Raw genomic sequence first — 144,179 nt, 5'->3', positions numbered from 1 at the left:
CATGCACTCTGTTTGTTACGCAGTCAGCGCGTTTGCCTATATTTCTGAAAGGTGGATGGGACAAGTTGACCCAGCAATGAGGGTCTTTCCGGACTTTTTCTGCCAATGACCGTTCGTTTGGCACCTTCCCAGTTTTGCCATCAAAGAGTTTGGCTGAAGAATAATACCGCACGGATAATGTTAGCCCCGTCAGCTCTCCAACGAATCCAGAAACTGACAACTCTTCATGTGGAACAGAAGCAAAACAGAAAGTGTGGACAATTGCCAGGCACACCGAAGCATGCATGCTGCTTTTGTTGCAGTGCAAGCCGATTATGTCATGAACTGCTCAGAGAAACGGCAGCGAGGCAATTCCGGACATACTGGAGATTTAGTGCATTGCCAAGTCACAGGAAGTGCTCAACAAACATAAAACAAAACGGAACAGCAATAATCCATGAAAAATGAAGTTTACCAATTGCACTCGTGATGAAATTAGGTCAACAATGCGCTGATGACTCCATCTGATCGAGAGGACCAATCACCAGCTCCCTTCACCAGGACAGTAATGAAGGAAATGCGAGAAATACAAAAAACATTGCTCATCGCGATTGCCAACCTTTTTGCCACTGCAACAACAAAAACGGCGAGCAGATACAATGCAGAATCTGGTTTCATATCAGCAATGAAGTTGTAATATCCATTCACTTTCAGTGAAAACGGTGAACAATGGAAATTGTCTGAAATATAAATACCCAGCGCAGGCTGCTTGGTTCCCCGATTATCCTGCTGCACAGACTTTCATATTTAAAGGTACCTTTCAAAGAGAGTGTTTGTGGCTGTCCATATGACAATGGAAATTGTTGCCCTCGCTCTCACTGCCATTATTGATTATGTTGGGTTTGGCATCCTCACCTTGCACGCGGGAGTTCAATGTGAACTCTGCTGTGAAAAATCGGAGTGCTTTGGAGCAGAAAGATGTGAAGCTCGTTGGCTTCATGGAGATGTTGTTGGAATGTTTTGCGGTGCTGGGAAGCGGGATCCTCACAGTTCTGGGTAACATCCTCAGGGTTGCAGAGCCTGTTGTGAAGCCTACTATCCTGTGGCGGTTGGAATTGATTTAGTTTCATTGCCGCTGGGTCCGGTTGTTGGTGTTGCAGATTGGATCCTGATCAATGTGTTTATTGATGGAATCCATGGATGGGTGCCCTGCTTCTAGAAAATCTCTGGCTGCTTTCTGATTGCCATTTTCTAGTACTATTGTGCTGCTCTCGAGGATGCATGCTGTCTGTACGTATAGCTACTCGGGACAGCTGGCCGTGGCAATTAGTGACGGCCACATAAATTCTTTGCCAAGAATATGTATCCCACAACTACATTCCCAGATGTCTGGCACACTAAATTGTCAACTAGGATATGCCATAAAGCAATTGAAACACCCATGCTTCCCTTTTTTAAAATAAATTTCTGAAAACTGATAGCCAGACATCTCTGAACACACGGATTTAGGACAGCACATAAACCAACAGCCTCGCTGAGGGAAAGCTCACCAGAAAACAATATCCAATGCCCATCTTGTGCAGGACAAATGTGGTTGTCAAGATTCCACGCAGGGACTGCAAAAAATACTATATCGGAGAAACAGTCAGACAAATAGCGAGCTGCAATAATGAACTTCAGCCAGCCCGTATACGCCACGGGCAGATGTTCTTGTAGTTGTATGTAGGGCATTGAGTGTTTCTGATTCAGGGGCTTGGACCGTCTGCAGCACTGGTTAATTCCTTGTGTTGTAATTACTGTTGGAACATATGTAAAACTCGATTGCTCATTGAGATGTACACCCAAAATATTAGCCGAGAGAAGTATTTTGGTAGTTTTTCTGGTGCTGTTCCTGTCATGCCCTCTGGAACTGGACTTATTGTGTGCTTCCTGACGATTCGGTGCATGCTTCCGTGATCGTATTTTGGGCAGAAACCTGCGTTTTAGCTTCAATAACGTGCGTTTGCAAACCTGGTACACCTCCCTGTATTTTGTTACCTTTTATTGTGTGCAATTGCAACCCGACAAATTATTAATTTACATTGGAAGGTGACAAAGAGAGGCGTGTGAAATGCCAAGGTATTAGTGACATTTATCAATTGGTTGCATATTACTTTTATTCAGGAGATAAGGATGTAAAACGTGTTTGTGTAGAAATGAGGAACGGTGAGGAAAGAAGTCATCCACAGGTGTAGTTTCCAAGTGCACTCGCAGTAACCACTACGTACAAGAAAAAAAACTACATGTGAGTGATAAAAGATGGCCATAGTTACGGGTGATCTTAGTTACCCATCTCCCACTCACGGTTCAATGGTAAGAAAAAAGGTTGGATGACAATAATCAATAAATCATATCTGTCCCAGAGAACAACGCGAGCCATATTTTGGTCATCGATTAGTTTACAGCTGACTTAGTATCTGTCTTTTCTTGGAAACCATCTCCTTTGTTGTGACCATCAGGAAAAATATTACTTTGACATAAATAAAATGAAGATTATGTCACTACTCTTTGTTTGTTTCATGCCCAAGTACAATGAGACGACCTTGATCAACTCTGCTAGTCATGCTAGCAAAGAAATCTGGAAACATGCCAAGTGTGATTTTTCTCTCAATAAATAATTTTGATTCAGTTTGACTGAAACCACCTCTCCCTAAAGTTGTGCTTTTCTTCTTTTAAAATGGTGTCCGGTATCTTCCAAATGACGGCAAAGATACGAGAGCAGATGGAAGCAATTTAGCCTATCAAGTCTGCGACAAAATTCAATGAAATCATGGCTGGTTTGGTTAATTCTCAACCCCCGTTTTTATCCTCATCTCCGTGATGCTCCATGTCTGTCTATCACAGCCTTGAATACACCTCGCCTTCACAGCCCTCTGTTGTTAGGAAACCTACGGATTTGCTACCATCTGAAAGAGTGAATATCCTCCTTATCATTTTCTTAAATGTTCGATCCCTTCAGCTGTGAGAACGCACTCTCGTCCCAATTTCTCGGGGTGTACATCAGAGCAGAATAAGTCCCTGAAGGTAGGTCTGCACTCTCCAGTGCCGCTCCGTGTATTTGAAACATTTTCATATTTTGACCTCTGATTAAAAATAGTAGACCTCATTTGCACATCAGATTGGCCAGTGGTGAATTTTTTCAAGAAGACTTCAATGAGCGTAATTCTACTGGCAGTGAATAGGGCTAGACAAATTAGATTACTTACAGTGGGGAAACGCCCTTTGGACCAACAAGTCCACACCGCCGCGCCGAAGGACAACCCACCCATACCCCTACATTTACCCCTTACTTAACACTACGGGCAATTTAGCACGGCCAATTCGCCTGACCTGACCTGCACATCGTTGGACTGTGGGAGGAAACCGGAACACCCGGAGGAAACACACACAGACACGGTGAGTGCGTGCAAACTCCACACAGTCAGTCGCCTGAGGCGGCAATTGAACGCGGGTCTCTGGCGCTGTCAGCCAGCAGTATTAACCACTGTGCCACCATGCCGCACTAATGCGAGGACATTTTTCTTTCGCGATCCAGTGCTGTGTTCATTCACCGCTCTGCGCATGAAAATGGTTCTTACCCATCCACTTTATCTCTCATCAATATGTGTGCAATTCAAATTGATGAGGCCATGACTACACGCGCGCAATGCTGTCTTAGTATGTCTTATGTAATGGAAAGTTCCAACCTGAAACACCAGGATTCGGCTTTTCTTGGCACCCCAGCATCCTCCTCCTTTCGAAATAAAGAGAGTCTGACAGTGAATACTGGGGTTCCAGGAAAAGCCAAATCCTGGTGTTTCAGGTTGGAACTTTCCATTACATAAGACATACTAAGACAGCATTGCACGCGTGTCGTCATGGCCGCGTGATACAGGTGATTGATTAGAAATCCATTGGGGCTTCCCTCCGCAGGTTCGAATTCTGCTGGCTCCGTTTTCAGTGATGTCATGCAGGACGAGTTTTCACTCACAGTTCAGAAATCTCGTCTCAACACACAAGACCAGTCAGTTGATTAGACTTAGCAAACTCAAGTTATTAATCAAAAATGCAACACACTTAAAACATTATCTCCGTTTCTCTTTTCACACTTACTGCCAGACCCATTGAGGTTTTGCAGTATTCTTTGAATGTACTGTGCAGAAGTGCTGCTTTTGAATAGATTCCTTTTACCGCAGTCCTCCGTTCACTAACTCTGGTCAGTGGCAACACTTCACCCCGCTCGTCGAAGAGCCAATCCCCACCACTAATTTTCCCATCATTATAAATTGCCGCAGGAAATTGCTGACAAACCATCTTTGCTCCAAAGCGAAACTCACCAACCTCGGGAATCCCTCCAAAAAACGTGACTTCTCATCCCTGGACATGGTGAAATACAGACGATTGTGAACAGAATTTGGGAAAATATTGTCACTTGTCAGGTGAAAAAGTGTTAAGAAGGCAAAACACGTCACCCAGTCTCCAGCTTTGTCAATCTTCAGAAACTCTTTGGGAAAAGGACTCAGAGGAGAATGAAGAAGGGTGAATAGTCAGACTGATCGGAATCAGTCAGGACAACTTTCCATTCTTTAAGAGGACGGGACATTGATTCTGATGTTCTCAGGACAAGAACTGATTGGAGACATTGAAGTAATTCTCGGTCCTGTACATGAAGAATACAAACCTTGTATGGACACTGGGACAACGAAAATACCCGATACCACACAAGATACTGAGAGGTTCGAAGAGAGATGTTCCCGACTGGAGCAGAGCTGGTTCCCAGTGACATGGGTGTGTCTGTTGTGGATGGGATCAGACTGTTCCCATGTCGCCATTATGAATGTCCCAGTCCTTATTTCGGAAAAGTAAAATTGATAGAGGACAGTTGTCGTTCTAGGAATGGCAGCCTGAAGTGGTAGGTCAAACACAGACTGCTTTCGAGGATCGTCCAAGGTGTTAGGTTGGAAGTATCAGCTCATTCGACTGTTAACTGAAATGTTACTGGTTCAATAGCCCCGGGGCGACAGCGATTGATGTTCATAATACATCTGTTTTCTGTGCAGCACCGTTTCATGTTTCTAATGGGGTCAGGAAAATGTTTTCGAAACAGAACGATAAAAAAAAAGTTTCTGCATTGCTTTAATGGTTAATGTAAAGAACTGTGCATTCTGGGAATCTGAAGCAAAAACAGAAACTGCTGTCAAAACTAACCAGTTTGGCAGTGCCTGTGGGAGATTACCGAGTTCTGATGAAGTTTTGAAATATTTGTCTCTGATTCTCTCTGAATAGACGCTGTAAGATCTGCTGAGATTCTCCTGGTATTTCTGTTCGTGGTTTTAACTGAATGCCTATTCCATTTATAAGGATGATACAACCAAACCCATCTCAAACCAAAATTAAGAAATAACACCTCAGCATCTCACTCCACCGCAAGCCCAAGAAGAACGACACGATACTGCACTTCTCCAGCTTCCACCCTAAATATATTAAAGAAGCCATACCGTAAGGACAAGGGCTTCAACTGCACAGGAACCGTTCAGATGAGGAATAATGCGATAGACACCTAAAGATTTTGAAGGATATCTTCATGATGATGGGGTACATGTTGAACTGATTGATCGCCAATTCCGGTGTGCCACAGTGAAAATCTGCTGTGAACTCGTCAGAAGACAGACAGAGAATGCAACTAATAGAGTATCTTTCATCGTCAGTACTTTCCTGGAGTTCAGCACGTTCTTCACAGGATTCAGCATGTCACCGATGATGATGAGCATCTCACTAAGAACATCCCCATGGCTTCAATTCTCACCTTCAAACACCCAGCAAAATTATAACATACGACCGTTTACAGTAAACTACTCAACCTTCACATAGCATTAACCACGACACCACAGCACCATGCCTTCGCAACCTTTGCAAGACATGGACACTACCATGACCCGTTGGTACACCACCCACCACGTACACGACAGGTACTCATGTGACTCAGGCAATGTTGTTTGTCACATATGCAGCAGGCAATGATACAACAAGATACCACAAGATACTCAGTAATGGTATATTGGCGAGACCATGCAGATGGTGTGCCAATGGATGAATGGTAACGGCATAACAATTGCCAGACAGGATTATTCACACCCAGTCGGGGAAGAGTTCAGCAATCAAGGACATTTGGTTTTCAACCTTCGACTAAATGTCGGCCAAGGTGGCTTTCGAGATACACAACAACGCAAAATCGCCAAACAGAATCGGGTCGCCAACTGCCTTCGTTTTGGTGATGGCATCAACCATGATATTCGGTTAATGTCACACCACATGTAACCCACCACACTGTTCTGTATCTGTGAAATCTTCCTTAATTGTTCTGTTTTCACACCATCACCGTGACAAGTTGTTATTTTCCTTCTACCTTAATCACTTTGTTCAATATTGGCTAACTGATAATTTGGGTCAGTCTCGCGGCATGTCACTCTGCCAAAGAAAAATAAGAAAACTGGGAATTTATTAAACCAGGAGCAAGGGCAAGGGTTACTGGGCGGAGTGCGGGAACGAGACTGGGGCATCGTGGCGAAGGGGGGCAGGTGTTTCGCTGCTCTGGGGACATCTGTGGAGGAACATGAGAGTTAATGTTTCGGAGCTGGTGTCCCTTCCTCTGGTGTTTTTGTTGTGGAGCGGTTTTCCAGTTGCTTCTGTTTCTGTTCCATGTCATTCCAGTGCCTTGATTTGTCTCCAGTACAACTTTATTATAACGGTTTGTAATTATCTCTCTGTCTCACTTTGTTGGATCATCGGTCAACCATTCTATTGGCACTCAGTTATTGACACATTACTCACACTGTCGGACACTCTTGTTCACTTCTCGAGATTACGTCTTTGACACTCCGCTCCCACAATTTGCCTGATATTTTGATCTGTCTGCCCTTGATCTCTTTTCCCTAAATTCAGTGCTCTGTGTTATTCCCTCCCATTTCACCTAATGAAAGGGCTCTGGTCCGAAATCTTGTTATTTCAAATAAACATGTGCATCTATAACCTGGTGTGATTTCTGAATTGGTCCATCGCAGTCCAAAACCGCAACCTCCACAGCAGCTACACGGAAATACCACTACACGCACTTTCCCCTCCACACTATGTTCAAGCTCATTTACTCCTGTTGCCGCATGTAATTCTGAAATTGTTGTTGTTTGTGATGAAAACTTAAGGTTCAAGCGGTTCTCTTGGAATGTATGTACTTTGGAATGTGGTTCAATTTCAAAGAAAAACATACTTCAAGGGACGATATATGCTTCAAAGCTTTGCCTGAGTTGTTTAAATATCTTTTATCTTGAACCCAGTGAGCTGACGGAAGAATAAACATACTTTGCACTTCTACCACACGGTGCCAGGGAGCCAGTTCAATTCCAGCCTGTGGCGACTGTCTGTATGGTGCTTGTACTCCTCCCATGTGTGCGTGAGTTTTCATCTCACATTATGAAAGCTGTGTAGTTTCGGTGGATTGCCAAATGGAAAATTACCCAACTTGTCCATGTATATGGACTTCAGGTTATTTCGCTGTGAGAAACTTGAAGGGGATCGATTAGGAAGTGGTTTTTGTTGGGATAATCTTCACTGCTTTGGTGTGGGCTTGATAGACCGAACGGCCTACTTCCACACAATTGGGATTTTACGAAAATTATTGCGATCGTGCGATTTTCTAGACAGTCCGAAAGATAAATAATGTTTCTAGGTGTCGTTTTGAATGTCTGCAAACGATATTCCAATTCTCACACAGGAGCTACACCTCGAAGTCTGCACTTATGCAATTTAAAGTTGTGCATTCAGTGTTCACGCTTCGGAAATCACAGCTTTTTACCATTAAGATCAAATCTTGTGTTTTTTAATCTATATCATAAACAGTCGAATTAGTCTCATTTATCTACATTTAATGCATGTACTTCAAACTGATGGGAATGGTAACTTCTCAGATTCAGGTTCATTTTGATGGTGGATAGGTAGATGACGACCACTGTTCCCATCATCCCAAGTGGATTTGCAAGGCATCGATCACCAACGCTGAGCCGTGCTGCTCCCTGGGAGAGAGTGAAGCGCGCGGTGATGGCCTGTTCGGTGACATCATACATGTATTTGTCTCCACTTAGTTTCTATGGAGTAGGACTGACAATGAGGGAAAGTTCGAAGGCAAGAGCTGATTCTGGGAGGGGAAGACTCCTGAAGAGGTTTTGGCAGTATCTGAGAGACTTTCCAAATTTCAAACAGGCAAAGTCATTGAATAAAATCTCTGGGGATGCCTTCTAACAGGATAATGGTGTAACCGAAAATATATAACATAGCCTAAATGAAGATAAATACCGCAGTCTTAGCAGGACAAATGGTAAGAAGAACATATTTGATTGAGGACTTCCTGCTGCAGTCTTTAAGTAGCGCAGCTGAGTCAGCTGCTCATAAATGATGATAAAACATCTATCCTTTAACTGATCACCTTCAGCCACGTGCTGGAGTATGTCTAGTCTACATATGTCTACCTTTTGCTGCAAAATGGCTATGGAGACGTGTATGTCTTTGATATCAGGCTTATTCGGAAGAATGGCTCCACTAAGGTTTGAAGTTAGCTTTCGTGATTCGTTGGTTAGCACTGCTGCCTTACAGCATGAAGGACCTGGATTCGATTCCAGCCTCAGGCGACCATTTAGAGTTCGCATATTCTCCCTGTGCCTGCATGGGTTTCTTCGGGTTGCTCCAGTTTCCTACTACAGTCCAAAGATATGAAGGTTAGATAAATTGGATATGCTAAATTGTACCTCGTTCTCCAGAATGTGTTGGTCAGGAGCAGTGCAAAGTAATAGGGAAGGGAAATTGCTGTGGGTTGAATACTCCTTAGAGGTTGCGTGTGAACTTGTTGGGCCCAATGACCTGTTTCCACACTGTAGGGATGGTATGATTCTATTTCATTACGTCGGTACTTTAACAGCGTAAGGCATGGTACAACTCAGCAGCTTGCTGGTAAAATGGTGAATGCATCACCAAATTCAACATTTCTATTCATGGCAAGTTGCTGACTCAGCCTATCTCAAAAGACTGATAACATGAATCTGCAGCAAGAACACAGGGACACATATTTCCAAACTGCTCCTCTTAACTCTCTAGCTTAAGCGTTACATTTTTTGAAGGTTTTCTCACCTCCCAGTAAGTGTTGGCCTTCTAACAATTGAGTTTGACAAAGGTTATTTGAACAGTTCATTAAACTATTTGGATGTTTTGAAGTGGGGGAGGAGGGCAACCCTCTGATCTACTGGTTCAGTGAAGGACTGACTGAAGGAATACCTATCCAATTGTGATGATTAGTAGCTTGGAAGGGAACATGCAGATTATTATATTCTCATTCGTTTACTTCCTTTGTCTTTAGGACGAAAGTAGTACTAGAGCTGGAGTGTGCTGTCAAATGGAAATTGTTGATGAATCACAAAGCTGCGACAGTGGTGAATGGTTTGAAATTATACATATAGTGCCAATCGAACTGGCTCAATGGCCATGGAATGGAACGCTCTGAAGAAACTCAGCCGACCTGGTAGCAACTGTGAAAATTGTCAGAGAAGTAATGTTTCTTGTCCTACATGTCCTCTCTTCAGTCCTGTTCTGAAGAAGAGTCATTTTGGCCTCAAAAAGTTAACTGTATTTCTCTCCAAGTATGCTGTTAGAGTTGCTGAACTTCTCCAGCACTTTCTGCTTTCATTTCAGTTATTAAATGTCGGCAGCATTATCCTTTTGGACGAATGTTTCATAATGGCGCTGTCCAACATCTTGAGGTATGTTGTCGATATATTTGTTCAGTCAATCGGGGAGTATTCCATCACACACTTGACGTGAGCCTTCTCGGTATTAGAGAAGCGATTGGAGTCAGAAAGCCCATGACTGATGGCAGTTTTCTTGCCATCTGGCCTGCTCTTGTAGCCACATTATTTATGTAGGGAGGACAGTTCATTTTAGGGTTAATAGTAACTCCCACATTGTTGATCGTTGAAGACTAGGTAATGGCAACACCATTGAATTTCCAGAGGTGTTGATTAGATTATCTTAATCAGGATGTGTGAAATTCATATCACTTGTCTTCCCAGGCCTTCACATTGCCAGAATTCTGCTGCATTGTGAAATGAAATGCTTCAGGAGTTGAGGTAGTAAGAATGCGGCTGAACTCTGGACATTTATTAACGAACAGAACCTTGAATAATTCCTGAAGTGAGGTCCTGGAGTTTAGATAACTGACCCGCAACAACCAATCCAGTTTCTGTGCGTCTGGAGTCACATGTATCTTGGAGCAAATAAGAATAGCAGCTTTACTTCCCTAAGGGGTAGAGGCGATTCGGAAGGGATTTTCCATGGTCAGTTGTAATGGGTTAAAGGCATTAGACATAGAATTTCAACTTAGAATTCATAACATCTATCGTTGCAGGGTTTGAATTAGGTCTCTGATATCAATTCTGGAATATCTTCACGTGAGCTGATTATCATGTACTGATGAGCAATGCTTCTCCAAAACTGGGATTAAGCTTGCTATTAAGCTTCTTCATTTCTCAGAAATTTGAATTTAAAAAAATGTGAGCAATGCTACAGTCTCAGTCTCCACAAGCTGCTTACACACAGTTCCATGCAACACTTTTGGTGATACATCAACTCAGATTTTCAAACAAGGAGCTTGTCAGTTGCCTGAAGGGAGAGATAACGTCGCACAGAAAACTGCATCAAACAATTCAAACACGTGGAGAAGGTGATCCTCACTATCCTGGTCTTCATTGGCGTTCCTTATAAGGCATTATGACAATTTTACTTGTTTTAGTCTACTGTTGATCTGCTCTTTGATTTTAACTTTTGCACAATAAAGTCTCCAATTCACTGACAGGTTTCCTTATTTAGACATAGGAAGTGCGATATCAGTTCACTGAGCAGTAGTCTCCTTACAATTCTCCAGCGATAGAGACTCCCGATGTCACTGCAAATGCAGAACTTCCTAATCTCTGTGTTCTGTCATCCGTTCCGGTTTCCTACCGTTTGTAGGTATGATAAGAAATCAGACAAGTCAGTTGCAAAGAATGGTAAACGGAAGTGAAACATTAACTCTTGCTATCCCACAGATGATGTAAGACATGCTGAGCCATTTCTGTTTCTGATATACAAATGAAGCCTGTTTTTGCGACAACTTTGAATGTTAAGTGGTGACCTGAGAAAAGTAATGCAAGACACTAAAATGAAGCGATAAACTGTTTCAGATCGCTATGGATTCTGCAATGAGTCTGAAAATGAGGTTCAGATTATTCAGGACAGATGTTAGTGAGCACTTCTACACACAATATTTGGGAGAGGTTTGGAACTCACTTCCACAAACGATGGCAGATGCAGGGTTTTTATTTTGGTTGCCAGAATCAATCCTGTGATTGTTTACATCTATCTCTAAGGACAATAGCAGCAGAAACAAGAGAAAACTGTGACCACAAATCACCTATTAAGGATCTTGCCTTTCTGAGTTGGAAGTATCTGGCTATTCCTAAATCCCTGGAACTCCCTCGCTAACAGCATCTTGGCTGTACCTCTATGTTAAGTTCTCTCTAGTTTCTGTACAGTAGCTCATCATCTCAATCACTGGAGTAATTAGGGATGGGCAGTGAATCCAATGCCATTGAGTGGCGTCTATATGCCACGAATGAGTTTCGAACATCTGCAGGTTCTACGTGGATGCCCGCAAGCGATCGGCAGAAGGGAGAAGTGGAGCAGGGCGTTTGAGTAAAGTGAAAGGCAATGATGACTGGAGGGCGTGAGGCTGTAAGTGAGAGAGGAATTGGTGATGCAAGGCTCACTGTTGGTATGAATGGGTCAGCCTATATTGGCCACTGTTTACACTGACTTACACAACACTGCTGATCAATTCACCACAATGATACTGTTCTCTTGGCGTTGTATTTCCTCTGTGCATATTAACGTGGTTAATGGGCCCCGAGAGGATGAACGTATCTTCTTTATCCTGTCGACTTAAACATATGAATATATCAGTTTGAAATGAATGCAATACGAGATTGGCTCGTTCTGAGCATTTATAATGGAGAATGTCCAGGTGTGAACGTTTCTTTTGTGTATCAGCGGAGGTTAGTTTAAACTCTTATGGAGCAACTTTCATAAAGTAACAAATGTCCAAGTTACTGTGATTGAACAGCTAATTAAATACACATATGGATATGAACAGCATTGTCTGCGCTGACACCGTTGATGAATTAATTAAAGCGCCTGGTAATAACGAGACGAGTATGGTGTCAAATCCTGGTTTGCATGTCCTGTACATTGAAAGATCGTTGCTTAAACTTCTTTAAAATGTTGTATTGTTGATCCACCATACCGAACGAGCATGCTTCTTGTGTTTGAGCTCAGCGCATTTTTATTTCGTGTTACCACGTCCTGCCGCCTGCTGTGGCCCCATCAGTCAATACTAGATCCTGCTAATTCAACTGAAAGATTTTTTACTATGTTCCACAAAGACGTTTCAGTTAACAGTTGAATGCGCTGAAACTTCCAACCTAACAAATTCGACGATCCTCTAAAGCGGTCCGTGACTGAATTCCAAATTCAATGTGCCATTCCCTGAACGATTACTGTCCTCTATCTGTTTTACTTTTACAAATGAAAGACTGAACCATTCATTATGGAGACATTTTAACAGTCTGATACCCCCACGACAGACACACCCATGTCACTGGGAACCAGCTCACCTCCATCAGGGATAATCTCCCTTTTTGCCTCTCAGTGTCTTGTGTGTTCTAGAGATTTTCATTGTCGCAGAGTCCAGATGAAGTTTCTATTCCCCATGTACAGGGGTGAGAATTTTTTCAATGTCTCAGACCAGTTCTTGTCCCGACAACATCAGAGTCAATATTCTGGTCTCTGCTCGGTCCGACAGTTTACCCTTCCGCATTCTCCTCTGATTCCACTTCCTAAAGAGTTTCTCAAGATTTCCAAAGCTGGTGCCTGGATTGATTCGGCTCCTTAACATTTTTCCAACTGCCAATTGACAATGTTTTCACAGTAAAGCTTCAGAAACCTCTGGCCTGCACCATGTCCAGTGATGAGAAGTCACGTTTGGTCGTGAGATTCCCGAGGCTGGTGAGTTTCACTTTGGAACAAAGATGGTTAAGTGGCAATTTCCTGCGGTTGTTTGTAATGATGGGAGAGGGAGCGGTGGGGAATGAGCACTTTGACGAGCAGGAGGAAGTGTTGCCATTGACCCGAATCCGTGAACAGAGGCCACGGATTAAAGGAATCTAATGAAAAGCAGCACTTCTGCTCAGGACGTTCAATAACAACTGCAGAAACTCGATGTGTCGAGCAGTGTATCTGGAAAGAGAAACAGAGATAATGTTTTAAATATGGAACATTTCTGATGAAGAACTCGAGTTCCAAAGTCGAATTAAATTACCGGCCTGGTTTGCAAAATAGGTTTTTTGAACTTTGAGCGAAACCTCGCCAAGCAGCAAGTCATTCATAGCGGAGTCTGCTGGATTCGGACCTATGCGGGAAACCTGAATGGATTTTTAACCTATCACCTTAACCACTCGGCCATGAGTACTGGCTGAAAAGCAGAGTTGAGCATTAACCAAATCAGCCATGATCTCATTGAAAGCTGTCGCTGAATTGATGGGCTAAATGCTTCCATCTCCTCTCCTAACTCTGCTGTCAATTGTAAGGTGCGAGACACCAATGTAAAAGAAGAAAAGCGCATAGTTAGGAAAAGATATTTGCAGCCAAACTGAGTCAAAATTATTGATTGAAAGGAAAATCACACTTGGCAATTTGCTAGATCTCTTTGCAAACATGACCAGCAGAGGTACTCAAGGGAGGTATTGATCTGAGTGTTCTTGGACATGAAACAATCCAAGGCTGGTGACATATTCATTTTTTCTGGTGAACGAACTGATCTTACCAGATGCTCACAATGAAAGAGATTTTTCCCAATAAAAGACGGCAAAGAAGTCCCATCTAACGCTGGCACCATCGTGAGCGCTGCTGTTTCACAATGCCACAGAGTCAGGGTCAATTCCCGCCTCAAGCAACTGAATGTGTGGAGTTTGCACATTCTCCCGTGGCTGCGTGCGCTTGCTCTGGTTTTCTCCCACATTCCAAAAATGTACCGGTTAGGTGAAATGGCCGTGCTAAATTGACGGAGTGAATGGAGAGGAATGCATTTGGGCTGGGGCGGGTCGGTGTGTAGTTGCTGGGCCGAAGGACCTGTTTCCACATTGTAAGTATTCTAATCTACAGTAATCAATGACCAAAGTATGGCGCACGTTGTTCGATGGGGCATATATGACTTGTTGATTGTTTTTCTTCAAAGTTTCTTTACAATTCAAATGGGAGTGGAAGAAGGGAAATGAATGTCTCCCATAATTCTTGCCTTCTTTTATCATTCACAGGCGGTATTTTTCCTGTACTTTTTTTTGCACTGTGGTTACTGTTAGTGTTCTTGTAAGCTACATCGGCTGGTTTCCCCTTTCCTCAATGTGCCTCATCTCTACCCAAACACATTTCCATCCTTATCTCTTGAATCAATGTAATCTCTAACCATTGCATAATTGCCACGGAAACTGGGCTTTGAACACGCCTGTGTATGTCATTTTTCAATATTAATTTATCGTTTACTGTGTTGCAATTGCACATGAGAAGACGAAAACACAATAGAGGCAGGTGGTCCTGGGTTTCAAACGCACGTAATTGCAGCTAAAACGCAGATTACTGCACACAAAGCGATTACGGAAGCATGCACCGAACCGTCAGGAAGCACACAATAAGTACAATGCTGGATGTCATGTCAGGAACAGGACCAGAAACACAACAGAAATACGTCTCTTGGGTACTATTTTGGACGTTTTTCTCAATCAGCTATCATGTTTTACATATGTTCCATCGTGAGTTACCTCACACAAGGAAGTAACCAGTGCTGCAGACGGTCATATAATCCGAGTCCCAAGTCCCGGAGTCAGAGAGATTCAGTGCCCTGTGTGTACCTACAAGGAACAGCTGTGCATGGGGTTTATCGGGTAACTGAACTGCATGAATGCAGCTCGATGGTCGTCTATCTGCTTCTCCTCTATAGTTTTCTGTGCAGTCCCTGCGTGCAATCTTGTCAACTACGTTTGTCTGGCTCAAGATGGGCATTGGTCGCTTGTCTCTGAGAGAGGCTGTTGGTTTATGTGTTGTCATAATTCCGAGTGTAAGGAGGAATCTGGTTGTCAGTTCCCAGAAACTGACTTTAATAAATGAAAGCGTGCTTTGTAACTTGCCGCGTGGCATATCCTCGTTGCGAAGTTTTTGCACTGCGAATCACGTTGCGGGACAATCCAATTTTGGCAAAGAATTTGTGTGGCAGTCACGAGTTGCCACGACCAGCTATCCCTAGTAGCAATACGGACAAATAGCAAGAACTGCAAATTCGATTAGAGCAGCACAAGTTTAATGTGACAGGGCAAACAGAAGGTAGCCAGAAGATTTCTGGGTGTAGGGCAATCACCCAAGGTACCTTTTCGTATGAAAGTCTGTGCATCAGTAGAATCTGTAACCCAAGTAGTCTATGTTGGTTATTCATATTCCAGACAACTTGTGTTGTTCCCCGTTTACTCTGAAAGTGCATAGACATAGTTATTTCACCGTTATTTCGAAAGAAGATCCTGCATTGAATCTGTTCGCCGCTTTTTGATGCTGTGGCGAAAAGGTGGGCAATCGCGATGTGAAACATTGCTATACCTTCATTTCCTTCATTACTGTCCTAGTGAGGGAGAAAGGTGATTGGCTCTCTCGATCAGATGGGGGCACCGGCGCATTGATGGCCTAATTTAATCACGGATATAATTGGAAATGTTCACTTTTAATGGTTCGTTGTTGTTCTTTTTTTTATATGATACTTGAGCACTTTCTGGGACTTGGCAATAAACTAAATCTCCAGTCGGTTTGATATTGCCTCGCTGTTATTTGTGCGAGCGGTTCATGTCAGAGACGATTCACAGTGCCTCACAGACAGCACTTAAGCTTCGGTGTGTCTGATCATGGTACTGCCTTTTCAGTTTTAATTCTGTTCCACGCTAAGAGCTCTCAGTTTTTGGATTCGCTGGAGAGCAAAGTGGGTAATGCGATATGGGAGGTATTTTTCTTCAGCCAAAATCTTTGATGGCGAACTTGGGAAAGTGTCAAGAAGAATGGTCATTGGAAGCAAATATCTGGAAAACCTTCATCTCTGGATCGGTTGGGCCCATCCATCCTCCAAACTAAATAGCCAAACTCGCTGACTGAGTAACAAACATCATGCGTTTTTTTTTGCAAATGGTGTATTCAAACCGTTGCCGGTGGCTGGAGCATCTCAAAGTTGTCGAGCATGGAAACAACTCCCGCGATCCAACTTGCCTTTGCTGAATAGATAACCGAAATTAATCCATACATATCTGCCAATAATTGTGCCTTATCTCTCCGAGGTCTTCCTGTCTATACACCCATTCAGATGCCTTTGAAATGTTGTGTGTGCACCAGACTCTGCCACCAAACAACAGTTCTGTGTGAAAAGCATGTGTCCCTCACATCCCTTTTAAATGTTTCCTCTCTCGTATTAAACGTTTGCTATGTAGATTTGAACTCGCGTGTCTTGTGAAAAAGTGCTCCCTGACTATTTACTTTGTCTGTCTTCCTCATGATTTTATAAGCTTCTGTGAGGCCATATCTAAGCAATGAAGCTCCTGGGAATCAGACGAAGCTTATTCAGTTTCGTTCTCATGTCCACGCAGTGCAAACCTTGCAAATCCTTGTAAAGGTTTTCGAAACTTACACTTGCAAGAAGTGTGTCCAGCTGCAGCACTTGTTTGACCGCGTGGTCACTCTGGAACTGCGGGTGGACTCACTGTGGAGCATCAGCAATTCTGGAGAGTTCTGTTGCCTCCCAGGTGCTCAGGCGAGGGATGTCACCCATTGGCTAAAGAGCATTCGAAAAGTGGATCGTGAACAGCCAGTTGTCTTGGTGCATACAGGCACCAACGAAAAAAAAACGAGATGAGGAATTGCAGGGAGAATTCAGGGAGCTAGGAGAGACATTAAAGAGGAGGACCTCAAAGGTAGTAATCTCGGGATTACTGCCGGTGCCATGTGACTGCCAGCGTAGAAATAAATTTTAAAAAGGCACGATGAACACGTGACCTGAGGAATGGTGCTGCAGGGCGGATTTCAGATTTGTTGGATTTTGCGACCAGTTCTGGGGAATGTGGGACTATGAGAAAATTGACGATGTACATCTGAACCAGACGGGAACGAATGTCCTTTCGGGAGTTTTTGCTACTGCTGTTGGGGAGGTTTTATACTAATGTGGCAGGGGGTTGGGAACCACACGATTAAGCAAGTCGGCAGTGAGGTGGAAACTGGAAACGCTTAGACTCAGGAAGATAGCATTAATAATGGGAAGAGTACACAGAGAGCAGATGAATGCAAAAGAACTGGTGGCCTGAAATGCATCTACTTTAATGCATGGAGTATAGACAGATGAACTTAGGGCTTAGGTTGGTGCCTGGGAATATGACGTTATTGCGATCACAGAGATTTAGTTGAAGGTAGGGCATGGTTGGCAACCAAATGTTCGAGGATATAGATGCTTCAGACGGGACAGGGAGGGAAGTAAAAGGGGAAGGAGTTGCATTGCTAGTCAGGGATGATATCAATAGTCCAACGAGGGAATAGACCATATTGGAACTGATATTGAGGAATAAGCCAGGGCTGGTGATAGCAGTTGCTGTGGGTGATTTATTTGGGAAGTGTCCAATATTCTGTAAGTTTTAGAATACTCATTGACAAAGATGAGAGTGGGCCAAAGCTAATTGTATCAAAATTATGCAGGAGGTCGGAAATGTGGATTGGACACAGCTATTTGTAGGAATGTCCACAGTTCACATGTGGCAGGCTTTCAAAGATAGGTTAAACATATTGCAGGATAGGCATGTCCCGATGAAGGCAAAGGATTTGGAAGGCAATATTCGTGAACTGTTGATGACAGTACAATTGTACGACTCGCCAAGAGGAACAGGGAAGCATACATAACGACTCGACAGCCAAGAACATAATGATCCCTGGAGGAACATGGGAAGAGTAGGACAAGTCTTAAACGAGGAATCAAGGGGGTTAAAAGGGGGTCATGAAACAACTTCACGCTAGCACAATTAAGGAGAATCCTAAAGCCTATTATTCATATATAAGAAGCAAGCAGGTAACCAGAGAAAGGATTGGTCCACTAAAGGAAAATGAAGGAAGGCTGTATGTCGAATCTGAGAGAGTGGGTATGATTCTGAATGATTATTTTGCATCAGTGTTCACTGAGGAGAGGAACATGATGAATGTTGAATCTCGAGTAAAACATTTGATTTGGGGAGAAAGTGAGGTCTGCAGATGCCGCGACTCCCTTGTCAGATCCACACCCCCCACCGACCCAACCTCCACTCCCGGCACCTTCCCTTGCAACCGCAGGAGGTGCAACACTTGCGCCCACACCTCCCCCCTCACTTCTCTCCAAGGCCCCAAAGGAAACTTCCATATCCACCACAGATTCACCTGCACCTCCACCCACATCATCTACTGCATCCGCTGCAGCCGGTGTGGCCTCCTCTATATTGGGGAGACAGGCCGCCTACTTGCGGAGCGATTCAGAGAGCACCTCTGGGCCACCCGGACGAACCAACCCAACCACCCTGTAGCACAGCATTTCAACTCCCCCTCCCACTCCACCGAGGATATGCAGGTCATTGGACTCATCCACCGCCAAACCACAACAACGCGACGGTCGGAGGAGGAGCGTCTTATCTTCCGACTGGGAACCCTCCAACCACAGGGGATGAACTTGGGCTTCACCAGTTTCTTCATCCCCCCTCCCCCCACCTTGTCTCAGCCGAATCCCTCCAGCCTGGCACCGCCTTCCTGACCTGCAGTCTTCTTCTTGACCTCTCCGCCTCCATCCTACTCCGACCTATCACCCTCACCTTGACCTCTTTCCACCTATCACATTTCCAAGTCCCTCCTCCAAGTCCCTCCTCCCTACCTTTTATCTTCTCCTGCTGAACACTCTCTGCTCATTCCTGAAGAAGGGCCTGTGCCCGAAACGTCGAATCTCCTGTTCCCTGGATGCTGCCTGACCTGCTGCGCTGTTCCAGCAATAAAGTTTCAACTAAAACATTTGATTAGTCTGGATCATGTTGCCATAAGTAGGGAAGCTGTGTTGGGCAGGCTAGGGGTAATTAATGTGGACAAATCCCCAGGAACGGATGGGATCTATCCCTGGTTCCTGAGTGAGGTGAGAGAGGAAATAGCTGGGGCCCTGACAGATATCTTCGTGGCATCCTTCAACACAGGTGAGGTTCTGGCCGACTGGAACGTTACTCATATTGTCCACTGTACAAGAAGGATAATAGGGATATTCCGGATAACTACAGAACAATGGGCCTAACATCAGTGTTGGGAAAGTTGCTGGAGAAGGTACTGAGGGATAGGATCTATTCATATTTATAAAATAATGTGCATATCAGTGAGAGGCACAGAGTTTTTCGGGGAAGTGCCCAAGTTGATAGATGAAGGAAAGGCTGTTGATGTCATATACATGCACTACAGTATGGAGTTATATAAGGTTCCCCATGGTAACCAAATACAGAACGTAAAGTAACATGGTGTGCAGGGTGTTCTAGACAGGTGGATAAAGAATTAGTTGAGCAATAGGAGACAGAGAATGGCAGTTGAATGGAGTTTCTGGAAATAGAGAAAGATGAGCAGTAGTGCTCCACAGGGGTCAGTGTTGAGGCCACTGTTGTTTGTGATATACATAAATAATCTGGAAGAGAGCACTGTTGGAATGATCAGAAAGTTTGCAGATGACACGAAGTTTTCTGGACGAGCAGAAAGTATAAGTGACTGTTTAAGAATACAGGAGGATAGAGATATACTGGAAAGTTGGGCGGAAAAGTGGGAGCTGGAGTTCAAAACAGACAACTGTGAGGTGACGCATTTCGGTCAGTCTAATTCTAGCTGGGGTTATACAATGAACGGAAGAGCTTTGGGAAAAAAAGGTGATGGACAGAGAGATCTGTGAGTGCAGGTCCATTATACACTGAAGGTTGCTGCACAGGTGGATAGAGTAGACAAGCAGGGATATAGTATGCTTGGCTTCATTGGATGGGGTATTGAATAAAATGGCTGGCAAGTCATGTTAAAATGGAACAATACATTGGTCTGGCCACACTTTGGATACTGTGCAAATTTCTGGTCGCCACATTACCAAAAGGATGTGGACGCTTTGGAGAGGGCGCGTAAAAGGTTTAAGCGGATGTTGCCTCGTATGGAAGGTGCAATCTAGGAAGAGAGGTTGAGTAGGTTAGGTTTGTTTTCATTAGAAAAAAGGAGTTTGAGGGGGACCTTTTTGAGGTTTACAAAATCATGAAGATACAGACAGGGTAGATAGAGAAAAGTTTTATTTCCCAGTTGAAGGATTAAATACCGAGAGGTCACGCTTTCAAGGTGAGAGGTGAAAAGTTTAAGAGGGATACACGCAGCAACTACTTGACACAGCGGGTGGTGGTTGTCTGGAACGCGTTCCCAGCAGAGACGGGAGCGGTAATCACGGTAGATACATTTAAGATGCGTCTGGACAGATGCATGAGTAGGTGGGGAGCAGAGGGACACAGATGCTTAGGAATTGGGTAACAGATTTAAACAGTAGATTTGGATCTGCTCAGGCTTGAATGGATGAAGGGCCTGTTCCTTGTCTGTACATTTTCTTTAGTCTTTCTTCTTAAATTATGCCAATTTCATTACAAAATTTACGAGGTCTAAGTGCCTGAAGTGAATCGATGCTGAAACACTAGTCAAAACAAATCTGAGTGATGGCTTTTGTGTGGTAGCGTGGTCGAGCGGTCTAATATGCTGGATTTTAAGCTTCAGTTTCTGTCGAATCGTGGCTTCAACTACCAGCATCGTAAGTGAGCTACTGTGTGGAGATGTATGTGAGCGCAGTGCGCATGCGTGGATGCCTTTTAATTTGAGTATTTGCAGCTCCTCAGTATGCTTACCCTCTCGGTGATAAAATCAGCGACCGTCTCTGAAAACAACGCAAGTTCCTGCTGTCCGACGTATCCTCATATCCCGTCGATAACATTGGTTTTGGATATCTGCGTTGCCAGTTTCTGTATCTCAAATGGTCAGTGCAGTTGGCTGAAATGTTGGTGGTTCGAGCCCACCCAGGGAATAAGCCTCAAATATTTCAGCACAAGCATTTACCCCGACCATATATTGACATTTCAACTGGGAAAACTCATCCATGATTCACCCCAAGTCCGCAGGGAGTGAGACGTTTACACGCAGCAGAATACGACATCACTTTCTCCAAGCTCCCGATGCCAACAGAAAGCGGCCACTGCAGCTTCAATCAGCGACTTTCTGCCAAGCCATGGGGAACAACTCGTGGAAACTCCTTCCTTAGTAACAGCTCTATCCGTGTGAAAGAAGCAAAACTTTCACTTTAAATTGGAAAGGGCTTCAGGACATTGGAATGTCGCTCCAGTCCTTGGAACATGTTATAAATAAAACTCCTGACTTGAAAATAAGAAGTGGTAAAGGTTTTAGATAGAAAGAACAAAGGAAGTTTTGATTCAGACGACTCTGTCTCGTCAGCAGATGGGAAATGCCCAACACTGTAAAAATGATTGGGTTTCCTTAGGTAATTTCCTGACTGATTTACTGTCTGCCAGAGTGATTGGAAATCAAATCAGCGACATAAAGGTGAGGTTAAAAATATGAAGATATTAAGGCTGAACCTTAAATCCCGGGACAAGTGTTAAATAGATTGTAATGCTTTGAAGGAATAACTGAAGTGAAAGGTGTGAATGATATTTTTGTGATGAGGAGGAATGAACTGGATCCTAAAAAATTGCTGATGAATTATGCTCGCAAAGTAATAGCAAACTAATCCACAGTGCACCGTGCTTGGTTAGCTCAGTCGGTGCAGTGTGAGATGCATAATCTGAGGGTGGTGGGTGCAAGTCTCACAATGGGCACTTTCACTGCTTAATACAATTCCGGCTCTCCGTTTCACATGCAGTATTGCAACCCTTCGCAGGGGAATGTTCTTGCTGCTTTCATTGTCCGCCTGCTTTTGATCACACGTCGGTTTCTGAGTGAACACTGTTTCCATTTTACTGGAGGCGCCAGAGACAACTTTATCAGTGCAGCCGAAAATACAATGAATGATGTCCGTTTCAAAACGTGAGGTTCCAAACCAACCGTGCACCACCCAAAGTGTTCAAAGGCACCGAAAGCGAATGGCCACTTGCTGGGGGTCTGACAGAAACGGATCAATGACACATGGGTCCTGAACCAATTTTCAGTGATTCAGATTGTTCTGATGGAAACCGAAGGGAACTCTCCCTCAACGTTTTGCAATTGTTCTTCTTATGTTTAACGTAATGAACAGTATATTGTCAGTAATGAGGGTGGAGGTGCGGCAGGATCGTGAGGTTTCAGTGTGGGACATAGACACAGTAAGTCAAATATTCCCAGAGAACGGGAGAACTGTTTGGTCCAGGATCAGTGCCATCTTCTGTTTCTAAACCAACAAATGAAATTACTGGAAAATCTCAGCAGGTCTGGTAGTATCTTGGAAATATAAATCGATTTAAGACTTCGGGACTATTGACACTTCTTTTCCATGTCTATCTCCACCTGCTTTTGAACACTCTTCCTTTTTATTGAATGTCCCCTGACTTCCAACTTTATATTCAGCTTCTCTTTTATTACTTCCTCTCCAACCATTTTCCCAGTCTCCAATTTTGTATCAGAACTGTTCCATCTTTCACATTGCCCAGGACTTCGAACTGAACAAATAACTCCGTTTCTATTTCCTTAGATATCAGATGGCCAGAGACTGGAAGGCAGTGTTGTTCCGAAAACTCATCCATGATTCACCCTGAGTCCACAGGGAGCAAGACGTTTACACGCAGCAGAATACGACGCCATGTTCTCCAATCCCCCGATGCCAACTGAAAGCGGCCACTGCAGCTGCAATTAGCGGCTTCCTGCTAAACCCTGGGACACAGCTCGTGGGAATTCCTTTCTCATTAACTACTCTTCCCATGGGAAAGGAACAAAACTTCCATTTTAAATTGGAAACGGCTTTAGGAGATTGGAAGGTTGTTCCTGTTCTTGGAACGTGGTATAAACAAAAATTCCTGTCTTGAAAATAAGAAGTGGTAAACGTTTTAGGCCGGAAGAACAAAGAAAATGTTGATTGTGAGGACTCTGTCTTGTCAGCAGATGGGAAATTCTCAATACTGTAAACAGAAATGGTTGGGTTTCCTAAGGTAATTTTCCGACTGATTTACTGTCTGACAGAGTGACTGGAAATCACTTCATGTGAAAATATTCGGGTTGAATCTTAAATGCCGGGACCAGTGTTAAATAGATTGTAATGTTTTGAAGAAATAAAAAAAGTGAAAGATGTGAATTATGTTCTTTGTGATTGAGAGAAATGAGCTGGATCTTTGCAAATTTCTGTGCCAGGTGAATTATGCTCAGAATGAAATAGCAAACTAATTCATCGTGTCCCAAGCCTGGATATCTCAGTTCGGTGCAATGTGAGGTGTTTAATCAGGGAGCCGTGCGTCCAAGGCCCATAATAGTCGTTTTCACTGTTTAATCGAGTCCCAGCTCTTTGTTCCACATGCAGAATTGCAAGCCAACGCTGGTGGAGCATTCTTGTTGCTTTTATAGACGCATATGTCCTCCTGCTTTGATCACATGTCGGTTACTGAGTGAAAACTGTCTGCACTTTCCTGGAAGCGCCAGAGACAAGTTTATCAGTGCAGCTGAAAATACTATGAATGATGTCCATTACAAAACATGAGATTCCACTACATCCGTGCACCAACCAAAGTGTTCAAAGACACAGAACGCGAATGGTCATTTGTTAGTGGTCTGACAGAGACGGCTTAATGTATCATGGATCCTGAACAAAAATTAACTGATTCAGAATGTGCTGATGGAACGGAACGGAGCTCTCCCTGTACATTTTGCAATTGTTCTTGTTGTGTGCTCATGTAAGTTTATGTAATGAACAGTTTATTGCCAGTAACGAGGGTGGGGGTGGGGAAGGATTCTGAGGTTTCAGTGTGGGACAGACCTGATCTGATCGAACGGGTAAGTCAAATATTCCCAGAACATGAGAGAGCTGATTGGTCCAGGATCACTCCCATCTTCTGTTTCAGAATCAACAAATGAAATTGCTGGAAAATCTCAGCAGGTCCGGTCGCATCTTGAAAATGAAAACCGAATGAGATTTCGGGACTGGGGACACTTCTTTTTCCATCTTCATGTCCCTCTGCCTTTCTACAAACTTCCTTTTTATTTAATATATCCTGACTTCAAACTTTATATTCAGCTTCACTTTTATTGCTTCCTCTCCAAACATTTTCCCAGTCTCTAAAATTGTATCATGCTTGTTCTATCTCTCACTTTGCCCAGGACTTCCAACTGAACAAATAACTCTGTTTCTATTTCCTTAGATACCAGATGGCCAGAGATTGGAAGACATAGGAGCGGTTAGCGCTTTCAGAATATCTAATCTGCTTCATCATTCGATCTTGGCTAATATCGTTCTTAACCCCATTCTCCAGTCCTCTACCTGAACACTTAATCCCCAGTCTTAGGATCCAGTCTTTTTCCCAGAGTGGGTCCTCATCCGTCCCAAAACCCTCCACATGTGTTGGCAGCTGTTACACCGTGTCTACGTGTCATCAATCTCAGTTTCACATCATGATCGATGGGGTTTTATTGCATTCTCATCAGCAAACCTTGTTTTGAATTTACTCACCAAATACTACTGTAGCGGTGAATAAAATATAAGTCCGAATACCTGCTGCGTGAAATTCATTTTAAAATTTCTATTAGCAGTGGTCCTTCATATGTGGTGATGTCTATATCACTGCTGGCCATCCTGTTTAAGAGTGCCGTTACATATGTTCCTCTGTCTTGGCGCTGCAGGGAAAATTGTCTGCGCCTTTTTAGCCAATATTTCCTGGATATTTCAACATGGTATTCTTTATTTTTTCAATCATGTCCTCTTTAAGGACACAGTTACCGAGCACTGATCCTTTTTGTAACAACAGTACCGCATTTGCTTGACATGCGAAGGTGGCCTGGATCAGTAACAAGGAGAACATTCATTTCCTTCTGTCACAGCGAACACTGGATTCATGATGTTAGTCTCTGTCAAATGCATCCGAAAATGTGCTCTGAAAGCTTCATTTGAACGTTGTCTGGCGTTTCTCAAGGTGTGTCAACCAAAACCAGAAATCCTCAATCATAGTTTGGAGCAGTTCACATATTCGAGTTTCGAAGCAGCAGACACGGATACAGTTCATTCAGTCAACAACAGGAATGAACAGATTTACAGGCACAGATGAACTATCGACTCTTGTTCTCATACTGTTACTAATATTACAGTGTGGCCTGAAGTCTAAGCCATATTGTAACTGAAAATTTGGAAATCACAGACAGGCTGCCGAATGACGCAGTATGTATTTTGTTTTCTTGTTCTCACAGAGTTCCAGGAAAGTATGACAGCGAGGGAGAGGAATGCAAGTCAAGTGCAGCTCTGGTGAAACACCTTCTGTCTGATTCAGTCATCAACAAGAAATGTGAATGCGACTAAAGCGGGAAACCTTTTCACAACTCGAACAAAGAGCAATCACGAACAGTGACCACCTCTTTGACATTTCAGATCGTCTTTGACCTTCCCTGAATATGTATAGAAACTAATTTTTGTACACCTCAAAGTGAGAAGTGTTTGATTTACCGACAATAAGTGAGTCGCATGTCCTTGATTGCCACATAGGTTTCCAACTCAGCTTGCAGCCAGGTGGCAGTTGCTCATGGCTCAGCTGGATAATGCACTATTATGGAGAAAGAAAAGGAAAGTTGGAATTCTTATTGGCTCTGGGTTTCGAATAATCTTGCTACGTGTTCTGCCATTCTCGGATTCCAGTACTAAATCAGTTTTTCAGTTCATCCGAGATGCAGGAGAGTCAGCGTTTCTGGCAGGAGCAGAATTCATCATCTCCAGTGATCACTTTATCTGAAGAGAGAAAATGAACAAAGTTTCACACAGCGACTAATCGGAATTGCATTCCGTTTCAGCATGGTAGCAGGTATGGGCTAGCAAATTCAAAGCCAGATTTGCTGATGAGAACAACAAGCACGACCGCTCAGATAGAGCAATTCCTTCCCACCGCTTATTCTGCAGAACTGGTGCAGTTGCTGTGAGTATGCTGCAGGGTATCATCAGGTACATGCTCTTGGGTTTCCGGTTTTGGACTGTGTGCTCGCGTGGCTGAGCAACCTGAGACTCTGATTTCAGATTCCAATTCTTAAGAAGGCTTGTGTTTGCATCCCTGCGCGGCCACGTGTGCTAATGGATTAAGCTGGCAACGTTTTGCAGGGATGAGTTTTGTTAAAGTTGAACATAAAAAAAAGCAGTCATTTCTTCTAACCCGGCTGTGATGTGGCACAGCAGAAAACAACCAACATGTCGGTGCCCATGTTTTCCCCTTCTGCTGCAGTTGTCACGTTCCCCTGCAGCTCGAAAGGCCACCAGCATAATATGCGACTCAAAAACAGGCTGGGCCAATCTTTCATATTCCAGACAATTTGCATTTTTCACCGTTTCTCTGAAAGTGAATGGAGATATTTATTTCCCTGTTTATGTGAAATTAGGTTCTACATTGAATCTGCTCGCAGTTTTCTGTTGTTGTTGCGAAAAGGACGGAAATTGCGATATAAAACTTGGTTACTTTTCCCTAATTTCCTTAATTTCTGTCCTGATGAGAGAGGCTGGTGATTGGTCCTCTCGATCCGGTGGAGACATCAGCCCAATTGTTAACCTCATCTAATCGAGACTGTTACTGGTAATCTTCACTTTTCATGGTTCATTGTTAGTCAGTTCTGATTCATGTTACTTGAGCACTTTCCTGGAAGTATTGGTGCACTAAGGCGTCAGTACGTTGAAAGCACGATTTGAAATTGCCTCGCTGCAATTTGTGTGAGCAGCTCATGACCCAAACGACTTGCTCTGCCTCACAGACAGCATTCATGAGTCGGTGTGTCTGAAAATAGGTTATCTTTGTCAGTTCTGCTTCTGTTCATGAGATGTCAGGTTTTGGTTTCGCTGGAGAGCTGCGCGGGCAACATTATTTGTGAGGTATTTTCCGCAGCCAAAACCTCCCACTGAGAAGTTGGGAATGTGTCAAGAAGAATGGTCATTGGCAGCCTCAGATCAGAAAAAAATGATTCGTTGCTGGTTTTCACCGAAGCAACCTGTGGGAGTTATCTCAAATGGGAGAGTACTCTCTTTGCATGCGAGAGATTGCAGGGTTGCTATCTGCGTTCTCCATCCCCTTTTAGGGCGGCACCGTGGCTCAGTGGTTAGCACTGCTGCCTCACAACACCAGTGTTCCACGTTTGATTCCTGTGCGTAGTTTGCACATTCTCCCTGCGTCTGTTTGGGTTTCTTCCCACACTCCAAAGACGTGCAGGACAGGTGAATTTGACATGCTAATTTGCCCATAATAATCAGTGCTTTAGTTCGAGGGAAATTGATCTGGGTGGGTTACTCTTTGGAGGGTCGGTGTGGACTAGTTGCGCTGAAGAGCCTGTTTCCATACTGTAGGGAATCTAATCTAACCATCTTCCAGAAATCTAGCCCAACGCACTGACCAAGTGATGAGTGCCTATTCAAACTGGTGATCGCCACTGCAGCATCTCAGAGGGGCTGACCCCTTAAACAACCGCTCTATTTGCCAAATTTTCACGTTTTTTCTTTTACAACTTTCCTGTCTGTATACAGATCCATATGCCTTTGAAATGTTGAGAGTATACCAGACTCCACCACTAAATCTGACAATTCATTCCAAACATGTAAACCTTTCTGTGTGAAAAAAACAATGTCCTTCAGATCCCTTTTAAATTTTACCATTCTCCCCTTAAAACATTGTTCCCTTGTTTTGAACTTGCCTGCGTTGGGAATAAATAGTCATTGACCATTTAGTCTACCGTCTCCTTCATATTGATATAAACCTCTGTAGGCCCATCCCTCAGCCCTCAAGCTCCAGGGAAAATTTTCACATCCTATTCAGCTTTACGCTACAGTCCAAACACTGTATGCCTTGCAACATCCTCATAAATATTATCAAACTTACGCCAAGTTCGCCATTGAAAGTGCGTGTGGGTAAGTGCCTGAAGTGAGCTGAAACACTAATCATGAAAAACGTGTTTGCGGGTGTTTTTGTGGCAGCGTGGCAGAGGTGTCGAAGGAGCTGTCTTTAAACTATAACCTAGATCCAGTCATTGATTTGAATTCCCACCACAACCAGAACCACAGGTGAAGTCGGGAACTCTGTTTTTCATGAAAAACCTATAAACATTGAGATGTCAGGATTTGATCCCATATTCGGCTGTCTTTTCACAGGAACTTTCACTAACTAAGGCTGAGGGACTGCCCAAGCTCAACGATTCAAAACTATGCGTGCATTTACTTGACTATTCGAACACAGGAACTCGGACTCATTTTTGTGTGTTTCACAGTTACTCGGTGTAAATTTAAAACAGCCTCTGGTTATGCAGAAGAGTTCAAAGCTGGATATTCTCCACTGAAAATGCACAGGAAGAGGCAATCTCTTATTACTTTTGTTGTAAACTGATAACTTAGACTGTTTAAACTGACAGAATAACGCGGATCCATCCATCCTCTTGGGCACCTTTAACCGCGTTAATATCCGCAAAGGTAAACTCACACTAAGAGGAATGGGCTCATTGCGGTGAATTGTTAAGGAGTGGTGTGTGAGTCAGAGTGAATAGTGATCAGTAAGTACTGACACTGACATTGAACGTTGCAACACCAGCTCCTAACTCACTTGCTGTCTCATGCCTCCCAGTCATCATTGCCTATCACATTTTCCTCTCGTCCGTTCCACTTCTCAACTTATTCCCGACAGCTTGCAAGTGTTCCCTTAGAAACTGCAGCTTTAGGAAACGTATTACTGGGATAAAGTCATTGCTCAATGTGATGGGATGCACCGTCAATCCCTAATTACTCGAGAGATTGAGATTATGAGTTACTCCGCATAACCCTGGGTGACCTCAGTAGCGGGGTACAGGCATAATGCCATGAGGCAAGGGTTGAGACGTCGTGACATTGAAGGAACAGCGAAATATTTTCAACTGGGAAACGCGAGAACCTTGGAGGGGTAATTGTTGTGATAGCTTTCGCTTGTATTTGCTGCCATTGTCCTTCCAGACAGATGCTGATCAATCACTGAATTGTTCTGGCAGGATCCGTGTGTGTGTTCTGGGTGCAGCCAGGATTTAGTTTTCATTCGGATAATTCACAAGAAGATAATTAAATCTACATCTCCGAACTGGGAATGAAAGCCTGTTCCTGGCAATGCAAACTCAGACTCGTATGCAGGGATGTCCAATGATACTGCAGTAGCCTCTGGGACCTGTACAAACTCTAGTGCCTGCTCTCACGTCATAATTGTCTTTGTCAGCAGTGTTTCTCTCTCCAAGTTTCCAAGTCGGTTCATATTATCACCCTTGGTTTCAATGTGAAGAAGGCAATGCTGTGATAATCTGATGTTGTTCAGCAGATATACTGCAGCAAGTTAAGTAAAGACTGATGCAAACACGAGCTCGTTTTGAGCTGCGCTGAGGTTTTGGCAGCAAGAAAGGCATCGTTCAACTCGCCTCATTCCGGGTGACGGGCTCGAAATGACCAGTGGTTTCTCGCTGAATTAGTTCAGGCTCTGGAATGTAACAAACTTCAAATATGAAAGTAAAGTGAAAGGAAATGGTTCACAGAGTGGGGAATTCCAAGTGAAACAGTGACGGTGATTATGTTTGCTGATTTTTCACCTTGTGAATGCTGTTCCCCTGATGTGGACGTTTACATTACCTATAGACAAACTGTCACAGCCAAACCTGGTTTTTTGGTTCAGTGACGGAATTGGTAACACGCCTGATGTCGAGTTAGGGGATTGTCGGTTCGCATTTAAAATCGCGAGGATGCAGCGTGCTCGTCAATTCCTGTTGTCTGTCAGGAACGGAAGGGTTTGGGTTTTCGAATTTGCAGTTTCTTTCGTCCACTTCAAATTCTAGCTCAGAGCAACGTCTCTCATTGTCTGTAGAACTGGCTTTGGTTTAACCAAAAGCTGCCTTTTGGCGGTTGAACTTGCATGTTGGAGCGGACAGCTGAAGTGAAGCACAAGGAGCTGGTCAAATCCTGAGAACTCTGCCACTCTCGGGGAATGTGTCTGTGTGTCTCTTTCTGTCGGAGACACGACGTGGGTAATAACACAGTGTGACTATGTCAAACTTCAATCCCATTGTTGTGTCATCTAAGATCAAAGCGAGAACCTCACTGCAATTTGCACTGGAAACATCAGAACACATAAGATTATGGACCAAAGCTGGAAACAGGGAATGGATAGACGAATGTCTTTAAACCAGACTGCACCATGGGCCAAATGGGCTTTCTCATTCTGCAAAACTTGACGACGAGTAGAAAATAATCTGCAGTGAAACTGATCAGAAATGAAAAGGAAAAGCCATTTCATTGAGAATAAGTGCAAGAGCGTCTGTCTTCATTCAGTGTAATGTCGTAGGTAGGATTTGGAACTAGAACTGCCATGGCATTAGTTCTATTTTCGGACAGGGAATGAATGTTTTATTGTGCAAATATATCGTGGTAGCAGTATTTCTGACCACTGGTCCGATCCTGGTAATTCTTGGTTTTGTGCCAGGTTATCAAAAATCAAAAAGATGCAGGTTTTGGAAAGCTGAACTAAAAACGAGAATTGATAGAGAAACCCACTACACCTGGCAACATCTGTGGAGAGAAACAGATTTTTTTTAGATGGACAGGAAACAGGTTAGTTATAGATTCCTAGATTATACTGTTGGGAAAATGATAATCTTACCTGTCGAATCAGGATATTTATCAAAATCACTCTTGAGCTTACAAACGTCGAATTTACAATCTTAAAAGGACTTAATCAGCTGTCATGCTACTTTCATTTTCCTGAGCTGGTGGAAGGCTATATTTTAATGGCAACATTTCCTTTTGCTTTCTGTTATTTAGCAGTCACGCCGAATGGAGAATTGTTTCTTTTAGTGTCTGCCTCAAAATGTGTCCTTGTTCTTTCTATATTTGTCTCTGTATCCTCCTGGGCCTTTTTTTACATTCTCTGGCTGTCCATATCCCTCATTTCCCATTTCTGCTCTGAAAAGCCTGACATTCAGAGACAGTTTGAGATTCGAACTGCTGAGAGGCTTTCTGACGCCTGGCTGGAGTCGGTCGAAGTAGTCTCACATTCTCTGGATAATGCGTCTGTCACTTCGACCTGAGGCAAGGAGACATTTCTTCCTCAAAATCTAAAGACCCTTTCGAAGTTAAAGTTGAATTCCTTATCCAACAGAAAAAGAAAGTAATTACATGATAGCTGAAGAAGAACAAGGATGCATTTACTGTTGGTGTACAATCAATGAATGGTGACAGCAGAGAATGAGGGTGATCATGTCGTGGTGTCTGTGCCATTACAACAACATTCCCCAGGAATGCTGCAGTGTCTCCTGCCTCACCACTTAATTTCCACAAATCTGGGAATGAAGGAATGAGAATAAGAGGATGAGAAGCAGAAGTGCTCGTGGAACTGCGGGAAGAATCTCCAGGTTAAAATAGTAGTTAAAAAGAGCAACATACACTACTGGATTTAAACCTGGAAAATGAAGACGGAACTCGAAATCAGAATATAAATCAATTCAAACACGACACTGAGTTTCTCGATCAGCAACACAATACTTGTGAGAAATAACGAGCTTTCAATAAAATGAGCAGGCACCAGTGTGATTGGAGATGCTTTCACCAGCTAAGCCACGGGGCGCCACGTTAAAAGCCAGATTTGTCGTCCATATGTGCAATGTCTGAACCACTTGATCACAGGAATTCGAAAACGCGTTTTCTGTATTAGCGTTGCTCAGTATGAATGGCAATCAAACTCTGCTTGTGCAAAAACAGACATTTCAATGCTGAGCATACCCCACTGAAACGGCACAGAAAAAGACAGTATCCTCTTGCATTGGCATTCAACAGATATTTTCATCTGTTTAAACTGACAGAATAAAGAGGATGTGCTCATCTCCTCTCGCGTCCCATTAACCACGTTAATACACATGCAGGGATTTTCAAACCAAGATGAACAGGCTCATTGTTGTGAATTGACAGCAGTGGTGTGTGAGTCATTGCGAACAGTGAGAAATAAATAGCACTGACACTGAACCTTGCACCATCAGCATAACACTCACATCTTGTGTCATGTCTCCTCGGCATCAATGCATTTGACTTTAATTATTCGACCCTGCACCTCTCCTCAAATTATTCCCGACCGCTTGCAGTGTCGAATTAGTACATGCAATTATTAGAAATGCATTTCTGGGACACAGTTGTCTTTCAATGAGATGAGATTCACTGCCCATCCCTAATTATCCCAAAGATGTAGGGGACGAGTTACTTTTGTCAACTCCTCAAAGACGCCACTCCTGACGCCACCTTGCCAATGTAACTCACTGAGGGAAGAGCAAACTGACGCCACTCAGTCAGTGTTACTCACCCAGGGAAGGGCAGACTGACCCCACACTCTCAGTGAAACTCAGCAGACTGATCCCACACTGTCAATAAAAGTCATTCTCTGAAGAGCAGTCTGACCCCACTCTATAAATATAATTCCCTCAGGGAAGAGCAGACTGATTCCATTCTGTCTATGGCACTCACCCAATGAACGAACACTAAACCCACTCTACCAATGTAACTCACCAGGGAGGAGCAGACGGAAGCCAGACTGTCAACATAAATTATCGAGGGAGGAGAATACTGACCCCGCTCTTTCTATTTCACTCAGGCAGGGAAGAGCAGACTGTTACCACTCTGTGAAAGAAATTCGCCCAGGGAAGGTCAGACTGACCCTACTGTATCTGCGTGACTGAAACAGGTAAGAGCAACTAACCCAACTCTGTCAACGTATCTCCCTCAGGGAAGAAGACCCTGACCCCTCTCTGTCCATGTAGCTCACCCAGGAAACAGCAGATTAACCCCACTCTGTCTATTTAAGTTCACAAAAATCCTCTGAAGTACGTCCTATCCAGACACTCCTATTACAGAGTCATCACTGTCTCTGTAACCGTGTGCGTTCAATGGCGATTCCAAATAACCTGCAAATGTTTAGAATGTGGCAGCAAACCAGAGCAACCACAAAGAAATTGGGCGAATGTGCAAACTTCCATCAGGCTGTCACCTAAGCCTGGAATGGAAACCAAACCCGACAGCAGTCGTGATTATAAAATGGCAGAACAGAAACCTAGCAAAACGAATTGCTTCCCTGTGTGTTGCAACGATGCTGAGTATTAATTTCCATTATCATCACTGCCAACCTTCTTCAAAGCAAAGCACGCACTTGCTTTTTTCAGACTTCCTATATCCCGCTTTCATCCCGCTTTTTACCTCATCATATTTCTGACTTTACAAACTACGTCACAACAGGTTGACAACTGCAGAATGAGCTTTGTTCCGTTCTCCACTGATGTTGATGGTATTAAACCGGCATATTCGAGTAGGACTTGATGCACTTGCGGGTGGTGTATTCGCGGCATTTTGGCTTCTTTTTTTCATTTTCGGTCTACTATTTCGAGTTCATTCCGCAGACTTCTGAAGAAGACTTTTTGGAGTCTAAATGGTAACTGTTTTCTCTCGAAAGACAGACGTAGCTTTATTTCTGTTCTCTTATAAATTGATCTTCTTCCGATCTTTGCAAGTGAAAGAGGGTGCATTATTATTGCTCGGTTTTAGTTTCAAAATCAAGAGATACATGAAGGAGAGAATATCAAAGAACACAAAGTTCTGAGTTGTTAAGATAATTTTTGCAGCAATGGTGGACATGAAGGTCAAATTAAGATAACGGTTCAAGAACATTTAGTCTATGGAAGTGGTATGTGACTTTAGTTCCAAATATATGTTTCCGTTCTTCCAGTACATCTTTTTGACTCCCAGAAAACATTGATTGTTTTCTATATTCACTTTGTTTCGCGACATCTGTCTTCTGGTCGACCAGGGACAACTTGAATTTGCGTCTGCATTGAATAAGATTTCGCTTTTCTTTCGAGAAGGAAACCTGTGCATTATGTACCACTTATCATGCAGATGGCAAAGAAGTTCAAAATGAATTACGCTTTATGGATCGTGAGCAAGAATGAAGTGATCCATTTGCGAACAGATGTCACCACGCCCTATTCCTCCATCGGACCTGAACGGTCCATTGGCAGAGTCTGCAGACAGGAAATGTCTAAGTGACTAGTCCTTTGTTCAGTTTGATTTGATACCAATGGTAGTGCTGTTTTGGTGCAGAAATGTGTCAACATCTCTGACGTTAGAGTCAAAATTTAAGTCCATCTACTCATAAGTGTCTTCTCATATCGGAACATGCTGACATGAAAATATCTAACTCTGATAGCAAAGGTTTTCTCATTAAACTGGGAGTATGTTTAACTAAGCAATTCAGACAGCCAGGATGAATAATTGGCATTTGGTTCTTCAAGCTCAGCTCTCCGCACCAACTGCTCCAACGAAGGCCGTGGATAAGATCCACATCGATTATTTTGGTCAATTTTAGCCTCAACAACAACCTATTGTTCTGAACAATGCTACACCACAAGCAGAGGGCTAAATCGTTAATTTTCAATTTCAGTTCTTAATGCACAGTTTCTTACGAATGTGGACAGCAGAAGACCGTAAACATTCCATTTCTAATATTTCCAGAAAATTCTATTCCGCTGATATCGCCTTGCCTTTTCACATCGCAAGCCAGGAACCTGGATCAGTCGAGTTCCTTTCCACACATGGAGTTGCTTTTTTCTAATTCATTGACTGCTGATATAATAGATTATTGGCCTTGAGAGTCAGCTGCAAATTAGGTTGAACTTTCTCAGCTTGATTTTCAACTGATCCTAAAAAAAAATTCATCACTTGCAGGTAAATGTATTGCATTGCTTCTTGTTTTGCTGAATTCCATCCCCCGAACATCCAAATTTCACGATAGTTCGACAAATGTGTTGAAACTGATTCGTGTTGGAAGTTGGTGGCTTTTTGTGTCTCGACATCTAATTTATTCAATTAGATGACTGGGTCAGTCTTGAAATTACTTCGGATTCTTCAGAGTTGAAAATTTACTTTCGATTGAATGCAAAGCTCAAGCTCCACGAAATCCAAATCCTGCAAAGGAATTAATGACTTTTAAAAGATTCGACGCTGTGAACAGGAATCGAACCTGCGCAGGGAGACCCCACTGGATTTCAAATCCAACGCCTTAACCTCTCGGCCATCACAGCTGCGGCAAAATTGTCAATATTCACAGTAAAACAACTGAATTCATTTGTTGGAAGAACAAATTTTCAAGACCCAAAGATTTCGCCAAATCCTTTGCAGTGACCCAGAGAACGTTACCTTTGCAGATTGACAGGCTTTCATCGCAAACTAGATTCTGACACAGCTAAGATGTTGTGGGAATGATTCTTCGTCGAATTATAGAGTCACGGATGTACACCACACGAAGAGAGGATCATTGTCTCACTGCATCCGATCGATTTTGACTCAATTGTTCATCATCTGGTGCCAAATTAAATATGCTGTTGTGTTTTAATATTCATCGAAATATGGTATTAGAAAAATTGATGCTAAGTCCATAAACACTAGCTACATTCGTAAAAAAATATCAGAATTAGAAAGAATGCAGAACCAATTTACAGGAATGGATCCAGCAACTAATCGTTTGTTCTGACATCAGGTAATGAACTTGTGAGCACAAGAGAGGAAGATTAACCGAAGATTTGGAACTTGAAATCGTCTTGACGGAATTATTTGCAAAGTTTTTGCGGTTGTTCTCGAGTCATCAAGTCGTTGAACAATACAACACGGAAAGTGGCCCTTTTTTCCAACTTGACCATGGTGGACAGATATCCTAAATTAATAGGTCCCATTTGCCAACATTTGGCCCACATCCCTCTAAACCTTGTTACTCATATATCCATCCAGATGCCAGTCAATGTTACAGTTGTACCAGTCTCCACCAATTTCTCTGGCAGCGCATTCTGGACACGTCTGAAAAAGTTGCCCCTGACGTCCCTTTTAAATCCTTACCCACTAATTTTAAACCGATGTTTTCTAAATTTTGACTTCCCCACCAGCCGGAAAACACCGTGACGAGTCAACCTATCCATGTCCCTCATGATTTAATAAATAGCAACGATTTGACTTTATCATACTTGTCAGGAGGGAAATGTGTGGAGATTATTTGTCGAAGGTTTGAAGTAGGACGTCTGATGTACAGATTTTTAGAAATGCATCTTGGAGAAGTTTTTAATAAGTCATTGAAGTCTAGTAGCAGTTGTAGAAGTCTGTTGTGAAAGCTGTAGAAGGATTTCAGGGTACGAGAACGAAGCATTATTTCCAATGTATGGTGGCTCAGTTCGACCGCACTTGGACTACAGTATGAGGAATTATAATCCTCAATTTAGGAAAGATACTAATTCCATATGAGGAATACCACGAATGGTGATTAGCCTTGATATCATGGTGATTAGTCCTCTGAATTGAAATTGGGCAAATCCCGCCTTTTTTAACAGTTTCAAAACAAGAGAGGTAATCTCATTGAGAGTTGCAAAATATTTGAAGAGATAAACAGGGTGGTGCAATTAAATTTTGTTCCCTCATTGGTGAATCTAGAAGCAGGGAGGACAATTTTAAAATGAAGCATTGTGATTTATGACCAGGATGAGAACTATTGAATTTTTGTCTTCGCCTTGACAAGTCTCGCTGTTCAGTGAGCCTTGGATATTTGGTCTTTGAATGCATCACTATCAGCCTGACCCGCTGACACTTACTGCATCACTATAGACCTGACCCCTCACACTTACCGCCTTAATATCAGCGTGAACCCCTCAAACTTACTGCATCACTATCCATCTGGTGCCCTCACATTTACTGCGCCACTTTCACTTCGAGACCCTCATTTTGACTGCGTCACTATCAGCCTGACTGCCAAACACTTACTTTGTCACTATCAGTCAAGCCCTTACACTTCCTATGTTACTATCACCCTGACTCCTTACACTTACTGTGTCACTATCAGCCTGACTCCATCACACTTATTATGTAAGTATCAGACTGACGCCTCACACTTACCATGTCACTACAACACTGCCTCCTCAAACTTACTATGTCACTATCTCCTTGACCCTCTCACATTTACTGTGCCACAATCACACTGACCACCTCACACCTACTGCTTCACTATGAACTTCAACACTCACACTTACAGCGTCACGACCAGCCTGACTCACTCACAATTAACACTTGACAATCAGCATTACTCTCTCAAATTTATTTCATCATTATTAGGCTGGGGCACTCACACTGACAGAGTCACTAACAAACTGACCCCTTCATGCTTACTGGGTTGGTATCTCTCTGATCCCCTCAGAATTACTGCATCACAACCACTCTGATGCCCTAATACTTAATGCGTCACTATCCCTCTGGCACCTTCATACTTTCTGCATCACTCACTCCCTGACACATGCGCACCTCATGCATCCCTATCAGCCAAACCCCACTCACTAACGGCGTCACTCTCTCTCTAACAAGCTCACACCTTGACACTCTCTCACTTCGTGCATCAATATCAGCCTGACCCCCTCACGCTTACTGCATCACTATAAGCCTGATCGCTTCAAATGTACTGTGTCACTATCAGACTTACCCACTCATACTTACAGCATCACTATCACCTTGACCCCCAAACTTAGTGCGTCCAGATCACCCTGAACCTTTCACTCTTCTTGCGTCACCTTCACCCAGACCCTGCACACTATCACTCTGATCTCCTCATACTTGCTGCATCACTATAACTCTATCCCACTCACACCGTGTGTGTCACTATCACCCTGACAACGCATACTCACTGCACCACTATTATCCTGACTCCATCACAATTAATATATCATTATCAGCCTGACCCCTTACACTTACTGCGTCACTATCAACCTGTCCCCTCACATTTCCTGTGTCACTCTCAATCTGACACCCTCAAAGTGTCTGCGTCACTGTCACCCTGAACACGTCACACTTACCGCATGGGGGTCTACCTGAAACCTCACACTTATTGCGTCACTATCATCCTGAGCGGCTCACACTTACTGCGTCACTAGCACACCAACACTCTCACCTTTACTGGGTCATTATCGGCCTGACACCTCACATGTACTGCATCACTATTACCCTGACCCGCTCACACGTTTTGCGTCACTCCTGCCCTGACCCCCTCACAATTGCGATGTCGCTATCAGCCTGAGCCCCTCACTATCACGCTGACCAAGCTCACAATTATGACATCACTATCAACCTGACCCCCTCACACTTTCTCTGTCATTATCACCCTGACTCTCTCACACGTAATGCGTCACTGTTACACTGAGACACTCACATTTTCTGCGTCGTTATCAGCCGGACCCGCCGGCACACAGCGTCACTATCAACCTGGCCCCTCACACTTGCATGCCTCAATATCAGCGTGAACCCCTCACACTTACTGCATCACTGTCCGTCTGCCTCCTCATACTTACTGCACCTGTTTCACCTTGACATCCTCATTTTTACTGCGTCACCATCAGCCTGACAGCCACACACATATTGCGTCACTATCAGTGATGCCCTCCCACTTCCTATGTTAATATCACCCTCACTCCTAAAACCTACTGCGTCACTATCAGCCTGACTCCATCACACTTTTTGTATCAGTATCAGACTGACGCCTCACGCTTACCATGCAACTAAATCTCTGCTCCATCACACTGACTGCGTCACTATCAACCTGACCCCTCAGACGTACTGCGTCACTATCACCCTGACCCACTCACAATTTTTGTATCAGTTTCAGTCTGACGCCTCGCACTTACTGTGTAACTAAAACTCTCCCTCGTCACACTGACTGTGTCACTCTTAGCCTGACCCCTTCATTCTTACTGCGTCAATATCAGTATGACCCCTCAGACTTACTGCGTCACTCTCACTCTGATCCTCTCTCATTTATTGCGTCACTCTCACCCTGACCTCCTCACATTTACTGCATCGCTATCACCCTGACCCACTCACACAGACTTTGCTATTTTCACCTTGCCGGCCTTAATTTTACTGCGTCACCATCAGCACAACCGCCACACACTTATTGCGTCACTTTCAGTCACGCCCTCACACTTCCCATGTTACTATCACCCTGAATCCTTACACTTATTGTGTCACTATCAGTCTGACCTCTCACACTTACTGTGTCGTTATCAGCCTGACTCCATCACATTTATTGTGTCAGTATAAGACTGACGCCTCACACTTATCTTGTCACTAAAACAATGCCCCGTCACATTGACTGTGTCACTATCAGCCTCACACTTACTGCTTCACTATCGCAATGCTCCTCTCTCACTTACGACGTCATTTACACCCTGACACCCCACACTTCCTGCGGCACTATCACACTGAGGGCCTTACACTTAGTGTCACTGTCATCCTGACCCCTTACACTTACTGCGTCAGTATCACACTGGTATCTCACACCCACTGTGTCACTATCATCCTGAACCGCTTACACCTATTGCGTCACTATCACTTTGACCCCAACACACTAACTGCATCAATATCAGCCTGGCCATCTCAAACATAATGCGCCACTACCCGGCTGACTCCCTCACATATACTGCGTCACTTACCCACTCATGCGTACTGCGTCACTATCATCCTGACTCCCCTCTCTTGCTGCGTCAAGATCATTGTGCTCCCATACATTTACCGCGTAACTATCATCCTGACAACGTCACACTTACTGCGTCAAGATCAGCATGATCCCCTCAAACTTAATGCGTCACTATCAGCTTCAACACTCAAATTTACTGCGTCACTTCTAGCACTACCCCTGCACACTTACTACATCCCTATCCGCCTTAGCCCCTCGCATTTACTTCATCACTATCAGCCTGAGACACTCACACTTACAGCTTTACGACAACCTGGCCCTGTGAGTGCATCTACATCACTTTCACTCAGACCCCTTGCCCATACTGCGTCACTATAAGCCTGGCCCCTCAAATGTTCTGCGTCACTATCACACTGACATCTCACACTCACTGCGTCACTATCACCCTGACCCCTCACAATTACTGCATCACTACAACCTGACCCCCTGAAAGCATCTGCGTCACTGTCACCCTGACACCACACTTGCCAGGTCACCATCACAATGACACATTCACACAGTCTGCTTCACTGTCATCCTGACACCTCACACTCACTGGGTCACTACCATCCTCCCCCTCATACTGACCTGTCATTATCATCCAGAGCCGCTCACACTTATTGCGTTCCTATCACTCTGCTCCCAACACACTTACTGCGTCACTATCAGCCTGACACTCGCACACTTCCCGCATCACTATCAGCCTGACGCCCTCAACTTACTGCATCAATAGCAGCCTGAACACTCACACTTACTCCGTCACCATCACGCTGACCCCTTCACACTCACTGCGTCACTATCACCCTGTCCCCTCTCACGTCCTGCATTAGGATCACTCTTACTCACGGACACATACTGCATCACGATCAGCCTGACCCCTCACACATACTGTGACACTATCAGCCTGACCCCACCACACTTGCTACGTCTCTATCAGCCTGACCCCCTCACATCTACTGCTTCACTATCAGACTGACCCCTCACACTGACCACATCCCTAACAGCCTGACACCTCACACTTACTGCGTCACTATTCCCCTAACACCTCACTTTTATTGGCCACTATCAGCCTGACGCTCTCAACTTACTGTGTCACTACCAGCCTGAACGCACACCCCTACTCCCTCACTATCACCGTGACTGTCTCACATTCACTGCGTCAGTCTCTGCCTGACCCCATCACACTTACTGCGTTACTATCATCCTGTCCCCTCCCACTTTATGCATCGGAATCAGCCTGACACAGTAACACTTACTGCATCACAATCAGCCTGATCTCCTTCCAATTACTGCGTCACTATCACACACTCGTTCGCTTTTTCATTCAAATGGAAATCTTCTGAGTTCACACGACTTTGTCAATGTTACGTGAGTCACCCACCATATATAATGAGGCTCTACGTAGGAGTCTGGAGACTCTTGTTTTAACTCCTGGATCTGCGCTTCTGCAATCTGTAGACGACTGCTTAATAGTAGCACCGACAGAGGAACAATGTGAGATGGATTCCCTTGCATTGCACGAGGGAAGGGCACAAAGCCAGTCTCGCAAAGCTTCGATTTATGCAACAACAGGTGACGTTCTTCAGTCACTTAATATCTGAACAAGGGAGGGCCATTGGTGAAGACAGAGAGCAAGTAATTCAGCAAATTCCAAGGCCTCACATGAAGAAACAATTGCTGTCCTATTGGGGCATGTGCTCCTACTGAAGAACGTTTATCCCACATTACACAAATCTTGAGGCGCCCTGAAGTGGCACGGCCCATGGAAAAGGGGAGCAGAACCAAGGTCCGTTGCAATGGATCCCAGCGGGCGAGTTGAATTGAAAAAGATGTTTCAAAGTATACCTGGACTGGGGATTCCGAAGCACAACAAGCCTTCTGTCAAACAGTAGATGAAAAACATGGCTGCATGGCATCTGTGCTGTTACAGGATCATGGGGGAAAATTCAGGCTGGCAGCCTATTTTTCGGCTAAGCTAGACCTCGTAGCGGCAGGATTGCGTAAATGCCTGCGAGCTGTGGTTGCAGCTGAAAAGGCTGTTGCAGTGTCCGGGGATATAATCGGCTATGGCGACTAAACCAAACTTATCGCACATGCAGTGTCCTTACTGCTTTCCGAGCAAAAGACAGCACGTATGTCGGCAGCGCGTTGACTCAGATACAAAACTGTGTTATTGGAGAAGCCTAACATTGCAATAAAACGATGTAAGGTCCATAATCCTGCTAATCCTCTCACTAGAGAAGGAGACGGAGACCCACATGATTGTATCGCTGTAATGAATGAAATGTGCTGCCGAGATAAGACTTGCAGAATTCACCACTTCAGAATCCAAATATGGCGGGTTTTTTTGTGGATGTGTCAGCATTCAGGAGATAGGCCAGGAGATAGGCCAGACTTTTATTGGGCAGGCTGTAGTAACTACCCACGAGGTATTCAAAGCGGGATCACTCGCTTCTCAACTGTCAGCGCAAGCAGCGGAGATGATTGCCTTGACTGAGACATGCAAATTGGCTAAGGGAAACACAGCGAATATTTAACCGATAGCAGATACGCATTCGGAGTTGCACAAGATGTTGGAACCCTGTGGAAATACAGGGACTTCTTGACCTTCACCGGAAAGCCCATCACACACCGTGATCAGATTTCTGACCTGTTGGAAGCTGTCCTATTGCCTAAATTAATCTCTGTGTGTAAATATGATGCCCACACGAAAAATAACGATTCCGTTTCTCAAGGAAATGCAAGGGCAGACTCAGCGGCAAGGACGGCAGCCCAGCAGCCGGTAAATGATCAGTTTGACATGGGAATGACAAAAATCCTTACCCCAACAGCAGACGTACGGGAGTCACAGTCGAAGTCCAGGCTTGAAGAAGGTTTGAGTGGGAAAAAGCAGAGTGCAGTTTGAGGTAAGGGGTATGGTGTGGCCCCAATGTTAAACCTTTTCTACCACGATCATTATTTCCATTCTATGCCAAACTGACACACGGTAAGGAACATGTGTCAAAAGAGGGGAGATATGACAGCATTTCAGCACAGTGGTACACTGAGGGATTTACTCATGACTTCCAGAAATATTGTGAACGATGCATTATCTGTGCCACAATAATGTGGGGAGGGGAATACAGATGAGTCATGTAGCACTTCCGAAACCCCAAAAACAATTTGAACATTTACAACTGGATTTTACCGAACTAACACCCTGAGAAGGAAAAAGGTATTGCCTGGTAATAGTTGATATGTTTTCCAAATGGGTGCAAGCGTTCCCCACGGCAAAACAGAATGCCAGTGCCGTAACCAAAGCTTTCCTAACTGAAATAATTCCGAGATGGAGCATCCCTGAGAGGCTTAGTAGTCCCAAAATTTGTGAAGGTTTATAGCTCCGGTTGAGGTTTAGGGTGTAGGTTTGCTCGCTGAGCTGTACGTTTGTTATCCAGATGTTTCATTACCTGGCTAGGTAACATCATCAGTGGCGATCTCCAAGAGAAGCAAAGATGTTGTCTCCTGCTTTCTATTGATATGTTTGTCCTGGATGTGGTTCCTGGGGTTTGTGGTGATGTCATTTCCTATTCGTTTTCTGAGGGGTTGACAGATGCTAAATCGATCTATGTGTTTGTTTATGGCGTTGTGATTGGAGTGCGAGGCATCTCGGAATTCGCTGGTGTGTCTGCATATACAGCAAACCGACAAACACTGACCAAATACTTAATTACACCAGCAACCATCCCAACACGCAAAAAGGAAGCAGTATTAGAACACTATTACAACGAAACATCACACATTTCAGCACACACGAACTTCGAAAAACAGAGGAGAACCACCTATAAAACGTATTCAAGGAGAACGGATACTTCAAAACTACAGTCCACCGATTCCTCAGGAACAAACCACGACAAGGAGACCTAACACAGCCAGAAACCTTATCGACCTTTCCATACATCAATGAAGTCTCAGAAGTGGCAGCCAGACTACTAAGACCCCTCGGAATCCCACCAACAGTCTCAAACAAAACTAACAAATTTAAAAGACCCAGTGCAACCCATGGACAAAACCAACGTCATATACAAAATTCCATGCAAGGACTGGCACAAACAATACGTAGGACAAACAGGAAGAAAGTTAGCCACCAGGATACAGAACACCAGCTAGCCACAAAAAGACACGACCCTCTCTCCCTCGTCGCCCTTCACACGGATGAAATTTAAACACCATTTCGACTGGGACAACATATCTACCCTGGGACAGGCTAAGCAAAGACATGCCAGAGAATACCTTGAGATCTAGCACTCCAACCACAACGCCATAAAGAAAGACATATATCGAGATAGCATCTATCAACCCCTCAGAAAACGAACAGGAAATGGCATCACCACAAACCCCAAACATATAACTAGAAAGCAGGAGATAACAGCTTCTCTTCACTTGGAGTTCGTCACTGATGAAGTTACCTGGAACAAAGAACATAGAAAAATACAGCGCAGTACAGACCTTTTGGCTCTCGATGTTGCGCTGAGCCAAGCCCACCTAACATACACTAGCCCACTAACCTCCATATGCCAGGTAATGAAACGTCTGGATATCAAACCTACAGCTCAGTGAGCAAACCTACACTCTCGGCTTAGTAGTGACAGTGGGACACCATTTGTCCATAATGCCCTACAGCAGATTAGTGAGTATTTGGGAATAAACATGAGATAACACTGTGCCTACAACCAAACGAGCGGTACGGCAGCGGAAAGAGAAAATTCTACCTTAAAAAATAAATTGACAAAATGCTTTGAGGAACTAGGAATGGCATGGACAAAGGCACTTCCAATTGTGCTAATGTGCATGAGATCTAGGAGGAGAGAGAGAGCTAATTGTTGTGGTTCTGTTCGCTGAGCTGGAAGTTTTTGTTGCAAACGTTTCGTCCCCTGGCTAGGCGACATCATCAGTGCTTGGGAGCCTCCTGCGAAGCGCTTCTTTGATGTTTCCTCCGGTGTTTATAGTGGCCTGTCCCTGCCGCTTCCGGTTGTCAGTATCAGATGTCCGCTGTAGTGGTTGGTATATTGGGTCCAGGTCGATGTGTTTATTGATGGAGTTTGTGGATGAATGCCATGCCTCTAGGAATTCCCTGGCTGTTCTCTGTCTGGCTTGCCCTATGATAGTAGTGTTGTCCCTATCGAATTCATGTTGCTTGTTGTCTGCGTGTGTGGCTACTAAGGATAGCTGGTCGTGTCGTTTCGTGGTTAGTTGATGTTCATGTATGCGGATTGTTAGCTGTCTTCCTGTTTGTCCTATATAGTGTTTAGTGCAGTCCTTGCATGGTAATTTGTGCACTACATTCGTCTTGCTCATGTTGGGTATCGGGTCCTTCGTTCTGGTGAGTTGTTGTCTGAGCGTGGCTGTTGGTTTGTGTGCCGTTATGAGTCCTAGGCGTCGCAGTAGTCTGGCAGTCAGTTCCGAGATGCTCCTGATGTATGTTAGTGTGGCTAGTCCTTTTGGTTGTGGTATGTCCTCGTTCCGTGGTCTTTCTCTTAGGCATCTGCTGATGAAGTTGTGCGGGTATCCGTTTTTGGCGAATACCTTGTATAGGTGTTCCTCTTCTTCTTTTTGCAGTCCTGGTGTACTGCAGTGTGTTGTGGCCCTTTTGAATAGTGTCCTGATGCAGCTTCGTTTGTGTGTGTTGGGGTGGTTACTTTCATAGTTTAGGACTTGGTCTGTGTGTGTGGCTTTCCTGTATACTCTTGTAGTGAATTCTCCGTCAGGTGTTCTCTGTTCCATCACGTCTAGGACTTGTGCCTCACAACACACTTCACATTCAACAACCAGATTTACGAACAAATCAACGGAACACCCATGGGATCACCAATCTCGGGACTCATAGCAGAGGCAGTTATGCAAAGGTTAGAACAAACAGTCCTACCACAAATTCAACGCAAACTCTGGGTCAGATATGTCGATGACACGTTTGTAATCATTAAAAACACGGAAATAGAAAAAACACACCGGATCATCAACGCCACACTCACAGGAATCCGATTCACGAGAGAAGAAGAAAAGGATAGCCAACTCCCATTCCTAGACGTGATGGTACAGAGAACACCAGATGGAGAATTCACTACAAGAGTATACAGGAAATCCACACACACAGACCAAGTCCTAAACTATGCAAGTAACCACCCCAACACACACAAACGAAGCTGCATCAGGACACTATTCAAAAGGGCCACAACACACTGCAGTACACCAGGACTGCAAAAAGAAGAAGAGGAACACCTATACAAGGTATTCACCAAAAACGGATACCCGCGCAACTTCATCAGCAGATGCCGAAGAGAAAGACCACGGAACGAGAACATACCACAACCAAAAGGACTAGCCACACTACCATACATCAGGAGCATCTCGGAACTGACTGCCAGACTACTGCGACCCCTAGGACTCATAACGGCACACAAACCAACAGCCACGCTCAGACAACATCTCACCAGAATGAAGGACCCGATACCCAACATGAGCAAGACGAATGTTGTGTACAAAATACCATGCAAGGACTGCACTAAACACTATACAGGACAAACAGGAAGACAGCTAACAATCCGCATACATGAACATCAACTAACCACGAAACGACACGACCAGCTATCCTTAGTAGCCACACACGCAGACAACAAGCAACATGAATTCGATTGGGACAACACTACTATCATAGGGCAAGCCAGACAGAGAACAGCCAGGGAATTCCTAGAGGCATGGCATTGATCCACAAACTCCATCAACAAACACATCGACCTGGACCCAATATACCAACCACTACAGCGGACATCTGATACTGACAACCGGAAGCGGCAGGGACAGGCCACTATAAACACCGAAGGAAACATCAAAGAAGCGCTTCGCAGGAGGCTCCCAAGCACTGATGATGTCGCCTAGCCAGGGGACGAAACGTTTGCAACAAAAACATCCAGCTCGGCGAACAGAACCACAACAACGAGCACCCGAGCTACAAATCTTCGCTCAAACTTGGAAGAGAGAGCTAATCTTAGCCCGTTTGAGATTTTGTTTAGTAGGCCGCCAAACAAAAAAAAAAATTCCCCGAGACGTCAGGGAAGCCAGATAACAGGCCACTGTGAAGATGAGATGTTGTGTTACTGCATGAAACTCTCGACACTTCTGTCCCAAATACAGAATCAAGTGAAGACAGCACTACCCCAATCAGCAGAAGGGAAGATGTACGATGTATTACCTGGAGCCTGAATAGTGGCGAAAGACTTCAGGAGGGAAAACAGGAAGGCGAAGAGGTGGCTGGGACCGTTTCAAGTACGCCTTAGAGCACAGATAGCTGTTAAGATCGCTGGAACAGCCACGTGGATACACGCCAGCCATTACAAACTTGCAGCTGGGACTGAGGAGACATCGCACAACACCAAAACCAATTTAGAGCAAGTATTTATTTGAAGACTTAAGCAAATGTGGGGCTGCCCCAGTTCACACTGTTGGCAAGCGCCCTGGTAGGACTATTCAGAAGGGCAGGGGCGTCGGGGATGCAGCAGCTGACGGTAATCTTAACTGATAGGACGAAGTAGATCTTTACATGCGACCCACAGCCGTTCAGAAACAAGGACGACTATAAACTCGATAATTCAGATTTATGCAGGGATCCATGCGTGCCGGAGACTGGCACTTAATAGTAGCCACCACGGCAAAAGGGGCACCTGACATGGGAAATAGATATTCTATGATCAAAGTAAGTTTCAGAAGAGCAATGAGGGAGTCTTGTGGTGTGGAATAGATAGATCCGTCTCAAACATCTGTAGACAGGTGAATATAGTGGCCCAGTCGCCCCACCCTCGCCCTCTGAGATGCAGTGCAGAATGTATTACAGACGATATGAGCAGTGGGGCATGGCAACCAATCAAACCAGATCATGGACCTAACCCCAAGCCGGGCAAAGGTCATTAATGACACACCGGAACCCGAAGGGAGACGTCCGTGGCGAACGAGCGAATTTAAAGCAGGAGGGGAATATGCCTGCTGGAGATAAATGGCGGAAATAAGACGCCAGTAGGTTGGGAGCTGCGAAGGGCAATTGCTAGATGGGAAGGGAACAGAGCATGTGCTTTGGTCATAAGACAAAACGAGAGATTAGACGTTGGCTACACTTGTTGGATATGTTTGCACACAGCCCAAAGGTAGACTGTCCAGTAAATTACTGAGAGCCTGGCGAGAAATGCCAGTTGTCTGCTTCCGCGGGAGGCGACTAGCCTGACCCTGTTAGTGGGTGGCAATTTGGGCAAATCTCGTGTCACCACCCGAACTCCAAGCTAACTACAGCCCCAAGCCTGACACGCCACCGACCAAAGCATTCCAGATAGTGGATTGCAGGGGAGAAACGTGTATTTGCACCAATCGGGGGAGAATCCTTTTGGGTATCTCCCAGTGAAGGTTGATGCTGTACTTGAACAATGACTCTTGTACAGCAACATACGCAAATGATACGACCATAAACATTGCTTGTTCCTTTATCAATGGTCAGACCATGAGCGGCACAGTGGCACAGTCGCTAGCATTGCTGCCTAACAGAGAGCCCGGTTTGATTCCCGCCTCAGGCGACTGACAGTGTGCAGTTTGCACATTCTCCCTGTGTCTGCATGAGTTTCTTCCCACAGTCACCAAGATGTGCCGGTCGGGTGAATGGGCCATGCTAAATTGCCCGTAGTGTTAGGTGTTAGGTAAATGTATGGGTGGGTTGCGCTTCGGCTGGTGTGTGTGGACTTGTTGGGCCGAAAAGCCTGTTTCCACACTGTAAGTAATCTAATCTAACCTAATCAGGATGGCAGGTATAATATGGGCAGGTGGCGAGAAAGGGTACCACCACTCCCCCGGGGTGAAAGGGGTTCTGCTACACCGCGATACTGTCCACCTACACAACAGTGTTCGCCCTAAAAGGCAGCAATTGCCGAACTCGAAGGGGCATCCCTCTGCATTGGAATGGGTACACACTCGCAGAACATCCTCGCATATGGTGTATTCGCAAATGAGACGGAGGAAGGCCTAGCACTCATTAACACTGAGTTAATGGCGGTGAGGATGCAGAGACACAAAATCGATGAGTACGAGACATCCTGACGGCTGAGAGAGGGGGCGTCTGCAAAACGTTAGGTACTCATGCTGTATTAATGTTCCTAACAGTCCCAAAATATTGCTTGTTTAATAAATGGTATGAAGGCAGCTATATGACCGCCTCCACGAGCAGATGACTCCTGCTCCCGATGGCTCACGTCCCTTCTTATGCGGGCTGGGGGTAATGGACCCATATCGTTCTACTAGTTGTAGGACTGGTCTTACTCATACTGCTTTGAATAAGACCCTAGTTGTGTACCTGCCTACACCACTTGTTTATGAATGCAGTAGGATACGAAATGTTAAACTATCCGTGGCCCCAAAGAAGGAAGATCCGATTGCTTGTCCGCACCCTACAGCGACGTTGACGAATGTGACGTGTGAAGATGGGCTGTGTATCGCGCAAACCAGGGAAGTGGGAAAACCACCACAAAGCTTTGTTAGAGTTAGGTGGTGTCTGAGGAAATGCCTGGTGTTCAAAAATTATTTTTGATGAATAGTTATCTGGCTTTTTTTTTGGTTGTTGTCCTTGTTGTAAAATGACAAAAATTTGGAAAATGTATTGGAAAATTAACAAAATTAACATTTAATGTAAAATCTGTCAGAGAATGTTTTGCAAAATTTAATACTTCGCTGAAATATGCAAATACTTTGCTGAATTCTGTGTCGAGAAGTCAGCTTGTCTTTGTGGAACTTTGCAAACATTTCACCTGGCCTTGCGAGCAGCCGAGTTCATAAAAAAGCTTCGGAAAACATAAAGACAATTATGTCCAAGGCATGGGAATGAGAAAATATGAGCTCGAATGTTTCCCAACAGTTGTCCTTGAGCATGTGATAAGAATAGTATAACACGAATATGTGAATTTTGTTCACAGCCCTTACATAAGGCACTTTTGCCAAGGATATTGGTCGCGCTGCATGCAGAGGTTGAAAAATAAAGCCTTTATTTTGCTCTTGCAAGCAGTTGATTCGAGTCGATTAAATTTCCACGACAGGTGTCAGGGTGCCAGGCAGTGGGAGAATTGTTCGGTATCAGTAAATGGGAGAATTGTTGCACAGTGCTATTACATTGGAAAATTTGTACAAATTGCCTATTCATTAAAGAATTTGAGCAGAAGACCTCTAATTGGAAGAATAGGGACAGGGAATCATTGAGAAGGAAAGATTTTGCAAGCAGCAGTAAAGTCGAGATACGAGTCCGCCCATCAAGAAATGAAAAAAAAACTTTGGAGCAGGGAAGCCATACGTGTATCAGGAAGTGTATCAGGAAACAACGCAATGGGACAATTCACGCAGGGCATCAATAATGGGAGAGTTGGTGCCGATGTCACGAAAGTAGAGATTTGGTGGAAGACGTGGGAGAACTGGTTCTGAATAATATTAAATGTGGTGGAGGTGCAGTTATTGACGTAAAGAAGATTCGTGCAGTATTCGAAAATGGTAGAATGGTACACGGATGTGAAGCTGTATTTGGGACAATTGTTGCACGAACCACAAAATGGAAATATTGCACATTGGAACTTTAACAGCAAATTGGGGTATGACACCACTATCTCAGAGAGTCAGAGTGGCGTTCCCCACACTGGGAGAAGTTGGTTTGGGTATCAATGAACATGAGAATTGTTTCAGGGCAATATTGAATTCGAAAATTGGTGTGGGGTGTTTAAAGCATGCAGAATTGGAACAGAGCATATTTAAATGGGAGAACACGGGCAGGAATCAGTAAGTCGGAGAAATGTTGTAAAGTGCAGGAAAGTGGCCATTCGATGCAGGGCGATATTAATGAAAAAACTTTGAGTAGTAAACCATTATGTGGAAGATGTATGTCAGGAAACAGCAAAACAGGAGAGTTGGGGCAAGGCAATACTCAGTGGGACAGTTTCTTCAGTTCATGACGAAAGGGTGGATTAGTGCAGAATTGGCAATTTTAGAATTTGATGCAGTAAACGCCAACATTGGAGAATTACAGCAGTGGACCACGACATGGGAGAATCATTGCAGCTACATAGTTAATGGAAGAAATGGTGTGGAGTGGACCTAAATTAGATATTTGGTGCAAGTCACCATTAAAATGTAGAATTAGAGTAGGGCACTCCAAAATGCGAGATTTGAACTCGGGCATCAGGAAATGAGAGAATCATACTGGGATATGAGGAAATGGCAGAATTAGTATCGTTATATGAAAAAGCAGGAGAATTTAGTCTCGGAGTATGAGAAAATGGGAGAATAAGTATAGGGGTATGAGTAAATGGAGCTGCAACAAGATCTCACGGCTCTGAAACTCAATCCCCCTATTAATGAAAGCCAAAACACCATATGCTTTCTTAACAACCCTGTCCACCTGAGTGGAAATCTTAAGGGATCTATGTACCTGCACACCAAGATCCCGCTGTTCCTCCAAACTGCCAAGAATGCTGCCTTTAATCCTGTACTCAACTTTCAAGTTCGATCTTCCAAGATTCATCACCTCGCATTTATCCAGTTTGAATTCCATTCTGGCAATGTCATACTGCAGCCTGCAACAGTCCTGTGTACTGTCAATGATACCTCCAACCTTTGTGTCCTCTGCAAACTTGCTAAACAATCCTTCAATCTCCTCATCCAAGTCATTAATAAAAATTACAAAGAGTAGAGGCCCAAGAACAGAGCCCTTTGAACACCATTCACCACTGACTTCCAGGCAGAATATTTTCCTTCCACTACCACTCGCGGTCTTCTGTCGACCAGCCAATTCTATATCCAGACAGCTAAATTTCCCTGCATCTCATTCCTCCTGACCTTCTGAACGAGCCTAGCATGGGGAATCTTATCAAATGCCTTGCTGAAGTCCAGATATACAACATCCATCGCTCGACCGTCATCACCTTTTCTAGTAACATCCTCAAAGACCTCAATAAGATTTGTGAGGCATGACCTGCCCCTCACAAAGCCGTGCTGACTGCATTTAATCAAGCCATGCTCTTCCAGATGGTCATAAATCCTATCCCGTAGAATCCTTTCTAATATCTTGCAGATGACAGACGTGAGACTAACTGATTTGTAATTTCCGGGGATTTCCCTATTTCTTTTCTTGAAGAGAGGAATTACATTTGCCTCCCTCCAGTCCTCAAGTACGAATCCGGTGGAGAGCGAGGATGCAAAGATCTTCGCAAGTGGTGAAACAATCACATTTCTCGCTTCCCATAGCAGCCGAGGACAAATATGGTCTGGCCCTGGTGACTTGTCAACAGTAATGTTTGTCAAAATTTTCAACACAACAGTTTCCTCTATCTATCTGTTGCAGCATGATTACTTGCTCCTCAATGGTTTCATTCACTACAAAGTCCTTTTCGTTCGTAAAGACAGAAGCAAAAAACTCATTTAGGGCTTCCCCTACCTCCTTAGTTCCATATGCTATCCCTGATAGGCCCTACTCTTTCTTTGATCATTCTCTTATTCCTCACATATGTGCAAAATGCCTTTAGTTTCTCCTTAATCATTCCTGCCAAGCCTTTTTCCTGCCCCCTCCTGGCTCTCCTCAGACCATTTTTCAGCTCCTTCCTCGCCTGCCTGTAATCCTCCGGAGCTGAGCAAGACCCGTGCTTCCTTCACCTTACGTAAGTTGCCTTCTTTCTTTTGACGAGAAGCCCCTCCGCTCTCGTTATCCAAGGTTCCTTTACCTTACGCTTTCTTGCCTGTGTCAAAGGAACACATTTGTGCATCACTCGCAACAACTGTTCCTTAAACATGTCTATAGTGCCCTTTCCATGGAACAATTGCTCCCAGTCCATGCTTCGCAAAGCAGTATGATAGTATCATAGTTTCCTTTCCCCCAACTAAATATCCTTCCATTGTTCCTGCTTCTCTCCTTCTCCATGGCTATGAAGAATATGAGGCAGTTGTGGTCACTATCACCAAAATGCTCTGCCACCGCAAGATCTGACACCTGCCCCAGCTCAGTGCCAAGCACCAAATCCAAAATGGGCTCTCCCCTCATCGGCCTGTGAACGTACTGAGTTAGGAAACCCTCCTGAACACACTTTACATAAACAGCTCCTTCCAAACCATCTGCTGGAAGGAGGTTCCAATCAATATTGGGAAAGTTAGTCACCCATTACAACTACCCTATTCCATTCACACTTTTCCAAAAACTGCCGACCTATACTTTCTTCAATCTCCCTGCTTCTATTGGGGGCGCCTGTATTTAACCCCTAATGAGGTGATTGCTGCCTTACTGTTCCTAATTTCCACCCATACTGACTCAGTAGGCAGACCTTCCTCGATAATATTAACTTTTGTAGCTGTGATACCCTCTCTGATTTGCAGTGCTACACTCCCCCCTCTTTTTACCTCCTCCCTATTCTTTTTAAATGTTCTAAACCCTGGAACATCCAGCAACCATTCCTGCCCCTGAGAAACTCATGCCTCTGTAATGGCCACAACATCATAGCTCTAATTGGATCACTTTTATTTACATTTCCCAAGTATTACCGAGCACAGTGACTCCGTTTTGGGGGAGGGGGCGGGGAGGGTGCATGGTGTCTCAGTGGTTAGCACAGCTGTCTCACAGTACCATGTACCTGGTTTGGGGGGAGGGGGAGGGGGCATGGTGTCTCAGTGATTAGCACGGCTGTCTCACAGTACCAGGAACCCGGTTGGAGGGATGGGGGTGGGGAATTGGGACATGGTGTCTCAGTGGTTAACACAGCTGTCTCAAAGTGCCAGGGAATCAGTTTGGAGGAAGGGGAGGGGTGCATGGTGTCTCAGTGGTTAACACAGCTGTCTCACAGTACCAGGGACCCGGTTTGAGGGGAAGGGAGGGGGTATGGTGTCTCAGTGGTGAGCAAGGCTGTCTCACAGTACAGGGAACTGGTTTTGGGGGAGGGGGGACCTGGTGTCTCAGTGCTTAGCACGGCTGTCTCACAGTACTAGGGACCAGGTTTGGGGCGATGGGGAGGGGGCATTGTGTCTCAGTGGTTAACACGGCTGTCTCACAGTACTTGGGACCCGGTGTGGGGGAGAGGGGGAGGGGGTCATGATGTCTCAGCGGTTAACACGGCTGTCCCACAGTATCAGAGACCCGGTTGAGCGGGGAGGGGGCCATGGTGTCTCAGTGGTTAGCACGGCTGTCCCACAGTTCCAGGGACCCGGTTTGGGTGAGAGCGGGAGGGGGGCTGGTGTCTCAGTGGTTAGCACGGCTGTCTCACAGTACCAGGGACCCGGTTTGGGAGGGAGGGGGAGGGGGTGCATGGTGTCTCAGCGGTTAGTACGGCTGTCTCACAGTACCAGAGACCCAGTTTGGGGTAGAGGGGGAGGGGGGCATGGTGTCTCAGTGGTTAGTACGGCTGTCCCACAGTACCAGGGACCCGGGGTTTGGGGGGAGAGGGAGGGGTTGCATGGTGTCTCAGTGCTTAGTACGGCTGTCTCACAGTACCAGAGACCCAGTTTAGGGGAGAGGGGGAGAGGGGCATGGTGTCTCAGTGGTTAGTACGGCTGTCCCACAGTACCAGGGACCCGATTTCGGGAGGATGGGGAGGGGGGGTGCCTGCTGTCTCAGTGGTTAGCACGTCTGTCTCACTGTACCTGGGACCCGGTTTGTGGGGAGGCAGAGGGGGGGCTGGTGTCGGACTGCCTTTGACATCTTCCAAAACCTTTCTCCAAACACCTTAAAATTATGCTCACCTCGTGACAATCATTCGTGGGAAGAAGTCTCTGGCTATTTACTCTGTCTGTAACTCTCACCATCTTGTTCAGCTCTATCAAGTTGCCTCTCATCCTTCTTTACTCCAATGAGAAAAGCCATAGCTCCCTCAACCTTTCTTCATAAGACAAGCCCTCTCGTCCAGGCAGCATTCTGGTAAATCTCCTCTGCACCCGTTCTAAAGCTTCCATATCCTTTCTTTACTAAGGCGACCAAAACATGTCAAATGTGGTCTCACCAGAGCTTTATAGACCTGCAGCATAATCTTGCGGCTCTTCAACTCAGCCCCCCTGCTAATGAAAACCAACACACCATACACCTTCTTAACAACCTAATCAACTTAGGTGGCAACTGAGACACCTATAAGCATGGACCCCAAGATCCGTTTGTTCCTCCACACTGCTAGGAAACCTACATTTGACCCAATAATCGGCATTCAAATTCGACTTTCAAAATGAATCCCTTCACAAAATAGGAAATTGGAACAGAATTAGGCCATTTAGCCCCTTGCATCTGCTGTGCCGAATGATCACAGTTAAAATGTTTCTCAGCCACATTCTCCTGCCTTCACAAACTGACCATTGATTCCCTTATTCATGAAAAACATATTTATCTCTATCTTAAAGAAAACAAGGTGCCTGTGTGCGGGAGTGTGCATGTGTTTGTGTGTAAGTGTCCATATCTGTATGTATGTGTGTTGTGAGTTTAATGTGTCTATCTATGTTTGTGTGCATCTCTGTGAAATGATGGCTCTGTGATTTTGGGGGTAAATCCATTGAAATTGAGATAAACCCTGACTCCCTTCCTCCACCTCTACGTCTGTCCCTGTTAAGTTTAGAGTCATACGATGACACCCTCTGCTGGTCTCCCCATGCCACTGCACAAGTGTCAGTTTTTTTTTCTATCAGAGGACATCAAATACTGCAAATCTCTCACATTGCACGGCTGTTTGGTTTTGCAAATATCTTTGGATGCACAGAACAGTTTTGTCTGATACCTAGATATATTACCATCATCACTGGGTCAATTTCAGGACATTTCAATCCTTTCTCACTTACACCTTGTAGGGGTGAAATATAAAATATTTCAATTTAACGAACGTGCAATAAATTCATCGCATCACCTTACAAGTGTTTTGGTCAGAGTTACTTGGATGCGGTTGCAGTGGAAATACTCTTCAAGGTGTGCACTCTGTGTGACGAATAATCTCCAAAGACAAATCGCTTCCACATTGCAGATCAAGCACAGATATTACTCCTCAGGAGCATTCGCCACTCTGAGTGTCCTCAGTCTAATTATGATCCACCCTATGCCCAACTGTGTGTGTGTGTGCTTGTCCAGATGGTGCTGTCAGTTTGGTTGGTGCTATGATCTACCTCCCTCGCCCCACCTCCTAGACTGAATCCCTTATGGTCTTCTCCCTCTACTGCCATCAATGCAGTAGAGTGTGAAGGCCAGCAGAGGCGGACATTGCATCACTTTAAACACCACAGAGGCTGGCAGATCCGCTGTGCACACGGATACGCACAGAGACACGCAGATACACACAGATATGAATATAGATACACAGGCACATGTAGAGACTGGTGCAGTCACACATATACGAAAGCACACAGAGACAAATGCCAATGCACTGATGCACGTGCACACATAGATATACAGGCATCAGTACAGACGCACCACAAACACTGACACACTGACGTTTATACAGACATGCAGAATCTGCCAGTATTTATTTTTCGCGTGGTGACTTCCTCAATATTTCACTCGATCGTGTGGTGTGTGCTAATATTTTTGTTGATCCGTTGGGATTCCTCTGCACCCTCACTATAGCTTCTACATCTTTCCTATAACAAGGTGGCCAGCACTGAACACAATGTTCCAAGTGTACTGTTGCGTCACAGCAATGAACCCGTTTGTTAATTAAACCAAACACCCAGAGAAGCTCACCTTGCCTTATAATTTGTTAAAGCACGAGTGACAGAGAGCTCGAAAATTTCACTATTTAAAGAAAAATAATATCAGTTTATTCCTTAACTGTTAAAGTGAACATTGAACAACAACGATTCACGGCTCTAAGCTCCCTTTCTCTGAACTGTTTGTTATCTGCTTCCACCTCTCCAAAAATATACTGTTCCCATTAAAAAGAAACTAAATTAAAATTACATCAATTTAATTTCAAAACCAGGAAGCGGCTGTCATCTCCAGTGTCCTCCTTCTTTCATCTGTAGATGTCTCTGGGTCGCCTTCTGCCTTTTACCGCAAGGAGGTATCATGCAAAAACATAACTTTAATAGGAAGTGTTTTCCATGGCACTCTCTGTCGATGGCAGTTTACTCTCTGTCTAACTTTCATAATGCTTGTCTCTTTATCCGCTCAAAATCAAATCATGTCATTGGTTCAATGTTGGCAAAACAGTAAATTCAAAATCTGTTGCGTTTGTTACCCTGAAGCATGATTAGAACAGATTCGTTAAATATGGAAAGTTGTCAAAAGAACAACCAAAACTCAAGGTATCTGTTTCACAGCCAAATGTTACACATTTTCAATTTTCCAGTGCACTCTGAAACTGCTAGCTAGTCATATGACAGGTGCTTGCAAGCTCTCAATGCAGAAAAGCACGAGAGCTGCAGCATAACCTCACAGCACTGAAACCCAGTTCCCCGGCTTGTGAAAGCAACACACCTTGTGCCTTCTCAACAACCACATCTACCTGGGTGGCAACTTTGTGGATCTGTGGACATGGAACCCAAGATCCCACTGTTCCTTAACACTGTCAAGAATACGGCCTTTAACCCTGTTCTCTGCATGAAAATGTTACCTTCCAAAGTGAATGGCTTCACACTTTTTCAGATTTAACTCGATCTGCCACTCATCAGCTCAGTTCTGTCAATGTCTCTTTGCAACATACAACAATCTTCCACACTATCCACAACTCCACCAACTTCCTTGTCATTGGAAAGCCACTCTTTCAATTCTCCATTCAACTCTCTTATAAAAATCACAAAGAGCAGAGTACCCAGAACCGATCCCTGCAGAACACCCCTGGTCACCGAGCTCCAGGCTGAGTACTTTCTATTTACCACTACCCTGTGTCTTTTATGGGCCAGCCAATTCTGTATCCAGATAGCCAGATTTCCCTGTATCCTATGCATCCTTACTTTCTGAATGAACATACCACTGGTAACTTTATCAAATGACTTGCAAAAATCCAAATACACCACATCCACTGCTGTACCTTCATAAATCTGTTTTTTCCTCATGCTCAAAAAATTCAATAATACTTATAAGGCATGGCCTCCTGCATCGCCAGACCATGGCAACACGACGCCTGGAGGAAGAGCGGCTCATCTTCCATCTAGGAACCCTCCAATCACAAGGGATGAATGCAGATTTCTCCAGCTTCCTCATTTCTCCTCCCCACCACCTTTTCTCAGTCCCAACCCTCAGACTCAGCACCGTCTTCTTTACCTGCAATCTTCTTCCCGACCTCTCGGACCCCACCCCCTCTCCGGCCTATCACCCTCACCTTAACCTCCTTCCATCTATCGCATTCCCAACGCCCCTTCCCCAAGTCCCTCCTCCCTACCTTTTATCTAAGCCTGCTTGGCACACCCTCCTCATTCCTGAAAAAGGGCTCATGCCCGAAACATCGATTCTCATTCTCCTTTGATGCTGCCTGACCTGCTGCGCTTTTCCAGCAACACATTATCAGCTCTGGCTATCACCATGCTCGAATACCTTCTGTTTCGCAAAGGAACTCTCTCTCTTTGCTCTCTGGGCGAGTGCAGCATTCAGAGCAGTCCGGAGGGCTGCAATCTGCTGCAATTAAGTTATAGACGGTCTGACAAAATATGGTGTATCAGTTCTATTCAGCCGAGCCTCAAGCATATTCTGCTGTTCTCCCTTCTGCCGCTTCTGAGTCACTGAATAAGAAATAATCAAATCCCTTGTATAGGCTTTGGAAGTCTCCCATAGCACCGTCGGATTACTGGCCGTACACAAGTTCATGTTCCAAAAAAATATAAATTCCCCCGAAACATTTGCTATCCTTCAGGAGGCAATGATCCACGTGCCAGTGCCGTGAGCCTGTCCCATCGCCACCATCCTTGACCTCCATGTACACTGCCACATGATCATAAATGGTTCCCATTTCTAAAAGACAGCATCTAATTTAGAAAGACCAATGGGGCAAACAACATGTCAATCCTAGTATAGCATTTATGCGGGTTAGAAATAAAGGTGAAGTCCATATCTTCAGGATGAAGACATCTCACACATCCGCCAACCCAGCTACCTGTTCAGGTCCACCAGCTGCATGGGTGGCAGGGAAATACCTCCGATACCCTCGACATCCTATCACCTCCGGGTCCACACGTCACTTAAAGTCTCCCCTTAATTGTACGACCCAAGAAGATTCCAGCATCTGTTTTTCTCTATCGTGCTGGAGTTGCACAAGCACCGGACAGGGATGCTAGTCCGATCCGGGCCTGCACACTGCGACCCGGTGGGCCCGCTCGACCCGCACCCAGTCTGCCCTGACTTCCAGTTTCAAAAATTGTGTGAGCCATTGTACCAAGAAGCTGACGAGATGGCTTTCTTGTTCCCGTTCTGGCAGCCCGACCAAGCTGATGTTCTTCTGACGGCTCTAATTTCGAGGTCCTCGATCTGCTCTACTAAGGTCTGTACCTACCATTCTAGGTCTTGGACCAGACCTGCTGAGGATTCTGTCATGATTTCCAAAGCCGCAGTCCACTCTTCCACCTCCACGACATGTGGCCCGAGACGCTGGATCTCCTGGTCATGCTTCTGCAGCTTGGCTGAGATCAGTTCCAGCATGGTTCAGCTCTCCTCCATTGCTGAATAACCAGGGAAAAATTAGAATCCATTTCGAAACCAAGCGGGTAATCAGTATGTGAAACTGGGGAACATTTAATAGACTGTAACACGAGAGCTTACATCTGTTTTAGTTGGGATAAGGAAGATGCAGGTACATAATTCAAGAAGATGGACTGGGAAGCTCTCGAACAGATTGATATAAGATGCAAGTTGGAATTGATGGTTTTGGATAATGTAAAGTCCAGATGAGTTGTATCGCAGGATGCTGTTGGAGACAAGAGAGGAAATGTCCTGACCTAAATGTTTTAGTCGAATCTGACCACACAAGGGAGGTGCTAGAGGACTGGAGAACAGCTATGTGGTCCCAAGTTACTGGAAGGGTGGTAGAGATAGACCAGTGTCTCGTTGTGTACCACAGCAAGCAGTGCAGTGTATCAAATTATTTGTGGTATTCATAAATGATATAAATGTAAATGTGGAGGGGGTGGTGGGGGTTGAGGGCTGAGCATAATAAGTAATTTTGTGTTTGACACAAAGATTGGTCAGGTGGTTGGCAGTGAGGAGGAAGGCCTTATGTTACAGGAAGACACAGGTGGAGTGGTCAGATGGTCAGATCAATGGCAGATGGAATGGAAAATTGATAAATATGAGGTGATGCACTTTGTAAGAAGTAACCAGACAGGGTAGAATGCAATGAATAGCAGAACAATAGGGACATCAGAGGGTGTTTCTCCACACATCCCTGAATGTGACCAGACAGTGTAGAAATCATACGGGACTGTAGGCATAGTGTTTATTCATCAAGGCGACATAATATGAGGTAACCATGCCATTGGTTAGGCCATAGATAGAATACTGTGTGCAGTTCTGGCAGCCACGTTACAAGAAGTGTTTTGGTTTCTCAGTAACATCAGAAAGTATTGGCGTCTTTACAGAGTTGGGAGCTTCAGTGGAAGTATCCTGGCTGCATCTCTCTCTAAATTTTCACTTGATTTGTTTTCCCTCCTCGATTGGAGAACTGCATCTGAAAATCTGTGTCTGATCTTTCCTTTTGTCCAATTACATGTATCAGAACACTTAATTATTAATAGAGTCTAGGCCAACGCCTTCAAATATTTTTGAGGAGCTCTGCTGTCGTCCATAACACGTGACTCCTTCTCTCCCTGTATAATTGGTTGGAGGCATTAAATGGGCTATCTCTACACTTCCCCAATAATATCATTGAGCTGAATGACTTACTCATATTCCTGTGAAGCTACTGTGAGGAGCGGAATAATTCCCTCCTTTTAACTGTGGAAATATGCAGTGTCCAGTAGCACTGTTGCATGAATGTTACCGATACTTCCAACATCACAAGCCTGAATGTTGTGCAGGGCTTGCTGCACATGTACACAGACTAGTTCAGGAGCTGAAGGGGGACATTTTTTTTCCTGAATATTGTATGATCTTCAGTGAACACCCCCACTTCTAATCTTATGGTGTGGGCAAGACATTTATGAATAACCTGAAGATGTTTGTGCTGAGGAAGCTACCTTGAGGATCTTTTGCAGACATGTCCAGGACTGCATGGAGTTTTGTCCACAAACCACAATCATTGTGCTTTATGCTTTAAATCACTCTAACCGGGGAAGTTTACAACTCATTCCCATTAAGTGCAATCCTGCTCAGACTCCTTGAGACCGTCCTTAGTTAAATGATGCCTTGATGACAGGGCCGGTCACTCTTCCCTGAGCCCTTGTGTTCACGTATTTTGCTCATATCAATAGGCCACAGTGTGGGGCAGGGAGTGCTTTTTGACCAGTCAGAGTTGAGGGCTCTGACACGCATTGGACACGAAAGAGGACATTAGACCTTATGATCTTATTGTGGGAGAAGACCTGCTTGTGGGTGGGGGGGGGGGGGTGGACGGGGGTGGGTGGCGTGTGGATGAATGACATATCCCTGTTTGTGGCCTTCTCACGTTCTATTATTTGAAAGTAGAGGCTGTTATTTTCCTAGAAGCTCTGTTGTTGAATATTACCAGATTGTCTGGACCACCGCAGGGTGAGGAATGGGGGCTGTAGTCACAGTGAAACTGGGTCCACAACTTGACCAACAAACGAAGCACACGTTGCAGAAAGGGGAAGGTCAGTGAGGAGTGATGAGGACCCTCTTTCATACCAGTGCCTGGGATTTCCTATTACACTTTCCTAACTAGTCCAAACTGGGTTTGACAGTTTTGAGGGGCTGAATGGTCTCCTCCTTTTCTGTGAAAGGAGTAAGTAGCCTCTAATTGCTCCGTCTAGTCGGTTTGATGGGCTAAATGGAACACAGAAACATGGGACTGAGGAGCAGGAGTGGGTCATTGGACACTTTGATCCTTCTCTACTAGGGATTAAGATTGTGGCTGATCAAGTTGTGGTCTCAGCTCCACATTTCTGTCTGTGTGCTATTATCCAAGAATCACTTCTCTGTCCAATATTTAACTAACTCAGCGTTGAATAAATATAAACAAAAAGACATCTCAAACTTGTGGGGATGAGAATTCCCACTTGAAATACCTGTTTAGAATTTCTGCTCATCCCTCTTATAGAGTCATAAAGCATGCAAATGTGTAAGTGCTGCCCAGACATCCCATTATGATCGAGTCTTATTTGAGAGCATTTGTCTCATATTCCTCTCAACCTCCTTATTCAAATACCAAAGATGCCAGACTCCACCACTTCCTCTGGGAGATAATTCCATATGGACACCTCCCTCTAAAATATTTCCCCTCGTACCTTAAAACAGGCCTCCAGTCTGAAAAGCAATCCTTTACAAACCTCTGTTCCTTCCTTCAATCTTATTTTGTATTCAATTGGCTTGGATGCGCTGGTTCCCATGTGACTTAACCTTACTAACTTGCCTAATATGCAGAATCTTGTCAAACAACTTGTTCCAGTTTGTATGGAAACCATCTACAACACTGCCTTCATCAATCTGCTTTGTCACTTTTTTAACAAACTCAGTCAAATTCGTACAACGCGATTTCTCATGCAAAAAGCCATGGTGACTATCCCCAATCAATTCTTGCCTTTGAAAATGCATGCAATTGGCTATCCCTCAGAATCCCCTCCAACTGCTCACCCATCACTAATGTCAGGCTCACTGGTCCAGAGTTTATTGGGTTGTTGGGTAACTGTTTTATTTTCTACTGCCACTCTTCCATTGGTCACAACAAATTCACGCTGTAACCAGGTTGATGATATGGCCAATGTTGTAGGTCTCACATTCGGTCAGGGTCATCCTCGGAAGAGGTCAGGTTGATTTCCTTCATTTATTAAAATAACAAATTCATGACGAAAACAAAGTTCCTCCAACTATGATGGAAAGGGGAATGTCAAACAGAATAGAATTTTTAAAAAAATGTACATTGAAATTTCAGTTTCTGAAAATACTGAGGAGCACAAACATATACACACAGAGATACATACACAGACAAGCACACTCAAACACACACACACAGACATGCACACACAGACACACTCAAACACACAAAAACACGGTCACACACACAGACACATGCACATACAAGTATGCGCACAAGCACAGACAAATGCATGTACCGTAGACCGTAAATAATTAGGGCAGAAAAAAAGCCCATTTGGCCCATCCAGTCTACTGACCTATTCATCATGGCTGACATGCTTTTCAAGCCAATTCTCCTGCCTTCTCACAACAAGCCTTGATCCCATCATTAAGCATAACTTATCTAGTTATATCCTAAAGATGCTCATGTGTCTGTGTGTCCGTGTGGGTCTGTGTGCATGTGTTGTCTCTGTGTTTGTCCCAGTGTCCTGCCCTGTGCTCCATGTTGGAGAGTGGGGTTTTAGCAGTTTTGAGGCACATCTTTGTAACTTGCTCTGTGTCTAACATTGAACGCCTGTTTTAATCATTCTCTGCTGCTCAGGTGGTCAGTAACATGAGGAATCCCCACAACTGTTAGTGATTCAGACCAGTCTTCTCACTTGCATTTCACTGGCAATTGACTTAACTCTAGTTTTTGTACATTCGTGGAAGTGCTGTGGATGGTTTCCGGGAGGCTATGTTTTAAACTGCTCTGGCAATTCAGGAAGACCAGAGGCTTTGATGATCCAAATATGGATGAAACATGGTGACTGTAGTTGCAGCATCTGGATCTGCAACATGACCAACAAATGGAGCAGAGGTTTCAGAGAGGGGAATCTCTGTAAAATGGAATGATGGAATTGCAATCAGATCAGTCATGGTTTTGAAGAATGTTGGAGCAGGATTAAATGGCTCGTTCATGCAAATTATTCAGATTTTTCTGTTAGTAACACGCCGATTTCCCTTTTCTCCCAGTGTCCCAGACTGATGGGTAGTGAGTCACCGCCTCCTGTTCCTGGGGAACAGAAATCTGGGGCCTCACTAGCCTCCATGTTTAGCTGTATCCCTGTCACGAGCAGTTGAGTGACTGCCTCCTGTTCCTGTGTCCCAGTATTGAGCAGTTAAGTGACTACCTCCTGTTCCTGTGTCCCAATTTCAAACAGTTGAAAGACTGTCTCCTGTCCCTATGTCCCAGAATCGAGCAGTTGAGTGATTACCTCCTGTTTCTCCCTGTTCCTGAGCAGCAGGAACCTGGGGCCCTGGCAGCACAGCTAATCACAGAGCCACCCTAAAGTTGTAATTTGATTCACAACTACCACTTCCTCTGATAGTTCATTCCACACATAAACCATTATCTGAACAAAAATAAAAAAAAAATCCCAAACGCCTTTTTAAAGCCGTTCTGCTGTCACCTTAAAAGGTATGTACCCAGTCTTGAATCGCGTCCCTTCCTGGAAAGGACACCTGCTGTTCACATTACTGATACCACACCTCCATGATTTGAGAAACATCTAATAAGGTCACTCTTCAGCCTCCTGCGCACCAGTGAAAGAAGTCGCAGCCTATCCAGTCTCTGGTTATAATTCAAACTATCCATTCCCATTAACATCCTGGTAAATCTCTTCTGAATCCGCTCCAACTACATAATGTCCTCCCGATATCAGCATGACCAGAACTGGACACAGAATTCCAGATAAAGCCTCCCCAACATCCAAAATAACGTCCCAACTCTTGTACTCAAAAGTCTGAGCAATGAAGGCAAGTGTGCTAAGCGCCTTCTTAACCACCCTGTCTACATGTGACACAGACTTGAAAGACCCGAACCCCTCGGCCTCTTTGTTCCATATCACTACTCGAGGCTCTGTTTTTAATTAGTGTAAGTCTGCCCTCGTTTGTTTTATCAAGATGTAATATTTGCATTTATTCCAATCCAAAAAACCCTGAGCATTAAAGACAGTAGGAGTATACTTAAGAGGGAAATCAGGAGGGCAAAAAGGGGACATGAGATAGCTTTGGCAAATAGGGTTATGAATAATCCAAAGGGTGTTTATAAATACATTAAGAACAAAAGGGTAACTCGAGAGAGAATAGGGCTCCTCAAAGATCAGTAAGATAGCCTCTGCGTGGAGCCGCAGGAGATGGGAGAGATACTAACTGAATATTTTGCATCAGTGTGTACTGTGGCGAAGGGCATGGGCAATATAGAATGTGGGGAAATAGATGTCGACATGTTGAATATGTCCATCTTACAGAGGAGGACGTGCTGGGAGTCTTGTAACCCTTAAAGCTTAGTTAATCCCCAGCACCTGATCAGGTGAACCCTAGAACTCTGGGAAGCTGGGAATGTGGTTGCTGGGCCTCTTGCTGAGATATTTGTATCATTGATTATCACAGGTGAGATGCCGAAAGACTAGAGGTTAGTTAACGTTGTGCCGCTATTTAAGAAAGGTGGTAAGGACAAGCCAGGGAACTATCGACCGGTGAGCCTGACATTGATGCTAGGCAAGTTGTTGGAGGGAATCATGAGGAACAAGATGCGTGTGTATTCTGAAAAGTAAGGACTGATTAGTGGTAGTCAGCATGACTATGTGCGTGGGAAATCATGTCTCACAAAATTGATTGAGTTATTTGAAGACGTATCAAAGAGGATTGATGAGGGCAGAGAGGTGGACATGATCTATGGAATTCAGTAAGGCGCTCGACAAGGTTCCCCATGGAAGACAGGTTAGCAATGTTAGATCTCATGGAATACAGGGAGAACTAGCCGTTTGGATACAGAACTGGCTCAAATGTAGAAGGCAGGGTGGTGGTTATATATATATATATATATATATATAATGATTTAGTTATGAGCATTGCAGGTATAGTTAGTAAGTTTGCAGATGACACCAAAATTGGAGATATAGTGGACAGCGAAAAGGGTTACCTCAGATTACAACAGGATTTTGTTCAGATGGGCGAGAAGTGGCAGATGGAGTTTAATTCAGATAAATGTGACGTGCTGCATTTTGGAAAAGCAAATCTTAACAGGACTGATACACTTAGTGGCAAATTCCTAGATAGTGTTGATGAACAAAGATATCTTGCAGTGCAGGTTCATATTTCCTTGAACGTAGAGTTGTAGGTAGATAGAATATTGAAGAAAGTGTTTGGAATACATTCCTTTATTGATCAGAGCATTGAGTATAGAAGTTGGAAGGTCATGTACAGGACATTGGTCAGGCCTCTTTTGGAATATTGTGTGCAATTCTGTTCTCCATCAATCGGAAGGATGTTGTTAAACTTGAAAGGGTTCAACACAAATTTACAAGGATATTGCCAGGGTTTGAGCTGCAGGAAGAGAGCAAAAAGGCTTGGGCTTTCTTTCCCTGGAGCATCAGAGACTGAGGAGTGACCTCCGTAGAGGTTTATAAAGTCATTGGTAGCATGGATAGAGTAAACAGACAAGGTCGTTTCTCTGAGTAGGAGAGTCCAGAAATCGAGAGCAGAGGTTGAGGGTGAGAGGGGAAAGATATAAAAGGGAACTAAGGAGCAACTTTTTCACGCAGAGAGTGGTGCGTGTATGGAATAAGCTGCCAGAAGTGGTGGAGGCTGACAATTATTGCATTTTAAAGGCATTTGGACATTGACATGAATAGAAAAGATTTAGAGGGATATGGCCCAGGCGCTGGCAAGAGGGATAAGATTAGGTTTGGATATCTGGTCGGCATGGACAAATTTGACCGAAGATTCTGTTTAGTGCTGTTTATCTGTGCCTCACAGCTCAGTGGGTTTCGGTCTCTTCAAAGATAAATCTTAGTCTGTTTTATTTTAGTAAAGCTACAACATTCAGTAGGGTGGCGGTTTATTTCTTTAAGTACACATCTTATGATACTTTGATTAAGTGTTTTAATATAAAATATTGGTACTAATTTATTCTAGGGTAGTGTTTTGTAAAGCTGTAAGACTATGTGCCTTTTTCTGGGTCTGTGGACGGTTAAGGTGCAGAGATGGCCATTCGTACAGTGATGTGCTCTTCCTGTTGGATTTAGGAGATAAAGGAAAGTTTCAATGATCCTGATTGTCTGCAGGAAGTGAGGATGCAAATCCTGTAGGATTTCATGGATCAGATGGAGCGATGGCTAAAGGTAATGAAGAATTTACAGGAGCCGGGGGGTGTGATAGGTGGCAGTTTCAGAAAGTTAGGAAAACTGCCGATCCAGTCAGGTAGATGGGTTTCCTCTCGGAAAGGGAGGAGTGGAAGGCAGGTAGTGCAGGAGTCTCCTGTGGTTATTTCCATCTCAAACAAGTATAATGTTTTGGAAAGCATCGGGGGTCACAGACTCTCAGGGGAATATCGCACTGACAGCCAAGTTCCTAGTGTAATGTGAGGTATATCAGGTTCCACGCGATCGATGGTGATGGGGGCTCTCTAGTCTGCAGCACAGACTGCAGTTTCTGTAGCTAACAGTGAGACATCAGAATGGGGTAGTGCCTCCCTACTGTCTGGGTGAAGGATGGCTCCGAGGGTGCAGAATATTCTGAAAGGGGAGAATGATGAGTGGGAGGTCGCTGTACATTGGTACCAATGACATAAGAGAAAAGGATGATGTCCTGATGAGACAATATAGCAAATTAGCCTGGAGTATAATAAGCAGGTCCTTGTGGGTAGTAATATCTGGATTACTCCCGGTGCCACATGCTAGAGAGAGTAGGAATAGCAGGGTAGAGCAGATGAATGCGTGGCCAAGGATCTGATACAGGAGAGAAGGATTCACGTTTTTGGATCATTGGAATCTCTGCTGGGGTAGAATTGACGTGCATAAGAAGGATGGATTACATCTGAATTGGAAGGTGTCTAATATCCAAGCAGGGAGATTTGCTAGTGCTACTCGGGAGACATTAAACCAGTGAGGGCGTGGGGTAAACCTAAAGAGATAGTGAGAAAGGAGGCAAGTCTGAGACTGGTATAGTTTAGAAGTTAGACAGGCAAGGGCAAGGCACAGAATGAGGTCGGACTGACAAGGTACAATAGACAATAGGTGCAGGAATAGGCCATTCTGCCCTTTGAGTCAGCACCACCATTCATTATGATCATGGCTGATCGTCCACAATCACTATCCTGTTCCTGCCTTATCTCTGTAACACTTGATTCCATTATCTTAAACAGCTCTATCCATCTCTTCCTTGAAAGTATCCAGAGACTTGGCCTCCACTGCCTTCTGGGGCAGTGCACTCCCTGTGTCCACTACTCTCTGGGTGAAGACGTTTCTCCTCAACTCTGTTCTAAATGGCCTCTCCCTTATTTTTAAACTGTGTCCTCTGGTTCTGGACTCACCCATCCGTGGAACCATGCTTCCTGCCTCCAGAGTGTCCAACCCTTTAATAATCTTGTCGGTCTCTATCAGATCCTCTCTCATTCTTTTAAACTCTTGTGTATACAAGCTCAGTCGCTCCAATCTTTCAACATATGATCATTCCGCCATTCCGGGAATTGACCTCATGAACCTACCCTACACTCCCTCAATAGCCACAATGTTCTTCCTCAAATGTGGAGACAAAGACTGCACACAATACTCCAGGTATGGTCTTACCAGGGCCCTGTACAGCTGCAGAAGGACCTCTTTGCTCCTATACTCAATTCCTCTTGTTATGAAGGCCAGCATGCAGCGAGATTTCTTCACTACCTGCTGTACCTGCATGATTGCTTTCATTGACTGATGTACAAGAACACCTAGATCTCGTTGTACTTCCCCTTAACCAAACTTGACTCCTTTTAGATAGTAATCTGCCTTCCTGTTCTTGCTTCCAAAGTGGATAACCATACATTTATCCACATTAAGCTGCATCTGCTATGCATCCGTCCACTCACCTAGCCTATCCAAGTTAACCTGTATTCTCATAACATCCTCCTCACATTTCACCCTGCCACCCAGCTTTGTGTCATCAGCAAATTTGCTAATATTACTTTTAATAAGTTCATCTATATTATTAATGTTTACTGTAAACAGCTGCGGTCCCAGCACCGAACCTTGTCGTACCCCACTAGTCACTGCCTGCCATTCCGAAAGGAAGCGTTTATCACTACTCTTTGCTTCCTGTCAGCCAGCCAATTTTCAATCCAAGTCAGTATATTCCCCTTTGTAAATCCATGCTGACTCTGACGAATCCTATTACCGCTTCCAAATGAGCCATAATTTCATTTTTTATAATTGACTCCAGCATCTTTCTCACCACTGACCTCAGGCTAACTGGTCTATAATTCCTTGCTTTCTCTCTCCCAACTTTCTTGAAAAGTGGGACAACATTAGCCACCCTCCAGTCTGACTCTACATCTCCTGACTCTGTGTCTCCCCCTTCGCAAAGGGCTGAACGTCATCCCTCACCAACAGGGCCATCCCATCCCCTCTGCCCATCAGACTGTCCTTTTGATAGCACTCCACTGCAATTATTTCAATGCAAGTGGTTTTACAGGGAAAGCAGATGAGCTTAAGATATGGTTTTGAACATGGGACTGGAATATAGTGGGTATCACAGAAACGTGTTTTAGGTTGGAAAGGACAGGTAGCTTCATGTTCCAGGGAATAGATGTAAGAGGAAGGATAGAAAGGGGGATTAAGAGAGAAGGTGGAATGGTGTTTTTGATTCAGGATAACATTATTGTTGTGTTTAGGGAGGATATTCATGGGAGTTCGCCCGGTGAACTTACTTGGGTGGAACTGGGAAATAGGAACAGGATGATCACCTTATTGAGGTTGTCTGTGTGGGTTTCATCCGGGTGCTCTGGTTTCCTCCCACAGTCCAGAGATGTGCAGGTTGGGTGGGATAATCCAGGCTGAATTGCCCATATTGTTCAGGGATGTGAAGGTTGGGTGGATTGGCCATGCGAAATTGCCTACAGTGTTCAGGGATGAGCAGGCTAGGGGGATTGGTCATGGGAAATGCACCGTTACAGGGCTAAGACAGGAGACTCTGAGGGTTAGTGTGGATGTGATGGGCCGAATGGCCTGCTTCCACACTTGGTAATTCTCTGACGATAATTCTACTAGTTTTAAAATAGTTTCAGAAAATAATAGACCAGATCTAAAAGTTGTTGTTCAAAATTGGACAAAGGTTAATTTTCACGGTACAAGGCAAGAACTTTCAATATTTCTTTGCAACCCCCCAGGTAAAGGGACGGCTGGAAAGTGGGAACATAAGAACAGAAGGAATAGGAGCAGGAGTAGGCCATCTGGCCCCTCAAGCCTGCACTGCCATTCAATAAGGTCAGGGCTGAGCTTATCATGGCCTCAGCACCACTTTCCTGCTCTCTCACCATAACCCTTAATTCCTTTCCTGTTCACAAATCTACCTTTTGCCTTAAAGACATTCAAATTGATAACATCAACTGCTACACTCAGCAGGGAATTCCACAGATTCATAACCCTTTTGCTGAAGAAGTTGCTCCTGAACTCTGTCCTAAATCAGATACCCCCTTACTTTGACGCTATACTCTCGAGGTTGACCCCCCCCCCCCAGGTGGAAATAACCTCCCTGCTTCTATCTTATCTATTCCCTTCTTAATTTTAGTTTTTCCAATACAACCTCCCATTCTTCTAAATTCCAACAAGTATAATCCCAGTCTATTCAATCTCTCCACATACACCAACATTCTCCACTCCCGACTCAAACTAGTGACCCTCCTCTGCACCCCCTCCAGTGTCAGTACATTCTTGCTGAAGTAAGGCGATCAAACCTGTACACAGTACTCCAGGTGTGGCCTCACCAGCACCCTGTACAGCTGCAGCATAACCATCCCTCTAGCAAGGAAGTACAATAGACCCTTCACCATCTCGTTTAGTCCCCTGGGATGCATTCCATCATGGGTCTCGAGGATTTCATGTCAGCTTTTACTGAAAGAGGATATGGAAGCTAGAGACTTTGGAGAAATAAATAGTGATAACTTGACAACTGTCCATATTACAGAGGAGGTTGTACTGGATGTCTTATACATAATGCTGATTAAATCTGTGGGACCTGATCAGGTATACCCCAAATCTTTGTGGGAAATTAGAGAAGTGATTGCCGGGCCCCTCGCTGAGATATTTCTATCACCGATAGCCACAGGTGAGGTGTTGCAAGACAGGCGCCATTATTTGAGAAAGGTGATGAGGAAATACCAGGGAACAATACACTGGTGAGTCTGAAGTTTGTGGCAGACAATTTGTTGGAAGGAATTCTGAAGGATAGGTTTATATGTAATTGGAAAGGCATGAAGTGATTAGGGATAGTCAGCATGGCTTTGTACATAAATCACTAACTTGGACTTCAAAAAGACATTCAAAAAGGTTCCACATTTAGCAAGTTAGACACCATGGGATGCAAAGAGAACCAGCTATTTGGAAACAAATTGGCTGGAAGGTTGGAGACGGAAGGTAGTGCTTTTCGGATTGGAGGCCTGTGATGAGCAATATGGTGTAAGGATTGATGCTGGGTCCACTGCTTTTCATCATTTATATCAATGATTTCTATGTTAATATATGGAAATGGCAGAGGATGACGCATTGTATCTGGGTGGAAGATGAGAACTGGGGGATTCTATACTTGCTGCAGTTGGAGAGGTGTGGTTCACTGGCAGAGGTGAGGCAAGTGGTGGAGATACGCTGGAGAATATTGCTGACCCCATGGGAGGGGAAATTGCAGTCCTTGAAATACAGAGCATTTTGGTATGTTCTGGAGTGTTCTGCCAGCTTGCACCAAGCTTCACTGGAACACTGCAGTAAGCATGAGACAGATGTTGGCCAGGCAACAGGCTCGTGTGTTAAAGTGACAGACAACTGGAAGCTCGGGGTCGGTTTTGCAGCAGAACGTAGATCATCAGCTGCCATTTCCAGCACCTCCACTGAGATGCTGCCCGACACAGGTTCCTGTCCCCTCCATTAACAGCTCTGCACCCTCCCAGCCAGATTGTTATCCACTCCTTTGTCTTTTCAAATGTTACTGTCTCTTTTGGGCTCCATCCCCACCTATTATTGACTCTTTAACCCCTATCTCCTGCAATCCAAAGATATGCAGGTTCGGTGAATTGGCCCAACGAAATTTCCCGTAGTGCTCAGGGATGTATAGGTTAGGTGCATTAGTCAGGGGAAATGTAGAATAATAGGGTCGGGGAATGGGTTTGGTTGAGAAACGCTTCAGAGGGTGGGTGTGGACTTGTTGGGCCGAATGTCCTGTTACCACACTGTGGGGATTCTAATTTTCCCAGCTGTTGTCGGTTCTGAGGAAGGGTCACTGGACCTAGAATGTCCCTTGGTGTGTGCAGGAGGAGGAAACTGGAAAGGGGAGTTGGATCCAGTTTAGACTGGGAGGGTTTAATTACACCCTGTACAGGTAGTTAGGCCTGAATTAGAAACTCTTGGTTCCACGGTTACAGCAAATGGGAAAATGGCTGTGGCCCTCAGGCGGTGCTAGGTCCTGGGTTATGGCCGCCATCTTTATTTGGGGCATGGACATGTCCTCTTCCTGGGTGGGGGCGGGCGTTTTGAAGAGGAGCATTTACACATCAAACACATACCAAGAGAAATATTTGTCTTTACGGTTCAGCCTGCCCTGACTGTGAGTTTTGTTTTGTGAATTCATTTTATAGGATATTAATTGAGAATAATTGAGACAGGGATCTCAAAACCAATTTTCTATCGTCAGCAGTGTCATCAGGATCTGAATACCATTGACATTTAACTGTGGAAGGAGAAAGGTGTGTCTGTTCTCTCTGTGGGAAAGTATCTTTTTTTTCAAGCAAAAAGCGGAAAGATGTTCAAAGATGTTGGATCACCCTTGCGGTTTGTGCTCAATTCTGGGCCCTGCAGCTGTGGAAGGAGGTATTGGCCTGAGAGGGAGCACAGATTTATCCAAATTACACCTCATCTCTTTATAGGAACTGTCAGATTTAGACCCAATCACCCACTTCATGATGTTAACCTGTAAACCCCTTATTTTCAATTCCCTGCAAACTTCTCATGAAAATTCCTTGTGGAGTCAAATTCCAGCACCATTTCAGGTGAAATGTTCCAGGTTCCGACAACTGTCTGTTCATTCAGAAACTGCTGAAGTCCATGTAGACTCTGGGGTTACAAAGGGCTGAATTAAAAGATGAGATGCTGTTCCCATTGAGATGCATTGGAACAGTACAGAAGGCTGAGGGCAGTGTCGGTATGAGCAGACAATGAAAATGACTGGGCTGCACTGTGAGGGCTGCTTGGCTCAATGAGTGTTTTGGAGTTGGGTATAAACAGAGCGAGGGGAGACAGGGAGAAGGTGAACCTCAGCTTCAATTTTAGTTCAGGCCGTTCAGAAATTCACATGTTCCCAAAGGGAACTGCCAGGTTGTAAGCGATACCTGCTGAGTTTTTATTAACAGTTTTTAAAGTGTAAAATGTCAGCTTAAGTAAAGATCGGGGCTTTTGGTTATAATGGAAATGTTTGAAGTGAAGGAAGGTTACTAGCTCATTTCAATTATCTGAATGGGAGTATCTGGCTGAAACTAGAGAGACGTTGTGACAGGAGCCCTCCGACCCGTGGTGTGCTCCTCTTATACAATGTGGGAAATAAGGGACGCTTCCAGTGTCCGTGATGGCTATGTGTGCAGGAAGAGTGCCCATCTGAAACTACTGGGAAACTGCTTTTCTGACCTGGAGCTGAGAGTGGAATCACTGTTGAGAATCTGCGATAATGAGAATGTTATGGACAGCACGTTTAGTGAGTTAGTCACACTGCAGGTTAGGGTTACACAGGCAGAAAGGGAATGAGTGGCCATCAGATCAAGTAAAAGGCTCAGGAAGGAAGTGCAGGACTCCCCAGTGATCATTCCCCTTCTCAAACAGATATTGTGCACCGCTTGGGATTCTACAAGTGGGGAACAGGTGGAGTGGACTCTCAGGGGAAGTCAGCAATAGCCAGGTTCATGACACCACAGATAGCTCCGCTGCACAGAACTGGAGGAAGGAGAATGGCAGAGCTGTAGTGACAGGGGATGCAGTAGTCAATGTCAGAGACAGGCGCGTCTGTGGCCACAGACATGAATCCAGGACAGTGGAATTGAACCTAGGTCCATTTATTGATAAGTGCACAGACCAATAAAGGTCAGTGTCCCAAATGCAACCTTCAGCACTTAATCACCCTGAAGCTCTACCTTTCAGGGCCTGTGCACTTGTTCTGAGCCCTTCAGAGGGATTGAAGGGAATGGGGAGAAAACAGGAACAGGGTTGTGTTGTAGCTCTACAAAATAACCGTCACCCTCCGCTCTCGGTCTCCCCCTTCTGGCTCCTCCCCACCGTAGGGAAAAGACCTTGTGTATTTTCCCTATCCATGCCCATCCTGATTTTATAAACCTCTATAAGGTCACCTATCAGCATCTGACGCTCCTGGGAAAACAGTGTATTCAGCCTCTACCTGTAGCTCAAATCCTCCAACCCTGGCAATGTGCTTCTAATACTATTCTGGCCACTTTCAACTTTCACAATATTATTTTGATAGGAAGGAGACCAGAATTGCACGCAATATTCCAAGAGTTACCTAACCAATGTCCTGTACAGCCGCAATATGACCTCCCAACTCCGATACTCAGTACTCTGACCAATGAAGGAAAGCATACTAAACCCCTTCTTCGCTATCCTATCTACCTGCGACTCTACTTTCAAGGAGCTATGAATCTGCACTCCAAGGTCTCTTTGTTCAGCAGCACTCCCAAGGTCCTCACCATTAAGTGTATACATCCTGCTAATATTTGCTTTCCCAAAATGCAGCACCTCACATTTATCTAAATTAAACTCCATCTGCCAGTCCTCAGCACATTCAACCATCTGATCAAGATCCTGTTATAATCTGAGGTAATCCTCTTCACTGTCCACTACACCTCCAATTTTGGTGTCGTCTTACTAACAATACTTCCTATATTCACATCCATATCATTGATATAAATTATGAAAATTAGTGGATCCAGCACTGATATTTTGTGACACCCCACTAGTCACAGGTCTCCAATCTGAAAAGCAACCTTCCACCACCATCCTCTGTCTTCTACCTTTGAGCCAGTTTTGTATCCAAATGGCTAGTGCTCTCTCTATTCCATGAGATCTAAACTTGCTAATCTGTCTCCCATGGGGAACCTTGTTGAACGCCTTACTGAAGTCCATGTAGATCGTTTCCACTGCTTTGCCCTCATGAATCCTCTTTGTTACTTCAAAAAAAAATTGACTCAAGTACATGTGACGTGATTTCTCATACACAAAGCCATTATTAATATCCAGGACTTAACTCTGTACATTGGGATCTGTGTCACCCAGTTATGACTGTTAATATTCTGGATAAAGTTCAAGTACATCAGGTTTGTGTTAGTGACTGTGTATTGAGTCTTGTTGATATCACCCACACAGGTAAGTTCCATTTGAAAGGCAGTCCCTATATCCAGAACCCCGCTCCCATCTGCTCTGTCTCCATCCCCACCATAGACAGTAAGTGGGAGGAGCTCATGGAGTTTTCATGTAAGAGAGATTGAGAAAATCTTCCCTTCTTTCCACTAGCTCACCAGAAAATGATGGTAGTGTCCTTTCCTCTGAACCAGGAGGATCGGGCTCAGAGTTGAGTAACAGCATCTTTGAAAAGGGTGATTGGAAAACATGACCAAGCCGCCAGGCCATACTGTCTCCCAGCTGTCCCCGCCTGAGCCTCAGCAGAACTTTCCTGTCGTTTCTCTCCTGTCAGACTCTCCCATTGCTCACTTTGTCCAGGGTTCCCTCCTACTGCTGCACTGCTCCTGTCCGTCACTGACCTGTCCATCCCCCAGTGTCCTCCACATTCATTCATTGTTTACAATCTCCAGCCCTGCCCCCTCCACCCTATTGGGCAGCGGCTGCTGTCAATCACCCAGCTTCTGTGTGATCTGGAGCATGTGCTGTAGGAGGGGAGACCAGTGCACGGGCGCAGTGTTGGGCAATTGTTGGTGTATGTGCAGGGCTGGTCAGGGCCAGGAGGGAGGCTGTGCGTGTGTGGGGTTAATCTGTCATTGGCAGTTTCCTCCCTCTGGGAACAGAACTCAGGGAAATGGCCCCTGCCCTGATATCGTGACAAGTAGTCGGCTATCAGTGGGGGGAGCATTTTGCAGAAAGTTATCAGAACTCGTGTGAATATTCAGGAATGTTATGGAAAACAACACAGATGGGCCTGCAATTAAAGTTCTAATTTGGTTCATCTTAGTTCAATCAGATATGATTTGGTCAGTGTTTGCAAGATGGTTCTCATCAGAGGGTCCGTGTGGGGGGAAATAAATAAAATGTTCCAGATTGGGCCAAAAAAATCAGTTTGGTTCTGACCAGGAAGGAAGCCTGGGAGATGGGGGGAGGATTCACCAACATCCAGGAGGCTCCGAGTCAGACTCATTGATTTGATTAGATTAGATTTCCTACAGTGTGGAAACAGGCCCTTCAGCCCAACCAGTCCACACCGACCGTCGGAAGAGTAACCCACCCAGACCCATTTCCCTCTGACTAATATACCTAACGCTATGGGCAATTTAGCATGGCCAATTCATCTGACCTGCACATCTTTGGATTGTGGGAGGAAACCTTTTTTTGGTTCTTAGTCTGCAGGCAGGAGCTAGGAAGCTGATTTCAAAGAGAAGAGAGAGTGTCTGAGAACTGGGTGTGGAGGAAAAATGGTGAGGAGATTGGTTTGGATTTCAGTTCACAGAAGAGAGCAATTGTGAGACTGAGATTTAAAGCTTTGGGGGAACAAAGAAACTACAATTTAATACTATCACTGTCTTATGAATTTCCATCCTGTGTTAACGGTGGTGACTTGTCTTCTCAGTTGTAGGGTTCTGAAAGGGCGGATTTGTGGATGAGAAATTCAAATTGAACTTCCTGTTCAGTTTTGATAGTTACTTGATCCGTGCCGATCTGAATATCATTTGGCCTTTTCATGTGGAAGGAAAGGTGTGTATTCTGTCCATGGGCGAATATTTCAAATGTCAGTGTGTCTGGAAAAAGTACTGAGACACAGCCAAGTCCATGTTAGCGTGGTGACTGTGGAGAAAGAGTTCATTTGTTGTTAAAAGTCTGAAAAAAACATCGCACATTTCCCAGGAACGATTAAGCTACAGATTTGTTTTGTATGAGGACAAAGTTTTAATTAATCATGCAACCAGAAACACACAAGGATGCCTGCAGTATGGAAAATGCTATGAAAACGGGATTGTTGTAAAGGAGTTGATTATCGATCGTGGCTTGTAATCCATTGGCGTTGTCACGTCAGTTCCAGCGCCGTGGGGAAACACTGGAAATGTGATGAGTGCAGTGTAGGTTTCAGTTATTAAACTGGAAAAAGTGCAGAAGAAATTTACAAGAATTTTTGCCAGGGCTCAGGGGTCTGAGTTAAAGGGAGAGGTTGGACAAGCGAGGATTTTTTTTTTGTTTAGAGCAGAGGAAACAGAGGGGGAATGTTTTCTGGAAGTGTATAAGACCATGAGAGGCCTGGGTAAGGTGAATGCATTCAGTCTTTTTCCCAGGGAATCAAGGAGTGGAGGGCATCAGTTTAAGGTTAGAGGAGAAATTATGAAAGGGAACCTGAGGGGCACATGTTTTACACAGAGGGTGGTATGTATATGGACTGAGCTGCCAGTGGAAGTGCTTGAGGTGGGTACATTAACAACATGTAAAAGACATTTGGACAAATACATGGATAGGAAAGGGTCAGAAGCAGATGGGTCAAGTGCAGGGAAATGGGGTTAGCGTGGATGGACATTCTAGTCAGTATTGGCCAGTTTGGGCCAAAGGCCTGTCTCTGCTGTAGGACTCTGACTCTAAGTATATTTACTATTTCTCCCGCTATCTCTGGTAGCAACCTGGGATGTATTCCATCTGAGCGACGAGTCTTGTCTACCTTTAGCTCCATTAACTTGCCCAGCTCTAACACTTTCGTGATAATGGTTGTTTCTTGTTCCTCACCTTCCTCAGTTTCCTTATCATTTACTGGCATGTTCTTCGTGTTCTCCACTGTGAAGACTGACTGCTGTGAAGACTTCCTGAACCCTGCTGGATAGGAATAACTGGGCACAGAACTCTGAGAGGTCTTCTTTGAGTCTTTATTAATGAGACATGGCAGTTACCTGGATAGTGTACATGCAGAACACCTCCAGGCAGCATCAGGTAATACATCGCCTGTCCGATGTGCCGCTCCCATTCTTATACCTTTGTGGTTTGTGGTTTTGAATGGACGCTGTCTCTCAGTATTATCTCCACGGCAATGGCAGTTTAAAAGTTGAGTTCAGCCCAGCACTGATTGGTTAAACCACAAAACCCCTCCCCCACGCCCCTGTGGCTCAGTCAGGTATCTGACAGGCGCTTCAGTTTCAGTGGGGCTGTCTGTCAGGATTCTGATGTGAAAGAGCCGGTGTTGGAACGGAGTGGACAAAGTTAAAAACCACACATCACCAGGTTATAGTCCAACAGGTTTATTTAGAAGTACAAGCTTTTGGAGTGTGCTGTGATTTTTAACTTGATCAGGATTATCTCTATGGTAACGGTTAAGTGCTTCAACAATTACAGAGGCCATATGTTCCCCACACAATAGGTTCCCCTCTAGCAGTGTAAATTGCTATTCTGTCCCTGGGGATAGCTACTCATCACTTTTCTCCCCCAATCCCATCTAGCTTTCTGTTGATCTTTAAAGTTTTTCTCATCTCCTAGTTTCTCCTTGGTCTTTGCCAATTTGTATGCTTTCTATTTCAATTTCATAGACTCCCTTATTTCCTTAGCCATCAATGGCAGATTACTCCTTTTCCTACAGTCCTTCCTTTTCACTAATATATACTTTTGCTGAGCAGTTTGAAAAAATTCTTTGATATTTCTCCACTGTCCGTCAACTGTCCCACCTTAAAGTCTTTGATACCAGTCTACATTAGCCAACTCCTGTCTCATCTTATTGTAGTCTCCTTTGTTTAAGCACAGAATCTGTATTGGATTTAATCTTCCCGCTTTCCAACTGTATTCTAAATTTGACCATACTTATCACAAGTCTTTTATCAGATTACGAGGTGAGATGATGTTACCTGGGTGTTTTGGTTTTCATTGTCAAAGACCTTGGCTTTGTAATAAAGTACAGGATAGATATTCACAACAGAGTATTCTGGACGGTGTGAATTTACTACACAATCAAAAACCATAAATCACTGTCTCCCCTCAGTTTAAAATTGCAAAATCATTATCTCCTACACGCTTCCTCATCTTCTAAGTTTGAAATGCTAATCCCCCTGACTATCCTACTTTTCCCGAAAATCTCCTTTGGCGAAGGTGGTGATTTTTGGATTCAGCTTTCCAGTTATTAACGTAAGAAGATAGGCACTGGGCACAGGAGAGGGAATGCAGCCCTTTGAACCAGCTCCACCATTTAATACCATGATGACTGAGCTCACCTCGGTCTCAGCTGGATTTTCCCGCCTGCTCTATCTCACCCTTCAACTCATTGAAAATTAAAAATCTGTATCTCTTCATTAAATTTGCTCATTGTTCTGGCATCCACCGCATTTTGAATAGGGAATTCCACAGATTCACAACACATTGAGTTAGGTACATTCTCCTTCATGAGAATACAATAGAGTTCTTATAGTGCAGAGTCCACACCAACCCTATGATGAGCCTCCCATTCAGACCCACCCATTCCCTGTAACCCTGCATTTCCCGTGGCTAATTGCCTAAACAGCACATGCATGGAAACTGGGCAATTTAACATGGGCAATCCACCTAATCTGCACATATTTGGTCTATGGGAGGAAACTGGAGCACGGTTGGAAACTCGTACAGACATGGGGGGGAATGTGTAAACTCCACACAGTCGCCTAAGGCTGGAATCAAACCCAGATCGCTAACGCTGTGAGGCAGCAGTGCTAACCACTCAGCTACCTCTGCTTAAACTCTGCTCCTCCTTATTAACCTCTCTATCACCCAATTTGCTGAATCTATATTCCTCACGTCAGAAATCAGGTCGTGGAAACGAATGTCTCAGTGAAACCCAATGACAGCCCATATGTCCTGTGTCTGTGAATGGGGATTTGATAGACAACACCCTCCAGCCCACACTTTTCATTCACTTTCCAGAGACAGGGCTCAAGTAGCTTCCTGGGGACTACAACTCCCACAATCCCTGAGGCAGGGACCACACGTGAGTGGGGAAACCCGGCACTGTCCATGTACAGAATGTGGGTGGGCTTTGGAGCATGTGCTTTGGGGTACCTAGCGGAAAGTACTTCACACTGTGATTGGCTGGAGGAGTAACATATCAGCTTTTAGTATTGATCTGCCGGGGAATTAAGGTGTCACCACACCCACGTGGGACCAAGTTCCATCCCCAATGCGTCATAATGCTGGGAATCGACCAATGGGAAACCAAGGAGGATCTAACCCATTCTCCCAGACTGAAGGTTCCTCTTCTGTCCAGGATCTGCCACCTCCCTGTCTGTTTCCTTTTGTTTCATTCTGCTGTTACATTATTGACTTGCAGCAACTGAAGGGAAAGGAAGTGAACCCAGAAAGGGTGCAGCATCTAACCAGGGACGGGAAGTGGTGGCATGGATCTGTTTATCAGCAACTCCATGAGAATGGGGAGGGTGTACATTAGGGGGTAGCAGAGTCAGAATGGAGGGAGAGAGTAAGTGGGCTGCAGGGTTACAGCTTTAGGGAAAGACTGGGAAAAAGATATTCCAGAGAAACTAAAATTGCCTGTTCTGAATTTCTAACCTGTACATATTCCTTTATATAGGGTGCTAGATTGTGAAGATTCACAGACTGAAATCTCAAAATCATGTGCAGATCGTGATTAAGTTAACCAGCATTTGACGAACCAAAGACTGAGAGTCAATCGGCCAAAATCCTGCAACACTCTCCCTCACAGCATTGTCGGTCTATCTGCACCAAATGAACTGCAAATGGTTCGAGACAGCAGCTCACTACCATCTTGTCAAGGGTAACTAGAGATGGGGAATAAATGCTGGCTGAGCCAGTGATGCCCATATCCTGGAAATGGTTTCTATCTCTATTTACTGAAACCTGATTGTTACTGCAGGATGATGATGGATGATGAGTGCATGCATCACATTACCCCTGCCTACACCCACACAGTAACACCGCAACGGCACTGGAACAAAAGGCAATGAAGCTAAAGGAGGACTTAGATATAGTTCTTAAAGGTAAAGGCATCAAAGGGGATTGGAGCACAGCAGGAACAGGAGACTGAGCTGGATGGTCAGCTGTTTCCCATTGAATGGTGGCGCAGGATTGAAAAGCCGAAAGCCCCCCTCCTGCCCCTATCTCCCAGGTCTGTATGTAACCATGGAACCCGGGTAGGAAGGAGTAGGCAGGACAGGGACTCTCCAGGAGATTGCACTTCCACATCAGTTTTCAGTGAGGGATGGTTTGATGGATTTTGTTTAACATTTGTCTTTAATGCAAAGTTTGTAAATTTGGTTTTAAAACATGTACGAGTTTATTCCACGATAAATGAAACAAAAAGAAAAGAAACAAAACGATCTGAATATAACAGTTTTATAATTTCAACGCCGTATAAAACAAAATCCCGACGACTCCCGGACACCATCACTTTCCAGTTACTCAAACTCCAGGAGATATTCTCCCCCCCGTCGGAACCTTTGGTTTGATTTAACTGCTTTTCAGTTCTCGTTGTGTGAGCTGTGGAGTTTTCTTTTTTCCCCATTTCTCCGACCCAGAAGTGTTATCACAGCAACCTTCCCACCATCAAAATCATCATTTCGCCATTATAGCAGTAAACCACCTGAATAACCAATTGAATATTTATAAACAAAGCCCATTATGGGCAAAGCAAACCACTACAAGTGGCAGAGTGGGAAAGGACGTAATCAAAGTAGAGTTGGGGGTGAGGGGGCAGCGCTGGAGATAAAGGGGTGCCCACCTCTATCTAAAGGCATCAAGAGCACTGATACACACCACATGCTCCTTCTCCAAGGACACCCTGCTGTGTAGCCTTTATCCTCAATCATAGAGTAGAATCCCTACAGTGTGGAAGGAGAGCATTGGCCCATCAAATCCCACCAACCATCCGAAGAGCATCCCACCCAGAGCAATCCAGAGTAACACTGCATTTCCCATGGCTGATCCACTAGTCTACACAATCCTCGACACTATGGGCAATTTAGCACGACCGATCCACCTAACCTGCACATCTTTAGTCTGTGGGAGGAAACCAGGGCACCGGGAGGGGACCCACACTATCATGGGGAGAATGTGGGAACTCCACACAGGCCGTTGGCCAACGCTGGACTCCGACCTTATACCTGATGTTGTGAAGCAGCAGTGCTACAATCACAATTTAAATCAAAATAGATGGCCCCTTCTCATTGTCACATTGCTGTTTGTGGAGACTCACTGCCCAGATAGACATCTCAAAGTTCAGAAAGTGGCAATATAAATTCAGTCAACTCCAGCCCAGTTAATGTGATTAACAACCACAACATCAATACTCCAACAGTGTCATCATGAACACAGTCCAGTCCTGACTCTGATGGACAGTAACATCAGAATCAGAGTCCTGCAGTGATGTGTGAACTCTACCCCACACGGAGCAGGTGGATGACCACTTCCCTGTGTCCACTCACTGGGCTCTCAGTCGTGTTGAAGACTCAGCAAATCCCTTGTCACGCAGTGACGATCCTACCCAGTGTGAACGCGCTGGGGTCTCAGGGGACAGGATGAATAATTGAATCCTCTCTTCCTCACTGAGCATCTGAATGGCCTCTCCCCTGTGTGGGCTCGCTGGGATCTCAGGGGGTGGGATGAATCACTGAATCCCCTCTCACACACTGATCATCTGAATGGCCTGTCCCGTGTGGGCTCAGTGGTGTCTCGGGGGGTGATGCATTTGAGTGAATCTCTCCCCACACGCTGGGAGCAAGTGAATGGCCTTTCCCCAGAGTGAGCTCTCTGGGGTCACTGCAGGTAGTGCATTTGAGTGAATGTCTCCCCACACTGTGAGAAAGTGAATGGCCTTTCCCCAGAGTGAGCTCGGTCTTTCAGCATTTCAGAGGACCTAGTGTATCCTTTACCACACACTGAGCAGGTGAATGGCCTCTCCCCAGTGGGAATGCACCGATGTCTCTGCAGGTGAGAGATTTGAATGAATTATTTCTCACACATGGAGCAGGTGAAGGGTCGATATCCTCTATGCCCTCTCTGGTGCCTCAGCAGATTGTAAGATTGAGTAAATCCCTTCCCATACGTGGGGCAGGTGAATGGCCTCTCCCCAGTGTGACTGTGTCAGTGTGTGTCCTGCTGGGAGGGGTAAGCGAATTCCTTCCCACAGTCCCCACATTTACATACCCTAGCCCTGGTCCCGTCCCATTGGTGTCTTCGCAAATCACATGACCGGTTAAATATTCAACTGCATGCAGAGCAGAGGAATTATTTCTCTGGGCTATGCATGCTGCTTTCCCTTTCCATATTACCGATAAGGATCAGGACCTGCGGAATTGGACGACTCTGCAGTTGATGTGATGTTAAAGCTGAGTTTCCCATGTGGAACTTTCTCTCTGTAAAAAAAAAGTTTCTCCATATCATTAATACAACTCCCAACACCAGCTCTCCCTTCAGTTCTCCTGAATTTCTAATTTTGGACTAATGCAATGACCTCAGTAATGTGCCTTTCTCTCACTTGTTTCTGAAAGTAAATTAGGACCATTTTGAATAACTTTACAAGAAGGACCCACACCTATTCTATCATGTACGAGTTCGAATCCATGGGAAGTTTGTTGCCAGCTCCGATGACAGTCATAATGCTCCGACCACTTCACCGGAGCCAGTGCAAGTCAATTCTAACAATTATCAATAGATTTTATCTAAACAGGATGCCCCCACAATGGACACTCAATGCCCGTAAGTTGTCATTTTTCTTAAAGCCGCTCATGTGTCCGGCAATCTGGCAATACAATTGAAGATATTTTATACAGTAACCTTACAGTCTCAATTGCCAGTTCCAGTCCATGAAGCAGCCAGTAACATGCCGCAGTGAATTGAATTCTAACAACAGCATTGCCCTGGCAGGAGAGATTGCAGAGCATGAAACTGTCTTCTCTGGAGTATCTAAAATGAAACACTTGAAATGAACAAAATTCTTCAGGAGCTCGATGGGATAAATACAGCAAGGATGTGCTCCCTGGCTGGTGTGTCTGGAATGAAATAAGCGCTAACGGTGTTATCTTTACCCAGCACCCCCTTCAGCTGCATAAATGTTTAGGATTTAGTTGCTGCTCTTATTCCATGCTCTTGATCACCCCTGTTTGTAACTGCTGTAATGTTGGTGGCTGTGCAAATTGATAACATTTGATTCAATCCATCCCAAAACCTTTCTGTATCTGTGTCTCACTTTTGTTCACCAAGACCCTCATTCAATCTGACCTCTTTGCAAACCCTGCCCTGATATTTCCTTAGAGGGCTCAGAATTAATTGTTCACAGAATTATTACTGTGCAAAAGGAGGCTGATTGGCTGATCAGTTCTCCAAAGGATCACCTCACTGAATGCTATTCTTCTGCCTTTACCCCATAAACCTTCCCATTCATCCTCTTCCAATGACTGTTCAATTCTATCCTCTTCATTGTGCCTGACTCCACCACACTCTTTGGTAGTGCATTCCTGACCATAAACTTTCTCTGCATGAAAACATTTTGTCTCATGTCCCATGTGCTTCTTTTGTCAATCTCTTTACATCGGTGCCTCCTCATTATTGATTCTTTCATGCATGTGAACAGTTTGTCTTTATCTACTCTCACTAGATCCCTTTTGGAGATATCTTTACCCACCATACCCTGGGATAGTGACTACATCTCTCCCGGTCACAGGAGTGCAGTGCGAGACCATTCAGGTACTCTCATTCTGGGATTGGGTTCAGGACATTATTCAGCCTCACTGTACTCCAGTGAATACACAACAGGGAGAGGCCATTCACCTGGTGTCAGTGTGGGATGAAATTCACTCAGATATCCAGCTTGATGAAACACCGGCGAGTTCACAGGTAACCACAGTGATCGGATTTATTTTGTTTGTTCATGGGATCATGGCATTACTTCCTGGGGCAGCATTTGTCATCCATTCTAACTGCACAGAAGATGGTTCAGAGGCAACCCCATTATTCAGGGTCTGGATTCACATGCCGGCTGGACCAGGTCAGAAGTAACAGTTTCCTAGACCCAGTGACATTAAGAGTTGATTTATGATCTATTATCCTATTTTGGAAATGGTAATGACTAATGTTTGCAGTTGAATTAAAAGTGCAAGACCAAAATGGGTTTTAGCGCTGAAAATGTGTTGCTGGAAAAGCGCAGCAGGTCAGGCAGCATCCAAGGAACAGGAGAATCGACGTTTCGGGCATGAGCCCTTCTTCATTCCTGAAGAAGGGCTCATGCCCGAAACGTCGATTCTCCTGCTCCTTGGATGCTGCCTGACCTGCTGTGCTTTTCCAGCAACACATTTTCAGCTCTGATCTCCAGCATTTGCAGTCCTCACTTTTTCCAAAATGGGTTTTATTCTAATTGAGCATGCCCTCCTGTTTGCTCAGTTGTTATTGACAATCTCATCCCCCTCTCACAGACAACCTGTTCCAGATAGTGTTACAGAAAAGGAAGAATGGTCAGCTGCAGCTGGTCACCTGACCCCAAAGGTTCACTCTCCACAGATGCTACCAAATCTGCTGAATTTCTCCAGCAATTTCTGTTTTTGTGTCTGATTTACCAGCATTTGCAGATCGTTAGTTTTTCAATGTTGATCTTGTCTGTTGCAGAGGAGTTTATTGATGAGTTTGGAGAGTTTTGAACATTGCAAGTTAGGCCAGAAATCAGCCATGATCTATTGAATGGCAGAGCAGGGTTGAGGGGTTGAATAGCCTCCTCCTGTTCCAATGAAATTTGCCCATCTGCAGCTTTCGGCAACATTTCCCCTCACTGCTCACTTCACTTCCATGTCTAACACACTGTTACTGACTGAACAAACCTGTGTTTGAGCTAAACCTGCTAATGTTCAGTGGCTCCCTCTCCTGCCATCCGGGTTTAACTCTCATCATGGAATGTTGTCTCGTATTACTGCGGGAATGCCCACAAAGGACCCAACCTGGAGTCTGTATCCCCTGGGATCCACAAACCCGGTTTATTTCCTTCTTCCTATTTCATTCTGGCTATTGAACTCTCGGTTTCAATCCAATCTCCTGTCATGCTCTTCAACATGCCCATGTGGGTGGGCTATAGGCAGCTGGGATTTAATGATGGGAAATGGGGATTAGGCAGAAGCACGAGAAGAGGCGACAGCAAAGACAGTTCTCATTGTAACGGCAGAGTTTCTCCATGACCCAGTGAGTGGTGAGGCACCTGAGATTGTGGGGGAGGAAGATTCAATCAGGGATTTGGGAAAACACTCAGATACTGACCTGTCCACCTGATTGTTAACTCAGATAGATAGACAGAAAGAAAGATGCACATTTAGGTAGCAACTTTGATGACCTGGGGCATTGAACCATGCTCCAGACCCAATGATCCCCACATCAAATCTCTGAACACAAAAACACAAAGCTTCCTACTTGTAAAAGGCTGTCTCTCAGCCTCCTCTTTTCTTGAGAAAAGAGTTTTGAGCTGTTCAGCATTTCCTGGTGTTTATAATCTCTATGCTCCTGTAAGTTTCGTGACTGAACTTTTATTTTCCTGTTCCTGTGAGTGACGGCAGCAGCAGAAACAGGTCCTGACCTGTGAGTGGTTTTGGTTGGAATATTTGTATTTACAAATTCATTCTCAGCCTCACCTACAGTGAGAAATTGATGTAAACAGAAGGAAAGGAGTGAGTGAGCACCCACAGAAACACAAAGGCAGCATGTGTACCTGAGCTGAATGAACCGGGCATCAGGAAAATGTGATGACAATCACAACTCGTTCGAATCCCTGAGGTGCAGAAAGAGGCTACTCAGCTCATCGAGTCTGCAATGACCTGCTCTCCCACCCTATCCCTATTACCCCACATTTACCATGGCTAACCCAACCCACCTAACCTGCACACTCCAGACCATGTTAGCACAGCCAATAGAGCAAAACTGCACATCTGTGGGAGAGTCACAAATTACATCAAAATGCTTGGAATTGTGGATGAATTCTCACAAATACTTGACTGATGCAAATACTGTGTTTTCGAAAATAAAATCTGGGGGAAACTGCAGCCAGAAAGATTTCTGATTATCTCTGGAGGAAGAGAATTCAAAACTCGTGCCATTGACCCAGGGGACACAGTGAAGTCACAGAGACTTGGGAACCATCAGAAATGTAACAGGTTGTGAGGAAGGTGGAGGTGAGACAAAGACAAAAAGACAGTCTGTCACACGAGAGAAGGCAGGAGAGATTAAACAGCAGAAATGGTATTGCCTCAAGGCCACGGGGAATGGAGTTAGGGCTGGGAAACAAATAAGGAAACAAGGTATGCAGCTGTCAATGAAAACAAAAACAGAAAAAAAAGGCCGAATTCAGAGTCTGAAATTATTGCTCATTGGTGAGTACAGAATACTGTAAAGCCTGGGTAGTTCTATTACAGCCATCACAGGCAAGGACTGATTTGGGATAGTCAACATGGCGTTGTGCATGGGAAATCTTGTCTCACAAACTGGATTGAGTTTTTTGAAGAAGTAACAAAGAGGATTGATGAGAGCAGAGCAATAGATGTGATCTATATGGACTTCAGTAAGGCATTCGATAAGGTTGCCCATGGGAGACTAATTAGCAAGGTTAGATTTCATGGAATACAGGGAGAACTAACCATTTGGATATAGAACTGGCTCAAAGGTAGAAGACAGAGGGTGGTGGTGGAGGGTTGATTTTCAGACTGGAGGCCTCTGACCAGTGGAGTGCCACAGGAATCGGTGTTGATTCCTCTACTTTTTGTTATTTACATAAATGATTTGGGTGCGAGCATAAGAGGTACAATTAGTAAGTTTGCAGATAAGAGCAACATTGGAGGTGTAGTGGAGAGCGAAGAGGGTTACCTCAGATTACAGCAGGATATGGACCAGATGGGCCAATGGGCTGAGAAGTAGTGATGGAGTCAGATAAATGCGAGGTGCTGCATTTTGGGAAAGCAATTCTGAGCAGGACTTATTCACTTAATGATAAGGTCCTAGGGAGTGTTGCTGAACAAAGAGACCTTGGAGTGCAGGTTAATAGCTCCTTGAAAGTGGAGTCGCAGGTAGATAGGATAGTGAAGAAGACTTTTGGTATGCTTTCCTTTCTTGGTCAGAGTATTGAGTACAGGAGTTAGGAGGTCATATTGTGGCTGTACAGGACATTGGTTAGACCACTGTTAGAATATTGTGTGCAATTCTGGTTGCCTTCCTATCGGAAAGATGTTGTGAAACTTGAAAGGGTTCAGAAAAGATTTACAAGGATGTTGCCAGGGTTGGAGGATTTTAGCTATAGGGAGAGGCTGAACAGGCTGGGTCTGTATTCCATGGAGTGTCGGAGGCTGAGGGTTGACCTTCCAGGTGTTTACAAAATTATGAGGGGCATGGATAGGATAAATAGACAAAGTCTTTTCCCTGGGGTTGGGGAGTCCAGAACTAGAGGGCATAGGTTTAGGGTGAGAGGGGAAAGATATAAAAGAGACCTAAGGGGCAACTTTTTTATGCAGAGGGTGGTATGTGCATGGAATGAGCTGCCAGAGGAAGTGTTAGAAGCTGGTACAATTGCAACACTTAAATGCATTTGGATGGGTATACGAATAGGAAAGGTTTGGTGGGACTCGATTGGGTTGGGTTATCTGGTCAGCACAGACGAGTTGGACCCAAGGGTCTGTTTCCATGCTGGACATCTCTATGTCTCTATGACTGTATGTATAGAGAGAGGGCCGGCATTGGGTGGGATGACCCACCGCCCTGTAAAGTCCAGAAGGCCGTGTCTATGGCACCGCCTGGCATCAAAACTCAAACTTGGACAGACAGGAGGGGGCAACAAAGGGAACTGACAGAAACTAAACCTGAACTGTTTACCTGGCTGAATGACAGATGTTGGTGAATGAACACCCAGCCTGATAGAGAAATGGTAATAATGGGTCTTATTGGGAGAATATGGATGAATTAATTGAAGTACACAATCTCACTGATGAGGATGTCAGGCTAAAACCTTTCAGGCCAAGATGCCCTGACGTGTACAGCAGAATCTGTCCCTGCAATGAGAGGGTGGGGGTGTGAGCCGGTTCCCTTCAGTGCACAGCCGATCAGTGGCTCCAGGCGTTTACAGATATTACAGGGACACACTGGGGAGGGGACAGGCTGAATGGGCTAAAATAACCTTAGTGACTCAGGGCCGCAAGGGTAATATCAACGATCGTACAGAGAGGAAGCTTGAGGTGTATAAGGACCACGGGGGATTACCAAACCTCAACCTGTGGTGATGAAATTTGTTTGATGTATTTAAAAGATGACATGGGACCCCATGTAATTGTAATTATAAACATGGGACTCCCAGTGGGAGATAATTCTAAACAAATTCTGAATTGGGCCATGAGAGCTGAGGCAAACTCAGAAACACAAGGGAATAGCTGCAGTACAGGGAGGGGAACCAGACTCGCAATGTTGCAAGGGAAGCAGAAAAGGGCATATAGACAAGGAACGTAGGCAGTGAGAGGGAGATAGGTGTTCACATTGTGTGTGGCCTGTGTTCACGTGTGCACATGCATAGCCCATAAATATTTATTGACACGCTGTTAGGGCTCCAGCAACACATGATGTTAACACAGGAGCATCTATATCAGTTACCGATATGGATTTACCCCTCACCCTCTCAATTACTAAAATGAGAGCAGTCGGAGTGGGAACTGAGGAAGCTGGATGAAGCTGGAGGAAGCTATCCTGATGTAGATCAGGAATATAACAAAATACATTCAGATATGGGAGTGTGAAACTGAGGAAAGGACCATTCTGGGAGTTGCCATTTTAGAACAATTAGGAGCAACTATTGATGTAGAGACCTGGACTATAACATAGGGACGCTCCAGCCAGTAATGGGACAGGAAGAAAATAAGAGGCGACATCACCAAAGTAGCTGAATTGCAGGGAGAGTGGGACAGTCAGGGAATCTTGGGAGTTACAGCTAGGACCCACTCAGCGGTGTGGGTAACCCAAACAGGAATGTGGGTTATTATCTGTAGATCCTGTAAAGATTGAGGGCCCTCTCACTCCCCACACAAACAGGATCCCATTAAAGCTGGGGCTGAGGAGGCAGTAATTGTGACAGTAACAGATTGAGAGAAGTAGAGAATCATCAGACTGACAGTATCCCTTCCTAATTGACAGAAGCCGGATAGCTGTCTGAGGAAACAGTGCACCTTGATCCAGTTACCTCAGGGATCCCACAATATTCCAGTATATCCCACCGGTATATGGCTGATGGAGTTAGTCAAATTGATCTTACCAACACCTTATCACCTCAGTCGGTGAGATAGAACATCTCTGGATATTAAACAGAGTATTGGGTCAGGTCATCCAGGCTGGGCTTAAAATTAACTCACAGAGAGTGCAACTGGGGAGGTAGGGATATCATACTGGGGAGATCAAATCATGAAGCGTGAGGGGACAGTCCCAGCAGAACCAAAAACCATGATATTAAAACTGTCCACCCGCACACCGTGAAGGGCGTAAGGCAAACCTTAGGATTGTTTAACTACTGTGGGAATTTTGTAAGTAATATCCAGAATTGGTAGAGCCATCTAAAGCCCTGAAAGAAGCACTGGATGAGCCAGGGGACAGGGAGGAAACATGTACACAGCATGCCTTTGACATTGTTCATGACCATGTGTTGGCCTGGGCTCAGTGAGGGTACATCACCCTCTGGGGGCCACATCGAGCATGAGGAACAGGTCAGAGACTTAGTGGAAACAGCTAAATTTCCCAGTGAAGCAACAATGATGAAGATTAGAGCTCACAAAAGTAGAAACTCCACACCAACAGAGCAGTGAGTATGTGGGTAAGGCAGGTAAAATACTGACTGAAACAGTGCAGACATTTGGGGAAGTGGCAGTGACAGTAGCTACAGAAGCGAGAAAGGAAAGTTTAAAGACATTCTTAGAAACAGTCACAGAACTGGAGAAACAGGAACAGGAAAAGGGTGGGGCAATAATAGGACACGACAGAGTCTGGATGATCCAGCAGTGCCACTACACTGTATAAGACAAACATTATTAAAAACATATCATGGGCTGAACCATATTGGGCAGGATACATGCAATATCAGATGACCTACTACCGGGGTGACCTGGAACAGGGAGAGGTATTGTCGAAGGTGTGTAGTCTGTACACTGTGTGAGCCAGAGAAAGCAATCAGGGTAAAGTGGATCGAGCAGCTGAGACCCAGAAGGACATGGGAATAATTAAGATGGATTTTACATACACCTCCATCCCAAGCCCAGGGAAGGAAATCCTGCTGGATCTTAATAAATAGGTTTACGCAGTGGGTGAAAGCATTCCCCTGCAGATTCTGACCAAGGGACACATAGTTAAACACATCTGTGCCCTGTTTGATACTGAACAGAAATCCCATCTCCCACACCACCCCCAGTGCTCAGGTACAGCAGAAGGAATGAAGCAGACACAGACAGCTAGTCTGACTAAGGCCCTGACAGAGACAGGCAGGGATGGGTTAGAGTACTCCCCATCATCCCAATGAAACTGAGGGCAACCCCAGCAAAGGAAACAGGACTGTTTACCTTTGAATTAGTGACTGAATGGACTATGCAGCTACCAGAGGGCGTGGCAGTGGGAGGGCTCGAGATGTGCAATGGTAAGGATAGGGTTAAACAATTTGTGAAAGAACTGGATAAGCAACTGCATGAGCTGAGAGGGGAAGTTGCAGAACGGTAGAGAATCAGAAACTGGAAAAGGGAGCAGAGAAACCTCCAAGCTGACATCCCAAACCCAGGAGATTGGGTCAGGGGGGATATATTACCGGAACGTATGAAGGAAATGCAGCAGAATGCTGGATTTGGTTTGGGGAGCCAGAGAGGGAACTCTCCCATCATGCGTTAGTAAGCTCTGAATAAACATTGGTCATGCTGCACAGCACAGAACTGAAGGCTCCTCTTTGATATTTCTCCCAACAACAGTTGTGCTGGGGCAAGTTGCCGGCTGGAGGTCTGTGGCTGGTGCTGTTCCACAAGGATCAGAACTGGGACATCTGTTGTTTGTAATGTATATAAATGATTAGTTTGAAAATGTAAACGATTTAATTAGCAAGTTTGTCGATGGTACATGGTACATGAAGAATGTTGTCAAAGGATACAGCAAGGAAGAGGGCAGGTGGAAGGTTATGTGGAGAAATTGCAGACAGATTTTAATTCAGATAAGTGTGAGGTGATACATTTTGGGAGGCTCATTGTAAGAGGAATGTGTACACTAAACGGAAGGGCCCTGAGCAGCATTGGGATACAGAGGGATCTTCAGGTGCAAGTTCACAGCTCCCTGAATGTGGTGAAGAAGGTGGATGGCAGGCTAGCCTTCTGCTGGATTAGTGGTGCTGGAAGAGCACAGCAGTTCAGGCAGCATCCGAGGAACAGTAAAATCGAAGTTTCGGGCAAAAGCCCTTCATCAGGAATAAAGCTTTCTTCTGTCAGGGGAGTGAATATAAAACTGGCATTAGGCCACCTTTGGAGTATTTTGTGCTGTTTGGATTACCACATTATAATGAGGATGTGGAGGCTTTGGAGAGAGTGGAAACAGGTTTACCAGGATGTTGCCTGGATTGGGAGAGGTTGGAAAATCTTGAATTGCTGTCTTTGGAAAGTCAGTGGCTGCGGAATAATCCGAGAGGCACAGACAGAGTGAATAATCTGAATCTTTTTCCATGGTGGAAATGATAAATTCTCGAGGCCATAGATTTTAGGGGAGAGGGGGCAAGTTCAAAGGAAATGAAAACCGAAAGAACAGCAGATGCTGTAAACCAGAAGTTTCTGGAAAAAAACTCAGCAGTTCTATCAGCACCTGTGAAGGGAAATCAGAGTTAACGTTTCTGTTGAAGTGTGACCAGAACCGAAACATTAACTGAGTTTTCTTCACAGATGCTGCATGACCTGGTGAGCATTTCCAACAACATCTTTGCAAGTTTAAAGGAAGCTGTGTCAGACAAGTTTCTTGAGCAGAAGGTGGTGAGTGACTAGAATGTACTCTCCTGGGAGTCGGTAAAAGCAGAAACAATCGCAACGTTCAAGAGGCATTTGGACAGGCACATAAGCGGGCATGGGTTGTCAGGGATATGGATCATATACAGGGAGATTGAATTAGTTTGGAATAGCATCATGATCCGCACAGACATAGTGGGCTGATTATTCCGGTGCTGTGCTGTTCTGTTTTCCAGGCGGTAGAATGTATGGAGTGACAGTTAATATTTTGAATGGAATATGTCTCTTCTTTAGAACATACAGTAAGTTGATGCATTTTGAGAGAAGCAATGTAGAAAGGGAATATATAATTTGAATGGCACAGAAACAGAGAGCGTGACAGCAGGAATGGGGAACAAAGTGTACAAATCATTAAGGGAGAGAGAACATAAATTGTTTTGAGGAAAACATATGGGATGCTCCGCTTCATTAATGGGGGAATGATAACAAACTCACGGAAAAAATGTGGTTTGGAGATGCCGGTGTTGGACTGGGGTGTACAAATTTAAAATTCACACAACACCAGGTTATAGTCCAATATATGGGCGGCACGGTGGCACAGTGGTTAGCACTGTTGCCTCACAGCGCCGGAGACCCGGGTTCAATTCCCGCCTCAGGCGACTGACTGTGTGGAGTTTGCACATTCTCCCCGTGTCTGCGTGGGTTTCCTCCGGGTGCTCCGGTTTCCTCCCACAATCCAAAGATGTGCAGGTCAGGTGAATTGGCTAAATTGCCCGTAGTGTTAGGTAAGGGGTAAATGTAGGGGTATGGGTGAGTTGCGCTTCGGCGGGTCGGTGTGGACTTGTTGGGCCGAAGGGCCTGTTTCCACACTGTAATCTAATCTAATCTAATAAACCTGATGAAGGAGCGTCGCACTGAAAGCTAGTGTGCTTCCAATTAAAGCTGTTGGACTATAACCTGGTGTTGTGTGATTTTTAACTTTATACACGGAAAAGATGCTAACCCTTGACAAAGCTCTAGTTAGGTCACAGACAATCATTGCATCCAATTCTGGTCAACAGATTTCTGATCAGAATGAGGAAGTTAAAATACCACAGAGGGGCCAGTTCCATAATTTGCTTCTCTTTCAGGACATGTGGATTCCACCATATCCCCAGACAGACGAATTGGCCCTTGCCAGACAAGACTGAGAGTCCTGGGCACAAGCCTGTTAAACTGCCTCCCGGTCCATTGTCTTACATCCCCTCCATATGAGCATAGGTAAGTGAATGCCCCATTAACTGAAGGAAGAACCCTTCTGCCTTAATCTCTTCCCATCAACACATAAACATGAACAATACGATAATCAGTTTCTGTAATCCATCACACGTTATCACAGGACATCGTCATTCATCAAGCTTTGTAAGGTCATAATTACCTACTTTAAACTATCTATTGACAATCTCCCATGTGACTGATATGCCTTTGTCTAATTCCTATTAAATATACTGTCTCTGTGGGTAAGGCAGAGATTCAGGAAGAACAGCCTCTGCAAGTAGACACTCAGCTACTTTAGAGATGCTTTGAAGCTCTCGCCGGCTGTCCAATAATAAAGCTACTGCTGTTGTGCAGAAAACTTGCGTCGTCTGGATTTGTGGAACAAAATAGACATCAACAATGAAGGATATGAGTGATCTTCAGAGTATAGAGTACAGACTTACTGGAGTAGTTCACTGATGAAGAAAATGCTGTCACTGGATTGATTTGAAGAAATTGCTATTTTCTTTGAAGTGAAGATGTAGAATATATTTTTGATAGAGCGTATAAGATTACAACAGACCTAGATATAGCAGACAAAAATATCTGTATTCGATAGGTGATGGCATAAGAATTAAGATCAGATGTAAGGTTTTGAGACAGCGGGAGTTGAAAAATGTGGTGCTGGAAAAACACAGCAGGCCAGGCAGCATCCGAGGAGCAGGAGAATCGATGTTTTGGGCATAAGCCCTTCTGCAGGAATGATACTAGTGCGCCAAGCAGGCTGAGATAAAAGGTAGGGGTGAGGGAATTTGGGGAGGGGTGCTGGGAATACGATAGGTGGAAGGAGGTGAGGGTAACGGTGATAGGCCGGAGAGGGGGTGGGGTCGGAGAGGTCGGGAAGAAGATTGCAGGTCAAGAAGGCGGTGCTGAATCCGAGGGTTGGGACTGAGATAAGGTGGGGGGAGGGGAAATGAGGAAGCTGGAGAAATCTACATTCATCCCTCGTGGTTGGAGGATGCCTAGGCGGAAGATGAGGTGCTCTTCCTCCAGGCGTCGTGTGGCCAGGGTGTGACGATGGAGGAGGGCAAGGACCTGCATGTAATTGGTGGAGTGGGAGGGGGAGTTAAAGTGTTCCGCTACGGGGCGGTTGGGTGGGTTGGTGTGGGTGTCCCAGAGGTATTCCCTGAAATGTTCTGCAAGTAGGCGGCCTGTCTCCCCAATGTAGAGGAGACCACATCGGGTGCAGCGGATACAGTAAATGATGTGTGTGGAGGTGCAGGTGAATTTGCGATGGATATAGAAGGATCCATTGGGGCCTTGGAGGGAGGTGAGGGGGGAGGTGTGGGCGCAAGTTTTGCACTTCTTGTGGTTGCAGGGGAAGGTGCCAGGAGTGGAGGTTGGGTTGGTGGGGGTTGTGGATCTGACGAGGGAGTCGCGGAGGGAGTGGTCTCTCCTGAATGCTGATAGGAGTGGAGAGGGAAATATATCCCTGGTGGTGGGGTCTGTCTGGAAGTGGCAGAAATTACGAAGAATGATACGATGTATCTGGAGGTTGGTGGGATGGAAGGTGAGGACCAGTGGGGTTCTGTCCTGGTGACGATTGGAGGGGTGGGGTTCAAGGGCAGAGGAGCGGGAAGTGGAGGAGATGCAGTGGAGAGCATCATCGACCACATCGGAGGGGAAATTGTGGTCTTTGAAGAAGGAGGCAATTTGAGTTGTTCGGTATTCGAATTAGTCCTCCTGGGAGCAGATGCAGTGGAGACGAAGGAATTGGAAATATGTGATGGCGTTTTTACAGGGGACAGGGTGGGAGGGGGTGTAATCTAGGTAGCTGTGGGAGTCGGTCAGTTTATAGTAAATGTCCGTGTTGAGTCAGTCACCCAAGATAGAAATGGAGAGGTCTAGGAAGGGGAGGGAGGAGTCTGAGACAGTGCAGGTGAATTTGAGGTCGGGGTGGAAGGTGTTAGTAAAGTGGATGAACTGTTCAACCTCCTCGTGGGAGCACGAGGTAGCGCCGATACAGTCATCGATGTAGCAGAGGAAAAGGTGGGGGGTGGTGCCAGTGTAGCTGCGGAAGATGGACTGTTCCATATATCTGACGAAGAGGCAGGTATAGCTGGGGCCCATGCGGGTGCCCATGGCTACTCCTTTGGTTTGGAGGAAGTGGGAGGTTTGGAAGGAGAAGTTGTTAAGAGTGAGGACCCAGTTCAGTCAGTCGAAGGAGGGTATCAGTGGAATGGTAGTGATTGGGTCGGCGGGAAAGGAAGAAGTGGAGCGCTTGAAGGCCTTCATGATGGGGGATGGAGGTGTATAACAACTGGATGTCCATGGTGAAGATAAGGCGTTGGGGGCCGGAGAAGCGAAAATCATGGAGGAGGTGGAGGGCTTGGGTGGTGTCCCAAATGTAGGTGGGGAGTTCTTGGACTAAGGGGGACACGACCGTGTCGAGGTAGGCAGAAATGAGTTCAGTGGGGCAGGAGCAGGCTGAGACAATGGGTCAGCCGGGGCAGTCACGTTTGTGGATTTTGGGCAGGAGGTAGAAATGGGCGGTGCGGGGTTGTGGGACTATGAGGTTGGAGACGGTGGATGGGAGATCTCCTGAGGTGATGAGGTTATGGATGGTCTGGGAGATGATGGTTTGGTGGTGGGAGGTGGTGGGGTCATGGTCGAGGGGACAGTAGGAGAAGGTGTCCGTGAGCTGGCGTTTAGCCTCAGCGGTGTAAAGATCAGTGCGCCAAACTACCACTGCGCCTCCCCAATCTCACCATCAAACCAACAAAAACCTCCACCCCCGTCCGCTCCAACACCAAACTCACCATCAAACTGGCAAAAACGCCACCCCCACTTTGAGACAGTGGGAGATGAGCCATTGTTTCTGCTGTCTGTATTGGCTGGAAATATGCAGAACATACTGCCTATTATGGTAGTGCAGGCAGAGGAGAAGATGAATAATTGATAAAAACAATTATATCCGATCTGAGGGAAGTAAACTTGCAGAGTTTGGGGGAAGTATAGGGAGCGAGAATATGGGATTCTGCTACAGAGAGCCAGCTTGGATTTGATGGGCCTCTCTCTGTGCTATAATGCATTTTATTTGGACTTGCTTAACTTGCTCTGGTCACCGATTAAATTGTCATTGAGGTAAATCTGCTCAGTGTTCCTACACAGACTAATACAGGCTGTCCCTCCACAGCAGGAGATAATGTTTACTGTTTTATACTGGGTTCGGGTGTGGGGGAGGGGAGGGGGTGTGACGGTGTGTATAACAGTCTGCCAGCATTTGTCTAAAATGGCAAAACACCAGTGAAGCCACACTAGGGACCGACTCTGGAAATGTGGGGAATGCCAGAAAGGAATTCTTTACCCATCCCACCTGGAAATTGGCCAAACCAGTCAGACTGGGGAGAAGCTGTTCACCTGCTCTGCTGCTCTGTGAGTGTGTGGTTGGGGGTGGGGGGGGGGGAGGGTGGGTGGGAAGGGATTCACTCAGGCATCCATCCTGCTAAGACACCAGTCAATTTACTCATAACCACAAGTTGAAGGATTTTTTTTCTCTTGTTCACACCAAGTAATGAACAATGGTTTTGGCAGTTCATAAAGTTTTGTATATAGAGAACTTAGTTTTGGAAATGTTCACAACATCATTGAACATGCAGATTCACACTGGGTAGAGACTTTTATTTTCCTTTATTCATTGCAGGAGTTGGATGTTGATGGGCTATTGACATCCATCTCAGAACCATGTATCATGGGGTTTGTTTCTGATGCCTTGTTATCTATTGGGGATAAAAACAGTTTCAATTAGCTTTCTGTTAAATGCATGGCAATCAAGTCAATCCCATAACTCTCAGGCAGATTAGTTTCTTTTGAAGGACTCTCCATCTCCCCAACCTCTTCCATCCTCACCCCCAACAGCACAATAATCTCACAGAGTCTCTTTGTGACTCTGAATGAGACAATCTGATCAGCTGCTTCTTTCCATACTCCTATGTCGGGTTGGATCTTAAACTCTCCTTGCTGCAGTTGTGATCCTGCATCATTGTACAGAGTTGCTCGTATTTCATGTCTTGGCCTTTCAGTGATCATGATACTGCATGTAGCTTCTTGTGTATGGGGCCGACAGTGTAAGAGTTTAGCTCTCTCCTTCCACCAACAACAGTAAAATTGTACTCCAACAAAACTTACAGTAAAAGCAGCATGAATACCCAAAAATGAGGTGTTAACCTGATGAAGTTACCAAAGAGGACTACTTGTGTTCCTAACAGCAGAAGCAGCAAGTGATAGACAGAGTGAAGCAATCCGGGAAACAACAGAACAGATCGAAGCTCTGCAGTCCAGCCATGGACTGTTGTCAATGAAGTCAGAGCACAGCTGGAGTTCTGAGGACAGTTCTCTTCAAGATATTAACCAACAAGAATGTCAGACTGGATTAATTATCATAAAACACAAGTCCTTTTGATATTCATATATTTACAATCAGTGTTCAATTCACCAAATGTAGCTGAAGGTAAAGATAATCTTCAAGTGATTGTAACAGTGGAGACATCTGAATACTTGATCAGCAAATTAAAGCCTGTTGTGTTTAGATAGTAATAATTTTAAAGATATTTTTAAAAAGTAAGGTGACTTGAGTATAATGGAAGAAGTTGATTGGTGGGTAGCTGATAATCTTGTTTTAATCTGAAGTTAATTTAGGATTAGTTAACAAATAAACACATGGTAGGGAATCCCAGGCTCATGGAGTGCACATCCAGTTCCATGTGGGAAAACCAGGACACTTCTTGTCTGAGCGACAACCACAAGAACACGGAGGTGACGTGGGAAAGGTCAGGAACACTCGTTTGACCACAGCTAAAGTACTGCACACACTTCTGATCCCCACATTCCAGGGTTGATGTGATCACACCAGAGAGGGTACAGAGGAGATTGATCAGAATGTTTCTCCGATTGGAAAATTTCTGCTCTGAGGAAAGGTTGGGCAGGCTGGGGATGATTTCCGAGGAGGATGAGCTGAGATTTAATTGAAGTGATAAAATGCTGAAGAATACAGATCGAGTGGATAGAGAGGAGCTATTCATTAGCAGAGAGGTCAGAAACTGGAGGTTTTAGATTGAAACTAATTCTCAGAAAGAAGGGGAGGGGAGAATTCATTTCACTCGGAGATGGTGAGTCACTGATGGGGTGGCAGAGGCAGTAACCAGCATCACATTAGGACAAAAGGTTATGGATGTAACTGAGATGCTGGAACATGCAGGGCTGCAGACTAAAGTCTGCAGAATGGGATCAATGTGATTTATTTGACATTTCTCCAGCATATTCAACTCAAGTCGAATTTGAGAATTTATTAGCATCATCAGACTTGATATCCAAATGTCGGAATAAATTTATCAGAAAGTTACAGCACAGATCGCAGCCACTTGGCCCATCCTGTATGTGTTGGTTGTAATAGAACTATCCAGGCTTTACAGCATTCTATACTCACCATTGACAGCAACAATTTCAGACTGTGATCTCTGCCCTCTATGTTCTTATTATCTGTTTTTCAATGTATTTCTTTGACAGCTGCACACCTTGTTTCCTAGTTTCAATCCCAGCCTGAACACTATTCCCTGTGGCCTTGAGGGACTACCATTTCTGCTGTTTAATCTCTCCTGCCTTCCCCTGTGTGACAGACTGTCTGTTTGTCCTTGTCTCACCTCCTCCTTGCTCACAACCTGTTACATTTCTGATGGTTCCCAGACCTCTGTGACTTCACTGTGTCCCCTTGGGTCAATGGCACGAGTTTTGAATTCTCTTCCTCCAGAGATAATTGGAAATCTTTCTGGTTGCAGTTTCTCCCAGATTTTATTTTTAAAAACAGAGCATTTGTATCAGAGTCAAATATTCGTGAGACATCATCCACAATTCCGAGCATTTGGATGTAATCTGTGACCCTCCCACAGATGTGCAGGTTTGCTCTATTGGCTGTGCTAACATGGCCTGTAGTGTGCAGGTTTAGCGGGTTGGGTTAGCCATGGTAAATGAGAGGTTATGGAGGGAGGGTGGGAGAGCAGTTCATTGCAGGCTTGATGGACTGAATAGCCTCTTTCTGCACCTACGGGATTCTGTGACTCTAACTAGCTGTGATTGTCGTCATGTTTTCCTCATGCCCGGTTCTTTCAGTTCAGGTACACATACTGCCTTTGTGTTTCTGTGGGTTCTCACTCAATCCTTTCCTTCTGTTTTATAGCAATTTCACACTGTACATGAGGGTGAAAATGCATTTTTAAATACAAATACTCCAATCGAAACCCGCACAGGTCAGGAGCTGTTTCTGCTGCTGGCATCACTCACAAGGAACAGGAAAATAAAGGTTCAGTCACAAATCTTATAGGAACATAGAGGTTATAATCACCAGGAAAGTCTTAACAGCTTAAAACTCTTTTCTCAAGAGGAGGCTGAGAGACAACCTGGTACAAGTAGGAAGCTTTGTGCCTGTGTTTTCAGAGATTTGTGGTTGAAATCATTGGGATAGAAGCATGCGTTATTGCCCCAGGTCATCAAAGGTGCTATCTAAATGTGCATCTTTCTTTCTGTCTTTCTGTCTGAGTTGACAATCAGATGGGTTGGTCAGTGTCTGAGTGTTTTCCCTCTTCATGTCACTGGGTCTCGGAAACTGTGTTAATTCTGACCTTGACCAGCCTACATGTGAATCCAGACCCTGAATAATGGGGTTGACCCTGGACCATCTTCTTGGCAGTCAGAATGATTGACAAATGCTGCCCCAGCAAGTGTTGCCATGATCCCATGAACAAACAAAATAAATCCAATCGCTGTGGTTACTTGTGAACTCGCCGGTGTTTCATCAAGCTGGATATCTGAGTGAACTGCTTCCCACACTCAGAGCAGGTGAATGGTCTCTCCCCAGTGTGTATTCGCTGGAGTACAGTGAGGCTGGATGGTGTCCTGAACCCAGCCCCACAGTGAAAGCTACTGAATGGTCTCGCACTGGTCTCCTGTAACCAGGAGAGATGATATTCACCATCCCGAGGGATACTGGGTAAAGACACCTCCAAAAGGGATCTATTGAGAGTGGACCAGGAGAAACTGCTCTCTTTCATGAAAGAATCAATAATGAGGAGGCACCGATGTCAAGGGATTGACAAAAGAAGCACATGTAACATGATACAAAGTGTTTTCATGCAGAGACAGTTTATGGTCAGGAATGCACTGCCAAAGAGTACAATGGGAGCCAGGTATAATGAAGAGAATAGAATTGAACAGAACAGTTATTGGAAGAGGACGAATGGGAAGGTTTATGGGGTAAAGGTAGAAGAATAGCATTCGGTGAGGTGATCCTTTGGAGAGCTGATGAGCCAATCAGCCTCCTTTTGTGCAGTAACAATTCTGTGGACATTTAATTCTGAGCCCTCTAAGAAAATATCAGGGCAGGGTTTGTAAAGAGGTCAGATTGAATGAGGGTCTTGGTGAACAAAAGCGAGACACAGATACAGAGAGGTTTTAGGATAGATTGAATCAAATGTTACCAATTTGCACGGCAACCAACATTACAGCAGTTACAAATGGGATTCAATAAGAGAGTGGAATTAGAGCAGCAAATAAATCTTGAACATTTATGCAGCTAAAGGGGATGCTGGGTAAAGACACCGCAGTTGGTGCTTATTTCATTCAAGACATATCAGCCAGGGTGCACATCGTCCTATATCTATCCTATTGAGCTCTTGAAGAATTTTGTTCATTTCAAGTGTTTCATATTTCAGTCCTCCAGAGAAGACAGCTTCATGATCCTCAATCTCTCCTGACAGGACAAAGCTGCTAATAGAATTCAATTCACTGGGGAATGTTACTGACTGCTTCATGGATTGGAATTGGCAACTAAGACTGTAAGGTTACTGTATAAACTATCTTCAATTGTATTGCCAGATTGCCAGACACATGTGGGGCTTTAAGAAAAATAACTTACAGGCATTGAGTGTCAGAGCGCCCACTGTTGTGGGGGCATCCTGTTTAGATACGATCTATTGATAATTGTTAGAATCAACTTATACAGACTCCATAGAAGTGGTCAGAACATTATAACGGTCATCGAAGCTGGTAACACATTTCCCATGGGTTAAAGGTCGTATATGATAGAGTAGGAACGAGTTTGGCTAGTAAAGTCCAGTTATTCAAAATCATCCTAATTTACTTTCAGAAACAAGTGAGAGAAAGCCACATTATTGCATTAGTCCAAATTTAGAATTTCAGGAGAACTAAAGGGAGAGCTGGTGTTGGGAGCTGTAGTAATGAAGGAGATAAATTTGTTTTACAGAGAGAGTTCACAGATGGGAAACTCAGCTTTAACATCACATTTAACACACCCAATTCCGCAGGTCCTGAACATTATACATAATACGGAAGGGGAAAGCAGCATTCCCAGCCCAGAGAAACCATTCGTGTTGTGCATGTGGTTGAGGATTTAACTGGTCATGTGATTTGGGAAGACACCAATGTGATAGGACCAGGGCAAGGTTGTGTAAATGTGGGGATTGTGGGAAGGAATTCACTTACCCCTCCCAGCGGGACACTCACTGACACAGTCACACTGGGAAGAGGCTGGTCACCTGCCCCATGTATGGGAAGGGATTTACTCACTCTTGCAATCTGCTGAGGCACCAGAGAGGTCACAGAGGATTTAGACTCTTCACCTGCTCCATGTGTTAGAAAGGATTCATTCAAATCTCTCTCCTGCAGAGACATCAGTGCGTTCCCACCGGGGAGAGGCCATTCACCTGCTCCATGTGTTAGAAAGGATTCATTCAAATCTCTCTCCTGCAGAGACATCAGTGCGTTCCCACCGGGGAGAGGCCATTCACCTGCTCCATGTGTGGGAAAGGATTCGCCCAGTCTTCTGATCTGCTGAGACCCCAGTGAGCCCACTCTGGGGAAAGGCCATTCAGATGCTCAGTGTGTGAAAAGGGTTTCATTGATTCATCCCTCCTGCTGATACACCAGAGGGTTCACACTGGGTAGGAGTTGTTTACCTCTCAGTGTGACAAGGGATTTGCTGCATCTTCAACATGACAGAGACCAGCGAGTGCACACAGGGAAGTGGTCATCCCTCTGCTCCGTGTGGGGTAGAGTTCACACATCACTGCAGGACTCTGATTCTGCAGTTACTGTTAATCAGAGTCAGGAGTGGACCTTGTACACGATGACACTGTTGGAATATTGATGTTGTTGTGGTGTTAACCACATTAACTGGGCTGGAGTTGACTGAATTTATATTGCCACTTTCTGAAGCTCAGGATGTCTCTCTGAGCACAAGGCTACACAAACAGCAATGTGACAATGAGCAGGGATCATCTGTTTTGATTTATATTGGGATTGAAGCACCTCTGCTTCAAAGCACCAGGTACAAGGTCAGAGGCCAGCCTTGGTCAACGGCCTGTGTGGAGTTTCCACATTCTCCCCACGATAGTGTGGGTCCTCTGGTTTCCTCCCACAGTCAAAAGATGTGCAGGTTATGTGGATCAGTCGTGCTACATTGCCCATGGTGTCCAGGAATGTGCAGACTACGTGGATCAGCCATACGAAATGCAGTGTTACAGGGATGGAGTGCAGTGCGTGGGATGTTCTTCAGATGGTCGGTGGGATTTGATGGGCCAATGCTCTCCTTCCACACTGTTGGGATTCTGTTCTATGATTGAGGATAAACGTTACACAGCAGGGTGTCCCTGGAGAAGGAGCATGTGGTGTGTATCAATGCTCTCAATGCCTTTAGATAGAGGTGGGCACCGCAGGGGATATGTGCTTTATCTCTGTCGCTGCCCCCTCCCTACAACTCTGCCTTGATTTAGTCCCTTCTCACTTTGTCACTTGTAATGGTTTGCTTTGCCTGTAAGGGGTCTTGTTTGGAAATATTCAATTGGTTACACGGGTGGCTTCCTGCTGGTAACAAAAAGCAAAATGGAGTAATGATGATGTTGATGGTGGGAAGGTTGCACAGCTGTGAGAGATAACATTCCTGGGTAGGAGAAATGGGGGGGAAAAAGAACACTTCACAGCTCACAGAACGAGAACTGAAAAGCAGTTAAATCAAAGCAAAGGTTCTGACAGGGAGGGAATATTTCCTTGGAGTTTGAGCAACTGGGAAGTGATGGTGTCCGGGAATAGACAGGATTTTGTTTTACAGGGCGTTTGAAATTTTAAAAACTTATATTCAGATCGTTTCGATTCTTTTACTTTTATTCTGGGATAAACTTGAACACAAGGTTTGCAAATTTATTTTTTTTAAATGTAAAAGACAAATATTAAATAAAATCCATCAAACCCTCTCTCACTGAAAACTGATGTGGAGGTGCAATCTCCAGGAGAATCCCTGCCCTGCCTACTTCTTCCTACTCGGGCTCCATGGCTATATACATACCTGGGAGATAGCAAGAAGCAGCTATTCGGCTTTTCAATCCTGCTCCACCAACCAATGGGAACCAGCTGACCATCCATCACCTGTTCCTGCTGTGTCCCAATCCCCTTAGATATAGTTCTTCGAGGTAAATTCATCGAAGTCCTCCTTTGGCTTCACCACCTTTTGTTTCAGTGACGTTGCTGTGTTACTGTGTGGGTGTAGGCAGGGGTAATGTGATGGTGCTGCCTCCTGGAGGATGCACTCAGCATCCCTCATCATCCTGCAGTAACATCAACCGCGCTTCAGCAACTAGAGAGAGAACCCATTTCCAGGATATGGGCATCACTGGCTCAGCCAGCATTTATACCCCATCTCTAGTTACCCTTGAGAAGATGGTAGTGAGCTGCTGTCTTGAACCATTCACAGTCCATTTGGTGCAGATAGACCGACAATGCTGGGAGGGAGAGTGTTGCACGATTTTGGCCGAGTGAGTCTCAGTCTTTGGTTCTTCAAATGCTGGTTAACGTAATCACGATCTGCACATGATTTTGAGATTTCAGTCTGCAAATCTTCACCATCTAGCACCCTGTATAAAGGAATATGTACAGGTTAGAAATTCAGAACAGACAATTCTAATTTCTCCTGAATATTTTTCCCCTTTCTTCCCCCAAAGCTGTAACCCTCCAGCCCACTTACTCTCTCCCACTGTTCTGCCTCTGCTACCCCCTAATGTACACCTTCCCCATTCTCATGGAGTTGCTGATAAACAGATCCATGCCACCACTTCCCGTCCCTGGTTAGACTCTGCACCCTTTCTGGGTTCACTTCCTTTCCCTTCAGTTGCTGCAAGTCAGTAATGTAACAGCAGAATGAAACAAAAGGAGACAGAAAGGGAGGTGGCAGATCCTGGACAGAAGAGGAACCTTCAGTCTGGGAGAAGGTGTCAGATCCTTCCTCGTTTCCCATAGGTCGATTCCCAGCATTACAACGAGTTGGGGATGGAACTTAGTTCCACGTGGGTGTGATGGCACATTGACCCCTCCTTCCCCCCCCCCCCACAACCAATCAATACTATAAGTAGATGCATCCCTTCTCCAGCCAATCAGTGTGAAATGCTTTCTGCTAGTTACCCAAAACAAATGCTCCAAAACACGCCCACATTCCATACATGTACAATGCCGGGTTTCCCCACACGTGTGGTCCCTGCCTCAGGGATTGTGGGAGTTGTTGTCCCCATGAAGCCTCTGGAAAGTGAATGAAAATTGTGGGCTGGAGGGTGTTGGATCCCCATTCAGACACACAGGACATGTGGGCTGTCACTGGGTTTTACTGAGACATCTGCTTAGACAACCCGAGTTCTGACGTAAGGAATATACATTCAGCCAATTGCGGGGTGGGGAGGTTAATAAGGGGCAGCAAATTTTAAGAGAGGTGGCTCAGTGGCTAGCACTGCTGCCTCACAGCGTCAGAGAGCCGGGTTTGATTCCAGCCTTCGGCGACTGTGTGGAGTTTACACATTCTCCCTCTGGCTGCGTGGGTTTCCTCTGGGTGCTCCGGTGTCTTTCCACAGTCCAAAGATGTGCAGGTTTGCTGGATTGGCCATGCTCAATTGCCCACAGGGTCCACGCATGTGCCAGTTAGACAATTAACAACAGGAAATGCAGGGTTACAGGGAATGGATGGGTCTAAATGGGATGCTGACTATAGGGTTGGATGAACACCCTGTTTCTGCACTATAGGGATTCTATTCTATTCTCATGAAGAAGAATGTACCTGTCTCCATGTGTTCTGAATCTGTGGAATTCCCTATTCAAAATGTAGTGGATGCCAGGGCAATGAGCAAACTTAATGAAAAGATACAGATGTTTCATTTGCAATGAGTTGAAGGGTGAGAGAGCGCAGGCGGGAAAATCCAGCTGAGAGTGAGGTGAGCTCAATCATCATTGTATTAAATGGTGGAGCTGGTTCGAAGGGCTGCATTGCCTCTCCTGTGCCCAGTGCTTATCTTCTTGCGGTAATAACTGGAAAGCTGAATCCAAAACTCACCACCTTCACAAAATGCAGGATACTCAGGTGGATTAGCGTTCCAAACTTAGATAGTGAGGAAGCGAGTAGGAGATAATGATTTTGCAATTTTAAACTGAGGGGACACAGTGATTTATGGTGTTCGACTGTGTAGGACATTCACAGCGTCCAGAATACTCTGTTGGGAATATCTATCCTATACTTTACTACAAAGCCAAGGTCTCTGACAATGAAACCCAAAACACCGCCTCCCCACGTAACCTGATAAAAGACCTGAGAAGTCTGGTTGAATTTAGAACACAAAATGGAAAGCGGGAAGATTAAATCCAATCCAGATCCTGTGCTTAAACAAAGGAGACTACAATATGATGAAGCAGGAGTTGGCTAATGTAGACTGGAAGCAAAGACTTTAGGGTGGGACAGTTGACGGACAGTGGAGGAATATCAAAGCAATTTTTCAAAGTGCTCAGTAAAAACATGTATCAGTGAAAAGGAAGGACTGTCGGAAAAGGAGTAATCTGCCATGGGTGTCTAAGGAAATAATGGAGTCTGTCAAATTGAAATTGAAGGCATACAAATTGGTAAAGACCAAGGAGAAACCAGGAGATTAGAAAAACTTCAAAGATTAACAGAAAGCTTGATGGGATTACGGATAAAATGTAATGAGTAGCTATCTCCAGGGCCAGAATAGCAGTTTACACTGCTGGAGGGGAACCTATTGTGTGGGGAACATATGGCCTCTGTAATTGTTGAAGCACTTAACTGTTACCATAGAGATAATCCTGATCAAGTTAAAAATCACAGCACACTCCAAAAACTTGTATTTCCAAATAAACCTGTTGGACTATAACCTGGTGTTGTGTGGTTTTTAACTTTGTCCATCCCACCCCAACCCTGGCTCCTCCACATCAGAATCCTGACAGACAGCCCCACTGAAACTGAACTGCCTGTCAGATACCTGACTGAGCCACAGGGGTGTGGGGGAGGGGTGTATGGTTTAACCACAAAGTGCTGAACTGAACAAGACTTTTTAACTGCTGTTGCCATGGAGATAATCCTGAGAGTAGTCTCTATTCAAAGTCACAAACCACAAAGGTAGAAAAATGGGAGGCGTACACCGGACAGGCGGGGAGTTACCTGATGTTGTCTGAAGGCATTTTGCACGTAACTACCATGTCTCATCAATAAAGACTCTAAAGAAGACCTCTCAGAGTTCTGTGCCCAGTTATTCCTACCCAGCAGGGTTCAGGAATATGAGTACACAGTAGTCAGTCTTCACAGTGGAGGATACGAAGAACATGCCGGTAATTGATAAGGAGACTGAGGAAGGTGAGGACCTATAAATAACCGTTATCATGAAAGAGTTAGAGCTGGGCAAGCTAATGGAGCTAAAGGTAGACAAGTCTCTTTGCCCTGATAGAATACATCCCAAGATACCAACAGAGTTAGGGGGAGAAATAGCAAATGCACCTAGTCATAGAATCCTACAGCAGAGACAGGCCCTTTGGCCCAAACTGGCCCATGCCGATCAGAATGTCCATCCACGCTAACCCCATTTCCCTGCACTTGGCTCATCTGCTTCTGAAACTTTCCTATCCATGTATTTGTCCAAATGTCTTTTACATGTTGTTAACAGACCCGCCTCAACCACTTCCACTGGCAGCTCAGTCTGTACACATTCCACCCTCTGTGTAGAACAGTTGCCCCTCAGGTTCCCTTTTATTCTTTCTCCTCTAACCTTAAACTGATACCCTCCAGTCCTTAGTTCCCTGGGAAAAAGACTGAGTGCATTCACCTTACCCAGGCCTCTCATGATCTCATACACTTCTTTAATATATTCCCCCTCGGTTTCCTCTGCTCTAAACAAAAAAGTCCTCGCTTATCCAACCTCTCCCTATAACTCAGACCCGAGACCTGGCATTATTCTTGTAAATTTCTTCTGCACCTTTTCCAGTTTAATAACTGAAACCTACACTGCATCCATCACATTTCACGCGTTTTCCCCACGGCATTGGAACCGACGTGACAACACCAATGGATTGCAATCCATGATCGATAATTCACTCCTTTACAACAATCCCATTTTCATAGCTTTTTCCATGATGCAGGAATCCTTTTGTCTTTCTGGTTTCATGGTTTTGTATGAGGACAATTAACCAATCTGGGGTTTAACTGCTCCTGGGAAATGTGCCATGATTTTTTAGACTTTCAAAAACCAAATGAAATCTCTCTCTACAGTCATCACACTAACACGGACTTTGCTGTCTCAGTACTTTTTCCAGCCACACTGACATTTGAAATATTCGTCTCTGGACAGAATGCACACCTTTCCTTCCAGATGAAAAGGCCAATGATATCCAGATCGGCACAGATCCAGTGACTATCAAAACTGAACATGAAGTTCAATGTGTATTTCTCAACTACAAATTCCCCCTTTCAGTACTCTACAACAGAGAAAACAAAGTGCTGGAGATCCTCAGCAGGTCTGGCAGCATCTGAAATGGTGACAGATGTAGGAAACATTGCAGCCTTGAAGAAGTGTTTCGATGATCACACCAGGCATGTGTGCTTGATGACCGGTATGGAGAAGATGGGGGCATTGTGTTCAACAGTTTTATACCAGAGACTCTGACCCCATTTTATTGCGTGTTTCTCTGAGATTCCCTCTTTTCAGAAGCAGGCAGGAGTGGGAAGCAGTGGAGAATGTAAATGATGTGTAACCTTCCTAGTGAGAGGATTCGAGTACCGGAGTAGGGATCCCTTTCTGGAAGGGCCTTGGTGAGACCACACCTGGAGTACTGTGTGTACCCTTGTTCCCCTTTCCCAAGGAAGGCTCTCCTGGTTACTGAGAGAGAGTAAAGGAGGGTCACCAGCCTGAGTCCTGGGATGTGTAGATAGTTAAGGGCTGCAGATGCTGGAAGTCAGAGTTTATACAATGTGGATCTGGGGAAGTGCAGCAGGTCAAGCAGCATCAGAGGGGCAGGAAAGTTGATGTTTTGGTCAGGACAGTTTGTCAGTCCGGATGAATAGTCCTGACCCGAAACATCAACTTTCCATCCCCATCGTATCCATGCTGGTCATCAAGCGCCTATTTATTCTAGTCCCACGTTCTGGCACTCCGTGTAACATCTTGGTGTGATCATCTAAACACTTCTTCAAGGCTGCAATGTTTCCTGCATCTGTCACCATTTCAGATGCTGACAGACTTGCTGAGGATGTCCAGCAATTTATGTTCTTATTGTAGATTTCCACCATTTTGCTGAAGCACATAGAGTCATAGACATGTATACAGCTCCATATTTTGTTGACTCACATTTCTGAGATGGCAGGACTGATGGCTGAAGAGGGACTCAATCCTCGTTTAATCCTCCTTTTCTTTGGCTTTCTGAGCTGCTGACTACATCACTAATATTCTACCTCCCATTCCCTGACCCGAATCTGACCCATCTAAGCCGACACTTGATTTCCCAACCCCCTGCCAGACTAGTTAAAACCTCACCAATGGAACTGCAAAAGCCCCCATCAGATTTGTCTCAGCTCTGCCCAGGGGTAACCGGTCAGGCTGGTATAGGTCCCACCCAGAAACAGTCCCAGTGCCTGAAGAATCTAAACCTTTCTCTGGTACACCATTTCCCCAGCCACACATCCAGCTGATCTACCCTCTTATTCCTGCTCTCAGTAGCACATGGCACTGGGAGTAAGTCTGACCTTATTACATTTCAGGAGCTACATTTTAATGCATCTCTGCTCTCCCTATGTCTCGCTTTCCGGCCCTCATCCCTCTGTTTAGCGATGTTGTTGGTATCTGTGTGTTCCACCACCACGGGCTGTTTAACTTCCAGCTCCAGAAAGTCCTGCAGCCGCTCCATGATATTGCGGATCGTAGCTTTATGGAGGTAACATACCATCCTGGATTCATGCCTGTGGTCACAGCAGTGCCCGCCCTAACCCTGAGCATTGAATCCCCTGTCACTATAGCCGTGTTTCCTCTCTTTCCTCCCGCTATTTGCAGCGTAGCTCTCTGTGGTGGCATGACCCTAGCTAGTGCTGATTTCCCGAGAAGCTACCCCACCCATTCCCGCCCTTACAGAATCCCAAGCGGGATACAGTATCTGTATGAGAAGGGGATGACCACTGGGGACTCCTGCACCCCCTTCCTGAGCCTCTTACTTGATCTGATGGTCATCCATTCCCTTTTTGCCTGTGTAGCCCTCACCTGCAGTGTGACTAACTCACTAAACATGCTGTCCATAACATTCTCAGACGCTCCACAGTGAGTCCACTCACAGCTCCAGGTCTGAAAAGCAGTTTCCCAGTAACTGCAGATGGACACACTTGCAGCACACATAGCCGCCAGGCACACTGGAAGCGTCCCTTATTTCCCACATTGTACAAGAGGACCACACCACGGGTCTGAGGTCTCCTATCACAACATCTCTCTACATTCATCTCGTTACTCCCATTAAGAAAATTTAAACGAGTGAGCAACCTTCCTTCACTTCAAACATGTACATTATAATAAAAAAAAACCTTTACTTCAGCAGATATGTCATACTTTAAAAACTTAAATACTCCGCAGGTATCACTGAGAAATTGGCTGTTCCCATTGGGACCACGTGAATTACTGAATGGCCTGAACTAAACTTGAGTTTCAGCTTCACCTTCTCCCAGTCTCACCTCACTCTGTTTACACCCAACTCCAAAACACTCTCATTGAGCCAAGCAGCACTCTCAGTACAGCCCTGTCATTTTCAATGTCTGCTCATACCTACACTGCCCTCAGCCTCCTGTACTGTTCTAACGCATCTCAATGGGAGCTCAGGAACAGCATCTCATCTTTCAGTTCAGCCCTTTGTAACCCCAGAGTCAACATGGACTTCAGCAGTTTCTGGATGAACAGACAGTTGCAAGGGAGGAGATTGCAGAGCCATTGGCCTTGATTTTTATGTCCTCTTTGTCTACAGGAGTAGTCCCAGAAGACTGGAGGATAGCAAATGTGGTTCCCTTGTTCAAAAAGGGGAGTAGGGATAGCCCTAGTAACTATAGGCCGGTGAGTCTCACTTCTGTTGTGGGCAAAGTCTTAGAGAGAATTGTAAGGGATAGGATTTATGCACATCTAGATAGGAATAATGTGATCAAGGATAGTCAGCATGGTTTTGTGAAGGGCAGGTCGTGCCTCACAAACCTTATCGAATTCTTTGAAAATGTGACGAAGGAGGTTGATGAGGGGAAAGCGGTAGATGTGGTATATATGGATTTTAGTAAGGCGTTTGATAAGGTTCCCCATGGTAGGCTACTGCAGAAAATACGGAGATATGGCATTGAGGGTGAGTTGGAGGTTTGGATTAGGAATTGGCTGGATGGAAGAAGACAGAGGGTAGTAGTTGATGGCAAAGTTTCTTCATGGAGTGCCGTCACTAGCGGTGTTCCGCAAGGATCTGTTTTGGGACCATTGCTGTTTGTCATTTTTATAAATGACCTGGAAGAGGGGTTAGAAGGTTGGGTGAGCAAGTTTGCGGATGACACGAAAGTCGGAGGAGTTGTTGACAGTGAGGAAGCATGTGGCAGGTTACAGCAGGATATAGAGAAGCTGCAGAGCTGGGCAGAAAGGTGGCAGATGGAATTCAATGTAGCTAAGTGCGAGGTGATTCACTTTGGGAAGAATAACAAAAAGATGGGGTACTGGGCTAATGGTCGGATACTTGGTAGTGTGGATGAGCAGAGGGATCTTGGTGTCCATGTACACAGATCTCTGAAAGTTGCCACCCAGGTAAATAGTGCGGTGAGGAAGGCATATGGCGTACTGGCTTTTATTGGTAGAGGAATTGAGTTCCGGAGTCCTGAGGTCATGATGCAGTTGTATAAGACTCTGGTACGGCCGCATCTGGAATATTGTGTGCAGTTTTGGTCGCCATACTATAGGAAGGATGTGGAGGCATTGGAACGGGTGCAGAGGAGGTTTACCAGGATGTTGCCTGGTATGGAAGGAAAATCGTATGAGGAAAGACTGAGGCACTTGGGGCTGTTTTCACTAGAGAAAAGAAGGTTTAGGGGTGACTTGATTGAGGTGTACAAGATGATTAGGGGGTTAGATAGGGTCGACAGTATGAACCTTTTCCCGCGTATTGAGTCGGGTATTACAAGGGGGCATAGCTTTAAATTAAGGGGGGGTAGATATAGGACTGATGTTAGGGGTAGGTTCTTCACTCAGCGAGTCGTTAGTTCATGGAATGCCCTGCCAGTAACAGTGGTGGACTCTCCCTCTTTATGGGCATTTAAGAGGGCATTGGATAGGTATATGGAGGATAGTGGGTTAGTGTAGTTTAGGTGGGCTTGGATCGGCGCAACATCGAGGGCCCAAGGGCCTGTACTGCGCTGTATTCTTCTATGTTGTCAGAATCTGGAATGTTCCACCTGAAATGGTGCTGGAATTTGAGTCCACAAGGAAATTCAATGAGAAGCTTGCAGGGAATTGGAAGTAGGGAGTTTACAGTTAACATCATGAAGTGGGTGACTGGGACTAAATCTGGCATTTGGATAAATCTGTGCTCTCTCTCAGGCCAATACCTCCTTCCACAGCTGCAGGGCCAAGAATTGAACACATACCCAAAGGGTGATCTGACCATGAACTTGAACATCTTTCTGCTTTTTGCTTGACAAAACTATTGGTGATATTTTCCCAGACTGAACAAACCTTTCTCGTTCCATAGTTAAATGCCAATGATATTCAGATCCTGATGACTCCGCTGACTGTAGAAACTTGTTTTTGAGATCCCAGTCTCAATTATTCTCAATTAATATCCTAGAAAATGAATTCGCAAAACAAAGCTCACAATCAGTGCAAGATGAATAGTGAAGGCGAACACTTCTCTTGGTATGTGTTTGATGTGTAAACACTCCTCTTGAAATCACCCCGCTCCCCCCCCCCCCAAAAGAGGACATGTGCATGCGCCTTGCTGTACCTTGCCCCAAATAAAGATGGCGGCCATAACCCAGGACCTCTCACTGCATGAGGCCCAAGCCATCTTCCCCTTTGCTGCAAATGTGGGACCAGGATTTTCTAATTCAGATTAACGACCTGCACAGAGTATGACTAAACCCTCCCAGTCTACACTGATACATCTCATCCGGTTTCTGCTGCCACTCTCCCCTTTCCGCCTCCTGCAAACACCAAGGGTCATCACGGGTTCTGTGACCTTTCATCAGAACCGAAAACAGCTGGGAAAAGTAGAATCCCTATAGCGTGGAAACGGGCTCTTCGGCCCAACAATTACACACCCACCTTCCGAAGTTCATCTCACTCAGACCCATTCCCCTCCCTATTACTCTCCATTTCCCCGGACTAATGCACATCCCTGAACACTACGGGAAATTTAGCTGGGCCAATTCACTGAACCTGCACATCTTTGGACTACAGGAGATAGGGGTTAAAGGGTAAATAATAGGTGGGGATAGAGTGCAAAGAGAGACAGGAACATTTGGAAAGACAAAGGAGTGAATAACGATCTGGTGGGAGGGTGGAAAGCTGTTAGTGGAGGAGACAGGATCCTGGTAGCATCTGAGTGGCGGTGGTGGAAATGGTGACTGATGAGTTACATTGTGGCTGCAAAAAGGTCCCGGAGCTTCAAGTTGCCTGTCACTTTAACACACAAGACTGTTCCCTGTCCAACATCTCTGTCTCATGCTTACTGCGGTGTTCCAGTGAAGCTTGATACAAGCTGGCAGAACACTCCAGAACATACCAAATGGTCTCCTATTTCAAGGACTGCAATTTCCCCTCCCATGTGGTCAACAATGCCTTCCAGTGTATCTCCTCCGCTTCTCACATCACTGCCTTTGAACCCCACCCTTCCAAACCCAACAAGGATGGGATTCCCCCCCACTCCTCACCTTCCACCCAGATACAACACATCATCCTCTGCCATTTCCACCACCTACAATCAGACCCCACCAGAAATATGTTTCCCTCCCCTCCCCTTTCAGCATTCCACAGAGACCATTCCCTCTGTGACTTCCTCGTTAGGTCCACGCTCCCCACCAACCCATCCTCCACTCCCAGCACCTTTGCTTGCCACTGCAAGTAGTGTAAAACCTGTGCCCACACCTCCATCCAAGGCACCAAAGGATCCTCCCACATCCAGCAGAAATTTCCCTGCCCACCCAAACACCTCAACTATTGTGTCCTTTGCTCTCAATGTGGTCTCCTCTACACTGGGGAGTCAGGATGCCAACTTGTGGAATATTTCAGGGAATATTTCTGGGACACATGCACCAACCAACCCCACCGCCCTGTGGCCGACCACTTCAGCTACATCCCCTCCGCCGCCACGCTGCCAAGGACATGCAAGTCCTGGGTGTCCTCCACCCCCAAATCCAAGCCACCCCACGCCTGGAGGAAGAACACCTCATCCTCGACCTTGGAACCTTTCAACCACACGGCATCAAGGTTTCCTCATCTCCTCTCCCCCACCTTATCACAGATTCAACCCTCCAACTCGGCACTGGCCTCCTGAACTGTCCCACCTGTCCATCTTCCTTCCCAATTATCCATTCCACCCTCTCACCACTACCCCATCTACATCTATCTAGTCTCTTCGTAGCTCCCTTCCCCCCAACCCCAAACACCCCTCCCTATTTATCTCTCAGCCCTCTTCTCCCACCTCCCACATTTCTGATGAAGTGCTTTCATGCCCAATATGTCAATTCTCCTGCTCCTTGGATGCTGCCTGACCTTCTGTGCTTTTCCAGCACCACAAGCTGGAAGAACAACACCTCATCTCCCAGTCGGGAACCCTACAATCTGCTGAGATTTTCCAGTACTTTCAGTTGTTATGTGTGATTTACAGCATCCACAGTTCTTTCAATTTACCCGGAGTATCTAATTCAGCTCTAGCAGACTGAAACAGTGTTTATCAACCTTCCCAGTCCACACCACCTCCATCTCTCTCCCAGTCTCTGCTGTCTCTCCCACTCCTTCACATTCAGTTCCCCCTCACAGTGACACTGCGCCTGCAAAGCTGATGGTCATGTGTTGGCCTGCTGGACCCACCCCTCATTCACTCCCATTGGCTGGAGGATCACGCCAACTCTCCTATTGGTCTGAAGCTGTGTCAGTCAGCCAGGCCCCATTGTGACCTGAGTGGTGGGATCCTCCCAGGTGCATCAGAGGCTGAGGGGTGACCTCACAGAGGTTTATAAAATCAGGAGGGGCATGGGTAGGATAAATAGACAAGGTCGTTTCCCTGGGGTCGGGGAGTCCAGAATGAGAGGGCATAGGTTTAAGATGAGAGGGGAAGAATTTAAAATGGATCAGAGGGGCAATTTTTTTTCCCACCGAGGTTGGTGCGTGTATGGAATCTTCTGTCGGGAAGTGGAGGATGTTGGTACAATTATACCATTTGGCATCTGGATGGGTATATGAATAGGAAGGGTGTATGTGCCAAGTGTTGGCAAATGGGACTTAGATTAGGTTGGGATATCTGGTCAGCATGGACCAGTTTAACCAAAGGGTTTATTTTCATGCTGTACACTCTACGGCTCTGCCCTGTGATGAGCTTCATCATTCACAGTGAATGAGGCAGCATCACAGAGCACAGGGGCTGGGAGCTATTCAGCCCATTGGGGCTGTACTCTCTCCCTCTGGAGATAGTGCCAGTCAGTTCCAACTCACCTCCCATTTGGACATAGCCTTCCAAATCCTTCCTTAAAAAGTTAAATTTCAAATTTGTTTTGACAATAGCTACTGAATCTGCATTCAGCGGTCTTTCAAACTGTTCCAGATGCTCAGAACTTAGTGAGTAAAATAATCTTCACATTTTTAACCTGCATAATTTGCCAGTTACCTGAAAGTAGTTACTAAAAATTGTGACGTTAAAAAGTTCTCACTCTGTCTCTCTATAAATGAAATACCCTGGAAACATATCAACTACTGGTCGAAATCACTGCTTAACCTTCCCAGCTCCAAGGAGAATTGTCTGACCTTCTGCTAACTCTCCATAAAAGAGAAACCCATCTTAATTTTAATTTATTAGTGTCGTAGAGATGTACAACACAGAAACAAACCCTTCAGTCCAAATTGTCCATGCCGACCAGATATCCTAAATTAATCTCGTCCCATATGCCAGCACTTGGCCCATAACCTTCTAAACCTTTCCCAATCACATATCCAATGAGATCAATTTAAAATGTTGTAACTATACCAGCGTCCACACTTTCTCTGGCAGCTTATTCCATACTCGTATCACGTTCAGCTTGAAACTCTGCCCCTAATATCCCTTTTCAATCTTTTCCCTCACGCCTGTGCTTTCTAGTTTTGGACTCACCTAAACAGGAATAAGACCCGAGCTGTTTACCTTATCCATGCCCCTCACGATTTTATCAACCTCTATGGTCACCCCTCAGCATCCGATTCTCCAGTGAAAACAGCCTCAGCCTATTCAGCCTCTCCCTATAGCTCAATCTCTCAACCCTGGAAACATCTTTGCACATCTTTTCTGAATCCTTTCAAGTTTCACAATATCATTCCGATAGTGGGGAGACCAGGACTGAAAGCAGAATTCCAGAAGTGACTGAATCAATGTCCTGTACAGCCGCAAAATGACATCACAACTCCTGTACTCAATACACTGACCGATAAAGGCAAGAATACTAAACACCTTCTTCACTACCCTGCCTATGATTCCACTTTCAAGGAATTATGAACCTGTACTCCAAGATCTCTTAGTTCAGCAACACTGCCCAGGACCTTCCCATTAAGTGTAGAAGTCCGGCCCTGATTTGCTTTTCCAAAATGCAGAACCTCACAGTTATCAAAATTAAACTTCATCTGCCACTCCTCAGCCCATTTGATCGGAGTCTCATTGTACTCTGAAGTAACTTTACTGTCCACTGCACCTCAAATTTTGGTGTCTAATGTAAACTTACTAACCATAGCTCCTATATTCACATGGCAATCATTGATATAAATGACAAAAAGCAGTGGACCCAGCACCCAGCCTGACAGCATTTTGCTCACCACAGGCTTCCAGTCCTAAAAGCACCCTCCACCAAGACACTGACTGCTCAGCAAGGTTAGAGCTCATGGAATACAGGGAGAACTAGCCAATTGGGATCCAGAACTCGCTCAAAGGCAGAAGACAGAGGGTGGTGGTGGAGGATTGATTTTCAGACTGGAGGCCTGTGACCAGTGGAGTGCCACAAGGGTCGGTGCTGGATCCACTACTTTTCGTCATTTATATGAATGACTTGGATGTGAACATAGCAGGCATAGTTAGTGAGATGACACCAAAGTTGGAGGTGTAGTGGACAGTGAAAACAATTACCTCAGAGTACAACGGGATCTTGATCAGATGAGTGAATGAGCTGAGGAGTGGCATTTGGGGAAATCAAATCTTAGCAGGACTTATACACTTAATGGTAATGTCCTGAGGAGTGTTACTGAACAAAGAGACCTTGGAGTGCGGGTTCATAGCTCCTTGAAAGTGTAGCCACAGGTAGATAGGATAGTGAAGGCGGCATATGGTTAGAACATGAAGTATAGGAGTTGGGAGGTCATGTTGCGGCTGTACAGGGCATTGGTGAGGCCACTATTGGAATATTGCGTACAAATCTGGTCTCCTTCCTATCGGAAGGCTGTTGTGAAACTTGAAAGGGTTCAGAAAAGATTTACAAGAAAGTTACCAGGATTGGAGGATTTGCGCTCAGCTGGGGGTTGAATAGATTTTGACTAGACTGGGGCTATTTTCCCTGGAGCGTCGGAAGCTGAGAGGTGAGCTTATAGAGGTATATAAAATCATGAGGGGCATGGACAGGATAAATAGACAAAGTCTCTTCCCTGGGGTGGTGGATCCCAGCACTACAGGGCATAAGTTTAGGGTGAGAAGGGAAAGACTTTAAAGAGACTTGTGGGGCAACGTTTTCACAGAGGGTGGTACGTGTATGGAATGAGCTGCCAGAGGAAGTGGTGGAGGTTGGACGAATGCAACATTTATAAGGCATCTTGATGGGTATATGAATAGGAAGGATATGGGCCGGGTGCAGGCAGGTGGGACTACATTGCGTTGGGATATCTGGTCAGCATGTACTGGTTGGACCGAAGGGTCTCTGCTTCTGTGTTGTACATCTATGACTCTTTGATCTTCCAGCCAATTTTGTATCCAAATAGCTAGTTCCGCCTGTATTCTATGGTGTTGAACTTGCTAACCAGTCTGTTATGTGGAACCTTGTGTCTTTCTCAAGTCCAAGTTAATGACTTCCATGCACAAAGCCATGCTGACTATCCCTAATCTTTTCTTGCCTTTCCAATGACATGTAAATTCTGTCCCTGAGAATCCCTTCCAACAACTTGCCTGCCACTGACTTCAGGCTCACCGGTCTATAGTTCCCTGGCTTTTCCTTACTAACTTTCTCAAATAATGATTTGGAGATGCCTGTGTTGGACTGGGGTGTACAAAGTTAGAAATCACACAACACCAGGTTATAGTCCAATCGGTTTAATTGGAAGCACACTTCCAAATAAACCTGTTTGACTATAACCTGGTGTGTGATTTTTAACTTTCTCAAATAATGGCACCCATCTTCCAGCACCTTGTCTGTGGTAATCGATGATACAAATATCTCAGCGAGGGGCCCAGCAATCACTTCCCTGGCTTCCCACAAAGTTCTGGGATACACCTGCTCAGATTCCTGGGATTTATCCACCTTTCTGCTTTTTAAGACATCCAGTACCTCCTCCACTATAATATGAACAATTGCCATGTTATCACTGTTTATTTCTCCAAACTCTCTAGCTTCCATATCATTTTTCAGTAAAAACTGATGTGAAATATTTACAGAATCTCTCCCACCGCCTGCGGTTCCATAGACAGCCTAACTGATTTTTGAGGGTTGCTATTCTCTGCCTGGTTACTCTTTTGTCCATAGTATATTTGTCGAATCTCTTTGGATTCTCCTGAAACCAATTTCCCAAGCTATCTCATGTCCTCTTTTTGCTCTCCTGGTTTCCCGAGAATATACTCCTCTAGGGAGTCACACAAACACAGCTCTCCATACCTGCCATATCCCTCCTTCATTTTCTTGACCAGAGTCTCAATTTCTCTAGTCATGCAGCATTCTCTACACCTACCAGCCTTGGCCTTAACAGGAAAATACTGTGTCTGTACTCACATTATCACAGGCCTATGGAGGCATTGGCAGATGTGGACATCAAAACAATCAATCATTCTCAGTAAAGAGGTACTGTTGAAAAAGCTAAGAGCCCAAAGATGGATGGGTCTCCTGGCCCTGATAGAATGCATCCCAGAGATGGGGGGGGGGGGGGGGGAGGGGGGGGGTGAGGGGGGGGGGGGGGGAAATAGCAAATGCTCTTGTGATTATTCACTAAAATTTGTTCGACTCTGGGACAGTTCCGACAGATTGGCAAGCTGCAAACGTGATGCCACTTATTCTAAAAAAAATGCATCGGGTGCTGGTGAGGTCACACCTGGAGTACTGTGTACAGGTTTGGTCTCCTTACTTCTGCAAGGATGTACTGGCACTGGAGGGAGTGCAGATGAGGGTCACTAGTTTGGGCCTGGAGTTGAGAGGGTTAGTGTATGTGGAGAGATTTAGGACTGAGTTCAGGAGGAACGTCTGCAGCTAAAGGGTTGTGAATCTGTGGAATTTGCTGCTGAGTAAAGCAGCTGAGGCTTTCATCTTGAATGTCTTTAAGGCAAAAGGTAGATTTCAGAACAGGAAAGCAATTAAGGGTTACAAGTAAGAGCAGGAAAGTGGAGCTGAGGCCATGAAAAGATCAGCCCTGGTCTTACTGAATGGCAGAGCAGGCTTGAGGGGCCAGATTGCTTACTCCTGCTCCTCTTCCTTATGTTCTTATGTTCCCCCTTTCCAGCCATCCCTTTCCCTGGAAATAACCTCCCGCAAACAAACTTTGCAAGTTCTTACCTTGTGCCATCGAAATTGTCCAATTTAGAAGGCTACCTATTAGATCTAGTCTATTATTTTCTGTAACTATTTTAAAGCTAGTAGAATTATCAGAGAATCCAGACAGCGTGGAAGCGGGCCATTCAGCCCATCACATCCACACTGAATATCAGAACCTTCTACCCTACCCCTATAACGTTGCAATTCCAATGAGCAATCCACCTGGCCAGCACACCCCTGAACACTATGGGCAATTCAGCCTGGATAACCCACCCATCCGACACATCTTTGGACTGTGGGAGGAAACCCGAGCAACCAGACGAAACCCAAGCAGACAACCACAACAAGGTGATCATCCCTTCCTTATTTCCCAGTTCCATCCAAATAACTTCACTGGAAATACTCCCAATAATATCCACCCTGAGCATAACCATAAAGGTATCCCTAATCCAAAATGCCATTTTTCCTCCTCTCGTCCCCCTTTCTATCCTTCCCATTGCATCTATACCCATCCATCACTGAGCCACGTTTCTGTAATATCCATGATATCCAAGTCCCATGTTCAAAACCAAATCCTCAGCTCATCTGCCTTCCCTGTCGGGCCTCTTGCACTGAAATAAATGCAGTAAAACTGCTCTGTCCCACCTCGTTCTGTGCCTTGCCCTTGCCTGCCTTGACTGTCTAACTTCTCAACTGTACCAGCCTCAGAATACCTCTTCTCTCACTATCTCTTTAGGTTTACCCCCACTCCCTCACTGGTTTAATGCCTCCTGAGTAGGACTAGCAAATCTCCCTGCCTGGATATTAGACACCTTCCAATTCAGGTACAATCCATCCTTCTTATGCACGTCAATTCTACCCCAGCAGAGATTCCAATGATCCAAACATAGCAATCCTTCTCCCTGCACCAGATCCTTAGCCACACATTCATCTGCTCTATCCTGCTGTTCCTACTCTCACTAGCATGCGGCACAAAGAGTAATCCAGATATTACTACCCACGAAGACCTACTTTTTATCCTCCAGGATAATTTGCTATATTCTCTCGTCAGGACCTCATCCTTTCCTCTTCCGATGTCATTGGTACTAATGTACAATGAGCTCCCACTGATCATACTCCCTTTTGAGAATACTCTGCTCCCTCTCCGAGACATCCTTGTCCCTGGCACCAGGGAGGTACCACCCATTCTGATGTCTCACTGTCAGCTGCAGAAACGGCAGTCTGTGCCCTATACCAGAGAATCCCCTATCACCATCGATGACCAGGAACCTCATATACCTCACATTACACTGGAGCCAGTCTCTGTACCAGTACCTTGCTTGTCAGTGCGATATGCCCCTGAGAGTGTGACCTCCGACGTTTTCCGAAACAGTGTACTTGTTTGAGATCAATCAGCCGGGCCCCATTGTGAGGTAAGTGGTGGGATCCTCTCTCTCTTCCCTGTGATGAGTTTCATCATTCACAGTGAATGGGGCAGTATCACAGAGCACAGGGGCTGGGGGCTATTCAGCCCATTGGGGCTGTACTCTCTCCCTCTGGAGATGCTGCAAATCTGTCCCAACTCCCCTCTCACTTGCCCAAAGCCCACTAAGTCCTTCCTTAAAAAGTAAAATTATAAATCTGTTTGAGAACACCTGCTGAATCTGTGTCCAGCTGCCGTTCAGCCTATTCCAGGTGCGCAGAACTTACTGAGTGAAATAATGTTCCCATTTTCACTCTGCATTATTTGCCAGTTACCTGAAAGTAGTTACGAAAAATTGTGATCGTGCTAACAATTCCTCTCTCTCTGCAAATTAATTGTTTGGAAACAAATCTGCACCTGGTCCAAATCACTGCTTAACCGTCTCAGCTCCAAGGACAATTATTTGTGCTTCTGCTAGCTCTCCACAAAGGAGGAACGCATCTTAATTTATTAGTGTCATAGAGATGGACGGCACAGAAACAGACCTTCGGTCCAATTCGTTCATGCCGACTCGGAATCCTAAACTACTGGAGTCCCATTTGCCAGCTATTGGGCCCTATCCCTCAAAACCCATCCCATTCACGGATGCCTTTCAAATGTTGTAATGGTATCAGCCTCCACTTCTTCATCTGGCAGCTCATTCCACACACACACCACACTCAGCTTGAAAACGTTGCCCCTTAGATCCCTTTTAAATCTTTGCCCTCTCAACTTAAGCCCATGTGCTCTTGTTTTGGACCCACCTCACCTGGCGGGGGGGGGGGGGGGGGGGGGGGGGGGAAGACCCCGGCTGTTCACCGTATCCATGCCCCTCACGATTTATAAATCTCCATAAAGTCACCTCCGTCTTTGACTCTTCAGGGAAATTACCCCCAGCCTCTCCCTGTTGCCCAAATCCTCCAACCCTGGCAAAGTCTTTGTCAATCTTGTCTGAACTCTTTCAAGATTCAGAACATCCTTCCCAGAACAGGGGATTTTGAATTAAAACAGAATTCCTGAAATGGCTTAATCAATGTCCTGTCCAGCCACAATATGATGTCCCAGCTTCTGTATTCAATGCATCGACCAATAAATATACGCATACCAAACACCACCTTCACTAGTCTGCCTATCTGCGACTCTACTTTCAATGAACAATGAATCTGAACGCCATGGTCTCTTTGTTCAGCAATACTGCGAAGGACTTTACCATTACGTGTATAAGTCCTGCCCTGATTTGCCTTTCCAAAATACAATAGCTCACATTTATCTAAATTGAACTCAGTCTGCCATTTTTCGTTCCATCTGAACAAGATCCTGTTGTATTCTGAACTAACCTTCTTCGCTGTCCACTACACCTCCAATTTTGGTGTCTTCTGTAAACCCACTGACTATATCTCATATATTCACATCCAAGTCATTTATTTGAGGACCGAATATCCATTCCTGCAGCATACTGCTGCTCATACGCCTCCAGTCGCAAAGCAACCCTCCATCACCACCCTCTGCCTCCTACCTTCAAGCCAGTTTTGTATCCAAATGGCTAGTTCTCCCAACATTCCATGTTATCTAACCTTGCTAACCAGTCTGCTTTGTGGAACATCGTTCAGTGTCCACATAGACAACGTCCACAGTCTGCCTTCATCAATCATCTTTGTCACATCTTCAAAAAAAACTCAATCAAGTTAGAAAGAGAGAATTACTCACACAAAGTCATGTTGACTATCCTTAATCTTTCCTGGTCTTTCCAAATACATGTAAATCCTATCCCTCAGAATCCCTTCCAATAACTTGCCTACCACTGACTTCAGGCTGCCTGTTCTCTTGTTCCCTGGCCTTTCCTTACCACCTTTTTAAAATAACAACACCTGTCTTCCAGCACCTCACCTGTCACAAACGATGATATAAATACCTCAGGGAGGGGCACTGCTTTCCTAGCTTTCCACAAATTTCTGGGATACACCTGATCAGGACCCAGGGATTTATCCACCTTGATGCCATTTAAGACATCCAGTACCACCTCCTCTGTAACATGGACACTTTTCAAGTTATCACTGTTGTTAACTATCAAGTTCTCCAAACTCTCCAGAAAAGAGTAGCATAGTATCTCTCCCACCTCCTGTTGTTCCACAGATGGCCTTCTTGGTCTTTAAGAAGTTGTATTCTTTGTCTGTTTTTTCTTTTATCCTTGATATATTTGTAGAATCGCTTTGGATTCTACTTAAACCATTTCCTAGAGATATTTCATGTTCCCTTTTTGCTCATCTGATTTCCCTTGAGTATATCCCTGTAAAAACATGAACCTGTACTCCCAATTCCTCCGCCTCTGCCATATCTGCTCCCAGTAGAAGCAATTCTACTCCAGGACATCCCAGAAAGGATTCCTATTTCAAGGACTGCATTTCCCTCCCACGTGATCAACAATGCCCTCCAATGCATATCCTCCATTCCCGTACCTCCGCCTTCCCCCCACCCCTCCAACCACAATAAGAATATAATCCACCGGTCCTCACCTGCCACCCCACGAATCTCCAGATACAGCGCATTAACCTCTGCAATTTCCGCTACCTACAGTCAGACCCCACCACCAGGGATATATTTCCCTCCCCAGCCCTTTCTATGTTCCACAGAGACCATGGGATATTTGGTACTGATGTGATGCCCCACTGATACCTCAGTCACTCACCCTGCCCAATGGTCTAGTGATACTATCGCTAGATGGATAATCCAGACAACCAGATAACGTTCTGGGGCCTAGAGTTTGGATCCCGTCACAGCAGACAGTGGAATGTGAATTCAATAAAAATGTGGAAGTAAGAATCTATTAAAGACCATGAATCCATTGTTGATTGTTGCCAAAAAAAAAAAGCCCATGAGATTCACTAATATCCTTCAGGGAAGGAATCTGCCATCCTTACCTGGTCTGACCTACATGTGACTCCAGACCCACAGCAACATGGTTGAATCTTAACTGCCCTTGAGGCCCAGCCAGTGACACCCTCATCCTGTGAATGAATTAAAAAAGGTCAAGTCTTGTATACAATCATACTATTCTTACAGATAAGTGATCTGTTAGTAAATTTGCTTCTCAATTCCCCGCTGACTACTTATTTCTCAGTTCCACCTGCACAACTTGCCTGGATGTACTTCCAGGAATATCCTCCTGAAGCCCAGCCATAATGTTATCCCTCATCAAAACCATCTCACCCCCCTGCTCTGTTGCCCCCTTTCTATCCTTGCTATAGCATCTATACCTTGGAACATTAAGCTGCTAGTCCTAACCATTCCTAAGTCATACCTCTGTAATTGCTGTAATATCCCAGTGCCATGTTCAAAACCATACCCTGATCTCCTCTGCCCGACCTATCGGGCCTCCTACATTGAAATAAATGCAGTGTAACTGCTCATTCTGTGCCTTGCCCTTGCCTGCCTTGACTGTTTGACTTCTGAACTGTACCAGCGTCAGACTTCGCTCTTCCTCACACATTCCTTCACTGGTTTAATGCCCCCTGAATAGCACTAGCAACTCTTCCCTTTCAGTGCAGGTACAATCCATCCTTCTGATGGAGGTCAATTCTACCCCACAAGAGATTCGAATGATCCAACAATGTGAACTCTTCTATTCCTATGTCATTGATACCAATAAACAACAGCCTCCCCTCAAAATGGTTACTCTCCCCTTTAAGAATATTCTGCTCCCTCTCTGAGGCATCCTTATACAAAAATTACACATTCGAATAATAAACCTTACACTCATCACATCATTATAAAAGGATTACATAACACATGATGGCTTGGGGAGACCTTTTGAGAGAATGTGATGATTCAAAGGAGAATTTTTAAGCAGCAAAAGGGATTGATCTGGAACGCAATACTCACAATGCGAATATCCAGGTCCTGATGTACTGAGTAATTCAGAGTTTGGCAGAACATTTACTGAGATTACCATCTGAATGTCCACCTGTAATATCCTGTAATACAAGTTTATAAAATCTGTCACTCTCAGTTCAAGTGAGAAACTCACACCATCCCCTCCTCGTTTCGCAGGATTACTGTACATAGTTACAACAGGTCATCAGGAAGGGGAATGGAATGTTTTGTTTAGAGGGTTTTCAGTATGAGAGTTTGGAGTACATACCTGAGAGTAACGTGAGGAAGTGGTGGTGAGACCACCATATCTGGAGTAAAGTGAGCAGTTTTGGTCCCTTTAGATAAGGAAATGTGTCACTTTATTGGAGGCATTTCAGGGAAGATTCACTAGTAGAAAGTGCGGACTGCAGATGCTGGAGATCAGAGCGGAAAAATGTGTTGCTGGAAAAGCGCAGCAGGTCAGGCAGCATCCAAGCTGAAGGAGAATCAACGTTTTGGGCATAAGCTGAAGAAGGGCTTATGCCCGAAACATTGATTCTCCTGCTGTGCTTTTCTAGCAACACATTTTTCAGCAGGGAAGATTCATTGGGATGATCCCTGGTTTGGAGAGGTTATCTTTTAAATAAAGGCTGAACAGGTTGGGACTCTACTCACTGGATTTTGGAGAAAGAGAGGTGATCTCATTGAGACAGATGGGATTCTTAAGGGGTTTGACAGGATAAATACTGAATGGATGTGTCTGAGGGTAAATACTGGGAGGGAAGTCTGGAACCAGATTCCGGGTCAGTTGCGGAATCAAGGGCTCTACTTCAGATTCGTCAAGTTTAAGGCGACACAGAGGCGGGTAAGGGGTTTCAGTAGCAATGGAGCTGGGGTGAGGAGGAGACAAACAATGTTTAAGAGATTGGAATTCCTGGTGTTTGGGATTGTGCAGATGTCTGATCAGAAGGTCACCTTGGGGTCAGATATAACAGCAATATTGTGAAGAACGTATTTCTGCCTCAGACAGTTACTAGGGAGAGGGAGAGGCTCAGCATTAATAGAAAGGAATTTGGAATAACAACTGAAGACAATGGGTTTAACCGTGACAATGTTTCATTGGAGGAAACTGCAGCTAATCGAGTAGTGGGAATGTGATAAGCAGTTTGGTAACTGAGTAACAGTGGAACAATGGAGAGGGATGGTGGGGAGGGAGAGCTGGACAGTGTCAGTGTACATGTGAAACCTAACATGGTGCTTTTTCACAATGTCAACTCCTGGCAGTATGTAGGTGAGATACAGGAGAGAGCAAGGATAGATACTGGAGGGACACCAAATGCAAGGAATTCAGAAAGGAAAGAGAGAGTGGAAATGGAGCAGGATTTTCCAAAAACCGTGAGGTCAAAAGGAAGTTTTTCAAAGAAGGGGAGAGAAGGGCATAACCAGAAAAGACAGACAGACAGAACAAGGAACAATATCTGTGAATCGGTGAGGAGGAGGAGGAGACAGAGTGTTGGAAAGTCTGTGATTTAGCAAGCTTTGGGTAAATTGTGAAGATGAGCTCTGATAAGGCTTAACAAGAGACTGGAGAACGATGTAGGTTTAGGACAAAAACCAGGAACACCACGTGAGGCAGTTTGGCTCAGTGGGCTAGTGGGAGGGAGGGAAGCAGCAGATCGGATTATCTCAGTCATGGTGACAGAGAAACTCCATGTGCTCCTCACTCATGTTATTGGAGGGGAGGATAGAGGAGACAGGATGATGGACAGTGTTTTACAAGAAACAAATCCAGGGTTAGTGATATTTAAAATGAGTGAACAAACCTGATGTATTTAGCTTTTATCCAGAATATTAAAACAAACGACTGAAGTCCTGGTTCGAATCCCGTCTTGGCAGATGGTGGAATCTGAATTCACGAAAAAATAACTGGAATTAGGAATCTCCTGATTTCCATGAAACCATTGTCAATGGTAAAAAAATCCTGCCAACCTGACAGCAGCCCATCCAGCTACTCACTGTACTAATCACTGCAAAGTCTCAACACAGGAATGAAACTGGATGGACCATGTGGCATCTAACAAGGCACCAGAAATTACAACCACAGAATCAGCCCTCTCGATGGTGCAACGTCCTCCTCACTAACATCTAGTTTTTGGTGCCAAAATGTGGAGAGCTGTACCTCAGACTAATCAAGAAGCAGCCTGACATAGTCATATTCACGGAATCATCCCTTACAGACAATGACCAGACACCACCATCACCATCTTAGATATTGAGAGTGTGGTGCTGGAAAAGCACAACAGTCAGGCAGCATCAGAGGAGCAGGAGCATCGACGTTTTGAGCCTCAGCCCTTCATCAGTCTGATCTGGTGTGCTTTTCCAGCACCACACTCTCGACTCTGACCTCCAGCATCTGCAGTCTTCAATTTCTCCTAAAATCTCTGGATATGTCCTGTCCCACCGGCAGCACAGACCAGGCAGAGGTGGTGGCACAGTGGTGTACAGACAGGGAGGATTCGCCCCGGGAGTCTCATGGCTCCTGCTGATTACCACGTACTGTCCTCCCTTGGCTGATGAATCAGTTCTCCTTCGTGCTGAACACCATTTGGAGGAAGCACTGAGGCAACAAAATGGTGTCAAACGTACTCTGGGTACAGGATTTCAATGTCCACAATCGAGACTAGCTCTGCAACAGAATTACTGACTGAGCTGGCCAGGTCCTAAAGGACATAGCTGCTCAACTGAGTCTGCAGCGGGTGGTGAAGGAACCAACAAGAGGGAAAAAAACATACTTGATCTCATTGTTATGAATTGACCAGCTGCAGATACGCCTGGCCATGACAGTTATCGGTAAGAACGACCATCACATGTTCCTTTTGGAGACAATGCCTTGCCTTAAAGTTGAGAAAACCTCCGCTGTGTTGAGTGGCACTATCACCGTTCTAAATGGGACAGACTTCAAAGAGATGTAGGATCTCAAACAGGGTATCTATAAGGTACTGTGGGACATCAACAGCAGCAGAACTGTACTCCAGCACAATCTGTAATCTCATGGGGTTGTAAATCCTGCTCTCACCCATCACAATGGACAGTAAAGGAAGGCATGCCATGAGCAGCACCAGGCAGACCTAAAAGTGAAGTGCTAATCTAGTGAAGCTACCAAACAGAATTACCTGCATATCAAACAGCATCAGCAGCAAGCAACAGAGCTAAGTGATCCAACATCCAATGGAACAGATCGGAGCTCTGCAGTTCTGCCACACCCAGTTGTGAACGGTGATGGACAATTAAACAACTCACTGGAGGAAGCATCACAGATATCCCCACCTTTACTGATGGAGGGGCCTCACACATCCATGCACCAGATAAGATGACAGCATTTGCAGCAATCTTCAGCCAGACGTGCAAAGCGGGATGCTCCATCTCAGTCTTCTCCAGTGGTTTCCAACATCACAGATGTGAGTTTTAAGCAGTTCGATTCAGTTTGAATAACATCAAGAAATGGTTAAGTAGTGCAAAGGTTACGGGCCCTGCCAATATTCTGGCAATAATACTGATGGCTTGTGCTCCAGAACTTGCCACCCACCGAGCCATGTACCGCTCCAGCACTGGCATCTACCAAAAATGCGAAACATTGCCCAGGGATGTTCAACACAAAAACACAGGACAATCCAACCCAGGCAATTTCCATCTATCAGTCCACACTCGATCAGCAGTAAAGTGATGGAAGATGTCATCACCAGGGCTACCAAGCAGCAGCTGCTCTGCAACAGTCAGCTGAGCGACACTCACTTTAGGCTCCACCAGGGCCACTCAGCTCCCGATTGTGTCACCGCCCTCATTCACAACCTGACAACCAGCTGAATCCCAGAGGTGAGGTGAGGGTGATAGCTCAGTCCCACTCCAAGATCACTATTTCTAGCTGATTTCACCCTTGTCTCAGCTCATATACTTTCATCCACATTGTGTTATCTCTAGACTTCATTATCCAAACTCACTCCCTGGCCAGCTTCCCACATTCAACTTCCCTGTAATCTCAAGAACATCCAACTATCTGCTTGTTGATTCATCAAAAGTCTCCTATTCATAAGCAACACCATAGAGTCATAGAGATGTACAGCATGGAAACAGACCCTTCGGTCCAACCCGTCCATGCCAACCAGATATCCCAACCCAATCTAGTCTCACCTACCAGCATGTGGCCAATATCCCTCAATTTAAATTTCTCACACTTCATTTAATTCCTGACTGTGATAATCCCTAGCTCCCTGCACCACACACACTTTGAGACCTCGACAACCCATTTTCTTTGAGACTCCCAACCATTTGTTAATTCATTACTTCATCTGTGTGGCTGTTTCTACAGTTGCTGAAGCAGCATGGTCTGAAATTCGCAGCCAAAATCTCACAGGTCTGCTTTCCACCTTTAAGACATCCCTCAAAACCTGCTTTTGGTCACCTGACCTAATATCTCCATCTCTGGCCTTATGTCTAAAGTTCTCAATAGTATTTTTGTGAAATTATAAGCATGATAATAAAATTACAAACTGTTGTTGATTTGACATTATTTTCAAATCATCATTGTTGCTGAATGAATAATCTATAATGCCACTTACCCAACCACATTGTAGGAGCACCTTCACCACACAAACTGCAGCTGTACAAGAAAGTCAAACATCACCCTCTCTACAGGCAACAGGGCTTTGGCATTAATCACTGGTATCTGTGGAAGGAGAAACGCAGTTGATGTTTCATGCAGTGCAAAATGGATTACAGGGAATGAAAATGGTGCAGAATTTGATAGTCAGAAATGGAAGAAAAATACACTTGCTTGTTGAAAAAAAGAATTCTTGACTGTCAAAAATATTCAAGAAAAAAGTAATCTGATAATCGAGCAGCACATGGTCAGGGGATGGGCCGCAGTGAAAAACTCATTTGCAAAGGGTCTATAAAAGTCATAATACAGTAGTAAACAGGCCAAAAATACACTCATGGTTCGACACTAAGGAAGCTAGATATTGACAAAGTGGCCATGAGGGAGCCCAGAGGTGAATCAGAGCAGTATGGGCTGGTATGATCACAATGACTCTATAACAGAGAAAGGCTGCACATGCGCCTGGCTGCACCTTGACCCTACAAAGATGACGGCTCCGCACGTGTCCAGTGAGTCATCGTCCCGAATAAAGATGGCGGCGCTCACTCAGGCCTGCAGCCGCGCTGAGGCAATTCCTCATTTCCTGCAAACACGGGACTGGGACGTTCAAATTTGTGTTTTCTGACGTGGACAATTTGTTTGTAAAACCTCTCCGCTCATAGAAACACAGTTTTTCTCCTGTTTCCCTGTTTATTTCTTTCCTTACCGTATCCTTTCTCTCCATAACTTCCCATTCATTACAGCGACTGTGCGCCGCGCGCGAGGGTGATCACATGGTTGTTTAGCTCCGCCCTTCATTCACTTTGATTGGTTGGAGGACCAACATCCCGCTAGGTCATCCAGCTCCGCCCGCCGTCCTTTCATTGGTCCGGTGCTGCCATCAATCACCCGGAGTCCCTTTGTTGGCGAGAACATGCGCAGTGCGTCCTGCTTTAGCTGATATGTTGGGTAATGTGATGGGAGAGTTTACTGAGGGTAAGAATTCCCTTTGTGTGAGCTCTGCAGTAGATTTCCTTTATTCATGGAGGGAATTGCCTTCCTACTCATGACTGTATAGCTGTGATTGATGATTCAATGCCATCTGAATCAGTACATAAACACCCCATTTTCACTCCTTTACACAACATCAGAGATCTTTAGCACATTGTATCACATTCTTCTTTGGAAACAAAAAAACAAATGAAATAGAGCCTCAAGGAATCGGAGCAGGAGTAATGTATTCATCGCATTCAGCTTGTTCCCCCATTCTATCAGATCATGGCTTGGCCAAACCAGACCTCAACACCTCTTTTATGCTGATCCGCATAGCCCTCAACTGCTCAATATTTCAAAAATCTATCTGCCCTCTTTTAAAATAATTTGTGATTGAATCATAGATTCCCTACTGTGTGGAAACAAACAGGCTCTTCAGCCCAACAAGCCAGAACAACCCTCTGAAGAGTAACCCAACCATTCCCCTCCCACATTTAACTTTCACAATTGTTTGGGTGCGGAAATTCTAGCCATTCACAGAGAAAAAGTTCTTTACTTTTTCTAAAATGAATGTTCCCTTATGTAATGTCCCTTGGTTTGAGACTTCACTGGTGCTAGAAGATCTAGTCAACATCTACTCTGTCAAGCTCCTCAGAATCTTGTTTCCATAAGATCACCCCTGCTTATCTATTCTTGATAGGTCAACCCTTTCGTCCTCGAAGCACCTAATTGAATCTTTTTTGAATGGTCTCCAATGTTGGTTTATCCTTTATTAAATATGGGAGCTAACATTGTATACAGCACTGCAATTGACGACTCAGCAACAGCCAATGTGGTAAACCAATCCTCAATCCATGCTAATACATTACGCCGATACCATGAGCTCCTAAATTGAGCAATTGACTTTTATGTAGCACCTTATCATTTGCATTTTTAAAATCCAAATACAGAACATCATTGGATTGCCCTTTATCAGCCCTGCTTGTTATCTCCTCAATGAACTGTCGCAAATTTGTCAAATATAGTTTCTCTTTCACAAAACCCAGTCTACCATGTTTAATGATAAGCTTTTCTAAATGTCCTGCCATTTCTTACTTTAATATTTGACTCTGTAGATTCTTTCAGTAGATTTGCTAAGTATGATTCCCCTCTCTTAAATCCATGCGGACTCTGTCCAATCCTGTCACTGTTCAGTAAGAAACTTGACTGTATTCCAATGTAGTTAGTAAATGTATCTATATTTATTTTTAAAAATCGATTACTTATCAATGCTGGACCCATGCAATATCAATAAATTAGTGACTCTGAATTTGGGCTACAATGTTTTTTTCTGTTAATTCCTTTACGTACTATGTTATGCAAACAGCGCCAAGCGATCAGTCTTAATTGTGAGTAACTTTGAAAATAATATATTTTAAAAATGACATGCCAAAATGCTGCCTCATTATTGTTCAAGGAGGATTTTGCATTCAATAGTTTGCAGATAAAATTGGACAGATGTTTGCTGCAATTTAGCCAGACTGCAGGTTGTAGGGGGTAGTGTAATTTTTAAACGGTTAGCTGCATTTTAGTCTTTTCTACCTTATAGTAAACACAAGCAGACACTCGAAACTGTTGCCGGACCTCCCCTTCCCCATGTTTTTAATGAATGAAACAATTGTAACAGCTTTCCTCGATAGTTGAGAGACCGCCCTTAACCACAGTTGTACAACATCATCCATATAAGGAAAGAACGGGGAGCTCGAACACTGATTGGCCAGGTGAATAACAAAATAATCGCAGGCGCCAGGACCCAAATAAGGAAAACAGTGGGGAACCCTAGCACTCATTGGTCAAGACAGCAGTAGGAGACCCAGCCCACATATACGTGTATATAATGCGTGGAGATTACTATGCTTGTGTGTGTACCCACGGGAACAACACCCGACTTTGCAAAGTTGAATGAAAAGTTTTGGACAGACTCCTCCGTGTCTTTGTTCCTGGGAAGGGAAATAAAAGTGCCGGAGATGGGGCCAGACAGCCGCATATCTTGCACAATTGGGGGCTCGTCCGGGATGAAATAATTATTGCCGGGGGGGGAAGTCTCTTCGGCTCACGGATCATGCCTGATCACAACAAAGATGCGTCTAGTATATATTTATACTTCTCACTGATCAGCTTGGTCCGTCGGCCGTCGGCCAAGAGAGGATGTGACCCGGCTCATTTAAAAATAATTTTGAATCCTGGAAAAAGGAACACACGGACGAGTGCTGGGACGACCGGTTAGTGACTATACATGGGGGTACACACATTTAAAAAGGCCAGACAACTCCGTGCATGGATCAAGGTAAGAGAGTTTCTTTTGTTCTTCCTTGTTGGCCGCGTGGTTTTGACGGTCATCTGTGAAAACGCTTGGGGTGTTTAAGACCAGGACCAAAGATAAACCACGGGAAATTGTGGTTTTGACGGTCATCTGTGAAAACGTTTTAGGCGTTTAAGACCAGGACCGAAGATAGACCATGGGAAATCAGACTTCTAGACTTACTAAGGAGAAGTCAGGGAAGACAGCAAATGGGAAATAAATACCCCCCGATAGTCCATTAGTTCGGAAGTTAAGTCTATGGACGGACAGTAGTAGAACGAAGGACTTAAAGAAAGAGACCATGATAAAATATTGTTGTTTTATATGGACCAAAGAACCTATCCGCGCCCCCTCGGTAGTTTGGCCCGAGTATGGGTCTGATGAAGACTGGGTGTGTCAAATCCTAAATGTATATGTTAACAGAAAACAACCGTTTGACCCAGAAGAGAGCAAATACGCCGCCGCCTGGTTGGCGGGCGACGGCGAGAGTCCCACACGTCTCTATCCTCTGGTTCCCCAAACAGACCCGAGGAAGCCCCAGAAGTCTTGGGACATCCTCACCGACGGTTTGCCACCGTCTGCCCCGCCCCCGTATATACCACCCGCGCACGACCAGGCGTCCAGCGCGGACCTCCCTCATGCGACGGATAAATCCGATTCCCAGCAGGCTACGACCAGTGAGGAAGGGACTGCTGGCGGGGGGGGGGGGGCACAGGAGGGGGCGCAGAACCCACCCCAGGCACTAGGAAATCAGTCCGACTCGAGATGCGGAAAGGCCGAGAAGAGGAATTGAGAGCTGGGAGGAGTGACAATATTGAACAGCTGAACCCCTTACGAGAGGTGCCGTTTGGGAACGAACGGACCGGGTTCGTAGTACAACCTTTAAATTCTGGGGATATCCAGCAACTCCGTAACGAACTACCCCGTCTACTGGACGACCCCGTCAGTGTGGGAATACAACTGGACCAATTTCTGGGTCCCAGTATATACACATGGGCTGAACTGCAGGCCATGATGAGAATACTATTTAATTACGATGAAATTGTTATGATCCGGAATAGTGCAATGGCCATTTGGGATAGGGAGCATCAGGACGGCCCTCAGCGTGGAGAGCAGAAGTACCCCTTAGAGGACCCCCGGTGGGATCATAACGACGCGGGGGGACGGGTCAATATGACAGATCTCAGAAGCCTTATAATCAGGGGGATCCAAACCTGCGTGCCCAAACAGCGGAATTTAGCGAAAGCATTCGAAGTTGGACAGAAAAAGGATGAATCCCCGAGTGAGTTTTTAGACCGTTTGCGGGAGTCCATGCGGAAGTATTCAGGTTTAGATCCCGATGGGGAAATAGGCAAGGGCATGCTTAAGGTGCACTTTGTGACTAAGTCATGGCCTGACATTCAAAAGAAATTACAGAAAGTGGAGGATTGGGCTGAAAAAGATGTTGTAGAATTATTACGGGAAGCACAAAGGTGTACGTTCAGAGGGATGTAATAAGGGAGAAACATAAGACAAAAATGATGGTGGCAGCTGTACGGGAAGCTTGTAAATCCACCGGAATGGGGGAAGAAGGTTATGGGATGGAAAGAGGAATGTCGAAGAAAAGTTGGAGAGGGAGAGAAGCGAGACGGGGCAGAAGTGAGAGAGGAGGATCTTATGGAACTGAGCGGCCTCAGATGGCCGGATGTTACCATTGCGGGAAACTGGGACACTTCAAAAGGGATTGTCCCGAGTTTAAAAGGGAAAAAGAAGGGATGTATGAAATGGAGCGCGAACAAATGGATTAGGGAAGTCAGGGGAGGATCGGAACACGGGCCTACCAAGAACCCCTGGTAAATTTACGGGTGGACCCATTTAGACAAGATGTTACCTTCTTAGTTGACACAGGCGCCGGGAGGTCCTCAATTCCCCTCCATCATAGGGAGGTTGGCTTCCAAGCTAAAACATTAAACATTTCAGGAGTTAAGGGTGGGGTTTTTAGTGCGAAAATATTCGAACCACAACCCTTGCGGCTGGAGGAGGAGGAGCTCCAGGTGGAACTCCGTCACCTCCCCCATCTTCCCTATGGGTTGTTGGGACGGGATTCGGTAGTCCGTTTCGGATTACGAATAGAAGTGGGAGAAGAGGAAGAATTAGCCGTTACCATGTCATACCTTAGTGAGTCCGATTGACAGAGAGAGACCCTAGGGTTTGGGTCGCCAAAGGGAACCGGGGGTGGACTCGCAATTCGACCTGTGGAGGTAAAATTAAAGCCCCAGAGCCCCAACGTCAGAGTGCGCCAATACCCCATCTCTTGGGAAGGGAGGCAGGGCCTGAAGACAGTTATGGAAGACCTAATAAAAGATGGATTGGTAGAGCCCTGTATGTCACGATACAATTCCCCCATCCTGCCGGTCCGGAAGTCGGACGGGAGCTATCGAATGGTCCAAGACCTAAGGGAAGTAAATAAAATTGTCCAAGTACAGTACCCCGTGGTACCGAACCCATACACTATTCTGGGGCAAATACCCCCGGACCACGGCTGGCTTAGTGTTATAGACTTAAAGGATGCCTTCTGGGCGTGTCCCCTGGACAAGGACAGTAGGGATCTTTTTGCTTTTGAATGGGAGGATCCTGATACTGGCAGAAAACAGCAGTACAGGTGGACCGTGCTCCCCCAAGGATTCACCGAGTCCCCGACTCTGTTCGGCCAGATTCTGGAACAATTATTGGAGGGACTAACCTTAAGCTTATACAATACGTGGACGATCTCCTTTTATCCGGACCCGCGGAGGAGGACGTCCTACTTGGGACGAATGCCCTGTTAAATTACCTAGCTGAGAAGGGGTTAAGAGTGGGTCAGAAGAAGCTCCAATATGTCGAGAAAGAGGTTAAGTACCTGGGACACTTGATAAGCCAGGGACAGAAACGAATAAGTCCGGAAAGAGTGCGGGCAATAATCGAACTAGGCCTCCCAACGACCAAGAGGGAGTTGCGGAAGTTCTTGGGACTCTTAGGCTATTGTCGATTATGGATAGACGACTATGCCCCCCTTACTAAAGACTTGTACCTAAAACTCATTGAGGAGGCACCCAACAGAATAAAATGGGAGGAGGAGGAGAAAAAGTTAATTGGAATCCTAAAAGAAAAATTGATGACCGCACCTGTTTTAAGCTTGCCGGATTTTAGTAAGACATTTCGTCTCTTTGTGAACTCCAGAAAGGGAACCACTCTTGGAGCATTGACCCAGGATTGGGGGGGAAAAAGGAAGCCCGTGGCTTTCCTGTCAAAAATTCTGGACCCAGTCTCCCGAGGGTGGCCTGAGTGTGTCCAAGCGGTGGCAGCCACGGCAAAGCTGGTAGAGGAAAGCAGGAAGTTGACTTTCGGGGCCCCCTTGGCAGTCACTACTCCCCACCAGGTTAGAACTATCCTGAATCAGAAGGCCGGGAGGTGGCTGACTGACTCGAGAATTCTGAAATATGAAGCCATATTGTTAGACCGAGAAGACCTCCGAATAGAAGTCGGGGGCTGCCAGAACCCGGCGGACTTTCTTTGGAAAGGGGAAGGGGAGGAGGAACTGGAACACTGCTGTTCAGACATAATAGAGTACCAGAGTAAAGTGAGGGAAGATCTGAGGGATACCCCCTTACATGCAGGAAGGCGGTGGTACATTGACGGGTCCTCTCGGGTGATAGATGAGAAAAGACACAACGGTTATGCAGTCATGAGTGAGACTGGTTGGGAATTAGTGGAAAGTGGACGGCTACCGAATGCCTGGTCCGCACAAACGTGCGAATTGTACGCCTTGCACCGGGCTCTGAGGAATTTAAAGGGAATAGCCAGGACAATCTACACTCACTCTAAGTATGCCTTTGGGGTAGTACACACCTTTGGGAAGATCTGGAAGGAAAGGGGAATGATAAATAGTAGAGGAAAAGAGTTGGTCCACGAGGAACTAGTAGCCAAGATCTTGGAGGATTTGTTGCTGCCACAAGAGATTGCTGCAGTACATGTGAAAGGGCACCAGAAAGACGATAAAATAGAGACCCTGGGGAATCAATTGGCAGATTAACAGGCAAAATTGGCCGGGATGGGAAACGAAGTAATAAAGTGCCTGGTAAGGATTCCCCAGATATCCGAAATTACCGAAGTGCCCACGTTTACTGACAAAGAAGAAACTCTTCTTGCGTCCCTGGGGGGAAAAAAGGATAAGGAAGGGAAGTGGACCTTACCCGATGGCCGCCAGCTACTACATCGACCGTTGACGCGGGACATTATTGCCCGTCTACACCAAGGGGGTCACTGGGGCGCCCAGGCACTGTGTGATGCCTTCCTGCGCCGATATGCTCACCCTGGTCTGTACACGGTAGCCAAGCAGGTCACAGGAGATTGCATAACATGTCGAAAGATTAACAAAAGGGGGCTGCGGCAGCATGCAAGACAAGGGGGTAGGAGTCCGGCCTATAGGCCGTTTCAGTATGTCCAGGTAGATTACACTGAGCTCCCCGCCAGAGGTCGCCTGAAGTATCTATTAGTAATAGTAGATCACCTGACAGGATGGGTGGAAGCTTTCCCCACTGCCACGGCAACAGCAACTCAGGTTAGCAAAATTCTACTCGAACAAATCATCCTACGATTTGGGCTACCCGCGCCATTGACTCTGACCAGGGGAGCCACTTCACCTCGACCGTCCTCCAGAATGTAGTGCAAGCAATGAGGATTGAAAGTGATTTGCACACCCCCTGGCATCCCCCCTCCTCGGGCAAGGTCGAAAGAATGAACCAGACCATCAAAAAGCAGCTAACCAAACTCACTAGTGAAATCGGCCTGCCTTGGACCAAATGCCTACCCCTTGCCCTATTGCAAATTCGCACCCAGCCAAGACGGGATTTGGGCGTCTCCCCTTTCGAAATGATGTTTGGCCTCCCGTTCCATGGGCCGAAGGGAGAACCTCCTGTATTCGAGTCTCGGGATATGTTTGTGCAAAAATATGTGGTGGCTCTGGGGTCTGCTCTATCTCGTTTACGCCAACAGGGACTTTTGGCACAGACGCCGCCCCTCGAGTTTGCGGTGCACACCGTCATGCCGGGTCAGTGGGTCCTAATTAAAAGCTGGAAGCAACGTACCCTCGAACCAACTTGGGACGGTCCCTTCCTGGTACGTTTGACGACCGAAACGGCTGTCCGTACGGCCAAAAAGGGCTGGACACATTACAGTCGAGTCAAGGGACCAGTGCCACAACCGACGGAGGGCGAACGAACCTCTCGGACTTTGGCGAGTCTAAAGGAACTGTGCCCTCTGGCTACAGGTGTCGCGACAAAATGCGGTCAATCGTATTGTTAACTTGCTATGCCATTATCCTTGGGCTGGATCATAGTGTGCGTGTTCCCCAATTTGGCCTCCGGAAAAAAAACAAGTAGAGGACCGTCAGTGGTTCTCCATCTCCGTGCTTGCCAACACGCCAACACAGACATTTAGCTTAGACCTATGTGGGTTGGTGCCCTGCAGGACTAAAAGTGAACTGAATCAAACTAAACGGAACCTAGAGAGAGAAAGGGGATTCCAGGGTCAGACGTTAGTATTACAATTGCATGGTAGGGAAGACATACATAGGCCTCCAGCCCCCGGGGTCCAGGCTATGGTGTCAGTTGTCCGTGATCCCATCACCCCTGGACAGGATTGTGGGCAGAATCAGTGCAATCCGCTCTATCTGACCAAAAGAACTTGGGAAACAATGGGGCGAGCCTTAATAGAACAATACTGGGTATTAGAGTTGGGGGCCAGGCAGGACAGGAGGGGGTGCAGCTGTGCTGCACGTATATCACGGTCATTGAAGCTGAGTCTGGGGGCTCATCCGCCACCGATGAACAGGGAAAGATTAGAATAATTGAGGTGACGGATTTGGAAAAGACCTTTGAAATAGAAACGGGATACGGGGAGGCGAATGCCTGGATGGAATGGGTCAAATATACTGTGAGGAGCATGAAAAAGAGTGATTGCTACGCATGCACGGGTGCCCGCCCTAACCCTCAGGTGGTCCCATTCCTGCTGGGATGGGAGAAACACCCACGAGCCTTGGACTGCATGACAAGGCTGTACCAGGACCGAGAGGCCTGGAACGACTCCACTTGTCGACCCTTGAGTTTGAAGTTTCCCCCCGTCAGGTCTGAGGGAGCGCCCCGCCCGCCATCATTCTCAGGGGTAACGGGTACGCACCAGGCCTGAGTCTCTCGGACGGGACTACAGTGGGACAACGATGTGGGGACATTTGACAAGTGCAGCGGATCAATTCGGCTGGTCAATGAAACCACCGGGGGCGGGAATTACTCCCACATTCATGTGCCTAGGGCAGACCTCTGGTGGTACTGTGGTGGGAGGGTTCTGCGACCGACCCTGCTCCGAAAATGGACGGGCACTTGTGCAATCATTCAATTGGCCATCCCATTCACCCTGGCATTCGAAAAATAAGAGCAACCCCGTTCCAGTGGAAGAACTGAGAGAGCTTTGGCGACCTCTTTCGATGATAACATATATTTAGATGCCATAGAGATCCCCGGAGGTGTTCCTGACGAATACAAGGCTAGGAACCAGATAGTGGCGGGTTTTGAGTCGTCACTGTTCTGGTGGGTGACCATCAATAAGAACGTGGATTGGATTAATTATATTTACTACAATCAGCAGAGGTTCATTAATTATACCCGGGATGCAGTGAAAGGAATAGCAGAACAACTGGACGCCACTAATCGGATGGCGTGGGAAAATAGGTTGGCCTTAGACATGATGTTGGCAGAGAAGGGGGGTGTTTGTGTCATAATAGGCACTCAGTGCTGCACTTTCATCCCCAACAACACAGCCCCTGATGGGTCCATCACCCGCGCCCTGGATGGACTCACCACATTGGCGGACGAACTGGCCGAAAACTCGGGCATCGACTCTGGCCTCACGGACTGGTTGGAAGCTTGGTTCGGTAAATGGAAGGGGGTGGTCGTTCCCTTTCTTGTCTCATGTATAGTGGTGGCAGGGGTACTCACTGCCCTTGGGTGTTGTGTTATTCCCTGCGTCCGGGGATTAACTCAACGACTGATCGAAACCGCCCTTACTAAGAGGGATGGTCCCTATGGGCAGGTTGAACGAATGAATCTCGAGATGGAACAACGTGAATCCCCCTTGGGCGGGGGTAATATTAGAGACGGGCAGTTTGATGAACAAGCTCGGGAGTTATTAAACGCCCTGGAGAAGAAACTTACGGTTTAAAAATTACAGACCGTAAGAAAAGACACGGGTGATTTGTAGGGGGTAGTGTAATTTTTAAACGGTTTGCTGCATTTTAGTCTTTTCTACCTTATAGTAAACACAAGCAGACACTCGAAACTGGTGCCGGACCTCCCCCATGTTTTTATGAATGAAACAATTGTAACAGCTTTCCTCGATAGTTGAGAGACCGCCCTTAACCACAGTTGTACAACATCATCCATATAAGGAAAGAACGGGGAGCTCGAACACTGATTGGCCAAGTGAATAACAAAATAATCGCAGGCACCAGAACCCAAATAAGGAAAACAGTGGGGAACCCTAGCACTCATTGGTCAAGACAGCAGTAGGAGACCCAGCCCACTATACGTGTATATAATGTGTGGAGATGATTATGCTTGTGCGTGTACCCACGAGGCATTGCACCCGACTTTGCAAATTTAAATGAAAAGTTTTGGACAGACTCCTCCGTGTCTTTGTTCCTGGGAAGGGAAATAAAATTGCCGGAGATGGGGCCGGACAGCCGCATATCTCGCACAAAATGCCTTACTGAAGTCTACACACACAACATCCAGAGCTCAACCCTCATCAACTTGCCCAGTCACATCCTCAAAGAACTCAGGAAGGTTTGTGAGGCATGATCTGCCCCTCACAAAGCCGTGTTGATTGCATTTAATCAAGCCATGGTCTTCCAGATGCTCATAAATCCTGTCCCTTAGAATCCTTTCTAACTCCTTACAGACGACAGATGTGAGACTGACTGGTCTGTAATTGCCGGGGATTTCCCTATTTCCTTTGCCTCCCTCCAGTCCTCAGGTACGACTCCAAGGGAGAGCGAGGATGTAAGGATTTTCGCAAGCAGCGAAGCAGTCACATTTCTCACTTCCCAAAACAGCCGAGGACAAATGTGGTCTGGCCCTGGTGACTTGTCAATCATAATGTTTGTCAAAATGTTCAGCACATCAGCTTCCTCAATCCCTATCTGTTCCAGCAGGCTTACCTGCTCCTCAACGGTTTCATTCCCTACAAGGTCCTTTTCTTTAGAAAAGACTGAAGCAAAAGAAACTCATTTAGAGATTCCCCGACCTCCTTAGACTCTATACACAAGCTCCCTATGCTATCCCTGATCGCCCCTACTCTTTCTTTGATCATTGTCTTACTCCTCACATCCGTGTAAAATGTCTTTGGATTCTCCCTAATCCTTCCTGCCCAGCCTTTTTCCTGCCCCCTCCTGGCTCTCCTCAGGCCATTTTTGAGCTCCTTCCTCGCCTGCCTGTAATCTTCTAGAGCTGAGCAAGACCCTTCCTTCCTCCACTTTACGTAAGCTGCCTTCTTTCTTTCGAAAAGAAGCTCCTCCGCTCTCGACATCCAAGGTTCCTTTATCTTGCCCCTTTTTGCCTGTCTCAGAGGAACACATTTATGCATCACTCACAACAACTGTTCCTTAAACCGTCTCCACATGTCTATAGTGGCCTTTCCATGGAGCAATTGCTCCCAGTCCATGGTTCCCAACTCACGTCTGATAGTATCATAGTTTCCTTTTTCCCCAATTAAATATCCTCCCATTGTCCCTGCTTCACTCCTTCTCCATGGCTATATAGAATGTGAGGCAGTTGTGGTCACTATCACCAAAATGCTCTCCCACCGCAAGATCTGACACCTGCCCTGGCTCATGGCCGAGCACCAAAATCAAAACGGCCTCTCCCCTCGTCGGCCGCTTCAAGGTGCTGAGTTAGGAAACCCTCCTGAACACACCTTACAAAAACAGCTCCTTCCAAACCATCTGCTCGAAGCAGGTTCCAATCAATATTGGGAAAGTTAAAGTCACCCATTACAACAACCCTATTACATTCACTCTTTACCAACATCTGCCGACCTATGCTTTCTTCAATCTCCCTGCTGCTGTTGGGGGGTCTGTAGTAAACCCCTAATGAGGTGACTGCTCCCTTACTGTTCCTAATTTCCACCCATACTGCCTCAGTAGGCAGACCCTCCTCGACAATGGTAACTTCTGTAGCTGTGATACCCTCTCTGATTTCCTTTCTGAATTCATTGCATGTGGTGTCCCTCAAGGGTTGGCCAGCACGGTGGCTCAATGGTGGGTACTGCTGCCTGACAGCATCAGGGACCCAGTTTCGATTCCAGCCTCGGGCGATTGTGTGGAGTTTTCACATTCTCCCAGCGTCTGCGTGGGTTTCCTCCGGGTGCTCCGGTTTCTTCCCACAGTCCAAAGATATGCAGGTTAGTTGAAATGGCCATGCTAAAGTGCCTGTAGTGTTAGGTGCATCAATCAGTGGTAAAAGTAGGGGAATGGCTCCGGATGGGTTCCTCTTCGGAGGGTCGGTGTGGACTTGTTGGGACGAAGGGACTGTTTCCACACTGTCGGGAATCTAAGGATCTATCCTTGGACCCTCCTTTTTCTCACCGCCATATTGCCAGGAGGTGACATTGTCCAAAAGCACCGTGTTGGGTTTCACATGTAAACTGACACTGCCCAAGTCCCTCTCCCCATCATCCCTCTCCATTACTCCACTGTTACTCAGTTATCAAACTGCTTACCACGCTCCCACTACTCGGTTAGCTGCAGTTTTCTCCAGTGAAACATTGTAATGGTTAGAACCATTGCCTTCAGTTGCTATTACAAATACCTTTCCCTTACTGCTGAGCCCCTCCCTCCCACTGGGAAATATCTGAGGTAGAACTACACTCTTCACAATATTGCTGTTATATCTGACCCCAAGGTGACCTTCTGATCAGACATCCACACAATCCCAAACACCAGGAATTCCATTCTATTAAACGTTCCTTGTCTTCCCCTCACCCCAGCTCCATTGCTACAGAAACCCCTTACCCGTGTCGGTGTTGCCTTAAACTTGACGATTCTGAAGCCGAACCCTTGATTCCGTGACTGACCCAGAATCTGCTGCTTTCTGTGTTTCCTGCACAATTACCCCCTGGTCCCTTTGTGGTGCAGCTTTCTACAGTTTCCGACATTTAAATAGCACTCTG

General features: G+C 45.3%; 2 long non-coding RNA genes and 1 other non-coding gene across 6 annotated transcripts; 1 reads left to right on the top strand and 2 right to left on the bottom strand.

Annotated features, from left to right (window-relative positions):
* Window positions 1-35,429: 35,429 nt before the first annotated feature.
* trnas-uga (transfer RNA serine (anticodon UGA)) lies at window positions 35,430-35,511 on the bottom strand. The gene has a single exon. It is a non-coding gene; the product is annotated as a tRNA-Ser (tRNA).
* A 37,078-nt stretch (window positions 35,512-72,589) lies between these two features.
* LOC148135972 (uncharacterized) lies at window positions 72,590-81,296 on the top strand. The gene is made up of 4 exons (XR_015754909.1): window positions 72,590-72,664; window positions 76,780-76,898; window positions 77,919-78,110; window positions 80,719-81,296. It is a non-coding gene; the product is annotated as an uncharacterized LOC148135972 (long non-coding RNA).
* Window positions 81,297-98,017: 16,721 nt separating this feature from the next.
* LOC148135971 (uncharacterized) lies at window positions 98,018-130,697 on the bottom strand. 4 transcript variants are annotated; one of them, XR_015754798.1, is made up of 7 exons: window positions 130,590-130,697; window positions 127,797-127,879; window positions 126,004-126,095; window positions 125,043-125,129; window positions 113,461-113,568; window positions 104,763-105,327; window positions 98,018-98,130 (listed from the first exon to the last, which is right to left on the bottom strand). It is a non-coding gene; the product is annotated as an uncharacterized LOC148135971 (long non-coding RNA). The 4 variants fall into 4 exon arrangements; XR_015754799.1 differs by lacking the exon at window positions 113,461-113,568; XR_015754800.1 differs by lacking the exon at window positions 125,043-125,129.
* Between the last annotated feature and the right edge of the window lie 13,482 nt (window positions 130,698-144,179).

Source organism: Chiloscyllium plagiosum, unplaced genomic scaffold, assembly GCF_037043375.1.
Source record: "Chiloscyllium plagiosum isolate Xiang-an unplaced genomic scaffold, Cpla_swu_hap1 HiC_scaffold_48, whole genome shotgun sequence".
NCBI lineage: Eukaryota > Metazoa > Chordata > Chondrichthyes > Orectolobiformes > Hemiscylliidae > Chiloscyllium > Chiloscyllium plagiosum.
Note: the sequence above shows the minus strand (reverse complement) of the source record. Positions and strands in the feature narration are given on the sequence as shown.